This window comes from Eumetopias jubatus, unplaced genomic scaffold (genome assembly GCF_037043125.1).
Source record: "Eumetopias jubatus isolate StellerSeaLion01/CBP00866 unplaced genomic scaffold, mEumJub1_p1.0 scaffold_1, whole genome shotgun sequence".
Classification (NCBI taxonomy): Eukaryota; Metazoa; Chordata; class Mammalia; order Carnivora; family Otariidae; genus Eumetopias; species Eumetopias jubatus.
Window position 1 is genome coordinate 176244792 of NW_028274807.1, and position 144179 is coordinate 176388970.

At 38.8% G+C, this 144179-nt stretch overlaps 3 pseudogenes; all 3 read right to left on the reverse strand.

Annotated features, from left to right (window-relative positions):
• Positions 1 to 56935: 56935 nt before the first annotated feature.
• On the reverse strand, positions 56936 to 57904 carry LOC114207716 (small ribosomal subunit protein uS2 pseudogene; annotated as a pseudogene).
• Positions 57905 to 60627: 2723 nt separating this feature from the next.
• On the reverse strand, positions 60628 to 64232 carry LOC148165104 (retinal rod rhodopsin-sensitive cGMP 3',5'-cyclic phosphodiesterase subunit delta pseudogene; annotated as a pseudogene).
• A 58-nt stretch (positions 64233 to 64290) lies between these two features.
• Positions 64291 to 107696, reverse strand: LOC114207642 (small ubiquitin-related modifier 1-like; annotated as a pseudogene).
• Positions 107697 to 144179: the final 36483 nt, after the last annotated feature.

Genomic DNA, 144179 nt, shown 5'->3' on the forward strand with positions numbered 1-144179 from the left:
GGGACTGGCTAAGGATTTCTATGCTTTTCCTCACAACAGCCTTTTGTGATAGGTACTAGTGTTTCTCCCATTAAATAGATGAAAACACTGAGGCAGAGAGGGGTGAAGTCATTTACTAAAAGCACACAGCTAATAAGTAGTTAAGCTGAAATTTAAGGTCACATTGGTCCTATCCCAAAACCGAAACTTTTAACTCATAGCTTATATCACCTTAACATGGCATTATCTTAAATGATTTTATATTATTTTGCATTTATTACATTTTATATGTATATTATATACATATATTTATATATGCATGCATGTATACTATCATGAGCTATGATATGCTATAATGTATTAACATAACAATATAACACAATGCAATATATGGTCAGTGGGGGCTGGCTCGTCCTTCTTGCAATAACCCATCTCTTCCCAACTCCAGATTTTATGATATCATGTTGGGAACTTAACACAGTTCATGGTAGGAGTATTCGTCTACACCATGGCAATTGCAAATGACACAAATGAGGTTATTTTTCTTGAAGATCTGGTTAAACATTTACCAACACTACTGATCATGTTATATTATTTGAGAGTTACTGATATAACAGTCCACGTCACACTTAATTGTGAGCTCCTCAAGTGAAGGGACCATATTATAATGACATTTTTTTTTTTTTCAGAGCTTGTCCATAGCACAGTGCCTAGCACAGAGTGGGTGATCAGGAAATGGTTCTAACACGAACGAGTGAATATTTTACAGCATCTTTCACAGTTTTTACAATATTTACTCCCATTAGTCTAACAGTCACAGTGTTTGTAATATCACTGCTGTGGGTTGCCAGGGGATAAAATGTATAAAGTCTGAAGTGCAATTCCTTGCTTCTCAGCTGAATTGCTTCACAGGGAAGGAACACACTGCATCACAAGTACCTAACACTTATTTCTACCTGGGAGGCCTGGAAAGATGATGCCTGCTCAGGGGGACTAAACTGGGGTCTACAGCAGCTCCAAACAAAACGATCCTAAATACACAACTAAAATACAAACGTTGAGTTACTTATGTGTGCTGGCCTCTTATTTTATTTTATTTTATTTTATTTTATTTTATTTTATTTTATTTATCTTATTTTTATTTTCCCCTTTTTTTCCTGCTCTGTCTTAATGTGACTTTGAGGTGATCCATACATTAAAATCCTAGGTTCTTGGTATAAAAGAAAATCTTTTCCAAAATTATAAAAAATGAAAGCTCAGTCACTTCTCAAGAATGCTGCTGGTGTTGCTGACTTAGTCCAGAAATTCCCTTTTTTATAGAAAATACTCCAGAAACCATTTTTATCTCAGATCAACACAGGCTTTGGAATCTGAAAGACTGTTTATGCATCCCAGTTCTGTGCTGACCAACTGTGTGACCCTGTGCCTCAGATTTCTCTTCTGTAAAATAGATACAATGTACCTACTTCAAAGGGATAAATCCAGGTAATATGTTGGAAGGACTTTGCATAAAACCTAATTTACAATAAACATTCAGAAGGGGGATAATTTTTTTTTGGCATCTAGCACACTGCCTTTAAACTAATATATTTTGAAGGAACCATTGAATGGGAAAAATAAAAACAAAAACATAACAAACAGCTCCTGAAGTTTTAAACCTCCATCCACTTTCTTTCAGAACTGTGTATCACTTTCTGTGAATTGGGAATTATATCTATTTGCACTGTCCCATAGGGTAGCCACTAGCCACATGTGACTATCGAGAACTTGAAATGTGTAGTATGACTGAGAACCTAGATTTTAAATTTATATAAATTTAATTCACTTAAATTTGAATGCCCACATGCGGCTATGGCCACTATATCACCGCAGTTTAAGGATCAACTAGAGGACGGAAACTGGATCTTGGACGCAAAACAAAATGTTCAGAAAATACTACTCATTTTTTGCAAAACAAAATAAATTTCTCCTTTTGTTGGTCCCTTGTTTATCCAGCTCTCACCCACAAAACTGGAAATGCTTGTGGAATTTTCCACTTTCGAGAGACAGCGTTGTGTGCTACAATTATAGCCACCACTCCACACCAATCTCCCTGCCTCGCTTTTTTTTTTTTTTTTTTTTTTTTTTTTTTTTTTTTTGTAGCCAGGCCTTAAAGATCCTCCCTGCCTGCCTGGAAATACTTAAGTTCCAAGGATTTCTGACGGGCACTGGGGTCACTAATCAGAATAGGGTGGGAGGTGAAAAGAGCTGGAAAGTCACGAGTGGCCAGGTCCACGGTCTGCAAACCTCCCTCAGAGTTCCCACGGGATGGCAGTTAAAGGTGGCAGCAATTATGCTGTGTGTGCTGCTGGGAAGGAGGACCTGGGGTGTTCTTAAGTATTCTATGAGGGAGGAACACATATATTTGTTTGAGGTGGTGCCTTGAGTAATGAGGAGAAAAGATGCTACGTGAATTTTAAAAGTGTTGTGATAAAGAGGTGCTCTAAGCATTAATATTTGCAAACATCTCAACCACTAAATCATAAAGCATAATGACCCTTAGAAAACATCTGACTCAAACTGTTTATGTGACAGTTGAAAAAGCTAGAAGGGACCGGCTCAGGGACAGCAAGACAGCAGCATGGCTGAGACTGAAACCAGGGTGTGCAGGTTCTCAGTGCTCCTCCTTCTATACCCCACAGGCAGTTGCAAATAGAAAAGGGAAAACAACAACAACACTGAATCTATTTTGAAAGACTGTTGGAATGTCAAACCACTGGTAGGCTAAGAAAAGTTATATGCAAATGTATTATAATGTGATACTGGGAAAGTGGTGAGTGTCATTTATGTATTTTCCCTAATTTTGCTTCCCCCCCCCCCCCCCCCCGCCTTCTCTGCAGGCACATATTGACTGGGATTCTCTCTCAGAGGACATAATACCCTCTTGGTGTAAATTAGGCAGGTTGGAAAATTGCATTAACTCTTTCTACTCCCCAGGGAGCACATTTGGCAAATGCCCGCTTCAGCGCACTAATATTCCTCATGGTGTGTGGCTAATGCACGGGGGCGGGGGGGGGCTTACTGGGTGTGCCGGGGAGGTCAGGGACCACATTATCACGACTTTATTGCCAGTGAGAGGAGCCCAAGCCTCCCACATGTAAATCAAAGAGTTAACAATGGGGTCGGAGGCGGGGCGGGGGGGGGGTGCCGGCTGCGATCTGTTATCTTTCCGACACTTGGGTTTAGCAGCCACTGTATTTTGCAAACCATCAGTTGTGTTTCCACAAAGCCCAGAACATGGTATTACACAGCCTGAAATCACTCAATCTCAGGACTCACTCTGCTCCCACCACCTAATCTTCCATGGGAATGGGAAGCCAAGGTGAGCTCAGAAATCTATGCAGTCATTATTTGTCTGTTTTTCCAATTTCCTACTTTGATACAGGCACAACCGTGGACTCTGAACCCAGCATCCGCTTTCATATTAGAAGCTCAAATAGCTTCATTTCCCTCCTTTACAAAGGAAGAATGGCTTCAAGATTATACGTGAATGTAACACTCTTCCCCACTGCTGCCACATTTCTACACACACTCATACTGTCTTTTTTTTTTTCCAGGAAAAAAAGAGAATCAAAAAATGAAAACTGTAATTCTACTAGAAAAGGGGAGACTAGCAAGCACCCGTTTCAATTCCTAGTGCAGAGGTTTTAGAAAATAAAATAAGAATTTGCAATTCGGTGAGTGGAGTTATGTGCATGGAAAATTAATTCAAGAGGGTAACTCAATCAATATTAACCTTCTGAAATCTTCTCCATTTTTCCACTGGCTGCAGGCTAACGTGGAGGGATTCTGGGAGACCGGGGCTTCTGAGCATTCGAGTTCATTAGGCATGCATCTCATTTTGGCAGGAAGCCACCCTCTTTAAGCAAAGCCCAGTCACAGATAAAGGGAGGGCAGTCAATTCCCAACTAATAAATGCAAGGCTGCCAAGACAGGACTGTCAATCTTGTGTGAAGGGGGAAAAGAAGGGGGTGGAGGGAGTGATGGTGCTTTGCATCTCTTCTGATCCCATGGCGTACAACACAGCCAGAGCAGGAAGAAGCCCCAGACCAGCTCTCAGAGGCAAGATGAAAACCGCCCATACAAACAGAAAAATAACACAATGTGTTTGGCCTGAGTGCTGCATTTGTCCCTGTGAGTTTAGAGCATCTTACAAACCCTTTCCATTAAGTCTCTGTGGTGTCCTTGGGAAAGGACGTGAGACCAGGACTGCAGTAGAAATTGGGATAATGAGGCACAAGGAAGCCTGGGGATTGGGGTGACAGGGGTCCCAGTGAGGTAGGTAAGAGTGAAACAGAGGACTGACAGACCCAGCACCAGTTTTCAGCCATGATGGGGGGAGAAAAAGCTGGAATGATGCAGTAGGCACACTCTGGTATAAAACACTGAAATGTTCACTGGTGCCAGGAAGTAACATACAGGAAGGAAGCAGGAGGGTGTATAATCACAGGGAACAGTGAAGACTACGCTCAAGAGCACTTACTATACCGGTTCTTTTTGGTGGAATCTCCCAATTTATATACACTGGAAATTGAATAGTTTTAAAAGATAGTGCAAGCCAAATAAAACATGTTTTAGGTCCAATCCAGCCAACAGGCCAGGATTTTGTGCCATTTGGCTTGGTTAATTAAATACACCCGCTCACGGTTCAAACCTCTCCATTCTCCTGCCTGAATAGATGTGGCAAGATTCAGCTCCGAAGCTGAGTGAGTGAAGCATGATGGCATCGTGGTTCATTCTGAACACACAACTTGTAAACCTGGTTAAGAAGCTGTGACAGCAGGGAGGGGTGCCTGGGTGGCTCAGTCTGTTAAGCGTCTGCCTTTGGCTCAGGTCATGATCCCAGGGTCCTGGAATCGAGCCCCGAGTACCTACTCCGCGGGAAGCCTGCTTCTCCCTTTCCCACTCCCCCTGCTTGACACACTCATAGTTGACAAATAAATAAAGAAAATCTTAAAAGAAAAGAAAAGAAAAAGGTGTGACAACAGCATGATCCAGGCCACAGAAGCCAAGATGGGAAGCAAGGATGCCTTGGGGAGGATGCCCAGAGGACGTGGGGCCCTCTTCTTTCTTTGTAAGAAAAGCAAAGGGCCGGCCACCTCATTAGAGAGTCAATAACAAAGATCTGTCTGTATCTTTCTAACTATAAGGCTAATTGTCTAATATTTTGAGGCCCTCTCTTGCCAACCAACTCTCCACAAACTTAGTGTATGTCTACCCCATGACTCACACGCTTCATCTATCCCTTAAATCCCTGCGTATCTGTCTGTCAAACAGCTGTCTGGGTATTCACATCTTCGCTAATGTCCTAGAGAGGCTAATCTGTGGGATTTTTATAACCCCTGGGGGTGGGAGAAGTGTAAGCCGACTGATGAAATCCCTTCTGCATTAATGGGCGATAAAGTAAAATCGTGACCCAGGAGTCATGATACAGAAGCCCTCTGGTCCTACTTTTATGTGGGTCATATATCTTAATAGGTTTTCAAGCAATTTAGAAGACAAGACAAAGCAGCTGGTAAGGGCCAATTCACAAGGCCTCAGTTCCCCAGCAACACACAAGCTGCTCTGTTACAAAGGCCCAATCGGAGTAAACAAGCCATTTCCAAGTCTGAAGACACATACGCACCTCTGAGAAATTCCTCTTTACCCAAACACACCTGCTTTGGTTCATAGACGCATCACTGTCTTATTTATTCAATGAGCTGCTAGGTCCGTTCAGTGTTTATATTCTTTCTTAGGAATTTCAAAATGGCCACTCTGAGCCTTGTCAATTCTAGCTGCTTTGCTGTGTGTCTGTGCAGACAAGTGCAGAGAAATAAAACTGTACATCCTCTGAATGAACTAGCAACCCATGGACTACCTCCTTTCTATTAGTGGTTCCGTGGCAACATTTTCACCCATTCTGGAGGTAAGATAACGGATCCTACGTGTGGCAATAATGTAGCTTAGCAACTTCACATTTACACAAATCCAAGGCAAGCTGTGCTTTGAGGTGTGCCGGTGGGGTAGGGTAAGGCTGCACAAATCAAGACAGGGTAATCCGCAGGGGGAGAGAATGAGTCTTGCTCTTCAAGGTGCCTTCTGCTCTGGAATACATACAGGAAAATTAATCAGTCACTAACATCACCATGTTATTCTCTCTCATTACAAATCAGAGTAAACAATTACTGCATTAAGCCCTCACTGAGAGGTTTCAAAAGGCCACTGGTGCTTACTGCTGATTTTCATAAATGATCTTCAAGGAGCTCCCCTGGGGATGGGAGATCTCGGGAGGTCTAGGGAGAGGTTAGTGAGAAATGCATCTCATTACCATGGTGATGAGATGCAACATGCAGCCTGGCTGTGGAATCAGTTGCCATGATTTTGGCTGTGGGTTTGTGGTTTTCTGGAGAAGTGTCCAATTTTAATTGATGGCGGGCTCCCTGGGCCCCCAGTGCTTTTCTTCTGAGCACTGATCATAAGAGGGCAAGCCACAGAAGCAGGATCCAGGCTCCAGCACTTAGGAACTCCATGACTTTTGACAATTAGGTTGAAATAGGACAGTATCGTCTATACTTTAATGAGCTGTGGGGATCTACAGAGAGCAAAGCATTCTGAGTTAGCACTCAATGAGCAGTCACTATTTTATCCATTTATTTATTTTGCCAAGGTCTGCCTTTCCCATTAACTGGATATATTCCATGAAAGCAGGCAGCGCACTTCTATCTTGGGCCTTGCAATATTAATGGTACCTTGCAAAGTGCCAGCTCTATAGTAGGAACTCAGCTAATATGTTGCCAGTGAATAAAGAAATGAAGAGAGAATGGCTATTTTCTGTGAAAAGGGGAGCCCCTTTCTCTGCTTTATTTATAGAGACTAAGGCAGAAACCTGAAACTAGGATTGTTCTACTTTAGAAATTCCCCTATATCCCTGGATTCTACCAAGGGGAAGAATTATGGACAAGGGACAAAATACAAGAACACTGATGTGGTGGGACATTCTTGAGTGGAGAAAGCAAACGCAATGAACTGAGAGATAGGAGGGAATTCCTGGAGAAGTCACAGCTTTGCCTCATGTGTCCTCTTTCCTTTCTTTGGGGCATGATTGATAATGCCTGTCCATCTCTCTCCTGAGGCTCCAAGGTGCAATGATGAGACAAGTGCAGAACTTGGAGACTGTTGTAGGAAGAAGCTACAAAATCAATGATTTTGCGTATTACTTCTGTGGCTATAGGGCACAGCTTGCACTCAGACAAGCATCTCAACAGAGAGGGATGAGAGAGTGTGATTTTAATACTGAGTGAGCCCTGAGAACACACCCACCCTGGGCTGGTGAACACCCTCTTCTCAGTCTCACAAAGTCCCGCCTACTTTTGGATCGAAGGCTACTGTACATTATTCTGGTAGTGTGAATGAAGGTGTGGGGTGAAACGTGCATCATCTACATTGCACCCCAAACTGACTATTGTACCGCCCCAACAGACAGCCCATTTTGGCCTGGGAGAGCAAGCCCTCCTCTAAATCAAAGTGGTTTTCTAATCGCAGTGCGTAATGAAGGCTGCCTACAGCAGCTCATGGGCAAATAACGCCCTTCTACTTCCCAGTGGAACAGAAGGGAGATCAATGAAATGCTTAAATCAGATACTGCTTTCAGAAGAGAGAAAGGAGTTATCAGTAGGCTTATCTTTCCTGACCAAACTTTGTAATAACCTCTGCATTTATTCATGGGCATAGTTTGTGAATCAGTGGTATTTACTGAGTATTTACCCTGTGTACCTTACTGGGTCTCACAGGAAAAAAATGCCCACTATCAGCCAATAAAAGCCAAATGCCTTACTTAGCTTGTCATTCAATGACATCAATTATCTGAACTCTACTTACCATTTTGGCTTCAGCTCCGCACACTGCTACCCCTGGAACACAATCCTCCAATCACTAGAACTACACCTGCAACCTGACTGCACCATGACTGTTTCAGGATTAGAGGGTCTTGGAAATGCCTTCCCTTCCTCCTCGACTGACCAGTGAAAAAACTATTCATAATTAAGCATTACATTCAAGCATGACTGCTTCAAAAAGCTTTCCGGACTTTCTTCACCCTATCTTTTGTAACTTGTGTGTGCATGTGTATGTGCACATACTTCAGTAAAATGCATTGTGGTAGGCATAATAAAGGCTCCCCAGAGATGTTTACATCCTTATCCCCAGAACGCGAGAATGTGTTATCTGGCATTGTTAAAGGATCTTTGCAGATATGATTAAGTTGCAAATCTTAAAATGGGGAAATTATCCTGGATTACCCAAGGTAATTGTGAGGGTCCTTAAAAGTGGGGGGGGAGGGAGGAGTGTTGGAGTTAGAGAAGGTGTGACATATGGAAGAAGAGGTTGAAGTGATGTAATTGCTGGCTTTGAGGATGGGGGGGCGGCAATAGTCAAGGAAAGCAGGTAGCATCTAGAAATGGGAAAAAGCAGAGAAACAGTCTTTCCCCTGGAGCTTCCAGAGGGAATGCAGCCCTATTAAAACCTTGTATTTAACCCATTGAGACCTATTTCAGACTTCTGACATCCAGAATGGCAAGATAATAAATTTGTGTTATTTTAAACCAGTAAGTGTATGGTAATTTGTTATATTAGCAATAGGAAACCAATATACAGCCATAACATTTTATTGATTTCATTTCCATGTCTTTCTCTTTCCACAGAACTGCATGTTTCTTAAAGTACTTAAAAGTAGCAACCCTATATCAAAGGTGTCTATGTCAGGCCCTGTCCAAGTATATGCAATACCTATAGCGTCAGATTACAGAACAATGGGCACTGGGGTTCAGTGCCTCATACTGGGCCCCAAGACTGCTGGGTTATCAGCTTCATCATATATAGTACCAGGACTTTGGGTGAGTTATCGTTTCTCTGCCTCAGTTTTCTCATCTGCAAAATGGAGATAAAAATGATGTGTATGTTATAGGGCTGTGATGATAATTTGTTAATTAGTTCATATAAAGGCATATTCCTGTCTGACACATAATAAGCAATATGCAAGTGCTAAACAGCAGAAATTAGCATCTCCACTTTAGAGAAAATAAAACTGAAGCCCAGAGGGCTTAATGCACTCGCCCTGCAGAGCGGGATGGAGAAAAAAAATATAGCCCATCCACTCAACTTGAACACACGAGAAGAACACATGTTTCTTGACTGAATACACCAACAAATCTATAAACTCTCTACCTAATGGGAGAAACAGAATTTACAACAACATATCGGAAAGAATGAAACATTGGGGCACCTGGGTGGCTCAGTAGGTTAAACGCCTGACTCTTGATTTTGGCTCAGGTCATGATCTCAGGGTCGTGAGACTGAGCCTGGGTCAGGCTCTGAGCTCAGTACAGACTCTACTTGGGATTCTCTCTCTCCCTCTGCCTCTGCCTCTGCCCCCTCCCCCTGCTCCTCGCGCCCCCACCCAGTAAGTAAGTAAGTAAGTAAATAAATAAATAAGTAAAATCTTTAAAAAAAAAGAATGAATGAATGAAGCACTGAGAGGATTTATGAATGTTGTAAGGAAATATGAAACAGGGGTTATAGTTTTATGAAAGTGAGAGAGACAATCACTGGTATAATTTGGTAGGTACATAGGTAGTGGTCATATCACATTAGAAAATAATGTATGACAATGCCAGGCAGGTTTTATGCTGAGAGGATGATTGGCCTGGAGAGGTTAGTACTTATTAAAATAATGGTTCACTCTGGAAATATGCTAAAGAGTCAAAAATCAGAACCACAAATAACGGCATTTTCACAGACTTTATAGAAGAGCATGCATTTCTGTTTATGACTCGAGTGCATCAGATTGCTGGGCCCCACCTCCATGCATTTCAGATTTAGTAGGGCTGGGGTCAGGCTGCAAAATTCGTATTTCTAACAATTAGTAGGTGATACTAATGCTTCTGGTTAGGAGACTACACTTAGAGACCCACTGATCTATAGCAATTATTTCCCCACTGCCTTAGTTCAAGATTACTTCCAAAAGGTTCACAAAGGGAATTTAATTGTCTCAATCTAACGTTTCAGGGAATTGAAAGGGAAGTCCTGTCTGAGTGTTTGTAACAGCATGAAGCCCATTAAAAGTACAAGACTCTAAGAAAGCAAATCAGCTTTATTCAGGAAAGCTTTTTAAAGGACTTGCAACACCAAGGGAATGATTCTAAGTCAATGGCTACATCAAATACTTGGTTCTCAATATATGGACCATGTCGGTCTACGGAAAGTGTCTCCTGCCTTAACTAAATCTCTTAGGCTGCACTTCCAACACCACCCCCATCAATTTGTCCACATTTGAGGATGGGATTTTAGGGACATAAGCAAGAAATCTTTAAGAGGCTTTTAGTTGGTTTTCTGTGTTAGTACTTTGGTAAAGAAACATTTTCAAGTAGCATAGCACTGCAGCCTAGGCATAGAAGGCTAATCAACCAAGGAAGATTCATTCCTAAAACAGATGCGAACTCAACACTTCTTGCTTCATTCATCAGATTGGCTGGGTTTCTCTCTCAATACAAGCAATATATCCAGAGGAAGAGGAAAGAGATCTGAGTATTTTGCAAACTTTTCTTTTACCTCTTTTTAAAATTTCTCATCTGGCTAAGAAATAACTTTGGGCTCACACTGAAAGTGAATAAATCAAGCATTTAAATTAAGGTGATGAAATATTAAAACACTACTAGTTAAGAAGAAAAAGTGAGAAGGTTATCTCTGATCAAAATTGAGGGCAGTCACTGAGCAAGATGAGCAGAAAAGAATGAATGTACAGTCTTGCAAAAGTTATCTCAGTGATCTTTAAAATTAATCACTCATCAAAATGCACAGCATTGGAGGATGTGGGTCAGGAAGAAATATATCTATAACCACAGAAATGGAAATGACCTTCAAAAACTCTTAATTATGAATAACCATACGGTTAATGTTCAGTGTTTGGTAAGAAATTATTATGATTTTAGAAGTTAATAACAAAAAAAAACAGTGTTTTAATAGAAAAATGATAAGTATTTGATTTATTGGAAAAACTACTCCTTACAATTGTTCCACCCAGCAAATTCTCAAAAGGAAGGTATAACTGGAGGTGTGAATCAATGCAAACATTGAAAACAACATAAACAAGAATGAACTCATATACAGTACCCTCCTTATCCACACAGGATATCTTCCAAGACCCCCAGTGGATGCCTGAAACCACAGATAGTACCAAACCCTACAAATACTATGTTTTTTTCCTATATATTCATACCTATGATAAAATTTAATTTATAAATTAGTCACAGTTAAAGATTAACAACAATAACTCGAAATAAAATTGAATAATTCTAGCCTCTTCCAAAAAAAGTTACGGGAATGCAGTCTCTCTCTCTCTCTCAAAATCTCTTATTGTGCTGTCCTCACCCTTCTTGTGATGATGCAAGATGATAAAATGCCTATGTGAGAAGATGAAGTGAGGTGAATGATGTTGGCATTGCAATGTGGTGTTAGGTTACTACTGAATTTCTGAAATACATCAGAAGGATTAGCTGCTTCCAGACCACAGTGACTGAGGGTAACTGAATCTGCAGAAAGTGAAACCTTGGATAAGGGGGGCCTCCTCAATTCAATTTAATTGCTTCTTAGCTCAAAGATGAGTATTTCCTACCAGTAGATATAAATTGATGGGCAAAAGTACAATTTCTCTCTAACTTTGCATGGGTGGAGATTTATTCCCTTCTCAGTAAAATAAAAATATGAGGCTAAAAGGAAAAACCAGACTGAATGTCATTAAAATGTTCTTATCCGTTAGGATATATGCATGCCAGATCTTCCAGTTTGTTGATTCATCTCTGTATTCTTCATAACATCTTGTAAATAAGGGCCCTGCCGTTACCAGCTTTGTGACTTTGGACAAGTTAGCTTTATCTTATTAGTTAAAAATCCTTAACATATGCCAGGAATGCTACCAAGTGCTTTAAAATATTAACTTACTTTATAACCCAACAAGGAAGGCATTATTGTTATTCCCAATCTATAGATGAGAAAACAAAGGCACAACGAGATTAATGAATTTGCCCAAGGTCACAAATTCGACAAGCAGGAAATCCAGGATTTTTTTTTACTATAAAGCTAGAGACACTTCTGTGTCTCAATTTAGAAACCAGGAGAACCTACGTTTTGGAGCTGTAAAGATCCAAGAAGTTAATTTTGTTAAGCCTTTAGATGAGAATGTGGCCTCTAGTTACTGATGAAAATATGTTAGCTAAAACAGTGGTACAAAATAAGCACTAAATAAATGATTTTTGAATAAGAAGTTTGACTTTGCAATAGTGACTGAAACCGTTACAAATATAACAAAAACTAATTAAATACCACTTAGTAGATAATCACTCTCAGCAAAGAGAAGTTCCATTTCTTGATAATCATCCCACTAATTGTCTCTAATAAATTTTCTGTGTGGATAGTACTGAGGAGTACATATGTGGAAAGCACTGTCGATTGGAAAGGTTTTCACATATTTTTCTGACTCAGTTTGGAATCCAGACTATTGAGAACCAAGGTTGAAAACAATATCCGAGATTGTCAAATGGACTTTGCAATGAGCTCTGAGAGGGATGGAAGGTTGCAGGTTGAAGCAAAAGCGATTAGTTACCCATCATGTGGCTATTGATCTTCCTGTCTTTTTTGTTATCAGGACCTCAGAGGCGAGATAAAAGCTGCGACTTCAATACATCACAATTTGGAGTAAATATTAATAACCTTTAGAACACAAAGGCTGTATTTTTCTATAAGATACAGACAGTAACTAGCTCTGACCCCTACAAAGGGGAAGTAATTCTGGAATTCAGATGACACCTTTCAAGGACGGGTACTTTAAAAAATAAATTAGAAGAATGAAAAGCTGCTTGGAATAATTGAACTGAATTAAAAATAACAAATATTCCACCTCTGCCACTCAATTTTAAAAGGCCTTTTAACCTCCATTTTTCTACTGAGGTTTGAAAACAGAGAGATCCTTTAATCAAAGTGCTCTTATCAGATTTCCAGTTTCCATACCTTGCACATTTCGGGATAAGTATTTGAACATAGACGCTTACTGGAATTCTTAATAAGGAAAATAAAATGGCTCTTAAGAAAATGTAAGTCTCATTTTGTGTTCTTTTGAAGCCTCCATTCCTAAGTTGAATATATTTTTGAAGAGCAGTGAGAATTATCATTCTATGACCATATATATATAAGAGGGGTAGGCAAACTACAGCCCACACCTGTTTTTTTGTAAATAAATCAGTACTGGAATACAGTCACACTCATGCACTTATGAGATGCCTATGGCTGAAGACAGTGTGGCCCACAAGGCCTGAACTATTTACTAACTGGTCCTTTGCAGAAAAAGTTTGCTACCTTCTGACATATATTATACGAATTTAAAAAAAAAAAAAAAGTAAGTTGGGGAGATATTGTATAGCCATCAGCATAACTTGGAAAAGTTGTTTAAAAAGTTACCTTTTTAAAAAGGACTACCATTAGTTTCAACGAGAAAAACATTTTCTTAAATGAGACTACATCACCACATTAAAATTAAAAAAAAAAAAAAATCTCTGGCTTCTCAGCAATGGCACCACAATCCACTCAAATGCTTGGGACAAAAAAGGAGGATTCATTCTTAATTTGTCTCTTATTCTGACATTCACTTCATTAGCAAATCCTGAATGGCCACCTGTATTACTTTCAACAGGTGTTGTGTATCCACGCACTTCCCTCTGACACTAGGGCTGTGATCCTCGTGCAAGGCAAAATCAGTTCTCAGCTGGATCTCAGCAATGACATCTTCACCAATTTATTTTTTGCCCCTGCTCCAAACGATTAGCCATCCAATAGCTAATACGATTTGGGGGGGGCGGGGACTAATGGAATCTTTTAAAAACGCAAGTCTAATTACGTGTGTCTTCTGCTTGAAAGTTTCCTCTGACTTTCCATTTCCCTTATAAGAAAACCCAAGCCCCGTCTGCATCGCCTGGACCTACACGGTCTAGCTCCCTTCTGCCTCTGCACCACTGCCTGCTTGCTTACTAGATTCCAGCCTTCCATCGTACCAGTTTTGTGTTCCTCAAAGAGGTCAACCTGGCCTTGCCTCAGGGGCTTTTGTCCTTGTTCTATGTGTCCAAGGGAATCGGCTCCTGGATCACTGCCGTGTCTACTCTTGTGATTCCGGTCTCATTCCAAACACAATCTCAACAAAAAGATTTTCCCGAATTCTCTCATATGCCCTGTTTCAATCCAGCAATCTCCTGCTAACACATCATCTGGTTAATTTCTTTGAGGACTTGTCATTATCAGAAATCGTTTCATTTAGTTACATCTCATTTCTGTCATCTTTCTTATTACACCTAGGTCTAGGATAACAGGGAGTATGGCTGTTTACTGGTCTATACATATCCCCAGTGTAGTGTCTTGTACAAAGGACATGCTCAGTTTGTATCTGTAGAATCAAGAGCATGGTGGGGAGAGGGAGATTATGATTTAGTGGCATAGAAAGGTACATGAGTCATTTATTCACCTAAAATCTAAGAATTATTGTGTGTGATATAAAGGTCCGTGACAAACATGGTTAATAAGGTCCATAGGAGATCAGAACACGAAAAATACATAGGTTGACCTGGGCAGGAAAGATATTCTGCGGGAAAGATAAGACTCCAGTTGAAGGAGGAAACGGGCGAACACTGAGACAAGGATCAGTACTTGTGAAAACAAGATAAAAAGGCAAGAAATCCTGGAGACTAACCAAATATGAAATTTGCAGAAATAACAGAAACTTTATTGACCATAAAATCAAAATTAATGAGGTGGCCGAAAGCACATCACATGAGGAAGAAAGACCATTTCAAATCAAATTACTTAAGTACTGCAAACTCTATACCAGAATCAAAAGAAGAGATGAGGAAATTTTCTCTTGCCAAAGTCATGATGTAGGCACCTGTAGACGGTTCACTAACGCTCCTGCGAGTAGGAAGACGTGGGGTTGGATCACTTGTGTGGCTGCCCTTTCTCTTTTTTCCACTCATCCCATGGTTGCATAAGCAGTTTTCAAAAGGCTCTTACCTTTGCAAGGGACAGACTGCCTGATACCGGGTCTCTTTCTCTTTAATTTAGGTGTTCACCCTCTGCAACACACTGGCTAAATATTCCAGGCTGCAGTAAGTGTTTTGTTCCCCAAACTTCTAAAGCAATTCCAGTGTGTTCAAAGTTAGGTAACCACTCCCCTTTCTTCTGATGCTCCAACCTTCTTGTTCTTCTTGTCCATTTACCAGCATTCCCTGAATCCTGTACTGCTCCTGCTGTTCTTGGGCCTGAAAACTCTTTCTCTTGTATTCTCGGTCCTCCCTACACCCCTTCCTGCCCATATCCAAACTTACCATGATTTTAGATGCTCAAATGCCAGTTTCCTCTTGAAATCTCAAATCTTTACAACCTATTTCTCTTAATAATAGCTTACAGGTGCAAAGTGCTTGCCATGGGTCAGAAACTATGCATAAGTGTAATGTATGTAAATATGTTACTGCATTTCATCCTTGTAATTACTTAAGCATCATCATGCCCATTGTGCAGATGAGAAAACTGAAGCTGAGAGGAGTTAAATCAACAGTTCTAAGTGTGAGAATCCGATCATAATTCAGGTCTGTTTGATTCCAAAGCCTGTACTCATAGCAACTGAGCTCTAAGGCCAACTCGGCATTGATTACGTTCTTCCTTAAACTCAGGTCCAATTACTCAGTCCGCAATTACCACTACTGGATGATGATGATATCCTTTCTGACCGTCCAGGCCTCTGCTCTGATTGGTCTATGCCAATGCTGAATCCATCATTAAATTCTCAATATATGTGTGCTTATACTCTTTTTATATTATGTCGTTTATCCATCTTTATAATCTTTCCAATACTTAGGAAAGTACCATAATCAGAAGCCTGCCTATTCTTTTTCTAAGGAAAAAAGAATGATTAAATAAATAATACATATTTTAACTTTTAATAATTTAACATTTAATTCTCCCAGGTCAACTTTAGGGTTCTTGAAAGATGTCCATTAATTCCTTCACTGTTCATTTATCAAACATTCTTCATACAGGGAGCCCAGTATTTTCCTGGTAGCAGTCAAGGTGCTTCACAATAGGGAATAAAACAGACCTGGTCGTTGGCAGACAAATCTTACAACTTGTATTCATGGGTCTCTGTTCCTCTTACATCTGTTACACGATGCCAGGCATCAACATACAGTGACTGAAGGGGAGCGATGAGTTCATAGGATCTTACTGAAAGTCTGGGCACAATCAAAGAAAAGCACAACTCAACTCACGATCATGGGGAATAATTACAAATGCCATAGAAAACCTTTTTTTTTTTTTTAACTTACATGACAAGCGGTCAGCTAATAGAAGTTTGTTAGAGCAGGGAATAAAAAAAACTGAATTATACATGCCTGACACATTTGATTTTTAGTTTGGAACATAGAAAATGCAATCCAATCTTTTGGTGTAAGGCCAAGGTCTTTTCTCTATGCACAGATCATCTGCTCAGTGTTCCCTGTCATCTTCCTTATATAAACCACACTCATAATGGATTATCTATAATTTCCATTTTCAATTCCTATAACAAGGAATGAGAACTTAAAGATATTTGTGATATATATCTTTTTCTGAATCATTTATAGTTGTCTCATCACATATAATGGAACAAAATTTCTCTAGCAACTTTTCCTTATTGGGTCTTTCTGAAACATTCATATTAGTTGCCATAGCAACACAACACTTTATTTTCACACAGATATTTCATCATTTGTTATTATATTTAATTAAATTATGTAATTATAACAACAAGTAAATAACTTAAACAGGTTTGGGAACAAATGGCATAACAGATTCTTGGTAAACATTCAATTAAACAGGGAACAAAAGTGCATGAGTCACTACAGAGTTTCTTTTAGGTATCCAAAAATAAGGAATAAGGTGACCAACTACCTGGAATTTCCTAGCACTGATGGCTTCCTGGCACTCAGGACTTTCAGTGCTAAAACCAGAATAGATTTGGGCAAACCATGTTGGTTGCTCACCCTGTGGGTGTCAGTGACTATTCTTTATAGCAGAGCATTGGTAAAGCTGATAAATTAATTAAGTGGAGTTTGATTGACAGAGTTTGTGCACAGTTTGTGCATAGACTGAAACAGAACTTCAGGATCCCTTACCCAGCCACAGTCTTGCTTTATTCCAACATGCCTACTTATCAAGAGGTAGTTTATACCCATCATTGGAATCACTGTGTTTATCCCTGGGCACTAAGGCTGGTCCACAATAACCCATAACCCCACAAAGTAGAGAAGATTGTAACTCATGAATTTCTAAAGTTGAAAGAGTTTATGTCCTGCCTTCTGACCCACATCTCTATGGGTTGATTGCTAATGAAACCAATTATTTCTTTTTAAGCATACCCCACCCACGCCACAAGGGTGTGGTTGGGCATAGGCCCCCAATGAGAAAATCACACAACCTGGTATCTGTGCATTCCTCAAAGTAGTTTTAGATAATATCTGGAGGGGAATTTCAATGGTTTAGGACAGGTTGAGCTTCAGCAGACACAATCTAGTTTTTCTGACATGTTTTCTTATCAAGGGATCAAGATGTTGGAAGGTCAAGTTTTGCCCATTCTCACCTTGTTACACCCGGGTTTCTGGTTGTCTGAGAACAGGAGGCAGATTTTAACAGCTCTACCCCTGATAAAACTAGTATTTGTGTGGTTCTCCCTTTCAACAGCAGGGCCATAAATGAAATCTTAAGAAGAATAGGAATTTTCTTAGTCTCAGAGAGGTCTGTATCTTTTCCTTCAGCTCTCAAAAATGAGCTAAATATTCAATGTTTACTGCCGTGATCGAACATCCTTCAAATAGGTATCTTCTGATGAATGCAGGGAGATAAATATTCTAGCTCAGACTGAAAACGGAAGAAAAAGGGAGCATGTAGAATCTCTAAGCACATGCTCCTTTGAGTTATTCAGAAGAGGACACTCTCATTTATTATTCAGTTGATGAAAGCTGCTGACAAGTATAAGACATTTCTACCAAGGGCTGTCTTGGGATTTAGGGAAATCAGATAAGGGACACCCTGCCCAAGATTGCTATCATTTTAATAACCGTAATTCTATGACTCAAGCCTTAGTTTGAAGTTGTTAAAAATAGCATTTGTAGGATAATCCAAATAAATCAGTGTTGCATCTCTCTCCCTGGAGGTTCCCCCAGTTGGAGAGAATCACATCAGACTTCATGTTCCTAAAGGTTGCTTCTCAGGTGTTGTACTTTAAGAAGGGACACTAGATTTTGGTGCATCTTATATATAAAATCCTTTTATAATGGCTCTATGTATTGTAAGTTTAGTGTCAGACAATGTCTTCCCATGTCTAGTGTATTTGCTGCTATTCTCAGTGCTCCCATTGTCAATAAAAATCATGTATATGTCCAAGTGAGGAATGAAAACATTGGCATATTCCTGAAAGCCTGAAGGGCCCTGTCACAAGATCTGGTTGGTTGGTCATCTTAGTAGACATGAGCTGTTGGAAGAAAGCCGTGGGCAATGCAATTTTACAGGGAACATATGGGCAGAAATTTACAAGATCCTTGGGGAGAGACTTCTGTTACCCAGATGGTTGCCAAAATTCCTGATCCTTGCACTCTGGAAATGAGACTGGGAGAGTTAATCAGATCAGTATGAATGATGATGTGGGAACTTCAATGTGTGCCACCTCCCTCGTTCATAGACCTCTAATGAATGCCTTCATTATGGTCTACCTCTTCTGGAAGCTCTTAAAGTCATGGAGATATCTTCCTAGCACCACTAGGTAGTCCACTCATTTGAGTGGATCATGAACATGTACAGATCTTAATGAGCCAAGTCCAATAGAAAAATAATTAAAACAATCTCCTTCTTTAAGTGCCTGATGATAATTTTTTACAGCTTATGGTTGTAGTTGCTATCAAATTGTTATGGGCAAGTATAATATTTTTGTTTATAAGTAAAAGCCTAGAGAATCAGAACCAGGTTTTCAATTTGGTAAAAATTGTGAAAGAATGTGGTGAAAGAAAAAATTAATCTGAGTAACTGGAATTTATTAGACATTTTCCAGGAATCATCTTATCTGCACTGTTTATCCCTATGACCCCCGAATTAAGCATAATACTTGCTATGTAATAGCAATTAATAATTTTTTTAAAAAAATTAAGCTTCCTTGGCCCTTAATCATTATTTTTAATAAAAATCATAAAATTAGGGGCTCCTGGGTGGCTCAGTCAGTTAAGCATCTGCCTTGGGCTCAGGTTGGTCATGATCCCAGGGTCCTGGGATCCAGCCCTGCTCAGCAGGGAACCTGCTTCTCCCTCTTCCTCTGCTCTCCCCTATTGCCCCCCCAACTTGTGCATGCTCTCTCTCTCTTGCTCTGCTCTCTCTCTCTCTCAAATAAATAAAATCTTTTAAAAAATCATAAAATTAGAACTTCCTTACTAAATTGTACATATTTTCCCCTTATACTGACAAAATAAGAAATTGGAAATTACTGTATTTCTCTAATTATGGTTCACCTAATGCATGAAAGGTATATTCAATAACTGAGAACCAGGAATCTCAGATTACAATCCCTGTTCTCCTCTTACTTGCTATGCGATCTTAAGCAACTAACTACAGTAGAAAGATCTTGGTCTGGCATTAGAAAGACTCATTAAGCCACCTTAATTCCTCCCTACCATTCACCATTCTGAAGTTTAGTGTCCTCATCTGTAAAGTGGCAGCACGTAATACTTGATGTCAGAATTCAATTATGTGAGGAATTTTTCCCCATTGAATTAGCACAGTTCTTGTCACACGGTAAGATGGGATACCTTGTGCAAAACACTTACTATACGCCAGGTATTGTTCTAAATATATTACACACATTAACTCAATCCTCATAACAATTTTCCATGAACTTGGTAATTCTATTCTCTCCATTTTATGGATGGAAGAAATGAGAACCAGAAAGGCTAAGGAACTTTCCTAGAGTTACAAAAATAAGTGACCGTGAGAGGATTTGAACCGAAGCTCTGCTCCAATTTCATAGTCTATACTTTTCTCCACTTTTCTATTTACCAAAAACAGGTGTACATGAAAGGTTAGGGTTTTTCCTGTGATATTCTACCTGTGATATTTTATTCCTACAAGTGTTTAGAAAAAAATACTTGCATTCTCTTGTTTTCTGGAAAATCATGAAAGTTCCAGAAGGAAATAAGGTACAATCCAATCAGGCTTGGTATTGGTATTTGGGTTTGATAGTATCTAGGAAAAATTTCTATCAGAGCTCTCTGCTTGGCAGATCTTCAACTCTGCATGAGTCAGGTAGAGAATGTACACACAGCAGATTGGAATCTGATCTCCTCAGACAGACTGGATACAGACCTACAGTGATTTTCAATTCTAGCCTTAACTGTCTTGTCCCGGGATTCTTAGGACCATATTGTAAGCTGAGTCCTACCCCACAGTTAAATTCAAGACTTTGCCTGAGACTAGGGCTAGGGGCCAAGTGAGTAGCTGCTTTAGCAATATAGACACCTGTCTCCTAGCAAACCAAATGAGATCACCAACTCATTAACATAAACCAGCAGATGGGGAAGAGTTGCATTTGTTATCAGTTTTGGCTGGATTTCAACCAATTACATGGATTTAAAATGTTTGGTCTTTCATTGCCAAACTTCTGAGCTATCTGCTCCCCAAATACATTTTTTATAAACATAATTTTTAAGATTCACTATATTAATGGCATCTGCTTTACATTTTTCCCCTAACTGGCCGATACATTAGATGAGACACTCATACTACCATCCCGTTCTCATAAATCTTTTTAACCGTCAATAATTCCACCAATGATTTCTAAACAATAAGACTGTTACTCTTCTTGAACCATTAATTTTTTTAAAATTTTATTTATTTGAGAGAGAGAGAGCAGGGGGAAAGGGAGAAGCAGGCTCCCTCAGGGAGCCTGATGCAGGGCTCAATCCCAGGACCCTGAGATCATGACCTGAGCCAAAGACAGATGCTTAACCAACTGAGCCACCCAGGTGCCCCGGCACCATTAATTTTTTTAAAACAGATCATGGCTTAATATATCATATACTTATATATGATATTTTAATATTAAAATTGTGTTCACCAATTTAAACCTAGGTCCAAACCCATGCCTGGAACATGATAGGTATTCGACAGAGATTCACTGAAAGACTGAGTAAGTGAATTAAAGAATGAATACTCCAACCACCAGCATCTGCATATTAGTTGTCACAGCTTTAATGGAAGGCAGTGAGAATTTCAGTAACCTCGGCAGGGAATAGCAATCAGTCATCCTCTGTGAATCAATATTTACAAAGTGTATACTACTACGAGCAAAACTCCAGCAGGGGAGCAAGGGTAGTATCTTTTTCATCTTTCCAATACAAGTTGCTAAGCAGGGGCACATACACGGCAGAATCTCAATAAATGCTTTTAAGTGGCCACAAAAAATGTGTAAGATTTGACCCTTTCCCCCGAGGAATGCATAATCTATGTTTTGGTGACAGAAAGACTGTCTCCAACATCCTGTGGGTTGCTGCTTACTACTCCTGTAGGTCAAAATAAATACCAATATAATATTGACTAAAATATCTTGACTTTTATTAAGAATCCAAAACTGTTGCTAGTTAATTCCTTTACTTTTTTTTTAAGATTTTATTTATTTATTTGAGAGAGAGAGAGCACAAGTGGTGGGTGAGGAGCAGAGGGAGAGGGGCAGATAGAGAGGGAGAAGCAGGCTTCCCGCTGAGCGGGGAACCTGATGTGGGGCTCAATTTCAGGACCCTGGGATCATGACCTGAGCTAAAGGCAGACATTTAGCTGACTGAGCCACCCAGGAGTCCCATTTAAATTCCGTTTCAAAATGAAAAGATACTCATGACATGGGTCTCCTTATGATTTTATTCTAAGATAGGGATTTGGAAAGAGGAACCAAATTTCTTTGCATCAAAAAGAATAAAATATTTAGGAATAAATTTAACCAAGGAGTTGAAAGACATGTAGTCTGAAAACTGTAAGACATTGATGAAAGAAACTGAAGACAATGCAAATAAATGGCAAGGATATTCCATGTTCATGGATTGGAAGAATTAATACTGTTAAAATGTCCATACTATCCAAAGCAATCTACGGATTCAGTGCAACTTCCATCAAAATAGCAATGGCATTTTTCGTAGAAGTAGATAAGAGTCCTAAAATTTGTATGAAACCACAACAGACCCCAAATACCCAAAGCAATCTTGAGGAAGAAAAACAGAGCTGGACATATCACAGGCTACAGTAATCATAACAATATAGTACTATGAAAACAGACACATAGATCAATGGAATAAAATAAAAAGCCCAGAAATAAACCCATGCATATATATGGCCAATTAATCTATGACAAAGAAGCAAGAATATACAGTGAGGAAAAGACAGTCTCTTCAATAAGCAGTGTGGCGAAAACTGGACAGCTACATGCAAAAGAATGTAACTGGACCACTAGTTGATACCATATATAAAAATCAATTCAAAATGGCTTAAATAGGGCGCCTGGGTGGCTCAGTTGGTTAAGCGACTGCCTTCGGCTCAGGTCATGATCCTGGAGTCCCAGGATCGAGTCCTGCATCGGGCTCCCTGCTCAGCAGGGAGTCTGCTTCTCCCTCCGACCCTCCCCTCTCTCATGTGCTCTCTCTCTCTCATTCTTTCTCTCAAATAAATAAATAAAATCTTTAAAAAAAAATGGCTTAAAGACTTGAATGTAAGACCTGAAACCATAAAACTCCTATAAGAAAACATAGGCAGTAAACTCTTTGACATCAGTCTTAGCAGTTATTTTTTGGAGCAGTCTCCTCACAGCAAAAGGACAACAAAAGCTAAAATAAGCAAATGGGATTATTGAAAATACCACGCTCTTGCACAGCAAAAGAAAACATCAACAAAATGAAAAAGGCAAGCTAGTGAATGGGAGAATATATTTGCAAATCATACACTTAATGAGGGGTTAGTATCCAAAATATATATAGAACTTCCACAACTTAGTATCAAAAACAAACAAACAAACAAAAACAAACAAACCCCACACCAGATTAAAAAATGGGCAGAAGACTTGAATAGACATTTTTCCCAAGAAGATATACAGATGGCCAATGGACAGATGAAAAGATGTCCAACATCACTAATCGTCAGAGAAATGCAAATCAAAGCCACAATGAAGTATCACTTCACACCTGCCAGATTGGCTATTATCAAAAAGACAAAATATAACAAGTGTTAGCAAAGATGTGGAGGAAAAGGAAGCCTTGTACACAGTCTGTGAAAATGCATATTGGTACAGCCACTCTGGAAAACAGTATGGAGGTTCCTCAAAAAATTAAAAATAGAACTACCATATGATTCAGCAATTCCACTTCAGGGTGTTTACCCAAAGAAAATGAAAACACAAATTGGAAGAGATATATGCACCCCTATGTTTATTGCAGCATTATTTACAATAGCCAAGGTACAGAAATAACCCAAATGTCCATCCACAGGTGAATGGATAAAGAAGATGTGAAATACATACGATGTATATATGTGATATATATATATATATAATGGGATGACTATATATATATAATATATATATAATATGAAATATTACTCAGTCATAGAAAAGAATGAAATTGTGCCATTTGCAATGACACTGATGGTCTTAGAAGGTATTATGCTAAGTGAAATAAGTCAGACCAGGAAAGACAAATACCACACGGTTTCACTTAAATGTGGAATCTACAAAACAAAACAAATGAACAAAATAAAACAGAAACAGATTCATAGACACAGGAAATTAACTGTTGGTTACCAGAGGCGGGGAAGGACTGGGGAGCAGGCAAAGTAGGTGAAAGGGATTAAGAGATGCACACTTCCAGTTATAAAATAAATAAGTCTTGGGGATGAAATATACAGCATGGAGAATACCGTCAATAATTTTTTAATAACCGGGGCGCCTGGGTGGCTCAGTCGTTAAGCATCTGCCTTCGGCTCAGGTCATGATCCCAGGGTCCTGGGATGGAGCCCCACATTGGGCTCCCTGCTCAGCGGGGAGCCTGCTTCTCCTTCTCCCACTCCCCCTGCTTGTGTTCCCTCTCTCGCTGTGTCTCTCTCTGTCAAATAAATAAAATCTTTAAAATAATAATAATAATAAATTTTTAATAACCTTATATGATGACAGACGATAACTGACATTGTGGTGATCATTTCATAGTGCACAAAAATACCAAAAATAATACTATGGTGTACACCTGAAACTAATAGGATATTGTATGTCAATTATATTTCAATTAAAAAAAGAGAAGCACAACTCATCATGAGTTACTGTGTAGGAGATAAAGCAATTCATCTTTTGTCATTAAGTTGTGACATCTGCCTGCATGTGGCCTGAGTTCCAATGAGTTTGGCTTTGTCTAATTCCCTGGGTCATTAGCTACGTAATCATAATTATTTTCAGCTGTGCAGATCGGTGTTATTTTTCTCATCCATTTTTTTCCTCCCCTTCTTCATCACATTTCCACACTGATGGAAACCATGAGAGTGCCATCTGGTACAACCTGTGCATGGGGCTAGTCAAATGAAAGGCAGCCACTGAAGGATGCCCGTATTTCATTAGATGTATTTGTATGCTGCCTTCAGTCTCACACCATTTCCTGTCCCTCCGGATTTCCCTTTAGGGAGTTCGAGGGCTCCCCAAAGCTGACTAAATATAGACCTCCCATTCCCAATGCCAGTGACATCTGAAGAGCTGTCTCTATTGAGGGTGATACGATTGACACCAAGTTATGAATAACTATATTTGCAGAGAATTAACATTTCCTTCATGTCTACCAACTGACTTAGGCAATTATAGAGGCAGCTGCCAAATGAGTATTAACATAACTGGAAAAGCTTCACCATGTATGAGTCAGACTATCCAGGCTGTGCGCAGCACCCTCAATAGACTGCAGAGACTTTTCATTTCCAAGAACAACTCTTTCATGTGCAGATAATGCCTCATCTTGGAACAATTGGCTGAAGTCCTCCTCAGTAGATATTACACTGTAGATTGTGGGAAGCAAGTGAATTAGAAAGACTCTGCCTCTACTTTTCATTAAGCTCATGCATTACCTTAAGGCAAACTATTTGATCTTAGTACCAATAGCAGTAAAATTGGTATTTTAATCTGTTTTGGTATTTTTAGTAGTTTTGTTTAGGGTCAAGAGGAGAAAATGACATTGAAAGGGAACCCGGGACACGTGGGTCCTAGTTTAGACTTTGTGTTGTGACATCTGACATCTGCACCTTTGGGTTAGTCTCTCTGGGCTCAGTTTCATTATCTATAAAATGTTCCTCAAAATGTGGCCCTGCCTCAGAATCACCTGAGATGCTTATTAAAAATGTACATTCTTGAGCAATTTCTGCTTCTAGGAATATAGAGTAGAAATACTTTTCCCTATCTCTCCTACTGAGTACAACTAAAAAGCATGGACATTGTAAAACAAATGTGGGAAAACTGAAGGATGGAGAGAAGAATACAGATTGCCTAGGTACTTCAAGACCCAAGGATGACCCACTTGTGAATTTCTTGGGGTTCCTCATATACCCGACACCTAGAGCTGATGAAGCAGGCAACCTAGAAATACCAATGAGCGTAGACAAAAAAAAAAAAAAACAAAAACCACAAACCACCACCACAACAAAGCAACAAAAGCTTATTTGCTTTAGCCAAAGTTCCAGTAAAGGGCCAGCCTAGCAAGATAGAAAACTTCATACAATCCCCACTCCACTCAAGCTAAACATCACAAAAACTGTAGCCCTATCCCCAACAGCAAGAGCCAAGAGAGGAAACTAGGCTTCCACCCACACAAGGCTATAATGAAGCCCCCTGCCACATCTGCTGGGCAATGTCAAAAAAGGATAACTAGGGACCTGGGACTTTCATCCCCACAGGCAAGTTATGAGGTTCCTGCCTCTACAGCATCAGTGGAAAGTACAAGAGAAATCAGATCTCCCATTCTAATCTAGTAATGGTGAACTCTACCCCTTTGGTGTCAACAGAAACTGAGCAGGAAGTTTGAACTTCTGCCTCCACTCGACCGTCATGGGACAATGTCCTGTTCTTCTAGGACATGCCAGAGTGATGTCAGAGGAAGTCAGCTAAAACAGAAGGTTTATATAAGATCCAGGGTCTTATAATATACTGTAAAAATGCCCAGATTTCCATTTAAAATTTTTTTCTCATAGTAGCAAGAACTAGGAAGAGCTCAAACTAAATGAAAAAAAAATTGATGCCAATCCCAAGAGGAGAAGAGATGCTAGAATTATCAAAAATTTTCAAACTTGGGGCACCTAGGTGGCACAGTTGGTTAAGGGTCTACCTTTGGCTTGGGTTGTGATCCCAGGGTCCTGGGATTAAGCCTGCATTGGGCTTCCTGCTCAGTGGGGGAACCTGCTTCTCCCTCTCCCTCTGCTTGCCGCTCTCCCCCTGCTTGTGCTCTCTCTTTCTCTGTGTCAAATAAATAAAATATTAAAAAATAATTTTTTCAAGGTGCCATGATAAAAATGCTTCAGTGAGTAATCATGCACATGCATGAAATAAATGAAAAATAGAAAGCCTTGGCAAAGAAATAAAAGTTATGAAGAAGAACCAAATGGAAACTTTAGAACTGAAGAATAGAATAACAAATAAAATGTTCTGTGGATGGGCTCAGTAGTAGAAAGGAGAAGACAGAGGATAGATCAGGGAATTGAAAGATGAACATAGAGATTGCCCAGTTTGAACAACAGAGAGAAGACAGACTGAACAAAAATGAACAGAGCCTTAGGGATCAGTTAGACTGTAACTTAACATCAAACATTCATGCCATCAAAGTACCAAGAGATGAAAAAGAAAGGAAAATGTAAAAAGTGCTCACAGAAATAATGGCTGAAACTTTCCAAATTTGGCAAGAGACATTAAACCTACAGACTCGAGAAGCTGATCAGATGCTGAACAGGATAAGCCCAAGGACATTCATGCCCCAAAATAATATAATTAACATCTGAAAACTGAAGGCAGGAAAACAATCTTGAAAATAGCCAGAGATCCAGAGACACCTTTATTTACGGAGGAAAACATTTGGAGGACAATTTCTCATCAGAGATCTCGTATGCTAGGAAAAAAAAAAAAAGTTAAAATAGTTTCCTAGGATTTAAAGAAAAGAGTTGTCAATCCAGAATCTGATAGCCAGTGAAAATGTCCTTCAGGAAGGAAGAGGAAATAAAGATACTCTCAGATGAAGGAAAACTAAGAAAATTTTTCCATCATACCTACCCTATAAAGGTGGCTAAAGGAAATTTCCTAAATACAAAGGAAACAATTAATGAATGAAACTTGGAGCATCACAGAGGAAGAAAAACATGATCAGCAAAAATATGGATGGATACAATAGTCTTTGATCTCCTCCTAAGTTTCCTAAAGTATGTTTGATGGTTGAAAGAATAGTTATGACATTACCTGATATAATTCTAAATGTATACTGAGGAAATATTTAAGACAATTCTGTCACAAATGGGGAAGGGTAAATGGACATAAAAGGAGCTAGAAGAGAAAAGGCTTACGTCAGGAAAGCCATAGTTTTTCTAGAACCTTCTAGCAGATTTCTCATTGCCTGGCAAGTTCTCTACCACCATGGCCCCCTAAAGGCAAAAGAATCTGGAAAGCAAATGCTCTTAGCTAGGCACATGGATGTTGTTAGAAAAGAACTAGGGAAGATTGACTATTTGATGGGCTACAAAGAATGTCTGATACCAACTCTGAGAATCAATGGATTATGTAAGATTGCTGTTTTCAAAATGCCTGGCACAGAGCCTAATCCACATTAACTGCTTTAATAAACGTCTCCTTCCCTCTTTCAAATATACAAGAATAGCACAACATCGTATTTCAGATATCTGGAGTTGTCCTACAGTAGGAGACCTAGTATTTCATTGTCAAGAATAATTTCAGATCTTTTCACAAAGACGTCAATGGCTTTGATGTATTTTTTGTCTTGTTGGCTGACCACGTGAAGAAAAAGCTGACAGTTAACAGCAAAAAATGGGTAATGATAAAGGACCATAGGTTCATTAAGTTTAGAAAACAGTGAAAGCAAATGTGCAATACCAATATATACACCGAACCGAGGAAAAGGCAGTGATGATGTAGCAAGGAATATCCTCTGATATATTTTTTAAAGACTTTATTTATTCATTTTTTATTTGAGAGAGAGAGCAGGAACACACGCCAGTGGGGCGAGGGGTAGAGAGAGAGGGAGGGAATCTCAAGCAGACTCCCTGCTGAGCATAGACCTCTGTAGCACTCGATCTCACAACCCTCAGATCATGACCTGAGCAGAAATCAAGAACCAGTCGCTCAACCGAATGAACCACCCAGGGGCCCCTAACTGCTGATATTTCTATGAGAAGGAAAACATAAACCCTTCCCCAGGAGAGAAGAAAGCTTACCCAAGTCCCTCTCCCAGGTATACATTGTCATTTCCTGTGTCTACATTCTCCCAAATCAAAAGTATCTTATTTCAGGGAATGAAGTGAAACCACAGCTCTCTAAACATGATGCTGGGGCACAGAACCTAGGTTGCTCTGTGGATTTCTGTGTCTGTGCCCTGTCCTTTCCATAACACTTTCTGAAGGAATTTCTTTTTATATAAACTGTCACCAAGCCCACATTCCAGGTACTCTGACTTACTGCAGAAGTACACCCCTGACACTCTGCTTGCATCAGAAGATGTTGGAGGGGCACCTGGGTGGTTCAGTCAGTTAAGTGTCTGCCTTCGGCTCAGGTCACGATCCCAGAGTCCTGGGATCGAGCCCCGCACTGGGCTCCTTGCTTGGTGGGGAGCCGGCTTCTCCCTCTCCCTCTGCCTGTCTGTCTACTTGTGATCTCTCTCTCTCTCTGCCAAAAAAAAAAAAAAAAAGATGTTGGAGAACTTTTTAAGTGATAAGCTTAGTGAACTCTAGTTTAAAAAAAGAAAGAAAACAGAAAAGAGCAATAAATAAAAAACTCAGCAATGACAACAAAAGCAAGAAAAGTACCAGATGCTTCACAAACCACAATGCTCCCAAATAATTAGGACATCCACAGGCCATGGGTATTGGTTTGGAATACGCAAAGCATTATTTATTTTTATGTTTTTGGTCCTCACCAAAAATATCAAGTCAAAATTCAAAGAATCCTATTACATTAGATGTTGTTCGATGTCCACCCAGGATACATTTCCCAGTTCTTCTCTTGACACAACTATAGCACAGTTAAGTTGTCCACCTCTCCCCCCACAGGGACACAAACAGATCTGAGTCTGACTGGTTTTAAGGAACTTCTATGTCCATCACTGGTTATTGGTTCAGAACCAGTCACAAGGACTCAGCTCAGGTCAATGAGGCTTCACAAATTTTCTGTGAAAATCTACTTGCTGCTAAGAAAGATAATCTCCCTTTTTCTTCTTGACATTGCCTTTTTGGGGATGGGATGCCTTGAACTGCTTCAGAACATCTAACCAACACAGGGAGATGTTAAAAACCACAGTCTTTGAGGACGCTGTTGAGTCCATTTGCCCCACCAAGCCTGTCCCATCTCTCAACTTCCTATTGTATAAAATCATAATTGTTCTTATCTTTTATTCCTTTTTCAGTTGTCACTGGAATCAGAAGAACCCTGACGGATACATCTAGAAAAGCCAAAATGGTAAAAAATTAAGTATTCAGGAAAAAAATCATGTCAGTTAACTGGAAAGCAACCAGGAAAATCAAAACAACAAAGTACTTTAATTTCTACCCTGTTTTTAAAAGTTTTTCCCAAATTGTATTAGCCTTCTTTCAATACTGAGAGGCCCAGGAGAGTACATGTGGTTTACTCCTTATTTATTGACTATGTTTTTTCTGGACCTTGCAGGATCTTAGAGTATCTTTTATAAAAGTGGGTAGAAGTGGTCCTGCGCTGAGCCACCAAGGACTGTGTACATACTGTGGCTTTACTGATACCTAGGTGTACTTTGTCCTTTTCAAATATCCTTTTGAAATATGATGTTGTGCTATTCTTGTGTATTTGAAAGAGGGAAGGAGACATTTATTAAAATATTCTCTTTTAAAATATCTCTCGTAGCTCAGATTGTTATTACTTTTTGTTTCTTGTTCCTCAAAGCCTAAAATTCACGGATTTCAGTTGAGTGAGGATTGCGTTAGTTGTGTCTAGTTAATCCATACATTCTCAGTGGCAAAGGAGCGTAACAAAGGCTGAAAGGAAAAGCACATGTATATTTTTGGTAAGGAAGCTATTGATTCAAGAAGCGCCTTCAACGGGTCGCACCCATAGAGAGAGAGAGAGAGAGAGAGAGGAGAAGGAAAGCATGCTTCGTATATGTGCATTCATATACCAAATGAATCAAAGAGAAGAGTAAATTCTTTAGTATGGCACTAGCTGAAATTAAATTTTGACTAGAAGTAAAGCAAAGTCCTGACAGCAGAAATCATGGGATTGTAAAGTCGCATCCCAAGAAGGAGACAAGGCATTTTACCTTAGATCATTTGTGAAGATGCAAACACACAGGGAAAATATTCTGGAAAGTTCCCATTAGAGAAACAACTTCTGTCTTGGCAAATTATTTTAACATGGCCCAATGATTCTGTTCTTTCTCTCTTTTTGAAATAAACCGGTGAAAAAAGCGAAAAGAAAACAGTCTGACTAAAGATATGAGTAAGTATGTGCTATATAATTGTAGTAAATATGCACATATTCAAAAATTTAAAATCATTTACAATGATCCAGGAAATGAGAAAGTTCTAGGGGCTTGAAAGAATCACAGAAATCATTCAACCCCTCATTAGCCAGATAATAACTATGATTTACTTAGCCCCCACCTTGTGCCAGACACTATAAATTCCTTTTTAATTCATCCCACCCATTCCTGTACGGCAGACATTTATTATCTTCCTCCAAAGAGGAGGAAATTGGGTTCAGAGAGTTGAAATACCCACCTGTGATCACACGGCTGTGGAGCGTATGAGTCAGGACGTTAATCCAGTTGGTCTGGCTTATAGTTGGAAGGAAGCTCAAAGCTTTCTTTCCACTATACCACACTTCTCAGGAGGCCAAGATCCCAAGGCCCTGAGGGTGAACCTGGCAGTCACCCTCTGCAGGCGTCCACCTGCCTCCTTCGCCCATTACCTAAATGGACCACCACCCTTAACAATCAGGTTCTAACATCACAGTAATTAGGGGCAGGGCCAAACAGGCACCTACTTCTCTGGTTGGTGGTGATTAAACTGCTTTAAAAAAAAAAAAAAAAGTGCTTCCCTGCATTACCTTCTGTACGTCTTACTGTCCCCTTCTTGCTTAATATCCTTTTATGACGGTTAAGGCCCTAAAAATATATAACCTTAAAAATTGTCGGAAAAGCCCCACCCTTCTTACTGAAACATTTGGGGAAAGACCACATGTTGCTCCCGATGGAGGGCAATCCATCTGACCCATACTTTGATTTCCTTAGTCGGGCTTCTTATGTCCCTTCCCCTACCCTGTACGTCGCCACCCCACAGTCCCTTTTCCTACCTTCAAGTTCTTTGTATTTCTACCATTGGCATGCACTCTGCTTTCTCCTGCCGTTGAGTATTCCTGCTTCTGCCCAGAGTTTTGTTGGCATAGTCTTTTATGTCAAAACCAGTCTGACTTCTCCTTTGAGAAGCCAGACTTCCTTCCTGTGATCCATGAAAAGGTCACTCCTCATGCTGGCTCAGTGGGGAGGCTAGTGATATTCTTGCTTACAAATGTGAAAGAGCCAAGGGCTAAATTCTGAGTTTAAGTGACCTGGTTTACAACTTTGACTTCCAGCCACCCACAATCATAAGCCAAGTGGTCCGTGACAGGCACGAAGCCGAAAATTAAGGGACAGTAGCAATTCCAAGAAAAGCCATTCACAGTATATAGTCAAAGCTAAAGGGACTGACTCTTCCTTGAGTTTTCTTCCCTTCCAACTTTTGCCCGATCCTTTCGCTCTTTCGCTTCCTTTAAAGACCACATTCAATGATAGGGTTGTCTCTTTCAATTGCAAATGAAACACTGGCTCTCTAAACACAAATTCGCTCTTGGCAAGCATTGCGAAAGGAGACTTAAAAGCCAGATTCAAGTGGCAGAGGGTTTCAGATTCTGGAGACATCACAAAATGATTCCTTATTGGTAGCAACTGGTAAAATCCATAACTGAGGAAGCCAGACAGCCCCTTCTGGATGGTCCAGTGGAAAATGGTCTCTGAGCTTTTCCATGTACAATGAAAATCACATGTGTTTACAAAGGTGGTGAAAATGGTTGCCTCTCTGAACCTTATAATGTCCTCTCCGATTGAACTGGCACCCAGCTTGAGGCACTCTGGGTGAAAACAAGAGAGACGGGGAACGGGAAAGATGGGGAAGCTTTGAAACCACAACAGTTTTTGGATACATTTTCACCCGTGAGCAATGGAACAGTTCTCCTGGGCACTGAGTGGCAAAACTTGAGGAAGATGAGACACACACACACACACACACACACACACACACACACATGCAAGTGCAGAGAAAAGCTCAACCTCGGTGTAAGAATAGTAACCAGAGGCTTGGTTCTAAAGCGGTTGTTTTGAGAAGGAATGTTCTCTCTCCTGAACTGGAATTCACTGCACAAGAACAATGCTCTCTTCAAAGACTCTGGCATATACACAGATAGCAGGAGCCTTCCAAAAATCCTTGATAAACACACACAGCCTTTTACACAGTGGTTGGAAGCAGAGTGATTTGCAGCATGAATGAAATTTTTTGACCTCGAACAAAAGCACTTCCTTGCCTGATGGTAAACTCCTGAAGCTACAGTCCATTATAGTCTCTGTGGTCTGATTTTAATGAGGTGGACAATATATGGTGGTTTGGCAATGGCCAATGTTCAATAATGATTTCTGTCTCTTTTACGTTACTATTAATAACAGAAAAAAATCAAAACCAATGCAATATTGCAACTTGCAAAAAGTCATTCTTTGGATGAGACAAGCTAAACCTAAATTTTGGGGGAAAAAGGAGAAAAGGAGAGTCCCAGTGTAAACTTACAAGAGTTGTGTTTTGTTCAAGAAAAGCAGGAGTGAGTGCAAAAAGGCAATTCTCTTTATGCAGCTACCCGAATCATTAATGTTGAAAATGTGTGCATTTTTCAAAGCCACGTTTTTGCATGGAATTCAATATTGACAGTGCACCCAGAACTGTGATGTTTTTCTCAGGCAGGAATATTATAAGAGGCCCACTTGAAATTGGGTGGCAGGTAATCTATTAGAAGTCTGTACCTATAAATCACCTCAGTACTCTGAAGATTGCTGTGATCATCCTTACTTCATCTCTGTTGAAATCCATTCTCTATAGTTCATCCTCTATCAAGCAGAAGGCTGATTTACTAGGTGTTCTGGCCATAATCAAGATGGTGAGGGCGGTGTAGGAAGGAAACTAACATTTCATGAGTATTAAAACACTCAATATTTCTTATTTTATTCAGGTTTGAACAAGGCTGAGATGGGGTGATTTCTCATTTTGTTTTCTTGTTTATTGCATTCTTTTTTTTTAAAAGATTTTATTTATTTATTCATGAGAGACAGAGAGAGAGAGGCAGAGGGAGAAGCAGGCTCCCGAGAAACAGGGAGCCCGATGTGGGGCTCGATCCCAGGACTCTGAGATCATGACCTGAGCCGAAGGCAGACGCTTAACAATCTGAGCCACCCAGGCGCCCTGTTTATTGCATTCTTTGCAGAGCTTCACATAGAAATCTGGTCAACTAATATTTTTCCATTTATTTAAAAAATATTTATTGAGGGCAAAAAAAATGTACCAGATGTAGGGGATAATAGAGGCTAGTGATACAATCGTGAATAAGGCAGCTGTAGACCCTACCCTCATGGAATTTGCATTCCAGTGGGAGAGGAAAGAAAGGAAAGAAGGAAGGAAGGAAGGAAGGAAGGAAGGAAGGAAGGAAGGAAGGAAGGAAGGAAGGAGAGAGGAAAGAAGAAAGAAAAAGAAAGAAAGAAAGAAAGAAAGAAAGAAAGAAAGAAAGAAAGAAAGAAAGAAAAAAAGGAGAAAGAAAGAAAGAAAGAAAGAAAGAAAGAAAGAAAGAAAGAAAGAAAGAAAGAAAAAGAAAATAAATAAATTCAAACTGTGATCATTGTTATGAAGTGACTGAACCAATAAGAGGCTAAGTTACAGATAGGGGAGCCCGAGGAGATTGCACAGGACTCTCTCTCCATTTCCCTCTGCCCCTCCCCACTGCACATGCATGTCCTCCCTCCCTCTCTCCCTCCCTCTCAAAATAAATAAAGAAATCTTAGGGAAAAAAAAGTTGGGGGAGAATGACACAGGAAAGAGATATAAAAAGTCCTGTGATAAGAAAGGAGTTGTCCTAACAAAGCCCCCTAAAAGAGCAATGTGGTTAGAGTATGCTGGAGGAGGACAGCTTGAGCAGAAGTCAGAGATGAAAGCAGGGACCAGAATACTCCAGGCTGTAAGCTGTGATTCAGTGGGACTAGCATCTGGATGACAGTCAGCCTTGGAATTTCACACGACATATGAGGGGGTAGGGTCAGGATCCCAGTGAGTCAACAGGGCACATCGATGGAAATAAAGGGATAAGTAACTCTCATAAGGCCATCTGGTCAAAGTATTGTCATCTAGTCACATGAATGAGGGGCAGTAATAAGTGGAACTGGTGACTTGAAAGCTAAAGATCTTTTATTTTACCTGTTCCTTTATAGAAAAATTTCAAAACATAAAATTAGTGGAATGGTAGGCTTGGGAGTGACTTAGAGATCACCTGGTCCCTCATTTTACAGAGGAAATATCAGGGCCAAGTGAGGTCAAAGGACATTTAGAGGCATGACTAAAACCTGAATCTACCATGCCCTTCCCCTCACCAGTAAAGTCTTTAAAGCCATGACACGTGGCTAAAATGGAAAGGATAGAGGTGAAGAGAGCAGAGGAAGTTGCAGGGGCAAGGTTTAGGGTATTAGAAGAATCATTAATGGAAAGCTGATGGACAAATCTTCATGTAGCCTTATTTATGAGAGAGTGAGAAGAAACAACCTAAATTTTCATCAGTCGGAGATAATTCATGAAAAGTTGGTAAATTCTTATGATGGGATATTATGTGGCCATTCAGTGTGATATATATGAAGAGGTTTTATGGACGTTTGAAAGTGCTTATTAAAAACATGGGAAAAGCAGGATATACAAGTTTATACTTGTATATAATTCATTCAAGAAATGAATTCTGAAACCTGCTGTCACCCACACAATGGAAAAAAATACTAGATGCACATTTGTAAAATGTAATATTTCAATATTAAAGCTACCAGTTTTAATACTCCATTATCATGTTTCAGGTGCTGTGTTAAGCCTATGTAGCATCTCATTTATCCCCAACAAAACACTAACAAGAAGGGGTTATAATTGTACACATGAGTAAACGGAGGCTTAAGAAGGCTTAATTAAGTCAATTGAGGTCACAAGGCTAGAAAATGTCCTTGCCAAGTGAGAAATTACATACTACTACCTTTTGAATCATTTTTTTATGGTGAAAAATTATATACTACTATCTTTTAAATCATTTTTTTCTTTTCTCCATTTTCCAATTTCACACTGGGGAAATAGACTGCATTATAATTTTAGAAATAAATTGGATGTCAAGCCAACTAAAGAAATATAATAGCAACTTGTGCTTCATTGGTGATAGGATTTTTTCTCCTTCCCTCCCTGGTTCTCAACTATGTCTTGATGGCTTTCTAGTCTGTTTTCAATTCATTAAGTGCTCATTTTGCACTTACTATGTTGCTAGTATTACTGATTCTGTTTACGCTCAGAGCCACTGGCATGAGCTGCTGAAAACACAAGTTCCTTTCAGTGCAATTATCCTTGCGCTAAGAGAAATGACTTCCTATGCTTTTGCTTGTTCCTATTTGTCGGAGCTGGGTGGCCAGGGGATTGGCACAGTTGGAACTGGCCTTTGCCTTACTTGCCCTTAGCAAATTCCTTATATTTGAATGAAAAAATCTACTTTCATAATTTCAATGCACTCTTGCCTCATAATACTCTCCTCTCAGCCAAGGAAACGAGAAGCATTTTGCGACCCAAAAGCTGCCAACGTGAGTTATATTAGCAAAATGACATGCTTCAACTTTCTGCTCTTAGAAAACTCTAGTTTTACTCTATTAATTGGGGAAGCAGTAGTTTGCAAAGCACTTCTATCTTTCTTTTTCTGCCTGATGGCTTTACCAATGTCTTCATAATGATTTGCTACCAATATCTTATTTCAATAAAATGTTTTAAAGAATGTGACACCTATTTTTCTGAATTTATGGTACTACTTCAGCTTTGATTATTCTGTTTGCTGTTTTTGGTAGTGTCTTAAGCTAAAAAGAAGAAACCAAAACCTACTCTTTTAATTTTATGTACTCTAAAAAATATACTTGAACATAAAAGTTTATTATCTAGAACATAAAAACTCTTAAGTGGAAGACATTTTTTCAGAAATTTTCTAAAGATATTGGCTAAATATTTCCAACTCCTGGAACAATATACATAATAATAACCATACTGAAAGTAACAACTATTAGGGCACCTGGCTGGCTCAGTTGGTTAAGCATCTGAGTGGTGATTTGGGCTCAGGTCTTGATCTTATGGGTCCTGGTACTGCTTTGGGCTCCGCACTCAGCGTGGAGTCTGTTTGAGAGTCTCTCACTCTGCCTCTCCCCTCAGTCGTGTGCTCTCTCTCTCCCTAAGGTAAATAAAATTTTTAAAAGAGGGGCTCCTGGGTGGCTCAGTCGGTTAAGCATCTGCCTTTGGCTCAGGTCATGATCTCAGGGTCCTGGAATCAAGCCCCGCATCAGGCTCTCTGCTCAGCAGGGAGCCTGCTTCTCCCTCTCCCTCTGCCTGATGCTCCCTCTGTTTGTGCTCCCTCTCTCTGTCAAATAAATTTTTTTTAAAGATTTTATTTATTTATTTGAGAGAGAGAGAATGAGAGACAGAGAGCACGAGAGGGAAGAGGGTCAGAGGGAGAAGCAGACCCCCTGCTGAGCAGGGAGCCCGATGCGGGACTCGATCCTGGGACTCCAGGATCATGACCTGAGCCGAAGGCAGTCGCTTAACCAACTGAGCCACCCAGGCGCCCTGTCAAATAAATTTTTAAAAAATCTTAAAAAATATTTAAAAAGAGAAAGTTAACAATTATTGAGGCATTACTACATGCCAGATACTGTGCTAATATATTTAAAATGAAAATATTTATTTCATTTAATCTTCCAAACAAAGTTACAAGTTAGGTGTTACTACTGACTGTTAATCCTAATGAGTAGACTGAAGCTTGGAGGCTATGCAATTTATGTCAGAACACACAACCAATAAATAGCAAAACTGGGATTTAAGCCCAAATCATCCTCACTCGAATGCATACTTTTCAATAACCATAATATACTGCATGATTAAATCATATTTGGCAAATGAGATGACACTTACATTCATTCATCTTAAAATAAAACCACAGCTTGGAAAACCAGGAACACTTTATTAATATCTAGGTCATTCAGTTCCGTTTATGTTGAGTGTAGGGGTGTTAAAGGAAAGCGGCTTCCGAATTATTGATCAAAGCCCATAAAACTCAATAGAAGAGAAGAAACAGTGGATCTAATTTATTGACCACAGGTCCCCAAACGCAAATTGATATAATCAAATCAATCACTTAGTTTTAATAAACCTTGTCCCCATATCCATAATCAATAGTATGAATTTAAATGAGTTGTCTTATATTTTTACAAGTATAATCTGCAACATGTAACACTTGGTCTGCACTACACATAGTCACATGAGAAACATGCCTTTATTGTCATAAATGCCAAACTGAAATGTTTTAAATTAATCATCACTTGAAATATAATAGCCGAACACACATTTAAAGATCTCCCTGTAGAACCTTTAATATTAACAAAAAGGACTATTCTTAAATCAGAGACCACCATTTGCCATGCTGTATTAGTTACTCCACACACTTATCCCACTTAATCATCACAACAACTGTACGAGGTAGGTATTATCTCCAATTCAGGCTGAAGAAACAGACACAGAGGGGCCAATTTACTTGTACAAAAACCCACAAGTGTTTAAGGGTTTCATAGCAACTCAAATGAAGATATGGTGGCTATAAATGCGTATATTCTTTCAACTAAGTAAGACTGCCTACTTCTGCAAGCACTTGGCCTCTGATTCAGATGGCTTCCAAATTTTATTATTCATAAGCTGAGATATCAAAACAAAAGTAGAAAGTACACTCTGAGGTATGTTTTTCTATTTTAATTGTTTTGATATCTTTACCAAGGCTTTACCTTTGTATATTTGTTGTTTACATCATTATAACTTCCTTATGGATGCAGGGACACCAGAAATCCAATTATAACTTTGCTTGCAAAGTTATAATAGCTCATGGGCCTTTAAAAAAGATCCTTCATAGTTAATGAACAAAAGAGTACTTTTCTACATTAGGAAACAGGAATGTTCTTAGACTGTATCTTCAAATAGGTCATGGAAAGAATATGTGAATGCCCGTCAATCCTGTGTTTTCTAGATGCCATCCCCTTCTGCATAGGGTTTGATGTTGGGGATTATTTTTATTTTGGCTACCTCTAGTTACTAGTTGTCTGATTAGAGACAAGAAGGTTAAATGTGCTGAACTTTAGAGGGTTTTTTTTTTCCATTTGAGAAAAAAAAGATTATGAAATACTAAGATTGAGTTAATAATACTTCCTTATGTATTTTATTAAGACTAAATGAGGCTGTGTTTGTGAAAAGAGACGTATAAACACAAATGTGAATTAATGTTCCTAGATAGTACCACAAAACTGACCTGGTTCAATCCCTTAATTTTATATATATCAAGGCCCAGATAATTTTTTAAAAATTATGCAAGGACACACAGTGACATTTCTAAATACCACGTAAGCTCTTTCATGCCAGCTTTTATGGGACATGGCTCCCAAAGTAACATAGTTTCAGGGTTGCCCCATTGCACAACTCTAGAGGGCACCATTCATTATGTGAACTATAAACAAGGCGTGCCCTGAAGCACAACTTGAAAACTCAAAATGAATGAGGCACCCAGAACTGTGCTGCCAAGTGGCATTGTTTAATAGCTTCATCCCAACTGGCTTTTTTTCCTCCTTCAAATCCTTACCAGTAAGCTCATTGTTTGAGTATTTGGAAATTCCTGTCCTTTTCTAGTGATTATTCTTGCAATATCTTATTTTTTAAACTGAATAAAGGATCAGTGTTGCATCCCCTTTTCTCAAAACACATTGCATTTGCAGAGTTTAAATTTTAGGGGGTGGGGTGGGCAGGGAGCTTCCATACCCTCCTGAAATCCACTTCTTTAATACTAGAACTTCCCAAAATAATGGATTCTTGACCACATATTTTCCTTTATTTTTCCCTATTACTTGATATCATCAATTTATATATATTCTTTGGCTCTCAGAAAGACTATACCCCCTTATATTATAAGCTTGTCCTGCATCTTCCTCATATCCTGAACACTTCACGTAGTCCTTCTCCAAGAGCTTTGCCTCTTCCAAACCATGACTGTTGGACTCTCCCACAAAGGTTAACTCTAAGGACTCAGTTCTCTCCCATCTTTTTTTTTTGACCTCAGCCACAGCAACTTCTTCCTAGAAACATCGCCAAAGGCAAGGGAAGTTCTCTCCCATCTTACCCATTCAGTATCTTCCACTGTCAAGGTGAAGGCTTTGGATTCAGACAAACCTGTATTTTGAATCCCAGCTCTGCTATCAATTCTGTATGTTTTCTTTGAATAGACCTTGGCCTCCCTGAGCTCTGTTCTTTCATGATTAGATGGGATTGATAATACTATCTCATGGGACTGATCTGAAGAAATAGTATTGTGTGTGAAAGGCACCATATGTCCGCACAAACTATAGTCCTATTTTGATCATTTCTTTTTTTTTTTAATATTTTGTTTATTTATTTGACAGAGAGAGACACAGCGAGAAAGGGAACACAAGCAGGGGGAGTGGGAGAGGGAGAAGCAGGCTTCCCACTGGGCAGGGAGCCCGATGTGGGGCTCGATCCCAGGATCCTGGGATCCTGACCTGAGCCGAAGGCAGATGCTTAACGCCTGAGCCACCCATGCGCCCCGCTATTGTGATCATTTCTATGTCTTTGTCTTTTCATTGGAAAGGAAGTTGTTTGGGCGCTGCAGGCTATGCCAGCCTTGATTACTAATGTGTATTAGTGCCTAGCCTGCTGCCTCCACACGGAGGGGCAAAGTAAACGTAAGGTGAATGTAAGCTGGCACCCACGTGGCAGGGTTTCCGAGTATTATCCTCAAATGTATCCAGCCCAGGAGCCAGAAGCAGTGCAAATTGTAGCATATCCACAAACTTGCATTTCTTAGAGAAGACAAACTGTTAATTCAAATTCAAATTAACACTTTATAAAATTATCTTCCTTCTAATCTGCCATCTTATAGCTCCCATTCTTTCTCAGCTCCCCACCTGAAACTTCCCTATAAACACTGTTAATTCTTTTCCACCATTCCCCGTCCCTCCTGCCTCTCTTCTCTCGTGACACAAATTGTACAGAAGTCTAGGAAACACACAGGGAGCCGCGAAAGGGGAGCACCTGAAGGCCAAGGACAGAGTTCTATTTACCTGGCAAGGGAAGGAGTAGGGGAAGAATGGCTGTTTTTGATTAAGGGATTTTGTCTCCATGTCACCGATGTTTTTGTTTTAAGCAAACTCCATACCACACGTGGGGCTCAAACTCACAACCCCAAGATTGAGAGTCACATGCTCTATAAACTGAGCCAGCCAGGCACCCCCCTCTATGTCACCTATGTTTTGAATGAATATACGAATGAATGCCATTGGCCTGGTCTCATCATTTCAAAGACTCTCTGCCTTTTAGTCTTCTTCATTCCCGATATTCAACAAGTCCTGTACCATGTTTGTTCATTATGAAATGTATTCTTTTAAATTTCCTTAATTGTCAGGGCGCCTGGGTGGCTCAGTCGTTAAGCATCTGCCTTCAGCTCAGGTCATGGTCCCAGGATCCTGGGATCGAGCCCCTCATCGGGCTCCCTGCTCCGCCGGAAGCCTGCTTCTCCCTCTCCCACTCCCCCTTCTCCCACTCCCCTTGCTTGTGTTCCCTCTCTCGCTATCTCTCTCTCTCTGTCAAATAAATAAATAAAAGCTTAAAAAAATTTCCTTAATGGTCAATAATTCATTTATGATATTCTGTCACAGAGTAAAAGATTCTGCAAGTGCCATACTGCCTAACAAAGAGAGGGTGCTGCCAGGGCAGATAAAGAGAAATGAGCTGTTACAAACCCAACGAGCCAGTTACTGGATGAGAAACAGTTCATGTTTCCTCTCCAGATGGTGACAGTGAAGATGTTACAAAGCAATAGAAAGTAGGATCAGAAGGAGGGAAGTCTCTGTCTTGACCTGAGTTTGGGGTTGTGCTGCTTGATAATATCATAAAGGGCTACTCTTTCCCTCTTGATAAGAAGCTATTTGAGAGTAGAGCTTTTATCAATCTATATATTCCTTTTGCAATTCCCAAGGTATACCAACAGAGAACTAAGCATATTGCAGTTTCTCAATAGATTGACCACATACTTTGAATTCATAACATTTCACTTTATTTAGACCTCTGGTGAACAGAACAAGGAATCCTCCTTAAAAAACTGAAGGGGGAAAAATAGAATAAAAAGCTGAAGGTGGCAACTAGAGATTATAGGTGCTAATAGAATCTCTCTTAAAACCCTGTATAAAAAAACAAAAACAAAAACCTTGTATAAAACCTTGCTTAATTGCTATATTATTTCATTTGAAGAGTACTGCTAACAAGTCTCATGATCATACCTCTAACATTAAAGAGGGAGAGTTAGTTTTTGTTGAAGAGCAGAATTCAGAGAATTTGACTAAAGAGTAGTAACTGCGTGGTCTAACAGAAAGATGGCAGACGTGGATCCTATCTTGGCTTCAACAGTTACGAGATGCGTGGTTTGAAGCCAGTCTTTTAATTTTCCCTTCTTTCTTTCTTTCTTTCTTTCTTTCTTTCTTTCTTTCTTTCTTTCTTTCTTTCTTTCTTTCTTTCTTTCTTTCTTTCTTTCTTTCTTTCTTTCTTCCTTCCTTCCTTCCTTCCTTCCTTCCTTCCTTCCTTCCTTCCTTCCTTCCTTCCTTCCTTCCTTCCTTCTTTCTTTCTTTCTTTAAGATTTTATTATTTATTTGTCAGAGAGAGACAGAGCGAGAGAGGGAACACAAGCAGGGGGAGTGGGAGAGGGAGAAGCAGGCTTCCCGTGGAGCAGGGAGCCGGATGTGGGGCCCGATCCCAGGACCCGGGGATCATGACCTGAGCTGAAGGCAGACGCTTAACGACTGAGCCACCCAGGCGCACCTCTGTCTTAATTTCTACATCTGATTTCATTATGTGGGGATATTAGAAACAAATATAAAATATTTAAGGCACTACCTGGCACTGAGTACTTGCTAAAAATTTGGTAGTGTATTCTTCGTAAATTATCCATGTATTTTAACCACAAACTAGGAGCCCCAATCTACAAACTTAAAAGAGATACTAATGTTTTACCAAGTCAGGTTTTCCACCACTGCCATTTGCTTTCTTTTTGTAAAGTCTGTTCTTAATATTTTGACTATCTGCATTGCATTCTGTCTATACCTTGTCAGTTTTACCTTTCACACCCTTCTAATTCATGCTGATGTTTTTCAAGTCTTGGCTTAGTCACCACTTGGATGCAACATTTAGGTTACCTAATTGGGCCTCATAAGTCAACTCCTCCTGGATTTCAGTAATTTTCTCTACTTGGTTTTGGGTTACGGCTTAAGGCTTATTCGGGGTGTTGGCACAGAGTTAAGGTGAAAGCAACCCGCCTTGGATGGAGCCGTTCTCCAGACACAATGTTTCATGAGTTGTACAAAGAACTAAGAAAGCAGGACTCTCACCTGCCCTGGTTATCTTACAAAACTGCCATTTGCTTCTGGCTGAGAGCCGATTGCTCCCCTCCCTTCCCCGGCCTCCTGCCCTTCACTTCATAACAGGGAGAACAAAGAAGGCTGCTCCTGGGAGAGATAAACTAGTCAGCAGTGTTTGAGATGATTAAAAACAAAACAAAACAAAAAAGAGTCCTTGTGGGTATTGATACGGCATTCTCCCCTCTGGTGGAAGGCCGAGAGCTTCAGTCAACATTCTGCTACTATGCATGAGGGTTACAGTAATTCTGAATCAAGCCTAACTAAGCAAAACAAAGAATTTGTTCATGCCTCGAATAATCTGAGATGTATTTGGGGGGCTGGGTGATCTCATTCCCCAAAATGGAGTGTAAGAGTGCCTTTTCATTTTAACAAGTTCATAGAATGACTTCAGGGAAATCTCATGTTTAATTTGTGTATTGACCATGTAAATATGTGGTTTTCAAAGTGCTTCTTTGTTGCTGCTGAGCCATCGATCAAATTGCATTGTAAAACTTGTTTTGGGAGTATTGTTTACTTGCAATGAGCTTTTGCAAGAATATTTGAAGAGTGACCTTTTGAAACGTGGCCTTTGAGACTGTTTTGGAAAGGTCTGTGAAATCTATTTGCACATTTTGGGGACATTTGTTTAAGTCAAAAAGTGTTTACGGAGCATACACAAGATCCTCAGACATGAATTATAAAATAAGGACATAAAGACATTATCAAAAAGACTTTATGCTTACCCTGGGCTAATGCCTTTTCCACTCTCTGGTGACTGAAAAGAAGTAAAACAGCTATTATTCGGTTCCTACGTCGTTGTAAAAAATTACCACAAATTTGGTGGCTTAAAACAACACAAATTTATTCCCTCACAATTCTGAAGGCCAGAAATCTGAAATCAAGGTTGCAGGGCCATGCTCCCTCCAAAGACTCTTAGGGAGACCCTGTTTGATGTCTGTTTCCTACCTCCTGGTAGCTGCCACCAGTCTTTGCCATTCTTTTGCCTATAGTCACATCACACCAATCTGTCTCTCTCTTCGCACTGCTTTTCCTTCCGTGTGCATCCTCTCTTCTGTATGCCTATCTCCAACTCCCTCTTGCTTTCTTTCACAGGAATGCATGTGACTGTATTTCAGGTTCACCTAGATAATAAAAGATAAGCTCCTCTTCTCAAGATTCCTAGCTTAAATCACATAAATTAATTAGCCTATGAGGTTAACATTCACGGTTTTGCCACATAAAGTGAAATCCTTAGGTTCTGGGGGTTAGGACACCGGCATGCCATATCTTTTGGTGGGGGGGAGGGAGCTCATTTTTCAGCCAAACAGAGTCTGCCCTCTGGCCTCTACAAGTAAAATATACACTCCCCATCCCAACATGCCCTAAAGTTTCAACCCATTACAGCATCAACACAAGTCCAAATGTCATCTAAACATCATCAGCCCAAAAGCTCTGTATCTCATCATCTAAATCAGGCAGAGTTGAAACTCCAGGTATGATTCATCCTGGGGCAAAATTCCTCTTTCTCTGTGGACCTGTGAAACCTAGGGAGAAAAAAAAAAGTTACCTGCCTCCAAAATACAACTGTGGGATGGGCATAAGATAACAACTGCAGACATTCCCATTCTGAAAGGGAGGAGAGGGAAGGAATAATGGGCCCATCCATCCCAAGCAAGTTTAAAATCCAGCAAGCACATTGCATTAGATTTCAACGCCTGATCATAATCTTATGTTGCATGTAACTGTGCCCTCCAAGCCTGCAGCTCTGCCCTCTGTGCCCCACCTGCTCCCGGGTCTCTGCCCTCAGAGTCATTGCTCCTTTCTTACAGGTAGCACCTATTTGCAGCTGAGTAGCTCTCTCACTGTTTCTTGTCTGTAGAATCCCAGAACTCTGAACAGTCTTCCTGCCTTTTTGTCTCATCTCTGCCCCTTTTTTTCCAGTCTGGCAGTGTTTCTGTTTCTGCTGCTATAAAATTCTCAATAACCTTGTGAGTCTTCCATGTTTGTCATGGGTTGTCACACCACTGGGCAAGAGTGCCCTCCACTGATCTTTCCCAGATAACCCCATCTCTCCTCCTTACTTCTGCTGACTTGAGTACATCCATGAGTCACACATCCCAAATCCCTTTATCAGATTGTTGCCCAGCCATATCCTTCACTTTCTTTAAAAACATGCCCTTCTAACAATAGCTCCTCTCATTTTTGCTTTGTTTTTTTGGCAATCTGCAGGAGCTGTGAATTTTTGAAATTATTAAATTCTGCTTCCTTCCTGCTTAACAGTACCTTTTTAAATTTGTTTCCTTCCTCTTGGATTTTCGCCATGAGCAATAAGAAGAAATCAGTCTGCACCATTAACATTTTGCTTGGAAATCTCCTTGGCTAAATATCCACGTTTGTCGCTTATAAGTTCTGCTTTCAGTACAACTATAGAACACAATTCAGCCAAATTTTCTGTCACTGTATAACAAAGATACTCTGTCCATCATTTTCCAATAACATGTTCCTCATTTCCTTCTGGACGCTCACCAACAGTGCCTTTAGCATTCGTATTTCTGACAACATCCTATTTATGACAATATATGTGTATTTTCTGAAACTGTAGATTTCTCTTTCATGCTCCTCACTATCTTCTGAGCTCTCACCAGAATTTCCTTTAATGTCCAAGTGTCTACCAACAGTTTGTTCAGGGAAATCTACACACTTGTTACCCCCATACTTCCCCAAATTCTTCTAGCCACTCTTCAGTACCTGGTTCCAAAGACACATCTTCATTTTTAGGAATTTATTACAGCAGATATAAAAGGTCTGTTTTAGTTTCTTATTGCCACTGCAGCAAATTGCACACATGCGGATGCTTAAAACAACAGATTTCTCTCTCTCTCTCTCAGAGCTCTGAAGGCCAGAAATCCCAAATCAGTTCCACTGAGCTGAAATGAAGGAGACAGCCAGACCATGCTCCCTCTGGAGGTTCTAGGGGAGAATCTGTTCTTTGACTCTTCAGCTGCTAGTGGCTACGGGGATTCCTTGGCTTGTGGTAAATTAGTCCAATCTCCATCTCCACCTTCGTATCACTTTCTCTTCCTCTGCCTTTTTATCTGTGTGTCTGTGACCAAACTTCCTCTACTTTATAAGGTCACATATATTTACATTTAGGCCCACCCAGATAATTAAGCATAAATATCTCCTCTCAAGATCCAGAACGTAATCACATCTTCTGCCCTATGAAATAATATTTACTCTTCTGCCATAAAGGTAATATTCACAAGTTCCAGGGATTAAGACATGGATGTATCTTCTTGGGGGGCCATTTTTTGGCCTACCACAACAGTTAGCAGTCAGTGATATCTTACTATGTATGCCACAGACTGTGGTAAGCATTTTACACTTGATCTTAGTCAAAAGGCTGAGAAGTAATGTGTGGCAAGCATTTTAAAACTTTATTTCATTTAGTCCTTAAAAAAGATACCTTAAATAATGCATTATATCTCCATTTTAAAGATGAAGAAATAAAAAATCAGGGATCCCCAAAGTCTAATAGCTCGTTTGCTTGTCTCCAGGTACAGAGACCATAGAAATATTGCTACACTTCTTCTTCTTCTTCTTCTTCTTCTTCTTCTTCTTCTTCTTCTTCTTCTTCTTCTTCTTCTTCTTCTTCTTCTTTTTGCTACACCATGTCTGTGTGGCTATTGTACTTCAGGAGTTGACGTGCTTTTTTAAAAAAAAGATGCATAAACATAAAAACAGTTACAGATTCCATCATAATCCATGCTTGTTCTCCCTTACTGTGCATCCAATACACTTTAAAAATAACCAGTAAAAGGAATGACTCAACCTCAAGTAGATATATTGTGAGGTAGCATTGATTTCTGGATTACAAATGTCCATGAACCCTCATTCTTAGCTCCAGGTGAAAGATTCATTGTTGCCTGATGGCAGCATTAAATTCAAGCAATAAGGCAGGGAGGGGGGGAAGGGATGACTACTTTGCTACATGTTTCCAATCGGGTGAAAGATTTAGATCTAGGAGTCTAGACAGATGAAGAAAACCAGGCTGGCCAATCATCAGTCCACTAAACAACACCTTGGTCTATGAGGCACCAACGAGAGAAACGAAGCAAACGGGATATAGTCCTCTCCTAAAAGAGTATCGCGGAAGCTCATGTACATTGAAACACACGTGATAGAAAATTTAAACACTGGTGTTGGCCAGGGCATTATCAGCAAGTAGAAGGTCAATTATCAAGAACGACCTGAGACGGAGAAGCTACTTTGGAAAGTATGCGGCTGGGTAGACAGAAAAGGACAAGCAGATAGCCGTGATGACAGTACTGCGCATGTGTATGGGGGGGGGGTTTGTCTGGCTGGAACAGACTGGATTGGAGAGGAAGGTATTTAGGAGACTTTCTCCAAAACACAGAGTCAGTTTTTACTTAATAAAATATTATTTATGAAGTATCATTTTTAGTATTATGTGAAAAATTATGTAAATCACACAAACACACAAGTGGACACACAGAAAATAAAGATTGCTGGTAATGACCTTGCAGAAATAACCACTGTTATCATCTTATTCTGAGTCCTTTCTATTGTATGTATTTATCCATATCTATTTATATACTTTTACACTATCTTGTTTTTTTTTTTTTTAATATTATCTTGGGATTTTGATACACAGTCTTCCCTGGAGCCTGATTTCTTCACTTAAAAACCTGCTATAAAGATTTTTCAGGTAACTAAATATTCCTCCAAAACATGATTTTAGTGGCTATATAGTTTTCACTCATACTGGTTCATTATTGTCCATTTAACAGTTCCCTATTATTGAGTATTTAGTTTAATTCCTATTTTATCCTTGTATAATTATTCATCTGACCAATACATTTGTACTTCTAATTTTTTTGCATATAAACTGGATGCCTCAGTTTCCAGTGAGGAGGTAAGGGAGTCCCAGCCGTTTTTCAATATTTTCTCCCTTTTTCTCCTCCTTTATGCATGTATCTGTGTGTATTATGCACATATTCCCATACATACACCTACATATAAAATATACAAATATATACATATATATTTTTGTAGGATTATTATATGTACGTATATGCAATGTTATAATAAAACACACAGAATGTTATTTTATACATATCTATTTATATATGCAAAATAGGGTTTTGTATAGGTTTTGTAGGAATATTATAGATATAACCATCAAAACGGGTAACATTATACCAGCAAGGGTGTAGAGGCAATTGAAATATATATGTGACAAATCCAGAACTCAAACTCAGTCCTCTCTAATATCCAAATCTAAATTCTCCCTGAGCTATTACTGTTATTACTACTACTAACTTACCTTGATTGAGCACTAACTATATGGTAGGCAAAGTTATAAGTATTTTACATGACCTGTCTCATGCAACTCTTACAATAACTCTATGAGGCAAATGACTATTATCATAACCATTTATGACTGAAGAAATGAAAGTAGAGAGCAATAAATAGTGAAAGGTCACGTAGCTAGTTATATCTGGCAACAAGTCCCAGTGTAAAGAAATATAATATTACAAGAGGACTTTGCATTTGAAGATACTATATGTGTTTGAGAGAGAACTCCCTGGCACCCATCATAGTCCTACTGGCAAATGTTTCAATGGTGGAGTATCATGTATTGGCTACTAATACAAGTTCTGGATCCAGATTTCTCCAACTGAAATCTCGGCTCTAGCACACACTAGCTGTGTGACTTTAGGCGAGTTACTTAACACGTCTGTGCCTAAGTTTCGTTTCTAAAACTGAGATACTAATAATAGGTTAGTTATGAAAATTAGTTGATGATTAAATAAAAAAATTTGTCTTCTCTCATGTAAGCCAGGTTTTAGTAAATACTAGTTACTATTCAAAGAAGTAATAATAATAATGACAAAATATGAAATAAAAAATAACAGATAAATGGCCGTAAGAAAGAAGAAGACTTCCGTTGGCAACTTCCAGTTAGGCCTTTTGTTAACTTTTCGAGTACAGTGAAAATTAAAAAGTACAATAGAAACACAATAAGCAACTAATTTGATTCTTTTACACTTCCTAAAATAATTAACTATTTGGTCTTCTATTTCCACTTAAATCAAATGAGCTGCCAATTTTCTGCTGGGTGGGACTTAAAATAGAAGCTCAATTCACACAAAAGAACCAGGATCACTTCTCTAGCATTTAAGAAAACAACACCGGGGTGGCCTGGGTGGTTCAGTCGTTAAGCATCCGCCTTCGGCTCAGGTCATGATCCCAGGGTCCTGGGATCGAGCCCCACATCAGGCTCCCTGCTCAGCGGGAAGCCCACTTCTCCCTCTCCCACTCCCCCTGCTTGTGTTCCCTCTCTCGCTGTCTCTTTCTCTGTCAAATAAATAAAAATCTTAAAAAAAAAAAAAGAAAGAAAACAACACCAACAAGATATAAAAAAGGCCACAGGTATGACCCAGAGAAGGCCTGAAATGTGAACAGGTGCTCGTGAGTTGAGGGGACAGCTTTCTTTACTCCTCCAAATCAACATTTATAAGTCCCCAAGTTTAATGACCATGACTCATCCTCAGTAAGACATCTGTACCACATCTGGACATCTGGTAGGACAGGAGCTTGGGATACAGAATGAAACAATTTTATAATTAAAAGGGCCATTGGTCCAAATTGGGGCAACGGAGGGCCTGAGATCAGGAGTGAGTAACTCACACCAAATGGCTTAAAGCTAGGTCTCCAGAATCATAGCTCAGTGCTCTTTCACTCTATCACCTTACTTCATTTATGTATGTATGTATGTATGTATGTGTATGCACGATTATGCATACACATGCATGAATATCTGTATGCAAATGTATGTGCACGAACACATATATGTATGCATGTATATTTGTGTATGTATATATACACATATATCTCATTCTCTATATTCTATCAAGTACTGTCAGCTCTGTTGCATAATTTATGCCATGAATAATTGATAATATCCATGGAGGAAGTTTAGGCTAATTTACATCAAGATTTTTTTTTTTTTTAACACATTTAGCAATTTTCACAGCTACACGTATAGTTAGCTGCCTGGATACAGATTTGGCTTTTGTGTGCAGGATTTTCTTTTACTGATGCCGTGCTGAACTGCAAGGACATTTTCAAAGAGCATATCTTGAGAAGCAAAATCAAATGACACTGTAACCCAAGTCTGCATTTTTGGTAAGAGCTTTCCTCTGCTTCTGTGTCATTGTGCATAAGACAAGCTGTGCTGAGCTCTGCTGTTTCAGACAAAGGAGCCGGCAAGAGAAAGGCTACAAGTCTTTGCTCTATTTCTCCTCTATTTATTCACAAATGACGTGCAAAACCAAACCCACCCTGTTTACTCTCCTAATGATAGGTAATTGTAATTCATTTCTTTAATGAAAAAAGCATGCTATGGCTTACCTTTCACTGAAGCAAAAAGCTGTTATAACTACCCAGTGTATTGTTTTCCTTAGTAAAACTCACTCATCGAGTATCAGGATAGCGTTTTCTTTCATCTTAACTCTTTCTTTTCCCCTAGACAGTGAGCCACATGGTGACAAAGATCATAAGGGTCCCCGGCCAAGTGCCTTAATATTCTAAACCTTCCCTTGTGTGGAAGTTGGATCTGCAATTCTGGTACACTGATTGGATTGGATTTGTTTGCCTTGAAATAACTCTGTTTCCCTATCGCACTAGGTTGTAGAAAATTGAGGAATAATGGTCATATTCTTTCACTTTGGTCTTTATTAGACTATGATGTCAGGAATCTACGCATTGGCGACTTCAGCTTTGTTAGCAGGGTGTGTGCTGTTGTGGTAATAAAATGATCAGCTCAGCTGGCATACTCTCGTGCTATTGTGTGAGATCCGGGACACAGGTCTGAGGTGGTAAATGCGACAGGCAGGCGAGTTCTCTAACATGACAATGGCACAGTGCTTGGTACATCTTTGACACTTAGGAAGATGGATATGAAAGAATGAGTCCCACTGGAACCATTATTTTCTTATATCTGTTGGTCCAAAATGACTCACCTCTTTTAATTGAATAGGTGTTTTACAACAGAAAATTTGATTATACAGGTATCTTTGGGCAGTCAGTATTCATTTTATATACATAACAAGTATGGCACTATTAATATTTAGATTCACTGGCTTTTTCCTTCCATATACAAAGGAGAGCACATAGAGCAAACTCTGGGAAATGCTGGTTTGAAAGTCTTCAAATAATAGTCCCAATAACAACATAAAGCAGTTATCACTGAAGTACTTAGTATATACAGAGTTAGATCATTGAATTTAATTGTCAAATAACCCTAGGAGATAATTACTATTTTTCTCACTTTATAGACAAGGAAATCGATACTCAGCAAACTTAAGAATCAATGATGCAGTAAGTCTAATAATAATAATAATAATAAATCATAAGTTATCCATTGAGCAGTTCTCTTATGCTGAGATTACAATATTTTATTTAATTCTGACAACAACCCCATGAGATGAGAATTGCTATCTTCATTAGCAGATGAGGAAACTTAAATAAACTGCCCCATCACACAGCTAAGTGGTGCAGTCAGAATTGGAGTCCACTTCTCTGCCTCCTCATATGGCAACCGCATCTCTATCTAGCAGAATTTGCATAATCATACCGTCTTAGTCAAAAACATATATTATAAAAAGGAGAACGACGAGGGTTTTAGAGAGATTCTAGTTCTGCGATTCTAGTTCTGCGATCTCATTCTACAAATGAGTAAGCTGGACCTGAAGTTAGAGCTTATTAGTCAGATGGGGATTTCGAATCAGTTTTCAAAAGAATTGAGCTGTATTTTGTTTTTAAAATTCTGTCCATTGGCGAAGTGGCCAACAAGCATTCAGCCTCAGTGAAATGACCAGATATTTTTAGAATGATCACCGAGCCTTGTAGAGCTGTGTGCATATAGTATGAGAGAGACTGTGTGTATGTATAAACTGGGAAGAAAATCACCGAACTCCGAGGGCAATAGAAGGTTACCAGTTGACCTTTTGCCTTCTTTCAGGAAGCATAGAACAGCAAGGAACAATTCAAGCTTGGGAGAAGAGGATCCACAAAGTGCTATTTGTTTTCTTCCTTTTGATTTCTATATTCAGCTAAGCACTTCCTTGAAACTGATGCCCAGAGCTGTCATTTATCCACTTTGCCATTATCACATCTGAATCCCGCAGGCCCACTTCAAATGCAGGGGAATACAACTGCAGATTCTGAATGGATTTCCTCAACAATGCTGCCCAATTGACTCACATTTAAAAATACTTTGATCAACCCATCCCTTTGTCACATGAAGCTAGAAGCACTAGAGGAGGCTACTGGAAAGAAAGGCCTGGTTCCATGGCCAGCTACGTTGACTTCACCAAAAAGAGATATTTCTTGTCTCTTTAGAAGAAGAATTACATGCAATGGGAAGATTAATGTTTCTCTGTCAGAAACCTACCTAGGAACAGGTGCTCCCAATTAATTTTCATGAGCCACATTCACCCTGTGGTTAGATAATTAAAAAAATAACCGGGGTAAACCTTCTCATGCCAGTCTAGTTAACCACATTTGATGTAATGAAACAACGCTTAGGAATATTCCGCTAAAAATGATTTTTATTCTGGTATATATTTTGATAAATAGTATTACTGATGTTCTGGATTTTAAAATGAAATCAGAGCTATCCTACAAAACAAAGCATTTATATAATGGAAAACATACAAAATATGGAAAAGATAAAAATTTCAATACACAGAAATATAAGTATGATTTTTCATTCTATTTCTGCATATATATTGACATAGATATAGTCAAACATTATATGGGATTTTATGAACTGGTAACACACTCATTAAAAAACTAATTAACCAACTAATATACATAGGCATAGCAAACTAATTGAAAAACCACAGTTAAGTCAAATATAAGCATCACTTTTTTTATAGAAGCAAAATATTTTACTGATATATATTTGTTATTTCTGTTTGTTTGCTTTACAATTCAAAGAATTATATTAATGTGGTAATTGATTTTTGTGGTTGTTATGGAGCTCAAGTGCCCTTGGGGAGGATTTTAAATATCATGAAACTGAGTCCTTTCCAGTTTTCTTTCTCATTAGGACTGGAGAGACCAGCCCCTTTGCAAAGATTTGACTGAGATATAAAAGAGACAATTATGTGGTCTATTACCAATTCTGATGGACCTTATGGTATTTAAATGAACAAAGCTCTCTTTGTCATTTCATTAACATGATTCCTTTTCAGAGAATGAGCAATTCTCATCTATTTCCTCCATTTTGGGAAAACAACCCAATTTTTCTCAAGCTCATTTGAAAGGGAAGAGGTTGTTTGGTCTCTCCATAATTGATTGAGAATGTATATGGCCTCTGAGTGCACCTGACTCTGACCTACCTCTGTGGCTTATTTCAGGCTACACCAGTGCAAGAAGTGGTATGTTATAATCCACCCGAATAACCAGAGGTTGAAAAGCACAGAACATACTAACCTTTATTGATTTCTAATTCCATGGCATTTGTTAGCTTGTTTTTCTCATTCCTCTTCTTTTTCCTTCTTAGGAAAATGAAATGTGTAACATCTGTGACCACAACATATTGTTCTGAAAGGGTTCACATTTAATATGCTGGATTTCTTCTTTTGAAGTTTACTCCCTTACAAGGACTTTAGCATTTGCATATTATTTTTCTTTGTTCCCTTTTAAAAGTAATTTTATATGTCAGGTAGTATTACTAACATGCATGCATCCAAATCTCCCATGTTTAAAAAGCAATTACAAGCAAAACAAAAGTAATGATCCATATGAACAATGAGCTTTTCTAATATTTCACTCTGGTCTATTTAAAAAACTACTTAGGCTCAGAAGTATTATTATATGTACACTACTGTATATAATTGTATTTATACAAACATATCCATTTATTACTTACAGTGTTCAATATAAAAAGCTTTGGAGGATTATTTGTTTAGTTGATGTGTAAGGGGAAACCTTCTTATGCCCTCTTTCTTTAAGGCTCTGTGCTGCTTATTTAAGATTCCACCTTGCATAAAACATAGAGCCACAGAAGGAACCTACTCTTCCTGTATGAGCCTTCCAAAAGTGAAAGAAAGAGGTTAAGATATGGTGAATCGAGCATTAATTAAGAGGAAGGTCCAAATCTCTGCACAATTAAATTCTTGCACAACCGATTGGGAATGAACGGAAGGAAGCAAACTTCAAATGCCCTACTGCAGACGCTCTGTGGAATTCTTTCGGATTACCCAAGGTTCAGGGCTATTTCACCTAGGCACTTTTGCTCAAGATGGTATCTCTTCCTCTACTGCTCATTTACCAACTTTAACTAACCTGTGGGACCCTTACCTTAGCTAAATCCCATTACCTTAGCTAAATCCCATTTATCTTTTGAATAGAAGTGGATACAGATTTTGTGGGGCCTGAAGTTTCGACTGGGGCTTACTTTAAGAAAAAATACATAAAATTACAAATACAAAAGGTATATTAGAACTAAACCATGATTAAGGATGAGAAGAGGAGTCAAATAAATTACTGCAGGCTTGAGATTTAAGCCACTCTCTTCCAAGATCTTATAGAATTTACTAGATGCTTAAAGGGAAATAATATCTTGATTGTCTCTTGGATTCCCCCCCACCCCCCGCATGCACTCCCCCAGCCCTCCTAGGGACCTTCTCAAGGGAGGGGCTGGAGACCTGAAGCTTACTAAGCATTGTGGCAAATTGGCCTTTCCCTTCAAGTCACACTCAAATGTCCTTTCCTGCTTTCCTCTTCCACAAGGCCTGCTTTCAGCATCCCTGAGCTTCCATAGCATCCTGTGCCCACCTCCAGAATCACAGCGTTTCCCATCTTGTATTGTAAGTGCCTAATTACAATAGGAATCTTTAGGAAGAAAATCTGAATTTCTCCCCATTTTCTAGCACAGCGCTTGTAATAAAGTATGTGCTGAATAAAGATTTTCCAATAACATCAAATAATTATGTACTGCTTACTAGGCACCAGACTCCATTCCAAGCATTTTATACATTCACTATGATACAGCTACCATGATTATTAACATTATAGATGAGGAAACTAAAAAGTAGAGAATTGAAATAACTTGTCCACGGCCAAACTGCTAGTTCACGTTGTAGCTGAGATTCAAACCCAAACAGTGTGCTAAGGCAGCCTATGTTCTCAGCCCTATGCACTGCCGCCTCTCAAAATGCATGTGGAATACTTTCTTCCCATCTCTTTGAGTGGCATTTGAACTCTACGCCTCAAGGCATGGTTTGTTACAATGACCAACTCCTGATTATTTAGGGATTGATAATCCAATTTGTGGGTTTTTGAAGACTCTGCAGCCTCTTCAGCCCCCTACAGCTTCTTGCCTGCAGGGAGCATTTACATGCTTGTTAGCACCTCCCCAGAGATGGAGTGGAGAGGGGGGAGGGCGCCCTGACTGCCATTGTCCTGCACACCCTCCAGTCATCCTCCCTGCTACAAGGGGATTGAAAAGCTAAGGTTGCAGTAGCTTGTCAGCACGTGTGGATTCCACATAGGATGCAACCCCTTACTGTCTACACTTAGCCTTTTCACCCCTAAAGAGTTGGTCATACAGACCAATTCTCTCTTCGGAAAGATATGTTAAGCACATAAGTAGAAGCTCAGAATATGCCCCTTCAGTAGAGTTGACACAGTTTTAGTAGGAGTGACAGGATAAAAACTATATTTAAAGAGGATTGGGAGATGGATAGCAGTGGACAAAGTGATAGAAGGCAGGGAGATCAGTGATGGGCAAGCAGCTATTCCACACTCACATTGTATTGTACTTTAAAATAATTATTTGCCAAAATTGATGTTATCTTAATTTTTCACATCCCATGAGTCTCTTGACAATATATTTTGAGAAGCTTATGAGAAAAACCTTACCTTAGTTTTGAAGATAAAATATGCACAGGCAACTGAGGTCATCAAAAATGGCAATTACTATTGATGTTTCCTAGCCAGCAAGCAAAGGTTACTAAAATTTCCCTATACCAAGGTTTATTTCTCTTATGTAGAATTTTCTTTTTGAAAGAGTAAGAAATATTAGGCCATGAGGAAATTTGTCTTGCAATTACAGACATCTAAAGAGGGATGGCTTTTCTATCCAAGAGATAGCTTTCTGATTTTGTAATCCAGACTGTATATGTTTTATGCAACATTAATCTTCCTCGTTTTGCTCAGATGAGAGGTTTTATATGTCATTCCCCGGAAAAATCGGTGACCATAACTGTCTAATGAAGTTGAGTTCCTAGTAGCTTATGAGGATTGGGTTCCTGAAATTTTTCAAAGCATTCATGGAGCCTGGCAGACACGAGCAGAATTATCTTGCAGTAAAATTTCATTCATTTAGAGGGCACTCATTTGGAGTTTATGATCATGTGGCAATAGCGGGAGTGACCTTTAACAGGGCACTACCTACCTGAGTTCTATAAAAGTAATTGAAGAAAGGAAACTCTTTTAAAGCATGTGTTATCACTTTAGAGACACTATTTTAAAGGCTGATAAACTAATTAAAATAACTAGTAGCTCCCCTGTTTAGTAGGTCTTCTAGAACTTTCTACATATCAGGGCTATTAGCTTTGTTTAAGTTAATTTATGTTATAAACTACCACTTTATTTTTATTGCGATTCTAGTCAATACCATCCTTTTGTTTGATGCAATTTATTCTTTTTTTTTTTTTTTACAAACTGTTTATTTTCCGTCAACCTTTTCCATTTCTATTTCCATTTTGTTTGCCTTTGTGGAAGACCAGCTTAAGACCACTCAGTGGTTGTTCCTACCCATTCAGTGGCCTGAGCAGTGGGAGCTGCAGACCAGTCTTCAGTGGCCGGTTGGGTGCTCCAGTCTTCAGTAGGGAACTGCTGAATAGGCACCGAGGGCACCTGCACGCCTTCAGACCAGTCTGCAACTTCAGGCTGAGTAGCAGTGAACTCAGGAGCTGGAGCTGTCCAGTCACCCTGAAATTCCTCCTTGGTCACAGCCTTTTCAGCAGCGGCCTGCTCTTCCTTTTCAATCTCTTCAGAATCTCTGTAGAAGTAGAGATCAGGCATGACCTCCCATGGGTGTTCTCGGGAAATGGTGCCACGCATGCGCAGAACTTCCCTGGCCAGCATCCACCACCTCAGACCCACTGAGTGAGCTCCCTTGTTGTTGCAAGGGATGGCAATGTCCACATAGCGCAGAGGAGAGTCTGTGTTACACAGAGCAATGGTAGGCAGGTTAACACAGGACGCCTCTGTAAGAGGCTGGTGGTCAGCCCTGGGATCAGTAACCACCAGAAGTCTCGGCTCCTGGAAGGCTGCCTGGATCTGGTTAGTGAAGGTTCCAGGAGTGAAGCGGCCGGCAATAGGAGTAGCTCTGGTAGCAGCAGCAAATTTCAGCACAGCTCGCTGGCCAATATTCCTGGACGATATGACACTGACATCAATGGCAACAATGGCACGAGCTGCCAGCAGAAGCTTCTCCCAGGTTCTCTTCAAATTTATGTTGTAGATACCATCACTTTCCCTTTTGTAGATGTACTGATCCATTTGAAAGTCAAGGTTGGTGCCACCTAAATGGGTTCCTGCTGCAAGGAATTTGAGGACATCCTCCTCCTTCATTTGCAGGACATCAAGGGCTCCGGACATTGTGAAAGTTTCCCTTTAAGTTACGATGGGAATGCAAAACAACGCCGTAGGGACCCTTCCCCGGGTAGCTCAGAAAGGTGATGCAATTTATTCTATACTGACTTAATACAATAGATTTCTGTCCATCTAAAAAAATAGAATGGTCTTTGGCAAATGCTCACTGACATCATCAAAAATTATGCATTGGGTACTTTTCAAACTTTGGCCATTTTGGAGACTTTAGGGTTTTTACATAATATGGGTTTTTACATAATATAGGTTTTTAGTGCTCAAGCTGGACTGTCTTTTGGTACTTATCAGATTTTTTTGTCATTTTGTTTATTTTCTGGATAGGAAATGCTTTTTATTGAATGTGGGATCCACTTTGTGTAGCATGGCCTAGAACTTGGTAGATGCTCATTGTTTTTCTTGAATGAATGAATAAATGAGTGGTTCAAGCTCTTATACATTGTACCCTAAATCTGAATAACTTTGGAGACTACACAATCATTTGGTCAGGAAGATCCTGGCATGGAATTCCAGCTAAGCAGAAGGGAGCTAGCAAATAGCAAGGTTCCAGGCAAGCAGAGATGTTGAAAATGGCAGGAGGACAGTGGGCTGGCAGCAAGTGCTATATAGACAGAGAGGGTCCTGACTCAACAAGGAGGAATGGCACCATCAGTGAAAGGTCCAGCTATGGGCCCACAAATGTTCACTACACCCAGAAATCTGTGAAAGTGAAAAAGGAGAATATCTCCATGGAGGAAAGACTCTTCATGTAGGAAAAACTTTTATATAGCTTTTTATTCAGTTGTTGATCTCAACTATTTATTACATATCATTATTCACCAGACTATATTAGCTGCTGCCTAATACTTAGAGCTTCTGGGATTTAATAGTTGGTCAACAGATGTTTACTAAATAAAATTGGCTGAAGATAAATGGTATAAAGAGAATAAGGCTGAAGTCTGGAAAAAAGGAAGAAAATCCCAGGCAAGGTGCCCCTGTTTGTAGGAACAAGCCATGGATCTCTTCCCACCTTTCTCTGGATCTTAATAGTAACACTGAGTGTATCTGTCCTTACCCACAAAATTTCTGCAATCAGGAATGCTATCCAACCTTATTTTACACCTTCTAATAGAATTTCTCATTGTTCTTTCCATTCCTAAAGTAGATAAGCGAATTTGAGTTAGAGAAGATTGCACGGCTCTTGAAGAAGCGGACTCAATATGACATGAGGTCTGTTCCCAGCTGGACTCAGTAATGACTACATAGAATTAGTTATGGGTAGATGAACAAAAGAAACATACATCATGACTAATTTACTATGGCTCTTGTTTTGATCAGCTAACCTATATAATCAAAGAGTAAGAAAAGGCAATCTCAAGAGCAGTGAAATAAATAGGGAATATTTCCTTTATTAAAAATATTTTGTTTTTAGTTTTGCATTTGTACTACACTAAGCAGCTGAATCTTATGGTGAGGTAGAAGCTATAGATCTTTTAGTTTTTCTGGTTACACCTAAGGGCTTATATGAGGTATAGGGAAGAGAACTGTCACCGTGAATCTTCAGAGTCTGAAACTGTGTTTTGCATATAAGAAGATGATCAAACATCAGTTGACTTGAATTGAATTTGAAAAATGCATATAGATCGGGAGGTGTCCCCTAAACTTCTCAGGTAGAAGAGCTCACCCAATCAGGTTACCTATAGGGCACATAGTGGGGTATGAAGGGAATGAGATCAAAGATGAATCAGTCTAAGGTAGAAGAAATGTGTACTGATAAATCTTCAACTGGGATCAGAGGAACAAAGTGAGTAGTCATCGATCAAGAAGAACCAAACCAGTTCACAATGAAGGTGTCCTATTGATCAACTCACCTAACCATGTCATTAATATTTCTGACTCTTGGTTTTGACATTGTTAACTAGGAAACATAATCTGCCAGCATTTCCTTCAAAGGGACAGCTCATATTCCTCTTAAATATGAATTCAAAGAAGACCTGAACTTTTTTTTTTAGGTACATCTTTTTTTATTATGTTATATTAATCACCATACATTACATCATTAGTTTTTGATGTAGTGTTCCATGATTCATTGTTTGTGCATAACACCCAGTGCTCCACGCAGAACGTGCCCTCTTTAATACCCATCATCAGGCTAACCCATCCCCTTACCCCCTCCCCTCTAGAACCCTCAGTTTGTTTCTCAGAGTCCATAGTCTCTCATGGTTCAAGACCTGAACTTTGATGCTCCTTTGGAGTAATTACAATAATTTAAGAATCTTGGCCATCTCTAGAAACTTCTGGTGGTTAAGCCATATCTTAGCTCCCAAATCTTGTCTCTCATGAAGCCAATAAGTACTGACAATTATTTATTAAAAAAAATGTTGCTAAACATTTTTGTGTAGTCTATATACTTTAAAGTCAGAGGCTTTAGTGTTCTTCTTTTGAAGAACAGAATTTTCTATTTTGGAGCTTGTGTATTAATTAAAATGTTCTGGCTCTTATGCAGAAAATCAACTACATTAACATGTTTCAAATGTAATCTGTCTGAAAATTGTCAGTTTTTAAAAAGTTTCCTTCATAAAATTTCAATGACAATGAGTACATGGCAAACTGGCTATATAACTTAGTGGTATGCAGGATAGGGTAAAAAAGAAGCCAAAGCTACTTCTGTAAAAACAAAAAAATGCAAAACAGTATATTATTTGACTCTTTATTGTATAGTACAGGCCAAGATTTTATAGATGTTCAGAAGATATCATGAATAAATAGTTGTAAAGCCCAGGAGTTTAACTTGATATGCGGTTGGCCCCAGATTTGCTTGGGCTTCTCTGACTGCAAAGTCATTGCTCTTTTTACAGTACTCTAAAACTAGAAACACTGGTTCAGAAAAATAACCTAACCAGATAGGAAAAGGGAAAAATAAATGATTAAGTACCAAGCACTGAGGTCAGAGAACACATTTTCAAGACAAACCTCAAAGGTGAGTAATTGTCTCTTTCTTAGAAAACAGAACTTGCAAAGTCAATTCTGACTTTTTGGCAAAAAATACTGAGTTTACATTAAAGACAGACATAAACTGAGCTTTAGAAAAATTAGCTGAAAATATTTATTTTTAAGAGTCTGCTGAGGTTAATGAAAGGTCATTATTAGTGAAAAGATCAAATCAAAACATAGTTTACACCTCTCTTTTCTCCAGAAACTCAAAGTCTTTTATGATACTACCCAAGAGCAGAAACTGTAAAATACCAAAGGAAGTCAGACTATGAAGTGATATAAACAAACACATGAATCATTGCTTTCTAATAAATCACTTGTATTCTTCCTCTAAAATGCTCTTTTTTTTTAAAGATTTTCATTTATTTATTTGAGAGAGAGAGAATGAGAGATAGAGAGCACAAGAGGGAAGAGGGTCAGAGGGAGAAGCAGACTCCCTGCCGAGCAGGGAGCCCGATGTGGGACTCGATCCCGGGACTCCAGGATCATGACCTGAGCCGAAAGCAGTCGCCCAACCAACTGAGCCACCCAGGCGCCCTAAAATGCTCTTAATTTCAAGTACAAGGCTTTCCACACAGGTGAAATGAAAATGAAGGGGAGGGTTGGGGGGACTTAAAATGGGTTCTCACACAATAGAGTAAGATGAAGGGCTATGGGCGGAAGAGAGAAAGAGGCAACGCAGTGACAGGCCACTAGATTTCACAGCTTTTCCTTGTTGAACTTAAAGATGGATGCAAACAGCACACTGCTTTCTCTTGGTTCAGAAAAATGCCTAACTATGAACAGTGTTCTTATGACAATAGACAATTTGTCTAGTTCCTTATCTTTATGTGCACACACACACAAATACAACTTGAAATCTCCCTACCTACCCACCAAAATGCCACAAATACACAGATAGGCACATGCCCATACACATCAAGAACATGCATATGTACAGACACACGTACCATGGGCACACACATCACCCATGAACTCATTCTAATGCATATTCCACGAACACATATATAAATGCAAGTACACTGGTGCATACCACACAGTGCATGCCCATGCATGTGCACACATGCACACACACACACACACACACACACTTCATACAGGCACACATGCACACACATTGATGCATGCAACATTCACACACTTACAGAATTTACATGTGCAGACACATGGGAACAACACTAACACAGATGTATACAAATGTGTTAAACAAGCACCCACATACACATCACACACACACATATGTATATACTCACATACATACATGCACACATGCACATAGACCCACATACAGATACAGTCACCCATACAGGTGCACAAAACAACGATCAGAAAATTCTAGAGAGGGGAGCCTGGGTGGCTCAGTCGTTAAGCGTCTGCCTTTGGCTCAGGTCATGGTCCCAGGGTCCTGGGATCGAGCCCATCAAGCTCCCTGCTCAGCAGGGAGCCTGCTTCTCCCTCTCCCACTCCCCCTGCTTGTGTTCCCTCTCTCGCTGTCTCTCTCTCTCTCTATGACAAATAAATAATAAAAAATCTTAAAAAAAAGTGATATTTAAAAAAGAAAGAAAATTCTAGAGAAATTAAATATATGTCTATTAAAAACTTTGGGAATTTTTAGGTTTAAAGAAGAGCAATGAAGAAAGAAAAGGGAAATCAACACAAGAAGGATGGAGTAAATGTGGTTTCAAGCCCCTGAGACCTTCCCTTGCAGAACGGAGATTTCCATTTTCATTCAAAAGGGACACAGTATTAATGCCATAGCAAGTTATGGTAGGTGTGTCTGACTCCCAAATGTCGTTCAGAACTGCTTAATTCTCTAAATACACAATTGAGCTCCCAGCTGTGTTGAGCAATTTGATCAAGGTCACTGTGAACAGTCAACAGTAGGAGCTTGACTAACCAACACTCAAGCCTGAACCACAGGACCACTCCCTTCAATTCACTTCAATATTTCATTTCATAAACAAGAAGGGGGGATGGATTTAAAATAGAGATTTACCCATTTAAAATTCTATTGAATTCATCATCACAGATTAGAAGTTTGACAGTGACGAGGTGCTCATAATTTATGTATGAAGCTGTTGCATTTTAAGTGTGGACAGCACACATGGAAGACAGAGATATGTGCTTATAAGCTGTATGCTCTGCATTGATGTCCAGCGATCAGCCAACACACTCTGAGGATGCCCAACAATGCTACGTTAAATGTGATTAACAAATGTAAATGAGAAAGAAAAAAATTTCCCAACTCTCCATCTTATATTTTAATAATTATGTTTGTGGGTGGGTGAAGAAAAAGGCAACCCTGTTGTTGGTGTGCAGATGTAAAGCATAATTCCTTACCACCCTCTTGTGGTGATTGTAAAGAATAACTTGCTGATCAGTGAATATACACCACCTCCCCCATATTTCTAATAACGAGCCCCTACAAATCTTCTATGGTGAACCACAATTGATTGCTGATATTTAACAAGTTTTAAAATTCATATGTTTTAACTCATTATGTAATAATAATATCACAGTCTATTTCACAAGATAAATGTATGAGAATGTATGAAAGAGAGATGGTAGGAAAAAACTAAACATAGGTCAGGAATTTGAATTTTTCTAAAACCAGGAGCCAAAGGAAGATGTGGGCCCATGGAGGAGGCAGGGAGGGAACAGAAACAGCATCGGTTCCGGTGATAAGTGTCTGTCCCCATGTCACCCTGGGAAGCAGTCAAGGCTTGCCCTCTGCCCTGGTCTGGGTTTGAGAGCTTAGTCTGGTCAGGGGGAGATGGCTGCTCAGAATGAAAAAACCATCCGGTTACCTACACAGAACTGGTAGCTTGGTGGCCACAGGTGGGATTTGTGGTTGAGGGAATTAGGGGTGGAAGTGTCGAAAATCAAATGTATGGAGGAAAAAAGAAATTTCCTCTCCCCCCACCTCTAAAACCAAATTCTTGAAATGCACACACGTAGAAAAGTCTCTCTCTGGAAGTGCTTACAAGAAGATTGTCATCAAAAAACCTTGTATGATAACATTCCCATTTAGCACGCTAGCGGGCATCATCTGGGACTGCCAGGTGTTTGCGGTGTTAGGGATCACAGAGCCAAACTCTCAGATCCATCCTTCTAGGCGTTGCCCTTTGAAGTAAACTTTTTGTTCCAGGTAGAATTTTTCCATTTGTTCTGCTGAAGACAATTTCAATTTTGGAGACACTGCCTTATACTTGAGGGTGTTCTTGGGAATATGCCTGCTTCATGCCCCACTCCAGAGACGGGCAGGTCTTCTGTTCCTTGCCAGAGTATCTTCCCAGTCTCAGCATCCCGGAGGTTCATCCAGTTTAGTTTGAAGGCTCTAGGGATCTCCCTGGCCCGCTCCTCCTTGGCTGACGTGATGCGAGGGCCTCCACCCAAGGCTCTCCCACACTGGCCCGGTGGAGCCTCAAAGGCGGTGTGCGCCGGAGTGGAGGACTGAGCCCAGTTCCTGGAGACCTCGGTGGAGCCGCAGCAGCAGCCGGGCCTGAAGCAGCCTTTCCTTCCCCTCAGCTTCCACTCCCGATCCTTTCTCCTTCAATAACTTAACATTACAGACATGGCAATGTCAGATGATACAGCTGTAATGAATCCCTCCCCCACCCCCAACTGTCCACATGTTTTCTGAACCCAAGGGTAACGCATACACCATTCACTTGGATTTGTTTGAAATGATCGTTCCATTAAACTTCTCTGACTAACTTTAAAGAATTATCCAAATTGTATTGCACTTTTCCTAGCCACTTTTTTTTCTCACTATTTATCAACATGAAGTTTGGTCCATTAAAGTTAGTTCCATTGCTGTTCTACATACATGAATTCTTCTTTCCTATGTTCTTTACTTCATGAAGGTCATTTCCTACTTCATCCAATGCCTATTCAGTTACTCATTGCCCAACTGTACATAGTTTTCTTGGATGTATCTGGCTTCTTTGGATCAGTGACTTCTCTTTATTCTAATGGTCACAACTTGAACCTAATAAATTAATTGTCTATACTTCTTTATCTCTAATAATGTTGTTTCCATCTTCCAACCTATACATCTAACCACCCAACTATGTGCTAAAGGAGGAATATCTATCTATCTATCTATCTATCTATCTATCTATCTATCTATCATAGGCAGAATAATGGACATTCAAAGATGTCCATAGCCTAACTGTTGAAAACTGAATATGTTAAGTTATAGGGCAAAATATAATTGAGGGGTGTCAATCAGCTGGGGTCTTTAAAAGTAGAGAGGGAAGCAGAAGAGAGAGAGTCAAAGAGATGGCAGTGTGAGAAGTATTCAGTCCAACCTCACTGGCTTTGAAGATGCAGGAAGGGGACCATGAGATGGGGATTGTTTGTAGGCTTTAGATACTGGAAAATAAAAAAAAAAAGGAAAAAGGAAAGAAAGAAAGAAAAAGAAAGAAAGAAAGAAAGAAAGAAAGAAAGAAAGAAAGAAAGAAAGAAAGAAAGAAAGAAAGAAAGAAAGAAAGAAAGAAAAGAAAGAAAGGTACTTTCTTAGACCCTCCAGAAGGCATTCAGCTTTATACATACCATGATTTTCACCCAGTGAGAGCCACTTTGGACTCTGACCTCCAGAACTGTAAGGTAAAACATTTGTATTGTTTAAGCCACTAAGTGTATGGTACTTTATGGTTATAGCAGTAACAGGAAACTGATTATTTATCTAGAGCTCCATACCAGCTGTAGAGGGGATGGGAGTAGCAGAAAAAAAATATAGAGAAAAGACAAAATTGTGACAGTCACTGTCTTGCAAGAGCTGTTATGATCTCTGGAATCAGACAGCCCTGGCTTCCATTGACTCCGCTTCTCATTCAACTCCTGACCATGTGGCTTAGCCAGTCTGAGACTCACCTCTCTCATCACAAGGAGAGAAAGGAGGAATTATAAGATTTCATCCTCATAGGCTTGTTTGGATATTCAATATACAATTTTAAGTGCTAAGCTTTCCGTGTGCCAGTTAGTAAAATTTCTCTCTCGGTATCCAAATACCTGTTTTGTATCACACGGACCCTGCTGTTCTTAAAGAATGGATAGTAGAGGAGGGAATTGTCAAGACTCTCGGGGTAACAAATGGAATACCTTTACGTAGATTATCAGCTCAAAGAAGAATACACGTGCATTATGTTGTATTAACAGAAGCAGCACTGCCGACTTCAGGCTCGAGTCTCAACTCTTGTCCCCATTAGCTACAGCAAGCATCAGTGGAACACAAATTTTATGTAAGGCTGTGATTGCTTGAGGAAGTCATTTTACCCTTTGGGCCCTCAGTCGAATTGAAAAGACTGGAGGCTGCCTTCATCCTACCCAAGGCACTCTTGGTATATATTTCAATGTTTTTTAGAGCTTCTAAACATTAAAAAGAAAAACAAAAAACTTGACTTTTAAGAAAGCTTAGGCTTCTGGTCTCAGCTCCATTGAAGCCGAAATGTAGAGAGCTTAGACATCACATTTGGCTTACAACAAGGAAACGAACAAACTGAACATCAGTGACTATTCTGGGACTCTGTGGGGGCACCCAGACAGGAACACCTGAGATCCGCTTATTTGGAGCAGAAGCTGCTGGAGCCCTATACTGGTAGGAACTCTTAGATGGTAATTCTGACAAAATACTAGACGGGGGGGGTGCTGTAGTGGGGGCCCTCACACTTTCCTGGGCTTTATATTCAGAAATTCCACCTGTTTCTCACTGTGAAGCTCTGGAGAGACCCCCTCATGTTTCAGGTGGGAGGAAGGGAAGAGTAATCTGGAAAGAGACCAGAGCTTTATCCATAAGAGAGGCTGACTCTCCAGAGGAAAAAAAGTTTATTTCAGTAAGTGGGCAGGACATTTCTCCCACTCAAGCTCCCTTTAGCCTTCCTGTGTCTCCTAACAGGGGAAAACATAGTCAACAAGGATCAACGAAATAGATTAGGAATGCTGCAGCCAGGGAGGGGGATATGGGGCAGAAGGGGAAAAGCTATACCAAGACGGTCATGGCCCCAGGATATTGGCCTATTCAAACACTGAGATTGATTGATTGATTGATTGATTGATAAGATTTTATTCATTTATTTGACAGAGAGAGAGAGCAAGAGTGAGCACAAGCAGGGGAGAGCGGCAGGCAGAGGGAGAAGTAGACTCGCACGGAGCTGGGAGCCCGATGCAGGGCTCCATCCCAGGACCCTGGGATCATGACCTGAGCCAAAGGCAGATGCTTAATTGACTGCGCCACCCAGGCGCCCAAACACTGAGATTTAATGGGAGGATTATATCATGCCCCCTTTCTCCTGCACCAAAAAGTTACCAATATAATGACAGTGGACTGTAGCTAAAAGAGCTGCAAAACTAAGCCTTTCTTTGAAAAAAGCACTTAGGGAAGTCCCAAGTCCAGAGGGGAGACTAAAATAAGGTCATCAGCTGAATCTGAAGGCTCTGACACAAAGCAGCTATAGTAAACATTAAATACAGTCTTACTCTTGGGGAGATACCCAAAAATTCTCACATGACAGGACTATTGACCTCAGTTCCTACTACCTGACACAACATGTTTGACTTTTTACAAAATATTACAAATTTGGCTTTCTATAAAATATTACAAGGCATGACAAAAGAGAATAAAAAAACACAATCTAAAGAGACAGAATAATCCTCAGAACAAGAACGGAGATATGTCTCAGATGCTGGAATTATCAAATAGGGAATTTAAACTAAGTGTGATTAATGAGTTAAGGGTTGTAATGGAACAAACAGACAACATGTGAGAACAGATGAGTAATATAAGCAGAGCGACAGGAACTCTAAGAAACAAACTCTAAGAAACAAAAGGCTAGAAATCAAAAGCACTGTAAAAGAAATGAAGAATGCCTTTGACAGACTCCTTATCAGATTGAACACAGTCAAGGAAAGAATCAGAGATCCTGATGATAGATCAGTGGAAATGTCCCAAAATAAAATGAAAAGTAAAAGAAAAGAATAAAAACCCAGAACATCCAAGAACTGGGACAATTTCAAAAGACATAACATACACAAGGGTGCCTGGCTGGCTCAGTGGGTAGAACATGTGACTCTTGATCTCGGGGTTGTGAGTTCGAGCCCCATGTTGGGTGTAGAGATTACTTTAAAAGAAAAAAATATATAACATACACAGTATCTAAATACCAAAAAGAAAAGAGAATATAGCAGTAGAAATATTTGAAGCAAGAACAAAAAAAAACCCTTAGACAAAATTTATAATTCCACATGTGCCACCAAAGCATCTATAAAGATTTTTTCCAGAATTAACAGGTGGACAGTATGAGCAGTTGTATTGGTAGACCTGTGTTTCCATGAGCAATAAGTTCTTTTTAGTTGTGGCAGATGAAAGAGAAAAGGAACCTAGTAAGAGATAATACTGGAGTGGCAGATTGGGGTAAGAGCTTGTAGGATCATGAGTACCAGACTATATTGTCTGAACCTCAGTCCAAATCTGTGATAAACTGTTTCCTTAGAAAGAAACACTAATGACATGTTGCAGAGTAAGGCAAGGCTGGGAAACCTTAGGATCACTGGTAGTTACTACAAAAATCCAGGCAAGAGGTAATGAGAACAGTGTCTGTGGCGAGAGGTAAAGAATTTTACCAGAGGAGGAAACATGGAATGAGTCCTGCAACCAAACAACAGTGATAACAATGCTAGATGAATAAAATGTAATCAAGTGATAGATTCAAGTTGGGAAATCTTACTGACCAGCACCAATATGAAACTGTTTTTCCAACAAAGAAGCTGGCATTTCGAAGTTAGAGTTTTCAGAACTGCAATTAACAACAGAGAAATTATTTAGAACTTCTTCTAGAAAACCTCTACAATTTGTAAATGCACAAGAAGTGCATTCTTAACTACCCATGTGACCTTGAAAATCATGACAGGTGCTATTCACAAGGACAGTTCTTGATAATACTGATATGACTGTTCTTAAAATTTCTGACAGACTACCATCAAGGCCTCATCTCCCACAAATGCAGATGTTATGGGCATCTGATTTCAGCCTTGCTGACTTCAACACTCTAATTACCAGTTTTCTTTATGGATGAACTAGTTGAGTAGCTGTGTGATTTATCCTGATTGATTGTCGTCATGGCACAACATTTGCAGATGGAATAGTCAATGAGATGTATTTTTAGCGATAGCTATTCTGGCCTCCTTCAATATACATGTAGTGTCAAGGTCTGACAGTTCTACCTTGCATATTTTAGGGCCGCCTTTCTCTTATAGCATCTACAGAGTTTGAGAAAAATGCTTACACTTGCATCACTTGGATGATATGATTTAAAAGCAAGATGATTCTATAGCCACATAGTCTTTCACTGCTTCTACTATACAATATTGTTAACAGCCTGGGCAAAGAGGTTGTAAACCCCAGATGTGTTTTGCATAGACCACACAGTATTAGAGAGAGAGAGGGAGAGAGGGAGAGAGAGAGAGCACGAGTTGGGGGGAGAGGCAGAGGGAGAGGGAGAAGCAGACTCCCCGCCGAGCAGGGAGTCTGATGTGGGACTTGATCCCAGGACCCTGGGATCATGACCTGAGCTGAAGGCAGACGCTTAACTGACTGAGCCACCCAGGTGCCCCTATGACTTTTTAAATAAATACAAATTCTCTTTTTAAAAAGAATAGATTTTACATGAATGCTCTTTTTTCTTTCTTTAAAGGTTAGGGAGTTGGGCAACACCGATTCTGCAATTCTATCAACCAGGGCCCCAGCACTCTCCACTGTTCCCCATATGCATGCATTTACATTTAATCCCTGTGCCTCCCTTCTTTCAATTACTTGCCCAACTCCTTGCATTAGTCAGAAAGGGCTGACATAAAATACCATGGCCTGGGGGACTTAACCAATAGAAATTCATTGTCTCGTAGTGATGGAGGCTGGAAGTCCAGGATCAATGTGTTGACCAGTTTGGTTCCTCCTGAGGTCTCTGTCCTTGGTTTGTAGATGGACGCTTCTGGTCATGCCCTCCTATGGCCTTTCCTGTGTGTGCGTGCCTCCTTAGTGTCCCTTGCTCTTTTGAAGAACGAGTTCTATTGGATTAAGGCCCCATCCTTGTAATCTTATTTAATCTAAGTGACCTCTTTAAAGACCTCATCTCCAAATACAGTCACATTGGGGGCTAGGGCTTCAACATATAAGTTTGGGGGGGACACAAATCAGTCCATAACACTTGTGTAAGCATTTGGGTTTGTGAAAGTTTATAAGGCATTTTCATTTTTAATAGTGGAATGAATGACCCAGTAGAAGTCAAGATAATAGAAGAAGAAGGAGCCTTTGATGTCATTAGCTTGACTTCCTAACTGATTTCGATCTGAGGTCACTGTCCCTGTCTGATCAACATTGTCTTTGCCTTATGAGATAACTAAATAGGCTAATTACTCACTACTCTTTGTTTTCCACTGAAGCACATCATTTTGATTTATCAGATAGAATCTATGGGAGAATTTTGTTTGGGTTATCATTCATCACATCATGCAAAGTCTTGTTTATGTACATTCCTGGGAAACATACTTTTCTGATAACATCGATGATAGTTGCCCGGCTGTTCTTCCGAGCAACTGGTCTGATATATTTGTGACAACATATTCTGTATAAAAGCCCATATTTCTTATTTGGCTGGCCAATGTAAAGCTTAGGAACGAATGTGTGGAGAGGCTATGCCACTTAGAGATCACAAAGTGTCAAGAGTCAGAAAGAAAAAAATTCAAAAGTTTCCCTTGCATTTGCTAAGTGATTGGTTTTGGGCAAATTACTTTTTCTCTCAGAACCCTGTTTTCTGATCTCTAATAAGAAAATGTAGTAATACTAAGTGCCTCTTAGTCCAGTTCTTGGCAATCTTTCCTGTGCTCAGGAATCACCTGGAGCCTTGTTAAAGTGTACATTCTGATTCAGGTGATGTGGGATGAGGCCAGAGATTTTGTATTTCCCACAAGCTCCAGGTGATGCTGAGGCAGCTGGTCTGTGGACCACACTTTAGGCAGCAAGGTCTGAAAGGATGAAATGAGGGAACAGGTGCAAAGCATTGAAAACACTGCCCACCACATCATAGGAATCCAAAGAGCCCGACTCCAACTGTTCATGTTACTCGGATGGAGCTTATAGATCGGTATAATATGCCTTTATAGGAGTACTCATTGTACCCCAATTGTGGTTTTCTTTTGTCTGTCTCCTTGCACTCTACATGAAATTCATACAGTTGTGTTGTATTTTATGTAGCCTTGGGAACTACTTTAAACCATTTTGGCAAAAAAAAAAAAAAATTACATAAATTAAGTACAATGATAAATAGACAAGGAAAAGATATATTTTTATAATGAATTGAAAATAATGTGGCCACAAAAACTAAAACAAAGCATTTTAATCACCTGTACTCTGTGATCAGTACTTCCAGCCCCACCACACCCTAAGGCACCTGGGAGGTAAGGTCGCCCTCAGATAGCTCTGTTGCACCCTCCCTCTTGTGATTCCCTAGTTTGCACGCTACACCCCCTCGTTTCCAAACTTCTTTCAGGTCCTTAAAATGTATCACTTTTGCACAGGTTCTAACCTTCCTATTTGCTTTTCCTCTGGGTACTCTTATAACTGCCCTTCCCTTCAGTTCTCAGCTCCGATGCCACCTTCCCCAGGATGTTGCCTGATCTCCCTTTTCCATCTGAGTTTAGCACCTCTCCAGGGGCTCTGATAGCATCCTTTGCCTGCCTTTATCTCTCTGCATATCAAAATTTATTACAACTGCTTATTTACATACACTGATCTGTCTCCACTCCCCCCCCCATCAGTAAGTTCCAGGAAGGCAAGAGCACTACGTTTATGTACCATTATTGCCTAAGTACTTAGACGAGTGCCTGATGTATGGTTGCCACCACAATAAAGACTCACTAAATATGTGATCTATTAATGAATGAATGCATCAGTGAGTGGGTGAGTGTGTGAGTGGGTGGGTGGATGGCTAGATGGATGGCTAGATGGATGGATGAATGGATAACAAAGCAGATGCCCCCACTATTTTAGGATTTTTGATATAGCATTTATCAGCAACAACTTGGATTAATTTTATTAAGCCCGGGATACTCAGCCACGACAATCATCTCAAAATCTAAATACTCACTGATAGTATCAGTCCACCCAGCCGCTTCGTCCAGCTGAGAAAAATGTTTAGGAATAATAATTCCTAACTGGGTTTTAGCATGTGGCAAACATCTGTCTCTGATATCTGCTATGACAGGGTTCCAGGCTGAAACTCATTTAACTTCGGTCTGGGTCTCAGATTATAACTTCGTAAGAATCAGCAATTCGACACATGTAGAGCTGTGCCGAGAAAGAAACAGGCATATACTGAGGAGTGGATCTCCAAGAACTCACCATCATTAAAGGGAAAACACCTACAAATTGTACTGGTAACTGATCATACCTTAGTCTCATCATTTTCACTATTCAAAGGAGACATGTCGCTCATGATTATTAGTAAGATAAAAGCAATGAAATTGTTTTCAGCTTGTAAAACATGACTGCATAATTCATTGCTCAATTTAAAATAAAATGAATTCTTCCTTTTTGGTTTGGACAAACTGAGAGCTTATCAGAAATGATGTTACATTTTCAGAAAATAGTACTGGTCTTAGTCAACCCTCTGAAAATACAGTAAACATTCATAGAAATACCTTAAAAATATATCCTGAGGTTTTTATCTTGGTTGGAAGTATAGCACACTCAATTATATAGGACAGAAACCATTCAGCATGTGCCTTGAGGCTTATTAAGTTCTCTAGGACTTGTGATAATGAAGATAAAACAGTTTAATCTTTGCTAGACTTGGAGCCCTGGTTACCACAATGTCTCATTAAAGAAGAAACACACTAGGAAAAGCATAGATAAACGTATAATAAAGCACCATGCCTCTAAGTGGTGTCCCAGATCCTTTACTGTTACACTCTAATTTTGTTTTCTCCCACATTTTGTCTATTTTCTGTATTCACAGAACAGTGCTTTTGAGAAAGATCTTTGTTACCAAATTCTCAGCTTGGGTTTTAAGAGTTAAAATCACCTACATGTTGATAGATTAGCTTGCAATATATTTATAAACTGGAGTACTTTAGGGACAAACATTTGGATGCTCCCTAGATTTTAGAACAGTTTCTAAAATTTGGTTTGCATTTATTGAGGACTGCATTTTTAAAAAGATTTTATTTATTTGTTTGACAGATGGAGGGGGGAGAGCACAAAAAGAGGGAGCAGCAGAGGGAGAGGGAGAGAAGCAGACTCCCCACTGAGCAGGAAGCCTGCCATGGGGTTCCATGACTCGAGGATCATGACCTGAGCCGAAGGCAGAAGTTTCACCGACTGAGCCACCCAGGCACCCCGAGGACTGCATTTTTTAAAAGGGAGACAAAGAGAAGAAGACAATCAGATTGTTTAGGATTAGCAAATTCTATGGCAAAAAATAAAAGCAAAAAAAATAATTTATGCTCATCATTAGAATCTGATGACAAAAACATCTTAGTGCCTTGTGTTAGTTAATATGAAACAGCAGTTGAACTAATAATGATTAGCTTCCTTCTGCTTCTCTTGAAGGGATTTCAGAAGGAAATAAGCCAATGGAAAATCTTGCTTCTGATCTTCACTTTGTGAGAGGCAGATGATCCATGGAGGAGCAGGCTTCAGCTGCTGGTGATAGGAGTAGGGGGAACACCATAAGGCAGAGCTACAGATGGAGAAAAACATCCTTCCTATTTGGAAGAGCCACTGAGACTCTGAACTGTATGGAGAACTTTGCTGGAGACTCAGGAAAATCGAGACACAGCCAGATGTTGTAAGATAGGTCTAATCTTTCACTAATCCCAAGAGGGAAAAGTAAGACCAAGCTGCCTTAGAATTAAAAGTCAGGGATCCTGGAGGATCTTTTTACTGTATTATCTTGTAACATTTAAAATAGCTCAAGAAATGGAGTTTGGAAAAACCAGACAATCATTATACAATATAATCTGGATATATTTACAATTGAGAATGGATAGTTCTTAAGAAGGCTAAATAAGGTAAGGAGTGCCATTACGGCAAGAATAAAGCAAGTTATTTTACACACTAAAATAAAGCAGAATGCTACCTTACTCACAATATGTCAAGTAACAGGAAATATTTTCTTTTCCTACTAGGAAATAATAAGGATAATGCAAATTAAAATTATAGCACTGAGATAACATTTCTGAAAGTCTATCTACATTCTATCTTGGGAAGGATGTTGAGAATTGGATATTCTCAGAGTACTCGTAAGAGTTAAAATTGATATAACCTATTTTGAAAGACATTTGGCAGTATCTTGTAAAACTGAAATCCATACATCCTTTGACCTATTCATTTTACATATATACCAGAGAATCACGTGTTCAATAAGGAGACATACTCAAGTGTGTATTCACTACAGCATACAGCATTTGAGGTAATAGTAAAAATTAGAAACAGCACGGATGTACAACAATAGGGAAATGACAAAACAAAGTGTGAGTATAATCACACAATAGAATGATACATGCAGCTGTTAACATCTTAAAGCAGATAGATCTTAAAGACATAATGATGATTGGAAAACAGCAAATTGCAAGATTGTAGTGACCCCATGCTACCATTTGTGTAAGCAGAAACCTATTTGTACCAATAAAAAATATATAGTTTATAAAAATGCATTTATGTTTGAAAAATATAGAAATTCAGATGGAATAATATTAAATGACCCCTTGATAAAGGTTGCCTCTGAGAAGGAGTTTCAGTGACGAGATTTAGGGAGTAGTCCAGAGATCTTAATTTTATGTTAAGCATTTTAACTCCTTTATTTAATCTATGATTTATTTATTCATTTATTTAAATGCTTAAATCAATAATTTAATAAATTAAATTAGTAATTTCATTTATTTAATGATTTAACTAAATTACTTATTAATTTAATTCTTCAATTTAAAAACTGAAATAAAGCATTGGTAATGGAAATTGGGGCACTGGTTGTACAGATCATCAACTTACCCCTGTCCTTTACAACTCCCTCGATAAGATAACATAAATAAAGCACGGACACAAGCAATGCTCTCAGAGTTTTGGAGTTGTAGCCAGGGAAAGAAGAGGGAAATGCCATAAGATAGTGCAATGGGATAGCAGCAAACACCACCTGTGGAAGTGGAAGGATGTCAACTCAGATACTTCTATGCAAAGGAGATATGCAGGTCCCCCAAATTACCACTAGGGAACATCATGACACTCTTGAGGTATTTAGAGAGGCTCATGGGTACTGCAAAATTAATTCCTTGGGAAAATAAAAGGAAAGGGATGGAAAGAAAGGAATGAAATTGGCAAAATGATGTTTGCTCTTGCTGAGACTAGACAGTGGGAAGGCAAACAAGCTGCTTCCCAGGGCTGGCTATTACAGATAACAGTGCTCTGAATGCAGAAGTCAGTGCACTGAATATGCAAGCAATCAGTCAGTAGTCTTAAACTACAAAACAACAGCAACAAAAAACCATCCGTAAGCACATAGCCCACAGGATGGTTACTGTGCTACCATTATTGACAGGCTTCTTAAAAGGAGATTAAAAGAAACTGTACTCAATTTTCCCTTTTTTTTTCTTTCTTTCTTTCTTTCTTTTTTTTTTTTTTTTTTAAGTAGGCTCCATGCCCAGTGTGGAGCCCAGTGTGGGGCTTGAGCTCTGGTCACTGAGATCAAGACCTGAGCTGAGATCAAGAGTGCAACACTTAACTGATTGAGCCGTGCAGGCTCCCCCTCAATTTTTTTTTTTTTATAGAAAATGAAAGTTACAAGGCTGAGAAGCATGCAGTGGGTAGTTTAGATAAAGGAAAAGAAAGCTGGGGTACCTGGGTGGCTCAGTCAGTTAAGTGTCAGACTTTTGATTTCTGTTCAGGTCATGATCTCAGGGTTGTGAGATGGAGCTTGGCGTGGGGCTCTGTGCTTGGGGGTGGAGCCTACTTAAGATTCTCTCTCTCCCTCTCCCTCTGCCCCTCTCCTCCCTGCCCCCCCTTTCCCCTCTTTAAAAAAAAAAAGGAAAAGAAAACTTTCCAACAAATAATATTCTGCTGATAAAAAGAAACGACCAAATGAGAAAAAAGTTAGACTGTGAATTTTGAGAATCACATTAATTAAAATGAACTTTGTGAATTAGTGTTGTGCTTGTGTCAACAAGAGTGATTTTTTTGTTTTTGGTTTTTTAAAGATTTCATTTATTTATTTTAGTTAGGGAGAGCAAGCAGGGGGAAGGAGCAGAGGGAGAGAGAGAATCTCCAGTGGACTCCACAATGAGTGCAGAGCTGCATGTGGGGCTCAATCCCAGGACCCTGAGATCGTGACCTGAGCCGAAACCAAGAGTTGGATGCTGAAATGACTGAGTCACCCAGTCACCCCAACAAGAGTACAGTTTTAAAGAGAAATTAGAAAGATCCAGAGTGCTGAATGACTCAGTGATTTTATTTTATTTTATTTTTTTAAAGATTTTATTTATTTATTTGAGAGAGAGAGAATGAGAGATAGAGAGCACGAGAGGGAAGAGGGTCAGAGGGAGAAGCAGACTCCCTGCCTAGCAGGGAGCCCGATGTGGGACTCGATCCCAGGACTCCAGGATCATGACCTGAGCCGAAGGCAGTCGCTCAACCAACTGAGCCACTCAGGTGCCCTGACTCAGTGATTTTAAACTGGGACCTTCCAACTCTGTTAATTTATTTACTGGCTATTTAAAATCCTGAAAAGTGTCAGTTGCTATTATAACACTATTGTTTTTATACTAAAAGTCAATTACAAGCTTCCCTTTCAAGAACAATAAACAGGTGGGAGAGTAGAAGACATATTTATCAAAGTCAGCTTGCTGGGTATAGTGCCAGCCCACCACTTGCTAGTCTTAATCAATTTGAGTAAGATGCCCAGCTAATCTGGTTCTCAGATTCCTCACCTGGAAATAAAGAAACTAAAACAAATGCTCCATTAAGCTCTTTTCTGTCCCAATATTTTGGATTTTATTATACCTAGCTAATATGCTGTGGAAATTAGAGGGAAGAAAAAGGGATTTTGAGGAAGAAAAGGCATTTGTTAAGTAAATGGTAAAAGATGTATGTTATTGTATTTTGTATAAATATATGTATATTTTACATGAATAAGATATTCCCTCAAAATCACATATCCAGAACTTAAAGATGTTAGAAAACTACTGGATTATAAATTGAATATGGAAATTCCCATTTGGCATTTTCCTTTCTTTGATACTAAAAGAATAACTACATATATTTCCCCTTAATTTCTTGGATGATTTGAAGATTGAGTGCTCCTTGCCCTCAAAGAAATGGAAAATAATTTTGGAGTTACTGATGAATTTGGCTGGCTATAAAAAGGTTAATTTGGTGGGTGTGGGGGAGGAAAGAGTCTGAGAGAAAAACAGAAAGAATGTGTGAATAGGATTTGGAGAGATGACATAAAGAACATGGTAATGTCGTTGGGGACTATGAAAACATGAAAGGAAGAAAGAGACCAAGGGAGGAAAAAGTGAGAAGGAGAATCCCCTTGTAACTGAGATGGAATCAAATAGTAATGGGAGGGTTTAGAAGGGAAGTTAGAGGAAGCATACCCTAGGATGCTTGGAGCCACACCACATATATTACTTAAGGCTGCAACTTACGCTGCTGTGAAATCCCAAAATACAGAGTAGATCAAAATTAGAAAATTACGGTCTTTCTCACAGAACTACACGGTTGAGTTCTCCAGGCTGGTAAGGGTGTTCTACTGTAACTTTTTGCTCTGTCATCCCGAGTGTCCTGTTCTTGTTTTCACGGTCAAACCTGGGTCATGACCATGTCTGTGACCCAGCCCTTAGGAAGTGGTAAGTGAGAAAGTCCGAGAAAAACAATTTATCTTTGTTTAGAAGATGGCTTTGATGCCATAATTCTGTTCTCACTCCACTGGCCCAAATTTGGTCCCATGGCCACATCTAACGGCAAAGAAGGATGGGAAATGTAGTCCCCAGTGAGCAGTCATGTACCCAGCTAAAATTAGAATCCTCCTCCCAAAAGAAGGCGGAAATGGAGGCTGCCTGGTGAGGAGTTTGCTAAAGAAGGGAGTGGGTTCAATACCCTAAAAGACCCGAGTGGGAAATCTAGCCAAGGGCACTTAAAGGAAATATTTCGGGTATGTGACTTGTCATGTAAGAGTCAAGTCCTTGGTGCAGAAATCCCAGGGCTCACTGACTATGCATTTCCTACCTCCTGTTTCCTGGCACAGGCCAAATTTACCCAAGGTGTCAGGTGAAGATGTTACCACCTCAGCACCTAGATCCTCTCTCACTGACTGGCAAGAGGAATGCTTAACTGGCCATATGACTTTGCTTGGGCTCTGAGTAACTCTCCCCATGTCTGGAATACTGGAAAACCCAGGAGAAAGCCAGAGCTGTGGGGCTCCAGCAGTTAGAGTGGCCTACTTGGAAAGACAAGCTGAAATGAGTAAACTAAAAACTGAACATAAGCTGGAACAGAATTAATAATACTCTTGTTACCAAAAGTCATATAGACATGACTTAATATCAAAAAATAAATCTACACATATAATCTAACGAAATGTAAATGTAGAGTCAATATAGGGCAGATCAAATACTATAAAGAAGAGAGCATGACAATATTTTTGAAACTTCACCCTTAAGTGGAGAATTTTATCAGAAGATGCTACACTGAGGGACATTAATTATAGGAAAATTAGTTTCATTTTAAATTTTTTAAAATATTTTATTTATTTATTTTTAAATCAGGGAGGGTGAGCACAAGCAGGGGAAGTGGCAGGCAGAAGGAGAAGCAGACTCCCCGTGAGCAGGGAGCCTGATGTGGGACTGCATCCCAGGACCCTAGGATTATGACCTGAGCCAAAGGCAGCCGCTGAGCCACCCAGGTGCCCCATTTTAAATGTTTTATTTAGTAATCTCTGATAAAAAAATGTATAATCCAAATTGTAGCTGTTTCTTATTCCAATGTCACAGTAGATGTACATGTTGTATCAGAAAGGTGTTTCATTAGCTCAAAGTCCCTATTCTATTATCAGAAACAAGAAATGATGTCCTCAGATAGAGCACATCTCAGATTAAATGGAATTGTGGTAAGAAAAACCTGTCAATAGCTTTAGGCAGATTCCAAGCATATTAAATAAAAAGACTGCTAAGGAAAGCTATGCACTTTATTGTCATTAATTGATACAGTGCGGCAGTAATCTACTGGGAAAGATGCATGTTACTTCTTCCAAGATTGTTTCAATTTTTATGGAAGGCCATGTGTGTCTTTTATGGAAGTTATACTTTTGTTCTAGCACAGAGGAAGGGGCATTCAATGTTTGTTTTGCCATTTGATATTCTGTTTGACTGCCTAGAAGTCTTAAGGGGCTTTTTTTTTTTTAAAGATTTTATTTATTTATTTGAGAGAGAGTGAGCAAAAAAAAAGAAAGAGAGAGCATAAGCTGGGGGAGAGGCAGAGGAAGAAGCAGGCTCCCCACTGAGCAGGGTGCCTGACCCGGGGGCTCGATCCCAGGACCCTGGGATCATGATCCGAGCTGAAGGCAGATGCTTAACTGACTGAGCCACCCAGGCGCCCCTGCCTAGAAGCTTTGAACGTCCTCCTTATGTTTCCTAATTTCCCACCTTAGAAATCTGTCCCTTCTCAAGGCCAGAAATAGATGCTGTCAACCCCTCTTAAAGCTAGGATAGAGGGCTGTGACCTGTGCTCAGTTAGAGATATACATGTCAGTGTCTGAGTATAAAAGTTCAAACTGAAGAAGCAGTGGTTGTACTTCTCTCTTCTCTCTGGAGAGCCGACTAACAGAAATTCTAGCCTCATTAGCCACAGTCCAGTGTAGCATCTGTGACCAGAGGTACTCAAGTAGTTGTGAGATGTGATCTGGATGGTCTTTCTTTGTCCACAGTCTCTTTTCTGTCCATGTTAGAGAGGGTAAGTTACCTAGTACCCTCTGTTTAGACTAATATATTGCCTCTCTAATTATAGTAATAAAGCTTGCCACATATATTTGGACCTGGATCTGCAAATTACAAGAAGGTGAAAAAGTGTTCATATCCAGATATGGTTGGTTTTGTTTGTTTGTTTGTTTTTAAACATTAAGTGTGTGTGTGTGTGTATAACATTAAATGTAGGGACTGGTTTCTTTGTCTAAAACAGTTATACTGTAGTGGGAGCTCTGAAATTCTAGTAAAGAGAAAAAAGGCCTGACTCCTCTGTCAATACCAACTGATATTGACCAAACCATTTTACTTATCTGGGTTTCATTTAACTAATGCATAAAATGGAAAGAGAAATAAGTACCTGTGTGATCTGTACTATTGCCAGTTAGATGTGTCAGTTGGCAGACGGCTTTTGGCTTCATATTTGCCCTTACACATGTTCTATTTTGTTTGGGGCCCAAATGTCTAAAAACTACACTTCCCAGACTTCCTTGGGATGCTTTCATTTAGGTTATGCCAACTTCCAGAAAACCGGAAGGCAGAAGGAAGGAAGGAAGGAAGGAGGGAGGGAGGGAGGGAAGGAAGGAAGGAAGGAAGGAAAGGAGGGAGGGAGGGAGGAAGGAAGGGAGGGAGGGAGGGAAGGAGGGAGTAGTATGGACAGTGGCACCACACAATTCTTGGCTCCTAGACTCCGACGTGGGCAGTGCGAGCCCACCAGCAGTAGTAGCCCCAGCAAGTCCCATGAAGGTTCCACAGCATCCTCGCTGACGCTGTGACCATGGCCGGAACAGCTCTGAGAAATGTTGAGCCACAAAGCTTCAGAGGCATCAGAGAGTTGGCAGGCTCCTCAGTCTCAGGTGGGACAACAGTCATTCCAAAGCAACAGGTGACCCAGCAGCCCCAGTGACACAGAAATCCTGGCCTCCTGGTTACCTCACATCCATCCCTAACGTCAAAGCAGCCTTCCACAGTTACTAGCCAGTGAGTTAGCCTCATCTTCCCTTTCCGCCGGGCAAGCCCTTCCCACGCTTTTGTAAATGTTTCTCTGTATCAAATCCCCTCTGTTTGCAATTCTTGTAGTAGTTTCTGTTTACCCGGCTGTACGCTGGTTACAATCAGACCAAAAAAACACCCCACATTTTACATTTTGAAATTTCTTTTATTACTAAAATATATCATTCCAATATTAGAGAGAACTATAATCTTCACTTGGAGTTTCTTAGCAAAGGCACCGTGATGCCAACAGACTTTCACTTTTGATTATAAGGGAATGCATTCTACCAGATCAACACTCCCACCAGGACCCACTAGAAAACCTTTACGAAAGGAAACACAGAAATATTTTTAAACCACTGAAAACATTTTTGGACTTCTGGAGCCAGTGTCCTGAAATGAAGTCAGCTAACTGAGGGAAGCCTCAGTTTTGCACAAAACTGCCAATTCTTCAGTGGCACAAAATGATAGATTATACACCAGAGACAATACACTGGTAGAGCTTTAGCAATCTAATGAAAATGGGAGAAAAACTAGGAGGGGGCAAGTCCTTCAAAGAAGGGAGGGGCACACAAGGGAGTCCAACATAGGCTGCCCACTTCCCTTGAGACATTTTCCAGTTCCTAACTTCAGCATGGCAAGAAAGGAACATAACACACATAAAGGGCAATGGAAGTACAATGGGAGTGGAGATTAACCAGCCAAAGAGAAAAGAGATAATGGAACAAACAATATCTGAATACCAAGACTTTGGTCTTGGTCTTGGTATAATCACCAAGACTTTTTCAAATCTAAAGAGGTCAACAAATGCTACAAACCACAGACAAAGACATCAAATAAGACCCCACCTACGCACATCCTAATAACATGGATGAAAACACAAACAAGAGACAAATCTTAAATAAAGCCACAGAGGGGTTAAACAAAAAAGAGAAAAGGGTATTTTCACAGGACCAACAATAGGGCTGCTAATTTCTCCACAGGAGAAAGGAGGAGAGAAATGGAGAAAGCCAAACCAGGAGACAAAGAATGACCTCATTATGGTACTGAAATAGCTGCGAACCTAGGATTTTATGTGCAGAGGAGATACAAAAAGGGTATTTGAAAAAATAGATATTTTGAGACAAAATCTGCACTATTTTGCCCTCACTGGATTCCCCCTAAAAGAAATTAAAAAATGAATTTCCTTAGGCAGAAAGGAAATGATCTCTGTTTAAAACACAGAAATTCAGGAAGCTATGAAGAACAATGTAAATATCAATATGTGGTTAAATCCACAGTGTTGCTCTTCCAAAATGATTACAATGAAAATGGGATCTTGAGGGGTTCAAATTATATGTTGAGTAAAAAATTAAAATCAAGGACCACAGATACACTAAAGACAAGAGTTCTTATGTTCTACTTTCCTGATATTGACTGGGAAATGGTCAAAGAACTAATTTATATTAGTCTCTACTAAGTCACATATGCATATTATAATATCTAGGACAACCACGGGAAGAATAATAGAATATAACTAATAAGCTAATAGAAGGGAAAGTGGACTAGTAAATCACTTGACCTGCCTAGTCCAAAAAAAGGCAAATAAGAAGTAAAGAAAACAGTAAGTGAGAAGAATAGCAATGGCAACATGGCACCCAGTTATACCAGAAATTAATTAAATTACACAAAACAAACAATCCTACTACATTGCAAAGATTGCCAAAACAAATTATATACTACCTAAATATAAGTACACAGATACATTGAAAATAAAAAGATGCAAAAAGGTAAATCATAAAAACATTAATCAAAAGAAAGCTGATGTGGCAATATTATTATCCGACAAAGTAGAATTAAAGCAAAGAAGCATTAATAATGAAAAAAGGGATATCTCCTATGATAAAAGGGTCAGTCCACCAGGAAGATATGCCTGTGATCTGATCTCAATTTACTTCAAAACTGTCTGGCATTTCCTCTCCTTTCTCTTATTTGATTTGGAGTAAACTGTTATGGATCAGAAATAAAATTATTTTTAAACTTCATTATTCTTTCAGAACAGCATCAAAGATTTCAATGTCAATCCTGAAAATACTGTTTCAGGAGTGCCTGGGTGGCTGTCAGTTAAGCGTCTGACTCTTGAATTCAGCTCAGGTCATGATCTCAGGGTTGTGAGAGTGAACCCTGAGTCTGGCTCCATGCTGGGCGTGGAATCCATTTAAGATTCTCTCTCTTCTTCTCCCTCTGCCTATCTGCCCTGCTCCCGCTCGTGCTCTCTCTCTAAAAAGAAAAGAGAAAAAGAAAATACTGTTTCAATTTGGTACTTACTACATTTTGTTTTTATTTCTTAGATGATTTGTTTTTTTCTAGAAAAAAATTAAAAGACTAAATAACTCATACTTCCTTGGAAAATTTTTGGAGCCATAGAATATCTAGAAAAGAAAAAGAAAAGGAAAACAAGTTTAGAGATGTAATTTAACAAAAATCGGTGATTTTTTGCTCTGACTCAAAGTGTGGTATTTATCCATTATAGAACAACTGAAAATGTAAAAAGTAAAAGAAGCATATAAAATATCAAAAGTCACCTATAAGACTATCCTAAGCAGAACCAATACACCTGTTTGTTTATTTTCTTCAAGATTGTTTGAGAAGTGGAAATCATATTGTATAGACAATTATTTGTTCTGTTTTTTACTATATGGAAAGTGAACGTAGCCTCATTCAGTAAATCACTTTTGAATATATCTATTTTAATGACTGTACAGGATTATCCATTTGACCCTCCAAATTTGTGTCTCATCTTTCTCATATGGCTTTCTTTCTCTGAGGCTAATCTGTGAATATCAAATAAAACAGCTCCCTAGCCCTCTGGCTTCAGGTATGTTTGGACTACAGGAAATATGGGCAGGACAACACAGAGAGGACAAAGTATAAGGTTAGGAATTTTATTCATACAGTGTAATAGTAGTTGCAGGTGTAGAATTTAGTGACTCATCACTTACATACAACACCCAGTGTTCATCACAATAAGTGCCCTCCTTAATACCCATGTTCCATTTAACCCATCCCCGCCCCCCGCCTACCTCCCCTTCAGCAACCCTCAGTTTGTTCTCTACAGTTAAGAGTCTTTTGGTTTGCCTCTCTTTTTTCTTCCCCTCTGTTCATCTGTTTTGTTTCTGAAATTCCACATATGATTGAAATCATGGTATTTGTATTTCTCTGACTTATTTTGCTTAGCATAATACACTCTAGCTCCATGTCATTGTAAATAGCAAGATTTCATTCTTTTTGATGTCTGAGCAACATTCCATTATATAAATATAAACACACACACACACACACACACACACACACACACACACACCCCGCATCTTCTTTATCCATTCATCAGTCAATGGACAGTTGGGCTCTTTCCATAGTTTGACTATTGCTGATAACTCTGCTGTTGCTGTGAACGTTGGGTGCATGTGTCCCTTCAAATTAGTGTTTTTGGATCTTTTGGGTAAATACCTAGTAGTGCAATTGCAGGATTGCAGGGTAGTTCTATTTTTAACTTTTTAAAAAATATTTTATCTATTTATTTGAGAGAGAGAGCGAGCACAAACCGGGGTGGGGGGGGGAGCGCAGCAGAGGGAGAGGGAGAAGCAGACTCCCCACTGAGCAGGGAGCCTGACACGGGGCTCAATCCCAGGACCCTGAGTTCACAACTGAGCTACCTAGGCACCCCTAGTTTTAACTTGTTGAGGAACCTCCATACTCTTCCAGAGTAGCTGTACCACTTTGCATTCCCACCAACAGTGTTGGAGGGTTCCCCTTTCTCTGTAACCTCGCCAACAACTGTTGTTTGCTGTGTTGTTAACTTTAGCCAAACTGATAGGGGTGAGGTGATATCTCATCATGGTTTTGTTTTGTATTTCCCTGATGATGAGTGATGTTGAGCATCTTTTCATGTGTCTGTTAGCCATCTGTACGTCTTCTTTGGAAAAATTTCTACCCAAAGCAATCTACACATTTAATGCAATCCCAATCAAAAATACCACCACACCAGCATTTTTCACAGAGCTAGAACAAACAATCCAAAATTTCTATGCCACAAAAGACACTGAATAGCCAGAGAAATCTTAAAAAGGAAAAGCTGCTGGCATCACAATTCTGGACTTCAAGTTACATTACAAAGCTATAGTCATCAGGACAGTATGGTACTGGCACAAAAACAGACACATAGATCAGTGGAACAGAATAGAAAACCCAGAAATGAAGCCACAGTTTTATGGTCAACCGATCTTTGACAAAGCAGGAAAGAATATCCTGGGGGAAAAAAATAGTCTCTTTAACAAATGGTGTTGGGAAAACTGGACAGCAACATGCAAAAGAATGAAACTGGACCACTTTCTCATACCATACACAAAAATAAATTCAAAATGGATGAAAAACCTAAATATGAGACAGGTAGGAAACCATCAAAATCCCAGAGAACACAGGCAGTAACTAACCTCTTTGACATTGGCCATAACAACTTCTTACTAGGTATGTCTCCAAAGGCAAGGGAAACAAAAGCAAAAATAAACCATTGGGACTCCATCAAGATAAAATGCTTCTGCACAGTGAAGGAAACAATCAACAATACTAAAAGGCAACCTTCAGAATGGGAAAAGATATTTGCAAATGACATCTGATAAAGGGTTAGTATCTAAAATATATAAAGAACTCAAAAATATGTAAAACTCAATACCCAAAAAACAAATAATCCAGTTTAAAAATGTTCAGAAGACATGAGATTCTGCTTTTTTAAAAAAATCTAGATCTCTCACATCTACCAACACTGCTAAAATCTATTATTTTTTCTAATAGTTTAGCTGAAGATTCTCTTAGACTTTTATGGAGATAAACATAGGAGTTATAATTAAGATTTGTTTCTTTCCAATTTAGCTATGTCTCATTTCTATATCATATCTTATTGCATTGTCTAGGATATATAATACAATGCTGAGTGCAAGCAGATGTAATAGGCATAATTTTCTTCCTGATTTCAAAGGGAATACTTCTAAATTTTGCCACTAAGTATAAGCTATTGTTTTAGAATACATTTCTAAATGTTGAATTATTCAGGCAGTATAAATATTTTAAAGCTTTTTGGTATATATTAGGAAATTCCTCTTCAGAAAAATATTGCACATTACTGTCAATATTTTCTGAGAGTGCCTTTTCCCATATAATCATGCCAACATTAAGTGTAAATTAGATACATTTCATTATTTATAATGAAACAGGCTTCTCAAAGTTATGATTCATTATCATATTCATGATAAAAGTTTAGACATTATAGAAAAATAAAATCTCCCTTCCTACCTCCTGATGTTTCCATTTCTATCCTTTAGAGATAATCACTATTAGAAAAATTTGTTCATCTGTAAATATTTTTAAAAAATCATATGTGCATTTTATGGTTGCTTTTGAAAGAGATGTCATTAGTATATTAAATTATTATTTAGAAGGAAATGGTAGAAATTATAGCTCCTAACTTCTTCATGGTTTCACAGAAAGTCTGTTTTTGGTCCACCCCCATTAAAATTATAGAAATTGAAGAAAAATTGTAGAAATTGAAAAAATATTTAGCTCAAGTGCACAACTGAGCACTACTCTCTCATTTTTCAAAGGAGAAAACAGAGTTTCATAGATATTAGAACTTTGTAATTGTCAATTAGCGGGTGAGTCATACAATGGAGGACATAGGCCCAACCAACCCCCATAAGGACCAATTACCTTTCTTTGCCCCATAGCCACACCTAAATCCAAATTTACTACAGGAGGGAGGGGAAACAAAAGTAAGATTAAGGTACTGCTGACAATTAGTCAAGAATATTATCCTTGTAGGTGGCTGACATATTCCATTTAATTTAAAGCAAATGTTAACTTGCCTATTTTCTAAAGTCACGAAGCCAGATTTTCTATTTTAAAATATTTCAGAAACATTTAAATCTTTGAGGTCTAATATTCCTTCCACATAGAGGTCCTTAAAATGACTTTAGTTTGGGTCACTCTTCTCTAACATAAATACTAGAAACTAAAATAAATAAATAAATTAATTAAATTAAATTAAATAAAAAACCATTCACTCTACCTGCCTATACCTAGTTTTTTCCAAAGTGAGATGTTTGTTCCCTAGCTGCATAAATGTAAGTCATAAAAAATACTAAATGTTGACAGCTTTACTTCACCTGAAATTTAGATTAGGCAGTCACTGGTCTATGGAAGGCACAATGTCTATGAGAGAACTCATCAAAAATATAGATATAAAACATATACCTGCCTTTTGTCTCAGAAGGCTGCCTGACTTTTATCTCATCCCATAAATAATGGAGGCATCAGCACATTTATCTGCACACAATAACAAATCCCATCCTCCTGGTAACTGTAAAAACACTGAAGCCTGTTATTGACCTTGTGTAAAATACAGGCATGGGACAAAAAGACGAAGAAACTTTTTGTCCGTCTACATTCACTTCTGAAGCCCCATCACACACTTTGAAAACCATTAAACTAGAAGTCAGTGATGTGAAAAGGAGGAGGAAAATATATTATTGAATAAAGCAAAACAGACAAGTTAAATCAAAAGATGCATTCATCCACACCATGTCACTCAATGTTCCTATTTTCTCTGCTGAAGTTGGTTTTGAGATATTTGCATTGAGGGAAGGCTAAAACTTCAGATCTCAGAGCTATGACTTACACTGTTACTGCTCACATTCTTTTACTTTGCTTACTCGTTTTGCAAGTGAATAGTTTCTATGAATGTATTTCCAAAGTACAAAACCTTTCCTATGTTGTTAGAGCACACATATTCTGCTTTTTTTTCTTAACATATATTGCATTATTTGTTTCAGAAGTACAGATCTGTGATTCAACAGTCTTGCACAATTCACAGCGCTCACCATAGCACATACCCTCCCCAATGTCTATCACCCAGCCACCCCATCCCTCCCACCCCCCAACACTCCAGCAATCCTCAGTTTGTTTCCTGAGATTAAGAATTCCTCATATCAGTGAGGTCATATGATACATGTCTTTCTCTGATTGACTTATTTCACTCAGCATAATACCCTCCAGTTCCATCCATGTCGTTGCAAATGGCAAGATCTCATTCCTTTTGATGGCTGCATAATATTCCATTGTGTATATATACCACTTCTTCTTTATCCATTCATCCGTCCATGGACATCTTGGCTCTTTCCACAGTTTGGCTATTGTGGACATTGCTGCTATAAACATTGGGGTGCACATACCCCTTCGGATCCCTACATTTGTATCTTTGGGGTAAATACCCAGTAGTAGAGCACACATATTCTGACTGAGTTATATTCAAAATGATCACCAAATATTTACTGATGATGATTTGCAAATACTTATTGTGTCCTCATCTTAATCTCTGCCAGTTACCCTGGGGAGGGCTCTCGAACTGTCCATTGCCCTGGGGGGAGGGGAGATATACCTATATAATGGATGGATGACATGATAAATGATGAGTCATTAACTCTTCCAATGAGCAAAACACAATGATTACTGTAACAGTTAGGGAAGAGGGAGATAAATGCAAGCCGCAGAAGTGGAAAGAGGCTCTTTAAACGAGGTAGGATTTAAGCTGGATCTTCACAGTTAAAATTGAAACAACTGAAAGGGCAACAAAAAGTATTCCACAATGGACAAGGTATAAGTTCAGTGATGTATATGAAGTTTATATGTACTCAAAGGACAAGATGATGGATTTACTTGGGGTAAGAAAGGGATATGAGTTTGGGTAAGGAGTGTAGTGACCAGTTATCAAAGGTCTTCAAATACAGGCCAAATAGTTTGAACTTGATTTGAAAGATGAGAGTCAACAAATACTCAGAATGGGAGCCTTGATTTACCCTTCCATAGCAGACATCATTTTTTTAAATTAAGACTTTATTTTTTTTAGAGCACTTTAAGGTTCACAGCAAAATTGAGTGAAAGTACAGATATTTCTTATATATTCCCTGCTCCCACACACACAGAGCTTACCCCCCCAACAACAGTCGCTACCAGAGTAGTATATTTTTTTTCTTTTAAGATTTATTTCTTTGAGAGAGAGAGAACACCCATGGGAGTTGGGGGGGGGCAAAGGGAGAGGGAGAGAGAGAATCTCCAGTAGACTCCCCACTAAGCAAGGAGCCCAACATGGGGCTTGATCCCACGACCCTGACATCATCACTAGAACTGAAACCAAGAGCTGGACACTCAAACGACTGAGCCACCCAGGCATCCCCAGAGTAGTATATTTGTTACAACAGAAGAACTTACATTACTATATCATAATCATCCAAAGTCAATGGTTTACCTTGATATTCCTATAGCACTATCATTTCTTAACATAATACATAGTTCACTTAATTATTTTTCTATTATAATTATAAGCTCAATGAAAATAGGAATCTTTGTTTCTCTTATTTACTGATACATCCTAAGCACCCAGAACAAGTCATATATTCAAAAATATTTTTGAATGAATGAATGAATGAATAAATAATAATAATGGTAAGTAATAATGGTTAAAGCTTTCCAAGCGCATTTACTTTCTAAGAGTTAAACTTCCTACTAAGCATGATGGCATTTTTTTTTCCATTAAACTTCATAACAAATGTTTGAAAAAACTGAGATTTAGGTTGAGTTTATATGACCAACATTTCACAGTTGTCTAACTCTAAGACTCTAAACTCTCTCTATGGATTGCTGTGGTTAGAATATATTATAAAAATATTAACTCTGCTCTTAGTTAAGACATAGCAGCATCCAAAAGTAAGGTTGTAAAACAAGGAAGTTATTTGCTAGAAGGAAAGTCCTCTTGGGAATGATGTTGGAATTTGATCAAAGTTCTAAATTTTGATTCAAGATTGAATGAAACACTATAGCAATATTTCAAACCGAACAGAGGAAAGTTTTCTTAAATTAGTGACTATTTACTTCATCTTTCCATCAAAGCTAATTATGAATAAATTCATAAACTAAAATTCAAAAATATAAATAAATGAGCTTACACCAATTCTTTCAAACTCAGATTGTATACTGATTTTAGGTAATGTTTATTTTATCAAGGTAAATTATATTTTAATTAAAACTTAAATGATTTTATATTTCAAAGTTTCATTTTTGAGAAATATATAGCTTTTCTGTCAAATTAATAACATATTATAACCCTTTCTGCCTCACTAAAATTGGGTATCAGGGAGGTCAGTTAGGAAGGTTTTAAATATGCCAACCACATTAAGTTCCAGTAGCTTAGAAATCTCATAATTTTTCAATCTTCTCATAGTAGTAAAGTACTGTAAAATGCAATCTTATTTTCAACACAAGCTTAAGATGAGATAGTAGAAAACAAGAAAAACCTCCAGCTTATCAAAATCTCTAAACTATAAAATTTTCTCTAAAAAACAAAAAGGGGCGCCTGGGTGGCTCAGTTATTAAGCGTCTGCCTTCAGCTCAGGTCATGATCCCAGGGTCCTGGGATCGAGCCCTGCTTTGGGCTCCCTGCTCGGCAAGAAGCCTGCTTCTCCCTCTCCCACTCCCCCTGCTTGTGTTCCCTCTCTCACTGTCTCTCTGTCAAAAAATAAACAAAATCATTAAAAACAAATAAACAAACAAACAAATAACTAGAAAATTACACTTTTAATTTGGTACAACTGCAGCATATAGCAAAATGGAAAATGGCTCTCCTGTGAAAGGCAATCTTCCCTTTGTCAAAGCACCGACAAGCCAAAGATAATTCACCTATTGATTTTTCTCATTTTAAAATAAAAGGATTCTCTCAAGGAAACAAAAACAAGGTAAAGAGTTGGGCTTCATTATATAAAACCAGTGAAGGCAAATGTAATTTTCAAAAAAAATATGTCACATGACATGCATTGAAGAAAGACATAGGTTTCCTGTTTTGATAAGTAAGGACATGCGTTATTGCATTTTGGAAGGCTGCTTCTTTACTTCAAAAGGAGACAGCACCATCTTGAAAATATTTCGGCAGGACTGATAACAAGGACTATTTTCTCCTCCCTCCCTTCCTTCCTTCTCACCTTTCTTCCTACCTCCTTCCTTCCTTTAAAAAAATTGGGGTAAAATATACAGAACAAAATTTGCCACTTTAACCATTTTTTAAGTGTACAATTCTGCAGCATTAAGCATATTCACGTTGTCATGTAACCATCTTTTTTATTACACTTATAAATAAAATATATATATATATAATATAAAAAAATATCCAATCTGCTTTATCAAATCTTGTTTATCTGAGCCACACACTAGGATACAGATTAAGGGCCGGGAGAAATTTCTTAGGGAGTTCTGTAACCACATGATTTCAATTTCCTCAGTGAAGTCTGTAATATAAGAACACTGATGGGCCTAGAAATTAAGACACCTACGCTTGCCTTTACTTTTGACCTGCTTCCATGAATTCATGTGAACCACCCCACATTACCCCAAAGTGTATTCCTTGGATTATCAGTTCTGGGAAGTTCAAAGGTATTACCCAGAAAGGGGCTATGTGATCAAATAAATTTCGATCTACTATTTGAGCAGGTTTCCCTTCTGCATCACTTTCTTAGAACTTGTCATTTGCTTGTATGCATTGTGACTCTGTCAGGAAGATATATAGTAGATATTTTACCAATGAACTTTATTATCCCTTGAGAATGTTTTAGGACTATTTTGCAATGGAGCGCACCTTGGAAAACATGAAATTTCAGTTCTACAGATCTGTCATTCTGATTTCAAAAATAACTTTTGGCACTAAATACTTCAACAATTTTTTTAATTTGGTATTTCTTTATCTTGGAACCTTCACTTTTTCACATCCATCTTCGTCCTCAACTGTCCACCTGTTTCCTGCAAAACTCTGTATGTTTCTGATGTTGTTCACCCTGCCCAGCATTTTTACTCTCAAAATTGTATTTGTTTTCAAAAGAGACTATGACAGGAAATACATATAAAAGTGAGGAGAAAATAAATTCGTTATTGAAGTCTTAAAAAATAGAAAATCTAAAGCATACTGAAAGAATCCTTTGCAAGAGAAGTAGCTCAAGAGCTTTGTGTGATGGAGAGGCACAGAGAAAGTTCCAGTGAGGTCATCTCAGCATGACTTCTGCATGCTGTCCTCCCTGGGGTAGCTACTGGACATGCATTTTCAGGGAGGGATAGATCAACCTTCTATACTGTTTTAAGCTGTATCCATTTTATTCCCACACCCACGCCCAATCCACCACTACTTTCAAAAAAAGATTAACTTCTCCAGAACCTAGAAGAAGAACAGTGTTCAGTCCTTTCTCTAAAGGGGAGGATGAGTCCCAGACTTCAATAAGCGCCAATTTTTTTTTAAAGATTTTGTTTATTCATTCGAGACACAGAGATACAGAGAGAGAGAGAGAGAGAGCACGAGCAGGGGGAGAGGCAGAGGGAGAGGCAGAGGGAGAAGCAGGCTCCCTGCTGAGCCAGGAGCTGGACATGGGGCTCGATCCCAGGACCCTGGGATCATGACCTGAGCCGAAGGCAGATGCTTAACCATCTGAGCCACCCAGGTGCCCCAGCGAGTGCCAGTTTTAGAAGAGAGAAACTCAATTACCACAAAAAGCAATCTTGAGCTACTTAAGATTTCTGGCTTCTCTCTTACATTTTGGTCCTCTGCAAAGTCAACACTGAGCTACTAACACTTGATAAGAATAATAAGATTTTGCTTATTTTTGGAAAAATTTATATATACTGTACTCTGTGATAGGCAATGAGCCAAATCCACTGGCAATGGAAAGGCTTTCATTTTCACAAAGAAAGATGATAGGGAATACAATCAAAGACATCTTGACAGGAACACTGGGATAAGCAATCCCTTCCGCCAGAACTTCCACGGCAGAGTGACTGCAAATGCCAAACTAGACTAATAGGGGTCTTCGAAAATGGGAAAATTTCCTTCTTTAGACCATTATGGTTGTGGTTGGTCAGTATCTTAGTGGTTCAAGACCATTACAATGCTCTGTGAAAGGAAAGACAGTGGCAAGGGGATATTTACCAAAAATGGGAATTCCCTGAGTTTAATTTTTGTCTCTGATCTTCCCATCTCTCTGACTATTGCTAAAGAAAGGTTGTTGGTTCCTTCAGGGCTGTCCTATCTCTACTCAGCCTAGTCTTGGAATCTATGTGTTTATGGGTATGTGGGTCCCTCTCCCTCTCTCTCTTTGCCTTAGTCCCTCTTTCCCACTAACCACCCTCCCAGCATAGTTTCTTTTATTTTTAAGATTTTATTTATTTATTTTAAAGATATATATATATATATATATGTGTGTGTGTATATATATATATATATAGAGAGAGAGAGAGAGAGAAGGGGGGGCAGAGGGAGAGGGACAAGCAGACTCCCTGCTGAACACAGAGCCCACCGACGCAGGGCTTGATTCAAGGACCGAGATCATGATCTGAGCCAAAACCAAGAGCTGGACGCTTAACCGACTGAGCCACCCAGGTACCCCTCAGCAATAGTGGCAATAAGAAGCACAACCACTTCGTATGGCAAAAGTCAGAAAAACACACAAAAACATGTTGTCTAGTGGCGACATCTGCCTCCGACCTTGTGATGTACTCTGCACTAAAGACAAGGGTTTTGGATTTAATGGTGTCCCCAAAAGTAATGTTAAATCTTAATCTCCAGGACCTGTGAATGCAACCTTACTTGTAAATCAGGTGTATGGGGATGATCAAGTTAAGATGAGGTCATCCTGCACTAGGACATGTCCTAAATCCAATGACTGGTGTCCTTCTAAAGAGAGAGAGAGAGAGATTTGGCGACACTACGTAGACACAGAGGGGGAAAGGCAATGTGAAAACAGAGGCAGAAACTGGAGAGATGAACTATCAGATAAGGAGCACCAAGGATTGCCTGCAGTCCCCAGAAGATTTGAAAGGCCAAGGAAAGATTCCTCCCTAGAACCTTCAGAGGAAGTATGGTCTCGATGACTCCCAGTTCAGATTTCTATCATTCAGAACTATGAGGGAACGAAGTCTGTTGTTTTAAGCTGCGCACTCTGTGGTCATTTGTTATAGCAGCCCTAAGAAACTATGGAAATGAACACAAAGGTCTACCTACTTGCATGAAAGAAAAAAAACAATCTGGGAAGAATGAAACCCAGATTAATATTCTAATAACTTATTTGACACATCAGGAAGTTGACTCAGGGGTACAGTAATATCTTTTTTTTAATGTTTTATTTATTTATTCATGAGAGCCAAAGAGAGAGAGAGAGAGAGGCAGAGGCAGAGGGAGAAGCAGGCTCCCTGCTGAGCAGGGAGCCTGATGCGGGGCTCGATCCCAGGACCCTGGGATCATGACCCGAGCCGAAGGCAGATGCTTAACCATCTGAGCCACTCAGGCGCCCCAGGGGTACAGTAATATCTTAAAAGATACCAGTAACTGTGGTTCATTTCAGTTTACAAATAGATATTGGCTACGTCTGCTGGGTCACTAAAAGAATAAAACCATGACTTTATGCTGAAAGGGGTAATGGAGGATGTGTAATAAACACAGGACCACATGCTTTCAGTAAGTGTATAAGGACAATTTAGAGGTAGAGAAAAAAAGAACTTAATGACAATATGAAGATCTGAAGAAGGCTTCCACAAGAAAATAAAACCTCAGTTGGGGTCCAGCAGGATAATTAGGTGTTGGCCAAGGGAAGAATGGTACAAAGGGCATCTTAGGCAGGGTACAGAATAACCAACATTAAAGGTGTAATATGGTGCATGATGACCAATTGTGTGTTCTGAATGGGTAAACTCTAATGTGGAAGGTAAGCCTGGAGAGGCAGATGGAGACTAGGATATGAAAAGTCTCATCCGTCAGGCAAAGACATGAGTTCCAGACCTTACAGGGAACTGATGATAGCTGTTAAACTAAGAAGTCAGGTGTTCATTTTGTATATTACACTTTAGTGAAGAAGATAGATTGGAAGGGAACAAGACCTCATGCTTAAGGACTGGCCTTGAAAACTGGCTGAGATTTCATACTGGGAAGGATGGACACTGAGGCTGAGCCCAGCCCATAATATGCAACTAGTAATAGTTCAGGGACTATTCCATGGCTAGAGTGCCTCTCTGTTAGGCCATCTGTGATCTGGTAATAAGCATTCATAGTCTCAGAATAATCTGAATTCAGGTAGTCCCTACTGGTCATCTCAAAGCTGATTAAAGCCTTATATGGAGGGGGCGGAGCAAGATGGCGGAGGAGTAGGAGACCTAGATTTCGTCTGGTCTCAGGAATTCAGCTGAATAGGGATCAAACCATTCTGAACACCTACGAACTCAACAGGAGATCAAAGAGGAGAGTAGCAACAACTCTCTGAACAGAGAAGCGACCACTTACTGGAAGGTAGGACGTGCAGAGAAGTGAATCCGAGGCGATATTCGGGAGGATAGACGGCGGGGGAGGGGCCTCTGCCGGCCGCTTCTGGCAAGTGCTAGAGCCGCGGAGCACAAAATCGGACCTTTTAGAAGTCGGCTCCGCTGAGGGACGTCGTTCCAGTGGCTAAGCGGGGGTGGAACCCTCGCGGGACAGTGGGGTCTCAGGACCCTTGGGGTCACAGAAAGACCGGGGGAGCCTGAGTGCGGCAGAGCTCCCAGGTATCGGAGCGGGGAAGCCGGCTGCAGAGACGGAGCTGAGGCGCGGGCTCTCAGCTTGGGGTTGCCATAAACTATGATCCGTGGCCCAGTCGGGCCACTGCTCCTGCAGCAGGGACCCAACAAGCAGCAGAGCCAGGGAGACTCCCCTTCCTTCCCGGGGAGGAGCGGCGCGGGAACGCACCGCAGGGATCTGCTGGGTTTGGAGACTCCACACGGGGTCGGGTGCCAGAGATACAAATGCTCGGTCACAGGCCGGGTGAGCACGGAGTGCGGCCGGAGACCAGGGACAAGGGAGTGACTGCTTTTCTCTGGGGGTGCACTGAGGAGCGGGGCCCCGATTTCTCAGCTCCTCCGGGTGGAGATTGGGAGGTCACCATTTTTGCCCTGGTCCTCCAAGGCTGTACGGACAGCTTGCAGGGAACAAAATCTCCTGAGATCAAACCCGAGCAGCTTGCTTAGCCCGGACCGACAAGGGCGGGGCAATTCAGCCTCCGGCAAAGACATTTGGAAAGCACAGCAACAGGCCCCTCCCCCAGAAGATCAGCACGAACAGCCAGCAAGCCAAGACCAAGTTTACCGATCAAGGAAAACGGGAGAACTCCAGCGCTAGGGGAATACTGCACATAGAATTCATGGCTTTTTTTTACCATGATTCATTAGTTCATCAAAGTTAATTTTTGGTAACTTTTTTTTTCTTTTTCTTTTTCCCTTTTTCACCCAACATTTTATCAATCTCTTTTTAAAAAAAAAAAAAAAACATTTTTTATTTTTCATTTTTAGAGTCATATTTTATCCCTTCATAGTAGTTACCCTTATTTTTGGCATATATATATAAGTTGTTCTCTCTTTAAAATTTTGAGATACAGTTTCTTCTAACAGATAAAAATATGCCCTAAATCACTAGTGTATGGTTCTGTTCTAGTCTCCTGCCTAATCACATTCTCTCCCATTTTTTTCTTTTTTTTTAAATCTTCTTTCTTTTTTCAAACAACTTCTTATCTTATCAAGTCCTTTTATAAAATCTTTTATAATTTTCATCTTTACAGTCATCTTCTATCCCTTCATTGTATCAACCCTTATTTTGTACACATATGTCTTTCTTCCTTTAAAATTTTAGGAGGCACTTTTTTCTAACAGACCAAAATACGCCCAAAATCTAGTGTGTGGCACTGATCTATGCATTAGCCTGATCATATTTGATCACACTCTGCTTTTTTTGTATTGTTCTGTTTTTGTTTTTATCTTTTTTTTCTTTTTTTTTCTTTTTTTCTTTTCTCTTTCTTTTTTCTTTCTTTCCCTTTCTTTTCCCCTGGTTTCAGGTCTTTTCTGATTTGTATACAGTATATTTGCTGGGGACGTTGTAGCATTTTGTTCTCTCATTCATCTATTCTCCTCTGGACAAAATGACAAGACGAAAAAATCACCTCAGCAAAAAGAACAAGAGGTAGTACCATCAGCCAGGGACCTACTCAATACAGACATTAGTATGATGTCGGACCAAGAGTTCAGAATCATGATTTTAAAGATACTAGCTGGGCTTGAAAAAAGCGTGGAAGTTATTAGAGAAACCCTTTCTGGAGAAATAAAAGAACTAAAATCTAACCAAGTCGAAATCAAAAAGGCTATTGATGAGGTGCAATCAAAATGGGGGCACTAACTGCTAGGATAAATGAGGCAGAAGAGAGAATCAGCGGTATAGAAGACCAAATGATGGAAAGTAAAGAGGCTGAGAAAAAGAGGGAGAAACAACTACAGGATCACGAGGGCAGAATTCGAGAGATAAGTGATTCGATAAGACAAAAAAACATTAGAATAATTGGGATCCCAGAAGAAGAAGAAAGAGAGAGAGGGGCAGAAGGTATATTGGAGCAAATAATAGCAGAGAACTTCCCTAATGTGAGGAAGGAAACAGGCATCAAAATCCAGGAGGCACAGAGAACCCCTCTCAAAATCAATGAAAATAGGTCAACACCCCGACATCTAATAGTAAAACTTACGAGTCTCAGAGACAGAGAAAATCCTGAAAGCAGCTCGGGAGAAGAGATATGTAACCTACAATGGTAGAAACATTAGATTGGCAACAGACCTATCCACAGAGACCTGGCAGGCCAGAAAGGCAAGATATCTTCAGAGCACTAAACGAGAAAAATATGCAGCCAAGAATACTATATCCAGCTAGGCTGTCATTGAAAATAGAAGGAGAGATAAAAAGCTTCCAGAACAAACAAAAACTAAAGGAATTTGCAAACACGAAACCAGCCCTCCAAGAAATATTGAAAGGGGTCCTCTAAGCAAAGAGAGAGCCTAAAAGCAGCAAAGATCAGAAAGGAACACAGACAACATACAGTAACAGTCACCTTACAGGCAATACAATGGCACTAAATTCATACCTTTCAATAGTTACCCTGAATGTAAATGGGCTCAATGCCCCAATCAAAAGACGCAGGCTATCAGATTGGATTAAAAAACAAGACCCATCCATATGCTGTTTGCAGGAGAATCATTTTAAACCCAAAGACACCCCCAGATTGAAAGTGAGGGGGTGGAAAACCATTTACCATGCTAATGGACACCAAAAGAAAGCTGGAGTGGCAATCCTTATATCAGACAAACTAGATTTTAAAACAAAGACTGTAATAAGAGATGAGGAAGGACACTCTATCCTACTTAAAGGGTCTATCCAACAAGAAGATCTAACAATTTTAAATATCTATGCCCCGAACATGGGAGCAGCCAATTATATAAGGCAATTAATAACAAAAGCAAAGAAACACATTGACAACAATACAATAATAGTGGGGGACTTTAACACCCCCCTGACTGAAATGGACAGATCATCTAAGCAAAAGATCAACAAGGAAATAAAGACTTTAAATGACACACTGGACCAAATGGACTTCACAGACATATTCAGAACATTCCATCCCAAAGCAACGGAATACACATTCTTCTCTAGTGCCCATGGAACATTCTCCAGAATTGATCACACCCTAGGTCACAAATCAGGTCTCAACCAGTACCAAAAGATTGGGATCATTCCCTGCATATTTTCAGACCACAATGCCTTGAAACTAGAACTCAATCACAAGAGGAAAGTCGGAAGGAACTCAAATACATGGAGGCTACAGAGCATCCTACTAAAGAATGAATGGGTCAACCAGGAAATTAAAGAAGAATTTAAAAAATTCATGGAAACCAATGAAAATGAAAACTCAACTGTCCAAAATCTTTGGGATACAGCAAAGGCAGTCCTGAGAGGAAAGTATATACCAATACAAGCCTTTCTCAAGAAACAAGAAAGGTCTCAAATACACAATCTAACCCTACACCTAAAGGAGCTAGAGAAAGAACAGCAAATAAAGCCTAAACCCAGCAGGAGAAGAGAAATCATAAAGATCAGAGCAGAAATCAATGAACGAGAAACCAAAAGAACAGTAGAACAGATCAACGAAACTAGGAGCTGGTTCTTTGAAAGAATTCACAAGATTGATAAACCCCTGGCCAGACTGATCAAAAAGAAAAGAGAAATGACCCAAATCAACAAAATCATGAATGAAAGAGGAGAGATCACAACCAACACCAAAGAAATACAAACAATTATAAGAACATATTATGAGCAACTCTATGCCAGCAAATTAGATAACCTGGAAGAAATGGGTGCATTCCTAGAGATGTATCAACTCCCAAAACTGAACCAAGAAGAAATAGAAAACCTGAACAGACCTATAACCACTAAGGAAATTGAAGCAGTCATCAAAAATCTCCCAACAAACAAAAGCCCAGGGCCAGACGGCTTCCCAGGGGAATTCTATCAGACATTTAAAGAAGAATTAATACCTATTCTCCTGAAACTGTTCCAAAAAATAGAAATGGAAGGAAAACTTCCAAATTCATTTTATGAGGCCACCATTACCTTGATCCCAAAACCAGACAAAGATCCCATCAAAAAGGAGAATTACAGACCAATATCCTTGATGAACATGGATGCAAAAATTCTCACCAAAATACTAGCCAATAGGATCCAACAGTACATTAAAAGGATTATTCACCACGACCAAGTGGGATTTATCCCTGGGCTGCAAGGCTGGTTCAACATCCGCAAATCAATCAACGTGATACAATACATTAACAAAAGAAAGAACAAGAATCATATGATCCTCTCAATAGATGCAGAAAAAGCATTTGACAAAGTACAGCATCCTTTCTTGATCAAAACTCTTCAGAGTATAGGGGTAGAGGGTACCTACCTCAAAATCATAAAAGCCATCTACGAAAAACCTACAGCGATTATCATTCTCAATGGGGAAAAGCTGAAAGCTTTTCCCCTAAGGTCAGGAACGCGGCAGGGATGTCCACTCTCACCACTGCTATTCAACATAGTATTAGAAGTCCTAGCAACAGCAATCAGGCAACAAAAAGAAATCAAAGGCATCCAAATCGGCAAAGAAGAAGTCAAACTCTCACTCTTTAAAGATGATATGATACTTTATGTGGAACACCCAAAAGACTCCACCCCAAAACTGCTAGAACTCATACAGGAATTCAGTAAAGTAGCAGGATATAAAATCAATGCACAGAAATCAGTGGCATTCCTATACACCAACAACAAGACAGAAGAGAGACAAATCAAGGAGTCGATCCCATTCACAATTGCACCCAAAACCATAAGATACCTAGGAATAAATTTAACCAAAGAGGCAAAGGATCTGTACTCAGAAAACTATAAAATACTCAGGAAAGAAATTGAAGAAGACACAAAGAAATGGAAAAACGTTCCATGCTCATGGATTGGGAGAACCAACATTGTGAAGATGTCAATGCTACCTAGAGCAATCTACACATTCAATGCAATCCCCATCAAAATACCATCCACTTTTTTCAAAGAAATGGAACAAACAATCCTAAAACTTGTATGGAACCAGAAGAGACCCCGAATAGCCAGAGGAATCTTGAAAAAGAAAAGCAAAGCTGGCGGCATCACAATTCCGGACTTCCAGCTCTATTACAAAGCTGTCATCATCAAGACAGTATGGTACTGGCACAAAAACAGACACATAGATCAATGGAACAGAATCGAGAGCCCAGAAATGGACCCTCAACTCTATGGTCAACTTATCTTTGACAAAGCAAGAAAGAATGTCCAGTGGAAAAAAGACAGTCTCTTCAACAAATGGTGTTGGGAAAATTGGACAGCCACATGCAGAAGCATGAAACTGGACCATTTCCTTACACCACACACAAAAATAGACTCTAAATGGTTGAAAGACCTAAACGTGAGACAGGAGTCCATCCAAATCCTAAAGGAGAACACAGGTAGCAACCTCTTCGACCTCAGCCGCAGCAACTTCTTCCTAGAAACATCACCAAAGGCACAGGAAGCCAGGGCAAAAATGAACTATTGGGATTTCATCAAGATAAAAAGCTTTTGCACAGCAAAAGAAACAGTCCACAAAACCAAAAGACAACCGACAGAATGGGAGAAAATATTTGCAAATGACATATCAGATAAAGGGCTAGTATCCAAAATCTATAAAGAACTTATCCAACTCAACACCCAAAGAACAAATAATCCAATCAAGAAATGGGCAGAAGATATGAACAGATATTTTTCCAAAGAAGACATCCAAATGGCCAACAGGCACATGAAAAAGTGCTCAACATCGCTCGGCATCAGGGAAATCCAAATCAAAACCTCAATGAGATACCACCTCACACCCGTCAGAATGACTAAAATTAACAAGTCAGGGAACGACAGATGTTGGCGGGGATGTGGAGAAAGGGGAACCCTCCTACACTGTTGGTGGGAATGCAAGCTGGTGCAACCCCTCTGGAAAACAGTATGGAGGTTCCTCAAACAGTTGAAATTAGAGCTACCATTCGATCCAGCAATTGCACTACTGGGTATTTACCACAAAGATACAAATGTAGGGACCCGAAGGGTTATGTGCACCCCAATGTTTATAGCAGCAATGTCTACAATAGCCAAACTGTGGAAAGAGCCAAGATGCCCATCGACAGATGAATGGATAAAGAAGAAGTGGTATATATACACAATGGAATATTATGCAGCCATCAAAAGGAATGAGATCTTGCCATTTGCAACGACGTGGATGGAACTGGAGGGTGTTATGCTGAGTGAAATAAGTCAATCAGAGAAAGACATGTATCATATGACCTCACTGATATGAGGAATTCTTAATCTCAGGAACAAACTGAGGGTTGCTGGAGTGGTCGGGGGTGGGAGAGATGGGGTGGCTGGGTGATAGACATTGGGGAAGATATGTGCTACGGTGAGCGCTGTGAATTGTGTAAGACTGTTGAAACACAGATCTGAAACAAATAACGCAACATATTTTAAGAAAAAAGAAAAAGAAGAAGATAGCAGGAGAGGAAGAATGAAGGGGAGTAAGTCAGAGGGGGAGACGAACCAGGAGAGATGATGGACTCTGAAAAACAAACTGAGGTTTCTAGAGGGGAGGAGGGTAGGGGGATGGGTTAGCCTGGTGATGGGTATTAAAGAGGGCACATTCTGCATGGAGCACTGGGTGTTATGAACAAACAATGAATCATGGAACACTACACCAAAACAAATTATGTAATATATGGTGATTAACATAACAATAAAAAAATTTAAAAAGAGCCTTATATGTGTCTTTCTTTCTCCATCCTTTTGTAACGGAGTGGGTTATAGGTATTTTCTATTTGGCCACTAATCGATATCCTTAGAAAACATTAAGATGTAGCACTACATTTTCCTCTAATGTATTCATCCACATGAACTCCATCCATCATAATACACTGAAAAAACAGACTGAGAACTGCAGAAGACAGGATGCAGCTTTTCTATTGATTCCAAACGATTCATCAATTCTTCTTGTGGCAGAAGGCACGGGTCACCTGACTGCATGGGTATCTTTGCACATCCAGCTTGACCTTCTGCCATTTAAGACTTTCCTATGACTGCTCCTCTTCAGTCAGGAAGGTTTGCCAGAGAGCTCTGTTTTTTTGTCCATCTTTGGACCCTCTGATGAATGTCAAGTGTGGCATTAATTCCCCATTGCCTCCTAGCTCATATCCACATGGTGTCTTGATTTCTTCATCTAGTCCTAATTTTTTTTTTTTGACTTACAGCCTCTTGAAAAGCCAAGCAAATGGCTATCCTTCACTTTGATGGTTAGATACAGAATGACATTACTTTCACTAAATACAACTTTTCTAGGAGTTATATTTACATTAAGTCCCAATCTACTCTCTTCTTACAAAGAAAGATTTGCCAATAGGAGAAATTTTGTGGAGAATAAAAGGATACATCAGTTTTCTCCTGTGTGATTTGAGCTACAATAACCTACAAAGAGCCTCAAATTTGAAAAGACCACTTTACCATCTGTTAACTCAATGCTATGTTTTGTTTAAGCTAATAAAAACATTTTATCTTTTTCTATAGCAAGGGATAATAAGGATTTTTAAATGGATTTTTATCAAAGGAAAAATATACTGTTAAAAAGCATGATTTGAATAATATTAATAAAGAGAAATGTGTATTAGTAAGAACTCTTTTGTATGTGACAGAAATTCATCTCCAAGTAGCTTAAATGAAAGAAACTCCTTACCTTACTTACCACTAGAAACTCAGGGGTTAGAGATCAAAATACTTAAAAAGTCTCCGATGACCTTGCTAGTTGTCTCTCTTCTTTCTCTCTTTATTCCTCCATCTTTAAGCATCTCTTCTTTCTATGTTATTTTTATACTCCTTTTCTGTAAAACTGATGAGCCACATAGGAGTGGGCATAGAAACTGATTTTTTTTTCTTTTTTGCAGTTGAAATTCCAGTTTAGAGGCTAGAAGAAAAAGCATCTCTCTTCATACAGCCACCTACCAAGTCTCTGAAAAGCATTGTAATTAAGTCTGTTGGGCTCTGCGTCCATTTCTGAGCCAATCACTGTGACTATGTAAAGGGGAGAGAGTGATGAACTGTCCCATCAAAGTACCCTGAGTGGAGTAGAGGCACCCTAAAAGAAGGGAGATGATGTTGCCAAGGAGGAGGTAGAGTGCTGGGTTGGGGGGAAAAAAAGCAAAGGAAGGCTTTATTAGTGTTCTGAATCCCAGCTCAAGATAAGTCTGAGAAAAGGTGGAAATTTTTCCAAGCATAGTAAAATCAAAGGAACACAGGAGAACAAACCAATGGAGCATCCCATCCACTGTGAAAATGGGGGCCTGATACAATTCTTACTTCTTGCCAAAAGTTTTTTTTTTTTAAGATTTTATTTATTTATTTGACAGAGAGACAGCGAGAGAGGGAACATAAGCAGTGGGAGTGGGAGAGGGAGAAGCAGGCTTCCGGCAGAGCAGGGAGCCCGATGTGGGGCTCGATCCCAGGACCCTGGGATCATGACCTGAGCCGAAGGCAGAGTCTGAGTCTCCCAGGTGCCCCCTGCCAAAAGTTTCTAACAGAGAAATAAACCTACATTTACCAACCATGTTTTTCACCCAAGCTGATTATATTCACTGAATACAATAATGTCACAAAATTAATGGTGTCTCCAGAATTTTATGGGTGCAGGATTCTTCATCCTAACGGTATTTTTCTATCCATTAGAGAGCATTGCTATTCTTTAATTCTGTTCTAAACCTAGCAAAAAAAAATAATAATAAAAAATAAAAAAGGAAAAATGTACTAGTCTTTGCTTCTTCTTGCAGATCTTCCTACCACCAGAAGAGATATCGCTAGCTTCCAAATTTTCAGAATGCTTACCCCAAACCATTCACAAGAGACTTAGCACATTGCTTTGAATTCTAGTTAATTATTACATCTTTACATATTCTGTGTAGAAAATTTTTGAATAAGATCTGCTAAAAAGAGCAATAATAGTTAATTTTGAGCAACAACTATGAGTCAAATTGTATGGTAATTATTTATGTGTATATATGTTTGTGTACACGTGTGTATATTTGCATGTGTACATATGTGTGTGTACTATTTGAAATACACCTATGAGATAGATTTGTCCCATTTCTAGATGAGTAAACTGTGGGTCCAAAGGTAGATTAATTTGTCCAAGATGACCTACTGATAAGAGGCAGAGCTGCAATGTGAATCCCCAGATGAGTGATCCCAAAGCAACTAGAATCATTTGGAGAGGCCATGATGAGAAAAAGACAGACCAATTAAATGGTTTTGTCTGTAATCCAGGCGACAGAAGACAGTGGTTTGGACAAGAGCGATGGGAGAGAAAATGGAGAAATATAGATGGATTTAAGGATATTTTAAGGCAGCATTCAAAGGTCTTGATGTGGAACTTAAGTTCTGCTTCATCCACCAATGTTCCAAACTTTTGAAAGTACTTAGAAAACATACTCTGGGTGAGAGGTTATAAGTTGGAAGAGAATGATGCTGTGAGGCTTCTCTATTTATACCTTTTTCCTTACACAGTCTCTCCTGAACCAGGGAAGGTGGAAAAGGAAGCTACTGGGTCAATGCCTTGGACAGTCACTATTTTAAGAGCACAAGGGAAGTTATGAGAGAGAACGATTGTGCCATTCCTTTAGGGATCAAATTGAGAGGCAGGATATTGGGGAGGGAATCTTCATAGATGAAACAATTGGTCATTTTGGGGTAATTAAAGAACTCTGAAGTCAGGACAGGAGTTTCCCTATATCCCCTAACTGATCCCAAGAAGACTTGTGAGTCACTGGCCTGGACCACCATGAATTTGGTGCTCCCTCTGACATTTGCCTATTACTTTTGCATTCGGGTTGCCTATGGATACATAGATAATCTCAGTAAACTTCTAACCTTTTGAATGATGAATGCAAATTTAAACACGGATTTTACTTATTGGAAGGTATTTATCATTTTAAACTATATTAATGAAAACTAAGTTTGGGAAAATCTTGTTAAATTTTCAAAACCAAATTTAACTTTTCTAAGACAATGGTAGTCATCTGCTAAAGTGGTAGTAATTATCTTTTAGTCTAGTGACATTCTGTACCACAAAAAGTTTATAAGTTAAATGGCTTCTATTCTGGGGCCCATTTCCAGATTAGAATTGGAGAAATTAAAGAGTTTGAGTCATACATTCACGGACTGAGTCCCAGGTTTCCAGAGCAATATAAAGTGCAATATAATCCTTTCCTCCCTCACCATCAGCTTTCTCTCCCTCTGTCCTTCCTCTCTCTTCTCTTGTCTCTCCGTCCTTCCATTCTTCCATCTTCCTTTAATTTTCTTTTTTTAATATATCCTTATGTTCTTTCCAAAATAATCCAGCAGAGGGCGAATGTTCTTTGCTTCCATTTTATAAACCCAAACGAAATTGAGTTCTTATCAAGCCCTGCCTTCCTCTTCCTGCATGTAACAAACATGGGATTTTCACACTTTCCTGGGTCCCCAAATATTCTTTCCTCTCTTGCAGTTCTCCGTAGTTAACAAAACTGTGTGAACACACCAAGAAATAATGATTTTTTTTCCATTAACAACCTGTTTATTGTTTCTAAGTAAAAATGTATTCCATGGAACATATTTTAAAAACCAGTTAAAAATGAACTAATCCTATGTCTAATTTTATGTTGCTATAAAACCCCTTCCTTTAAGTGTGTAAGTAAGCATCAAATAGTAAAGTTGGAAAATCAGAGTCATAAATTAATAGTAAACAAGGAGAGACAAAACAGTATTAAACAAGTAGTTGTATTAAACTCATAGAAGTTATGACTCAATTTTAATCAGCATAATGTAGTTGCTTTGTATTTATGTCCATGAGCAATAGTTTTACCCTATGCAGAAATGGTTCTAGGAGATACACTATGGAATTATGTGTGAAGTTGCCAGAAGCTTTGAGTCAACAAACTTCTTTTAAACTAATCTTTACATTAGAGAAAATACAGCATAACTTTGTGTTTCTCCTTTAAATGAAAAAATTAAAAAAAATTAACTTATTTGGAGTAAAATCACTTTTAAGACTCAGTATGTAGTCTGATGATACCTTGGAAGGCTTTCTTTCTTTTTATTTTTTTATTTTTTATTTTATTTTATTGTGTTAATCACCATACATTACATCATTAGTTTTTGATGTAGTGTTCCATGATTCATTGTTTGCGTATAACACCCAGTGCTCCATTCAGTACATTCCCTTTTTTTTTTACAGTTTTTACAAATATTTTTTTATTTTAATGAAGCTGGTACAGACAATGTCCATTTAAAACCCATATCCCAAGCCAAAAAGTACAAATAAAATAAAAAAGAGCAGTGTTTGTTGAATACACTTCTGCATGAATAACTTTATTAACTGCTAATGAAAATTAGAACTTTTCTGAGATCTTCTGACAAGACTTTTCTTTTAATCTTAAAATGCTTTCTCTTCAGTGAAGCCATCTTTGGAGTTAGTCATTACTCTCACCATCTCTGTCACCTCGACTCCAGCCGGATATTTCTCTTATTTTGGTCTAGACCCTCAAATTTTAAAAGTGGCTTCAAGTTAAGGAAAGGTCATTTTTCCACAGTTCAGTTCTCTGAAAAACTTCCATCTCCACTGAAAGTCATAGTCCAGGAGTGAAGCAATCACATGCTAGAACTTCAGGGCCAATTGGAAAGTCATCATGAACACTCGCATTGGTCGATCTTATTTATCACAAGCCTGAAAATGCACGGTCTTGGAAAAGGTGGCCTCTCTGTGCACACATGTAATTTTTAAAAAGGGGGATGAGGTTTGATCACCAAAAATCAGCACAATGAAAACAAGTCATAATGAATAATGGGCACTAGAATTCAAATTACCAGATGTTTTAAAGAGATGGGGTGCCAGTTTTCAATTCTGTTTGGAACACTACATTACAAAAGAACTATTTTTAAAAATAAAAAAGGATTGAGGGTAAAGGAAAAAAATAAAAAGAATATCCAAATAATTGAATGACCCCATTTGTTCCTGATAAACTTCAATCACATCTTCTTCCTCCGTTCCCAGTTCTTTTGGAGTGTGATTATCAGCAATTCTGACCTTCAAAGAGAAACCTGAGTGAATTCATTGGAACTCCCTGTCTTTGAGAGTATGATTCTTTTGAGTTTTTTGAGATGTGTTGTCATTTTCATTGTGAAGTGAATCTCACTGCTATCCTGTCCAATGACTTTGAGTTTAATGTATTCTCATTCCTTCTTATCCCCAAGTCCTCAGTTGAAGGTTTTGCCTCCTGGTCAGACATGGTGATGGTGGCTTCACCCAGGGTCTCTGCGCAGCAGTGGCCTCGGGTAGGCAGCCAGTACATTGTCTCTTTAATACCCATCACCAGGCTAACCCATTCCCCACCACCCTCCCCTCTAGAACCCTCCGTTTGTTCCTCAGAGTCCATGGTCTCTCATGGTTCATCTCCCCCTCTGATTTCCTCCCCCCTTCATTCTTCCCCACCTGCTAGCTTCTTCTTCTTCTTCTTTTTTAAACATATAATGTATTATTTGTTTCAGAGGTACAAGTCTGTGATTCAACAGTCTTACACAATTCACAGCACTCACCATAGCACATACCCTCCCCAATGTCTATCACTCAGCCACTCCATCCCTCCCAACCCCTGACTTGTGAATTTTAGCCATTCTGACTGGTGTGAGGTGGTATCTCATTGAGGTTTTGATTTGGATTTCCCTGATGCCGAGCGATGTTGAGCACTTTTTCATGTGTCTGTTGGCCATTTGGATGTCTTCTTTGGAAAAATGTCTGTTCATGTCTTCTGTCCATTTCTTGATTGGATTATTTGTTCTTTAGGTGTCGAATTTGATAAGTTCTTTATACATTTTTGAAACTAGCCCTTTATCTGATATGTCATTTGCAAATATTTTCTCCCATTCTGTCGGTTGTCTTTTGCTTTTGTGGACTGTTTCTTTTGCTGTGCAAGAGTTTGTATCTTGATGAAATCCCAATAGTTCATTTTTGCCCATGCTTCCCTTGCCTTTGGCGATGTTTCTGGGAAGAAGTAGCTGTGGCTGAGGTCGAAGAGGTTGCTGCCTGTGTTCTCCTTTAGGCTGTTGATGGACTCCTGTCTCACATTTAGGTCTTTCAACCATTTGGAGTCTATTTTTGTGTGTGGTGTCAGGAAATGGTCCAGTTTCATGCTTCTGCATGTGGCTGTCCAATTCTCCCAACACCATTTGTTGAAGAGACTGTCTTTTTTCCATTGGACATTCTTTCCTGCTTTGTCAAAGATGAGTTGACCATAGAGTTGAGGGTCCATTTCTGGGCTCTCAATTCTGTTCCATTGATCTATGTGCCTGTTTTTGTGCCGGTACCATACTGTTTTGATGATAACAGCTTTGTAATAGAGCTTGAAGTCCGGAATTGTGATGCCGTCAGCTTTGCTTTTCTTTTTCAACATTCCTCTGGCTATTCGGTGTCTTTTCTGGTTCCATACAAATTTTAGGATTATTTGTTCCATTTCTTTGAAAAAAGTGGATGGTATTTTGATGGGGATTGCACTGAATGTGTAGATTGCTCTAGGTAGCATTGACATCTTCACAATGTTTGTTCTTCCAATCCCTGAGCATGGAACGTTTTTCCATTTCTTTGTGTCTTCCTCAATTTCTTTCATGAGTATTTTATAGTTTTCTGAGTACAGATCCTTTGCCTCTTTGGTTAGATTTATTCCTAGGTAACTTATGGTTTTGGGTGCAATTGTAAATGGGATCGACTCCTTAATTTCTCTCTCTTCTGTCTTGTTGTCAGTGTATAGGAATGCCACTGATTTCTGTGCATTGATTTTATATCCTGCCACTTGACTGAATTCCTGTATGAGTTCTAGCAGTTTTGGGGTGGAGTCTTTTGGGTTTTCCACATAAAGTATCATATCATCTGCAAAGGGTGAGAGTTTGACTTCCTTCTTGCCGATTTGGATGCTTTTGATTTCTTTTTGTTGTCTGATTGCTGTGGCTAGGACTTCTAATACTATGTTGAATAGCAGTGGTGAGAGTGGACATCCCTGCCACGTTCCTGACCTTAGGGGGAAGCTCTCAGTTTTTCCCCATTGAGAGGGATATTTGCTGTAGGTTTTTCATAGATGGCTTTTATGATATTGAGGTAGGTAACCTCTATCCCTATACTCAGAAGAGTTTTGATCCAGAAAGGATGCTGTACTTTGTCCAATGCTTTTTCTGTCTCTATTGAGAGGATCATATGATTCTTGTTCTTTCTTTTGTTAATGTATTGTATCACGTTGATTGATTTGCGGATGTTGAACCAAACTTGCAGCCCAGGGATAAATCCCACTTGGTCATGGTGAATAATCCTTTTAATGTACTGTTGGATCCTATTGGCTAGTATTTTGGTGAGAATTTTTGCAACCTTGTTCATCAAGGATATTGGTCTGTAATTCTCCTTTTTGATGGGGTTTTTGTCTGGTTTGGGGATCAAGGTAATGATGGCCTCAAAAAACGAGTTTGGAAGTTTTCCTTCCATTTCTATTTTATGGAACAGTTTCAAGAGAATAGGTATTAATTCTTCTTGAAATGTTTGGTAGAATTTCTCTGGGAAGCCATCTGGCCCTGGGCTTTTGTTTGTTGGGAGATTTTTGATGACTCCTTCAATTTCCTTAGTGGTTATAGGTCTGTTCAGGTTTTCTTCCTGGTTCAATTTTGGTAGTTGATACATCTCTAGGAATGCATCCATTTCTTCCAGATTATCTAATTTTCTGGCATAGATTTGTTCATACTATGTTCTTATAATTGTTTGTATTTCTTTGGTGTTGGTTGTGATCTCTGCTCTTTCATTCATGATTTTGTTGATTTGGGTCATTTCTCTTTTCTTTTTGATAAGTCTGGCCAGGGGTTTATCAATTTTGTTAATTCTTTCAAAGAACCAGCTCCTAGTTTCATTGATCTGTTCTACTGTTCTTTTGGTTTCTATTTCATTGATTTCTGCTCTGATCTTTATGATTTCTCTTCTCCTGCTGGGTTTAGGCTTTATTTGCTGTTTTTTCTCTAGCTCCTTTAGGTGTAGGGTAAGGTTGTGTATTTGAGACCTTTCTTGTTTCTTGAGAAAGGCTTGTATTGCTATATACTTTCCTCTCAGGACTGCCTTTGCTGCATCCCAAAGATTTTGGACAGTTGTGTTTTCATTTTCATTGGTTTCCATGAATTTTTTAAATTCTTCTTTAATTTCCTGGTTGACCCATTCATTCTTTAGTAGGATGCTCTTTAGCCTCCATGTATTTGAGTTCTTCCTGACTTTCCTCTTGTGATTGAGTTCTAGTTTCTAGTTCTAGTTCCACAAGCACTGTGGTCTGCAAATATGCAGGGAATAATCCCAATCTGTTGGTATCAGATCTGGTATGATTTGTGACCTAGGATGTGATCTATTCTGGAGAATGTTCCATGGGCACTAGAGAAGAATGTGTATTCCGTTGCTTTGGGATGGAATGTTCTGAAGATATCTGTGAAGTCCATTTGGTCCAGTGTGTCATTTAAAGTCTTTATTTCCTTATTGATCTTTTGCTTAGATGATCTGTCCATTTCAGTGAGGGAGGAGTTAAAGTCCCCCACTATTATGGTATTGTTGTCAATGTGTTTCTTCGCTTTTGTTATTAATTGCCTTATATAATTGGCTGCCCCCATGTTAGGGGCATAGATATTTACAATTGTTAGATCTTCTTGTTGGATAGACCCTTTAAGTAGGATAGAGTGTCCTTCTTCATCTCTTATTACAGTCTTTGGTTTAAAATCTAATTTGTCTGATATAAGGATTGCCACCCCAGCTTTCTTTTGGTGTCCATTAGCATGGTAAATGGTTTTCCACCCCTTCACTTTCAATGTGGGGGTGTCTTTGGGTCTAAAATGAGTCCCTTGCAGACAGCATATGGATGGGTCTTGTTTTTTAATCCAATCTGATAGCCTGTGTCTTTTGATTGGGGCATTTAGCCCATTTACATTCAGGGTAACTATTGAAAGGTATGAATTTAGTGCCATTGTATTGCCTGTAAGGTGACTGTTACTGTAAATTGTCTGTGTTCCTTTCTGGTCTATGCTGCTTTTAGGCTCTCTCTTTGCTTAGATGACCTCTTTCAAGATTTCTTGGAGGGCTGGTTTCGTGTTTGCAAATTCCTTTAATTTTTATTTGTCCTGGAAGTTTTTTATCTCTCCTATTTTCAATGTCAGCCTAGGTGGATATAGTATTCTTGGCTGCATATTTTTCTCATTTAGTGCTCTGAAGATATCATGCCAGTCCTTTCTGGCCTGCCAGGTCTCTGTGGATAGGTCTGTTGCCAGTCAAATGTTCCTACCATTATAGGTTACATATCTCTTCTCCTGAGCTGCTTTCAGGATTTTCCCTTTGTCTCCGAGACTCGTAAGTTTTACTATCAGATGTCAGGGTGTTGACCTATTTTTATTGATTTTGAGAGAGGTTCTCTGTGCCTCCTGGATTTTGATGCCTGTTTCCTTCCCCACATTAGGGAAGTTCTCTGCTATAATTTGCTTGAATATACCTTCTGCCCCTCTCTCTCTTTCTTCTTTTTCTGGGATCCCAGTTATTCTAATGTTGTTTCATCTTATCGTATTGCTTATCTCTCGAATTCTGCCCTCGAGATCCTGTGGTTGTTTATCTCTCTTTTTCTGAGCTGCTTTATTTTCCATCATTTGGTCTTCTATATCGCTGATTCTCTCTTCTGCCTCATTTATCCTAGCAGTTAGTGCCCCCATTTTTGATTGCACCTCATTAACAGTCTCTTTGATTTCGACTTGGTTAGATTTTAGTTCTTTTATTTCTCCAGAAAGGGTTTCTCCAATAACTTCCATGCTTTTTTCAAACCCAGCTCGTATCTTTAAAGTCATGATTCTGAACTCTAGGTCCGACATTGCACTAATGTCCGTATTTAGTAGGTTTCTGGCAGATGGTACTACCTCTTGTTCTTTTTGCTGAGGTGATTTTTTTCGTCTTGTCATTTTGTCTAGAGGAGAATAGATGAATGATAGAACAAAATGCTAAAAGGTTAACAACGTCCCCAGAAAATATACTCTAATCAAATCAGAAAAGACCTGAAACCAGGGGAAAAGAAAGGGAAAGAAAGAAAAAAGAAAGAGAAGAAAAAAAAGATAAAAAACAAACAAAAACCAAACAGAATATGATCAAATATGATCAGGCTGGTGCATAGATCAGTGCCACACACTAGATTTTGGGTGTATTTTGGTCTGTTAAAAGAAAGTGCCTCCTAAAATTTTAAGGAAAGACTTATATATGTACAAAATAAGGGTTGATATGATGAAGGGATGGAATATGACTGTAAAGATGAAAATTTCAAAAAATTTTAAAAAAGGAATTGATAAGAAGATGTTTGAATAAAGAAAGAAGATGATTTTAAAAAAAAAGGAAAGAAAGAAAGAAAAAAAAAGGGGAGAGAATGTGATCAGGCAGGAGACTAGAACAAAGCCATACACTAGAGATTTAGGGTATATTTGATATGTTAGAGATATGTACCTCAAAATTTTAAAGAGAGAACAACGTATATATATATATATATGTGTGTGTGTGTGTGTGTGTATATATATATATATATATGCCAAAAATAAGGGTAACTACTATGAAGGGATAGAATATGACTCTAAAAATGAAAAATAAAAATGTTTTTTTTAAAAAAGGATTGATAAGTTGTTGGTTGCAAAAGGGAAAAAGAAAAATTCGAAAAAAAAAACAGTTAAAAAAATTAACTTTGAAAGACTAATGAATCATGGTAAAAAAGCCATGAATTCTATGTGCAGTATTCCCCTAGCGCTGGAGTTCTCCCGTTCTCATTGATCGATAAACTTTGTCTTGGCTGGCTGTTCCTGCTGATCTTCTGGGGGAGGGGTCTGTTGCCATGGTTACCAAATGTCTTTGCTGGAGGCGGAATTGCCCCGCCCCTGCCGGGTCCGGGCTAAGTAATCTGCTCGGGTTTGTTCTCGGGAGCTTTTGTTTCCTGCAAGCTTTCCGTTAGGCTTTGGAGGACGAGAGTGAAAATGGCGGCCTCCCAATCTCCACCCGGGAGGAGCCGAGAACTCGGGGCCCCGCTCCTCAGTGCACCCCCAGATAAAAGCAGTCAGTCACTCCCATGTCCCCGGTCTCCGGCCACACTCCGTGCTCACCCGGCCTGTGACCGAGCGTTTCTGTCTCTCGCAGCCGACTCAGTGTTGAGTCTCCAAACTCAGCAGATCCCTGCGGGGCACTCCCGCGCCGCTCCTCCCAGGGGAGGAAGGGGTGTCTCCCCGGATCTGCCGCTTGTCGGGTCCCTGCTGGAGGAGCAGTGGCCCAACTGTTTTGCTGATCACAGTTTATGGCAACCCTGAGCTGAGAGCCCGCGCCTTGGCTCCGCCTCTGCAGCCGGCTTCCCCGCTCCTATACCTGGGAGCTCTGCTGCACTCAGGCACCCCTGGTCTTTCTGTGACCCCGAGGGTCCTGAGACCACACTGTCCCGCGAGGGTTCCACCCCCCGCTTAGCCACTGGAGCGACGTCCCTCCGCGGAGCCGACTTCTAAAAGTTCCAATTTTGTGCTCGCAGCTCTATCACTTGCCAGAAGCGGCTGACGGAGGCCCCTCCCCCGCCGTCTATCCTCCCGAATATCGCCTCGGATTCACTTCTCCGCACGTCCTACCTTCCAGTAAGTGGTCGCTTCTCTGTTCAGAGAGTCATTGCTATTCTTCTCTTCGATCTCCTGTTGAGTTCGTAGGTGTTCAGAATGGTTTGATCCCTATTCAGCTGAATTCCTGAGACCAGACGAAATCCAGGTCTCCTACTCCTCCGCCATCTTGCTCCGCCCTATGACATCCATTTTTATACATAAGTGCCCTTTTTAACTATGTGTATTTTCACATAAATGGGATTCCACCCTTTGTGTTGTGCTATTCCTTGTTTTGTTTTTTCCCTACTTCAGCATATGCAGCCTGACTGATTATTATCTTAAATTATGGATGTATCCCAATTTACTGCCCTGTCCCCTCCGGGTTACGTAAGTATACAGATATTTTTACTATTGAGAATAATGTGGTAAAGAACATTCTACCTCCTAGTATGCTTTCTACGTTCCAGCTAACTCCCTATCCTACCCCAAGGTCAACACTTCTGTGGACCCCATGGGGACCTGCAATCCTTCCATCATGGTCACCTGAAGTCTGCTTTTCCCCTGTGCCCAGTTTTCACTCCAAAGCCACTCATTAAAATAATTTCTTCTGCATATATCCTCACTCTCATCTCCCTTGTGCTTCCTCAGTTCACCTTATCCACTTGGCAAAGACTAACTGTGGATAACTCCAAATCTCTACCTATTCTCTGCCTGTATCTGTGCAGCTGAACATGTCTGGGGAGGGACTACAACCACACTGAACAGCCTCATTTGAAATTCATGAAGTCAAACCTCAAGCAGACCTTTCAGGCTGCCTGGCTCTGATAATGTGTCTCTTACTCAAATCACTCTCCAGGTCTCCCAGGTGACTATTTCACTCCTTCTTCTGTCTTTCACTCCTTTCCCAAGCTGAGATATTAAAGCAATCAGAAGAAAACTAGAAGACCTTCACCCAATGCAGCCACTGTATTGAGGCACCTCTGAGGATCTATACCTAATATTCTTTCTTACCTCCAGTATCTACTGTTCTCCCTCTTTCCACCAAAGCCCAGCTCCTTTTGTACTCTGGATTCCAAAATATACTTCTATTTTTTCAAATGCTCCAACCTTACTCCTGCCTTACAGTCTTTGTGTTAGATATTACTTAACTACGAAATCTTTTTTTTTTTAAGATTTTTATTTATTTACTTGTCAGAGAGAGAGAGAGAGAGCACAAGCAGGGAGAGCAGCAGACAGAGGGAGAAGCAGACTCCCTTCCGAGCAGGGAGTCCGATGTGGGATCATGACCTTAGCCTAACACAGACGCTTAACCCACGTGTCCCAAGAAATCTCTTTTTTCTCTAGATTACCACATTGTTCCCCACTCACCTCTTCCACAGGCATACCCTCACTATCCCAATTAATATTTGCTGCTCCCATGCAACCATACTAGATGCTCATTAGCTTGCACTATATTTTTCCCATAACAATTCTCCTGTAAAGTGGTATATCACTCACCTTTTTAAAAAAATTACACTTAGGGCACCTGGGTGGCTCAGTTGGTTAAGCGACTGCCTTCGGCTCTGGTCGTGATCCCAGAGTCCTGGGATCGGGCTCCCTGGTCAGCGGGGAGTCTGCTTCTCCCTGTGACCCTCCCCCATCTCGTGCTCACTCTCTCATTCTCTCTCTCTCTCTCAAAAAAAAAAAATCTTAAAAAAAATAAAAAATATTACTTATTTTATTTCTCTCCACACTAGAAAGTAAGTTCAATGAGGGCAAGAGTTCTTTATTTTGTGTTTGTCTTTTGTTCTTTGATACATGTTACCAGTTTCTAGCACAAACCTTAGATAGAACGGATACTCTGTTAACACTGGTTGAATGACCAAATATCTCTAGGTACACATGTATAAAGATTTCTCCAAAAGGAATCCGTAACAGTGGAATTGCTGGTTCTGATGGTATATCCACTTAAAATCAGATAGTTTCTGCTAAATTCTCTTCTAAAAGGACTAGATCAATTTGCATTCCTATAAATAGTACATGAAAACATTTGTTTCTGTACAATTTAAGGACCATTGTATATTGCCAGTTCGAGTAATTTTTTGCTAATCTAATAAACCAAACAAATCTTACTTCGTTTTAAGATGCATTTCCTAGGTTACTTACTGGGTTGAGCATAGTTTCATAATTCCACTGGCCTTTTGTATTTCTTAATGAGTAGCCTGACTCTCCAGGCAATCTTTAAGAATTGCAGATTTTTGCACTTTTGTCTCTTATATATGCTATAAATGTAACCAGTATATTGACTAAACAGCACTCTGGGGTTTTAAAGTAACCATTTTCTCTCTTGCTTTTTCTTTGCATTTGTTTAATGAAACTTGTTCTTTTTCTGCCCCAGGTTAAAAAAATGGGTAACTTCATTTCTAGTTGCTTTTAGGTAATACAAATAGCATAGACTTAGAACACATAGTATAAAAATAGTAGAGTTTTAGAAAATAAAAACCATATACAGATTGCACGCAAATAGTACACATTTAGGAAGTTCACGTTCTCATTTGACAACCAAAACTCCAAAACTGGCCTAAAATTGAATCTCATCTGTCTCCGTTTGAACTGTAGAGGGAGCCTCCAGTTAGGAAAGAATGATGTGGCTGGCATTTTCATCCTTTTACTCTTCCAGCTTTGTTCTTCTCCCAGCTTTGCTAAATTTAGTTTCCGGCCTCTGTGGGGTTTGGGTTTTGGGGAGGGGAGAAAGGGTGTTAAGGAAGAGGGTGCAAAAAGTCCTAAATGATGGATACTGCAGTAAAATGGAGTGGAGTTTTCACTGCCTGGCAGATATTTAAAACAGACTCTCTCACACGGGGCTTGCAATAGATCCTGCTGCAATCTCTATGCTCTGACCCGTGTGAATGCCAGTCAGCTCTAATACCTCTCTCCTGAGGTTCATTCAGCCTTTCTGGCTGGGTCCTGAAGCAGCATCACTCCGCCTATTTCCAGAATAGGACCTGAATTCTGATCACTCATGGATCCTGACACACTGTCCTGACACATTCTGGGAGAACAAACAAATCCTAATGCAACAGTGACTTCTGTGACAGAACACAAGCCTGTTTCTCAACCTTGGACATGTCTCCGGTGAGAATCAGGCACACCTGTCACCTTTAAATGCAGCGGACACTTAGCAGGTTCCCCCTTGATTCATTAGTCTTCTCACTGTTCCTGAAATATGCGTTTTGTCCCTGAGGGAAATAGGAAGAGATGTTTCAGGCTTGCAATAGTTCACCTCAGATATCTGCTTTACAAACACTCCTTTGGGCCCTTCCCCCCTGCTCCCCCAGATCCCTTTATGTTTGGGTTAGGGGATTGAGGGTTGTATAACTGGTTTTTAGATATCTCCATTAAACTTTTCCATTTGGCCTGAAACTTTACTTTTTGAACGTCCCTTGTAGCTTGGTGTTGCTTCTGCACCTCCAACTTAATAGTGTGTTGCACAAATATTGTTTCTCTGGGGTGTAACTTGTCTTTTTTGATGTATTTTTATCATATGAGATCTTCAGATCTTTTGCAGAATTAAACTTTCCACTGTTTTCCCTGGGGTATGTATCTTGTTCAAGGACACCATCCCTAAGTCAAGATAATATAAATATCCTTCTTTATTTTGTTCTAAACCTTTTACTGGTCAGTCTGTTTATAGTTAAATACTTTAACTACTTTAAATACAATGATACTTTGGTGAATTTTGTAGTACAGTTCACCTAATTTTATTTTTTTCCAAATGAAAGCCAACTGGTGTTGAACTGACCATGTGTTTCCCACTGATGTGAAACACCATCTTTATCACATATTTAATTCCTAAGTAGGATTCAAACCTGACCAAGCAGATATTTTTTTCTTATTAAATGGCAGGCAATCTACATTCACAAAGCAGAAAATCTGGTTACTTCCCTGAGCAACAGCTCTATTTTTCACGATTCCATAAATTCTACAGAATAGGCAGTATTATCGCAACTGCCTTACCAGCTTTCCGGGTTTGTTACAAGCTTAAAGATAAAATTAGATCATACAGACAAAGGTTTTTGGCAAATTATAAAACTATTTACAAATTTAATTATTGTTTTTTTTAATCTTCTATTTAAAAAATATAATCCTGAGTGAACTGTCATTGTAAAACATAGCCCTAATGAAACAAGCCTCCCATCTATTTCCAGACATTATACTCAACAGGATGAAAATTATCCACTGCAAACTGCTCATTTTAAAATTAGTTTTATGCAAGAAAATTATATAGGACATACTATTTTGTTCTAGCATTATATAATTTAATAAATGTCAATTCTATACTTCTCTGACATTATATCTACGTTTGGTTTAAAATAGCAAAAGAGAAAAAAATGGATTTCAACAAATTGGTCTCAAATTCCACTGAGTCTGCTGAGTTGTGATAATGGAATAACATGATGGAATGACACAAATATTGTCAAAACTGCAATAAATAGGATCATGTTTTCCCCTGAAGAGGGAAAAACAGAGGATGGCAATATCAGAAAATTTTATTTTTGTAAGTTTCATTCTGCAGGTAGCTTTTATACATTTTTACATTTTAAAATATGATGCACAATGAATGCGCTGGGCAGTTCTTATCAAGCCCAATAGTTTAAAAAAGTGAAACATGGGCACCTGGGTGACTCAGTGGTTAAACGGTTAAGCGTCCGCCTTCGGCTCAGGTCTTGATCTTGGGGCTCCTGGGGTGAGGACCCCCCCCACACACACCATAGAGCGTTGAGCTCCCTGCTCAACAGGTAGCCTGCTTCTCCCTCTGTCCTCCCCTCCCCCCGCTTGTGCTCTCTCTCTGTCTCTCTGTCAGATAAATTAAAAATAAGTAAATAAATAAAAAAGTGAAACAGTACCAATTTCATTTTGGTAAACCACTACAAAAGAAAACTATACTTAGATTAAAAACATAATGAGACTATTGCACAGTATGCTGTCAACCACATTTTTATTGAATAACAAATCCTTGTAACGATGAAGAGTTAATTAAAAGTTACATAGCAATCTGTTACCTTGAAGTTTGAGGTCAGGCTTGGCAGATAAAAGCTCAAAAGTTCCTTTACCATATGCCTGCATTACCATATGGTTTTGGGAGGAATTTATTTGACCGCTGATTGCATATATTTCAAAGGAAATACAAGAGGGATTTAGGAAAGCCGGATGGAGCCAAACTTAGTTCTTCAACAATCTCATTTAAATGAAGGTGAAAGTTCGATGTTCAAGTAATACTGGTTTGATGATTATGGGAAGAAAGGTGGGGAAAGGTAGTAGACAGGCAAATGAATTCCAAATTTTTATACATGTTTATATCTATTATGTTTTAATAAGCAAAGACAATTCCTAATTGGTCCTTTTTTCCTCTAAAGGAGATAAAAGCTTACAAAATCATATCGGGTCTCTTCTTGGACAGGGACAAAAGAGAAACACGTGCCTCAGACAACCTTTAGTTTTACTCTTGAAGGTGTTTTGTGGACTAATATCAGACCTCTACACATAACACAGAGCAGCTGTCTGCCCTCTTGGCTCCCTGTCTTCTGTGCTCCAGCCAACTAAGAGCTGCCTTTTGTTCTCCTGTCAAGTCAAACTCATGGATCTGATTTGTGTTGGTCCTGTTGTCTCCTAAGTCTTACAATGACTTACACGAAGTATGCAGGCCAGAGGCTGCGCAAAAGCAATAATCATGAGAGAGATACCAATAGTAAAAGCAACTAATATTGTATTTTTTGTGTACTTAATGGATGCCAATGATTCTGCCAAGTGCTGTTTAATTGTCTCAGGTAAACCTCATACTTTATGAAGCAGGCACTCTTATTATTCCCACTTTTTGAATGTGGGATACATCCCAGGCTGGCACAACTTGTAAGTGACAGAGTCAGTGGGGGAGCCTGGGCCCCTTGCTGTGAACCACTGAGTTTTCCTGCTTCTTCCACGATACTAGAAACTATGGTGAGAAGGGGATGCTATGTTGCCCCTTTGTACCACTTGGGCTAAAAGACAAAGAGGCCCCGGGGCAGAAACTGTGCTAAATGCTATTCTCTGATGGTAGGAACAAAGGTAAGAATAATAATGGCACCCGGCTAGTCTCGTGAGGAAGGAGATAGATTAGCATCGAAGAAACTCCCTGAGGAGTCCTGTGAAGCTAACAAAATTGCTTCTACCTTCATGCCCTATCACCATTACAATCATAGCTTCAGTAATACTTCATAAAAGTCAGGTACTATAATTATCTTTTCAGAGTTAAAAAAAAAAAAGTTTCAGAGGCACATCTGATTTCACAACAAAGGCTCCAAATCCAAGTTGAAGAATGATGGAGATTAAATTGGCACCAAATTCAAGACAAATTTGAAACTTCTCAGTATTCACCTAATTTGAGAAAATATTGGGAGTGATGTTTGGCAGTATTTGGGCAAAATAAAAACAAGAGGAACAGAGAATGAAAAGAGTTGAGCGTTGACTTTTCCTAAAATTGTACTTCAGAAATTTTGATCAGTGATTCAACTAGAAAGGTAGAATTTGCCTGAGCTTCTAAGTTAGATTGAGATAAGACAGAATTTACCCATTGGGCCCTATTCGCTCATCATTCATTCATTGAACAAACATTTCTTGACGGCCTCCTTAGCAACAGGCCCTTTTCTAGGCTCTGGGAGTAAAATTGTGAACAAGACTGATAAATTCTCTGTTTTTATGAAATTATAGTAGAAGAGACAAGTAAATAAACAAGTAAATGAGGAAACAAAATACCTTTTGGGAACGTTTTACAAGACAGATTACAATAAATGCAAGGCAATGATAGGTAATAGCTGGGGGCTTAATTTCAAATGAGTGATTAGATGTGGGGGCTATCTGAGTTGGTGACATTAAAACTGAACTTGAATAAGAAGATAGGATTCATGGGGCACCTGGGTGGCTCAGTCATTAAGCGTCTGCCTTCGGCTCAGGTCGTGATCCCAGGGTCCTGGGATTGAGCCCCACATCGGGCTTCCTGCTCAGCGGGGAGTCTGCTTCTCCCTCTCCCACTCCCCCTGCTTGTGTTCCCTCTCTCATTGTGTCTCTCTCTGTCAAATAAATAAATACAATCTTTAAAAAAAAAAAAAGAAGATAGGATTCATTATGGGGAGCTCTGGAAGAAGAGTATTCTAAGAAAACTCTTGGGCAAAAGCTATGGGGTGAAGAAACAGAGCCAGCAGATGTGACTAGGGCTGAATGAGGTAGAGGTATATAGTGCAGGAGATGAAAGCGAGGAGTAGTCAGTGCCAGCCTATGTTGTAGCACGTTAAAGTTCAGAGTCAATAATTGCATTTGATTTTAAGTACAATTTGTAACCAATGGAAGGTTTTAAACAGCATATTTTTTAGGAAATAATGGTGTTTTTCTTAATTCATACATCAGGATAATAGGTATAAACTGGGACCACTCTAGATAAGTGGGACAAATGGTCATCCTTGTTTTAAATAGGCATGCCATTATAACTTTTAAAAGATTCCTATAAGTGTTGTATGGCCAATGGATTTTGGGGGGAGTAGCAATGGAAACAGGGAGAATAATTAAGATGCTTTTCATTAGCCTAAAAGTGAAAGAGTAGTTGCCTTGATGAGTGTGGTATTAGAGTTGATTTCATTTTATTAAACAAACACATATGTATATTCCAGACAATGAGTTATATTCTTGGATGTAGAGAGGACTTGCTAACGGGGAACAGGAAGCTCTCAGCCATGACGGCTCATGGACAGAGAGCAATGAACAATGACTCCTAGTTTTTGGCTTCAGCAAATAGGCGGATGCAATTACTGTTTACAGTGATTTGATTTAAGAGAGCATCCTAGGCAGGGGGAAATGAGAGCTCTATTTTGTCCATGATAAGTTAGTTATGCCTATTTGACATCCATTTGGAGATGTCAAGTAGTCACTTGGAATATGAATTTAGGAAATGACAGGTTTGGAGGTATGTCTTTGGGAGTCATTGATCTATAGATAGTATTACTGCACTTGCCTGATCTTTGCCTTCTTAAAAGCCTCCACTAATCTTCAGGATCTCTAGATAAGTTGAAGGTCAACATCTTACTTATTACAAGATTTCTGAGAGTCTGGTCCTCCAATCAGTCAAATCAGAATCAACCTTGGTGTTTGTCTCTAATTCAGCTTTTGATGCCCCAATGCCAGAAGCTTTTATTTGACATGGCATATGATAGGGCCATAGAATCTGCTTTGTGAATGAGCTCTCCAGGGATCCCAATGCCCTTTAAGTTTGCAAAGCACTGCCTTCATTGTTGTCATGGTGTCCTATAAGTAGTGAAAGAGGCAGAGAAGTATATGCTGCCTGAGCTGGCAGCTTCTGATGATGGGGGTGGGGTGAGGGTGACAGAAATATGACTCTACCATCCCTTGTCTTAATTTCATCACTATTATTATTGATGTTTATTTTAAGCTCTTGTAACTTTATTATGATTATATTTTGTTTTACTTTAATGCAATGTAATACTGTAGTTCTTGAAGCTGGCATACAGAGGAACTACTGTATTCGTTTAATAAAAATGTGGACTCCCGTGATAATTCGGATTCAGAGGTTATCCTTGGAATCCTTATTTTTAATGAGCACCTCAGGTACTTCTGAAACTATGATTACTAAGTGATTCAGCACAAATTCCTGTTTTACGTGGAAGTTTCCACATGAGGACTTTCAGTTGCTTCATATTTAAATTCCTAGTATTTGGACTTGTTCATGTACAGTGTGATTTACATCACTTTACAGTTCCTTAGGTTTGTTCTCTGTAATGTTTTTAAAAAAACTATTGAGAGTAAACAGTTGGGCTCTACATTCAATTTCTGAAAATTAAAAAAATTTATTTGGTTTCATATAAACATTATTATGGTCTCGAGAAAAGAAACTCTCTACCTATTAATCTTTTTGTTCCCCCCGCCATGGTCTTACTAAATTTAATTTCACTTGATTTTATTTTTGACATACAAAAACCTGTATATATTTGATGTTTACAACTTAATGAGCATGGAGATAAGTATAAACCCATAAGATCATCACCACAACCTATACCATTAAGCCATCCATCACCTCAAATAGTTTCCTTCCACCTCTTATTATTATCTTGATTAAAAAAATTTTTAGAGAAGGTGGGGGAGACAGAGAGAGAGGGAGAGAGAGGGAGAATCTTAAGTAGGCTACACACCCAGCACGGAGGTCCATGCAGGACTCAATCTCACAACCCTTGAGATCATGACCTGAGTTAAAATCAAGAGTTGGACGTTCAACCTACTGAGCCACCCAGGCACCCCTTATTATCTTAAATTTTCTAAAATTAAGATATAATTGACATATAATGTCATTCTGGTTTCAGTTGTACAACATAATGATTCAATATTTGTATATATTGCAAAATAATCACCACAATAAATCTGGTTGCCATCCCTCACCATACAAAGTTAACTTTCAGGATTTATTCTTTTGGTAACTTTCCAGTATGGTCTACAATATTACTGACTACAGTCACCATGCTAAACATAACATCCTCATGATTTACTTATTTTATAACCGGAAGTTTGTTCCTCTTCACCTCTTTCACCCATTTTACCCACCTCACAGTTCCTCTTCCCACTGACAACCATCATTTTGTTCTCTGTATTTGTGCTTTTTGTTTTGTTTTAGATACCACATATAAGTGAAATCATATGGTATTTGTCTTTCTCTGTTTGACTTATTTCACTTAGCATAATAGCCTCTAGGTCCATCTATTTGTTGTAAATGGCAAGATTTCATTTTTAAAATAGCTTAGTAATATTCCAGTGTGTGTGTGTGTGTGTGTGTGTGTGTGTGTGTGTGTGTGTGTGTGTGTGTGTGTCACATCTTCTTTATCCATTCATCCATCAGTGGACACTAAGGTTGTTTCTGTATCTTGGCTATTGTAATGTTGCAATGGACATAGGCTTGCATATATCTCTTTAAATTAGTGTTTTCATTTTCTTTGGATAAAAACCCAGACATGTAATTACTGGATCACCAAGAGGCACCTGCACCCCAATGTTTTTGCAGCAATGTGCACAATAGTGAAACTATGGAAAAAGCCCAGATGTCCATTGACAGATGAATAGATAAATAAGACGTGGTATATATACACAATGGACTCCTACTCAGCCATCAAAAAAATGAAATCTTGCCATTTGCAACAACATGGATGGAACTAGAGGGTATTATACGAAGCGAAATAAGTCAATCAGAGAAAGACAATTATCCTATGATCTCATTGATATGTGAAATTTGAGAAACAAAATAGAGGATCATAGGGGAAGAGAGGAAAAAATAAAACAAGACGAAACCAGAGAGGGAGACAAACCATAAGAGACTCTTAATCATAGGAAACAAACTGAGGGTTGTGGGGGGTGGGGTGAGTGGAGGGATGGGGTAACTGGGTGATGGACATTAAGGAGGGCATGTGATGTAAGGAGCACTGGGTATTATATAAGACTGATGAATCACTGACCTCTACCTCTGAAACCAATAATATAGCATATGTTAATTAATTGAATTTAAATAAAATAAATAAAAGTGAATATTTCTGAGAGAGAAAAAAGAAATTACTAGATCACATGGTAGTTCTATTTTTAATTTTTTAAGGAATCTCCACAGTTTTCCATAGTGGCTGCACGTAATCTTTAAGTATATTTTCCCAAAATGTGCAGACATGAAAAAATATCTCAAATGAAATGTTCAAATGAAAATATTTTTCAGTGTTCCATAATAAACTGCTATTCATTGTTAGCTTTACTCATTTGCATCAGATTTTTCTAGTTCTAAATATATTAATTCTGAAAGTATGATAAAACCTGAACAGATTATCTAAAGGAAAAAGATAGATGCAGAGATGGAAATAACCTACTTGCTATAAGTGGAAAATTATGCTTGATTATTATTATTAATTCTATTTTTAGTCCTTCTACAATTTTAAAAGCTCATACATATCCATTACCTATTTGTTTCTTATAGCAGCCTTGTAAGGGAGGTAAGAAGGTAATTATCATTTCCACTTTACAACCAAAGCCCTAGGAAAGTAAATGACTTGCTCAAGGTTGTGTATAGTAGTGCTGAATCAAGGGCTTAAACTTAAACCTTTTTACTCCAAGTCTGGAGTATCACCCAAAATACCTAAGTTGTCTTGTCATAATATATGTGACAGTCTTCCCTGACATTTTGAATCAGAATCTAACCCCTCTTTGCTAGCTGTTTCTGATGTGCTTGTAAACAGCCTTATAAGAGCCTTCCTGAGTGTATCAATCTGTTTCTCAACAAAATTAGGAAGTATATTATTCATGACACTTCTGATGCCCGAGACCAAATCCCATCTCAAACTGGCTTAAACGGAAATGCTACTGTTGGGGAGAGGTAGAATTACTGACTTCCATAAATGAACCCTCAGGCAGTAGAAAATCTCCAGGTAAAGCGACATCCAGGATAGCAAATGATGTCATCAAGACTAGGTTCTTCTCATGGGGTGCCTGGGTGGCTTACTTGGTTAAGCATTCAACTTTTTGATGCGGCTCAGGTCATGATCTCAGGGTCCTGAGATCAAGCCCTGCAGTGAGCTCCACGCTGAGCCTGGATTCTGCTTAAGATTCTGTCTCTCCTTCTCTGTCCCTCCCCGCTCGCGTGCTGTCTCTCTCTAAAAAAAAAAAAAAAAAAAAAAAAAAAAGAAAGAAAAGGAGAGAAAAGAAAAGAAAAGAAAAAAAAAGACTAGGTTCTTTTCCATTGCTTGATATATTCCTCTCAGTGATGGAGCTCAGATGTCTTTTCATGATGGTGTCCAAGAGTGTTAGTTTTCATCTTCAAATCCCCATACCAGGGAGGAGACATGTCTCCTCTTTCCCTCGTGTTCCAGCAAAGGTTCTGGATTTACCTTGGGTCAACTGAATCAATGCCCTAGAGAGAAGGTTACGTTGTTCTGACAGCTTAGGAAGGGCAGCTCCTTCCCATGTTTGCCCATCAGCTGGAGGCTCCAGCCCACCACACACTGGGAAAAGGAAGGGTGAGATACTGAGTAGCCAGTTCACCTTATGTTCTACCTTAAGAACAGCAAAGAACATTTAGCTTATTTTTCTTCTAACTCGGTGTTCCCTGAGAAATAAATGATATTAACTTGTTTTATTGTTTTGAAAATACTTTAGGAGTTCTAAGACTTGGCAGTATCAGTGGGCTTTTGATTGCTAGCCTTCTATGTGGAACTGAGTGAGACAAACATTTATGGATTAACTAACTTTTCAATTAGTTTACCTCTGTTTAAACAGGTGAAGGAGTTGGAACTTAGAAAGTCTGTGGAAATTCCAAAAGCTCTAATGCTTTGAACTTAGACCGTGAGGGGTTGTTATAGTCAGTCATTATAATAAATTTATTACACCATGGTGCTTGAACATGTCCATTGCCAGACAAAGTCCAGATTTATGGGCAATCATACATTATGTATCAGATATAAAAAAAGTTTTATGCTATTGCACTAAATTTCAAGAAAATATAAATCCTGACAAAGAGGAAACTACTCTAAGAAAAAAAATCTGTGGCTGATGCTCAACCCCTTGCAGTTGCTTCAGCGACCAACTGTGAATTTGTGTTTGGATTTTCACAAAGAATGTTCAGACATTAATAGTAGTTTTCAGAAGCAGAGTGTCTAGAAGGAAAAAAGCTTTTAATTCAAACAAAATTGAGTCAACTTTTCATTTTAAAGTCATGAAGGCGTTAGTGTTACTAAGCCCTAGAACCACCCTAACAGAAGAACATTAGTCCTAAAAAAAGCACAACTTTTTTTTTTTTTTTTTTTTTTAGTTGCATAGTAGGGAGGAAATACAAAATGAGAACCGGATTTAAAAAAAAAAATCTCCATGATCACTAGAGAATAAAGGCTGTCACATAATAGCTGACCTAAACTTTTAAATGATTCTCACCCTCCACCTAGAGAGGAAAAATGAGCAAAATGAGATTAAATACTACTTGTCACCACAAATTCCTTGCTGAGTGAGTCACTGTACTTGAAATGTAAAAACAATTTAAGACTAGATAGAATGTATTGTCCTGGACCACCAAATAATGTACAGATGAAATTCAGCAAGTTCTCAAAGAGAATCTAATACTAGTATTTGCAAAAGGTGGGAAATATATATTTTTTTCTTTAGAGAGAGAAAGAGCACATGTGTACAAGTCGGGAGGGGGGAGCAGAGAGAGAGAGAGAGAGAATCTAAAGTAGGCTCCACACCCAGAGCGGAGCCTGATACAAGGCTCGATCTCACCACTCTGAGATCATGACCTGAGGTGATATCGAGAGTCAGAGGCTCAACCGATTGAGCCCCACAGGCGCCCCTGGGAAATAATTTTTTAAAAGAAATGGATCATCATCAGAATGCCTACTTTTAATACTTTCTCATATTCACACACTTATTCAATGTGAAAATGTGTCACACACACAAACACACACCCCAGTATTCATTTCCTCCACCTGGTAGAGAAGGCTAATATTTAGGCAATGATCTCTTTTCTTCCATTCCTTCCAATCCCTCATTTCCTCTTTCATTCCCTGTTTCTTCCGCTCTTCTACTTTCTTTATTTTAAAACATGCTCTTTCTTCCTCCTTTCTTTATTTTAAAATTATTTTATTCATTTACTGAATATTTATCTAACATTGGCTGAAAAATAAACCAATGAATTCCCCTTCAAAAAGCAACACAATATATTCTCTGCAAATATTTTGAAAGATCTTTCTTCTAAAACAGGAAAATACTATAGTGTATGGTTGAGAATAAAGGTGCCAGAATATTTGGTTTAGAATATTTTTTAACTTAAAAATTTTTTAACTTTTTATTTTGAAATTATTTCACACTTAGAGAAACATTACAATCAGTAAAAAGAATTTCATTATGCATTTCACCCAGATGCCCCAAATATCAACATATCAATCTTTTACTACATTTATTTACTCTCTCTTTTTTCTGATATGTTTGGGAGTAAGTTATAGACATGATGACCCATTATTCCTAAATTTTTCATGCATATTTCTTAGAAACTAGGCTATTTCTCATATAACCATAGTACAATTATTAAAAATAGGAAATTAACATTGAAACATTACTAGTATCTAAACTATAGGCATTATGCAAATGAAATTTAAAATTCAAACTTCTCAATTATCTCTGTAATGCTGATTATGACTAAAAAAATACATATTTCTTTTCCTATGCAGGATTTCATCCAAGGGTTCACACTGCATTTTATTATCATGCCTCTTTAATTTTTTTAAATCTGGAACAGTTCTTTAGGATTTCTTTATTTTTTACCTTAGTGTTTTTGAAGACTATGGGCCTTTATTTATTTATCATTTGTAGACTGTCCCTCAGTTGGAGTTTTCAAATATGCCATATGATTAGATTCCAGTTGTGTTTTTGTTGTTGTTTGTTTGCTTTCTTTCTCTTTTCTTTTCTCCCTCCCTCCCTTCCCTCCCTCCCCTCCCTCCCTCCCTCCCCTCCCTCCCCTCCCTACCTCCCTCCCCTCCCTCCCTCCCTCCCTCCCCTCCCTCCCTTCTTTCCTTCCTTCCTTCCTTCCTTCCTTCCTTCCTTCCTTCCTTCCTTCGCAGGAATACTTCCAAAAGATGCTTTGTGCTTCTCTGTGCATCATATTAGGAGGCACATCACCATTAATGGTGATTTTAACTTTGATCATTTGGCTAAGGTAGTGTCTGCCAGGTTTCTTCACTATATAGTTATTATTTTTTTCTCTTTGAGTTTAATAGTTATCCTTTAGAAAAAATATTCTGCTTATCATCAAATTTTTACTAGTAGTAGTTTCACTGACAATTGATGATCCTGTCCCAAATGATTTATACTTTTTTTCCAAATGATTTATACTCTTGTGTTTGCCAAATAGTGATTTTCTAATTCCATCATTCCATCTATATTTACTAGTTTATGTCTATTATAAGGAAGAATTCTACCCCATTCATTCATTAATTCACTTTTAAAAAGATTTTATTTATTTATTTATTTGACAGAGAGAGAGAGTACAAGCAGGGGGAGCAGCAGGCAGAGGGAGAAGCAGACTCCCCACTGAGCAAGGAGCCTGATGTGGGACTGGATCCCAGGACCGTGGGACCATCACCTGAGCTGAAGGCAGACGCTTAACCGACTGAGCCACTCAGACATCCCTCATTAATTCACTTTTATCATTATGGATTCAAAGAATTATTTTATTCTATATACCATTACTATCATTATCTTAATGTTCACATTTTCTGAGAGATAATCATTTCACAAGAGATACATGTATCAAATCATCAACATTGTACACCTTAATCTTACACAATGTTACATGTCAATTATATCTCCATAAAGCTGGAAAAAAATTGTGAGAGTTGGCCAAATTTCAATGGAATAACATAACTACACTCAAGGGGATGCAGGAGGGAGCCAACATAAGTAAATTGTGAGCACAGAATTTTGATTATACACCTTTACATTAAAGACAAAAAAATTTAAGCAAGTCTTGAACTTTAACTTGTAGATTATTTTTTACTCTGGTATCAGTTAGCAATTCTAAAACTACTTCATGTGATTCTAATTTTAAACAAATTGATTCAGGTTATTATTTATAGTATGCATTTGATATAGAAATATAGATCCATGTGTGTAAAGTTGTATGTATATATGTATATATACATATATGTATGTTGAATCTGAGTATGCCAATGGCCTGATATAAGAACACAACTCTTGTGTTCTATAAAGAATATTGTGTATTCTTTATGTGTACTCTCTCTAATACTCATAGCAAGTAACAAGGGCATCAAATTAGGGTCTTGTTTTCATTCTAATTGTAAAGTTAAGAGCAGATAGGACATCACATTTGTTAAATACTATGACATCATTCATTATTGATCACTGTTTTAATTTCTTTCTGGGCCAAAATAAGGTGTTCCTAGGAAGCTGGAAATGAGAAAAGGTAACTGACTCTCAGACTTAAACCATAATAAACTGTAAAATCAACCCTCTGAAGATCAAAGAAAAAAAATGTGTAAATCATGCCAGCAGGATATGATTGTAACTTGATGGGTTGTGTTAATATATCTAAGAAGAGAATATATGTAACAGAATATACAACTGGCAGAGAAGCAGTAAGAAGCAATTATAAAAGCACCAATTGTCTGTTACCATCCTCAAGAACTGTCCAGGAGGGGAAAATGCCACTATTTATATATCTATCTATCTATCCAGGACAAAAAAAGCTTGAGTCTCCGTGGATGGTATATCCCTATAGTTTGAAGACATACACATTACAAATTTATGTAAGATTGAAATCTTATAACTCACATTGTTCAATTCCACGCTCACCAACTGACTTTTAGATCTCAGTCTGTCATGGGAAATGGAGCCTATGAGCCAGTAGACAATACTGAGACAGCATTCAACAATCTCAACGGTTAGAGCTCTCATTGTAAGCTACTATATTTGCAGGCTTACTCTACACATCCCTTTCATAGGTTTGGTTACTGTGAATCTGCCCTTCGGTAGCTACGCTACCATGTTCTGCTGGTCAATCAGGTGTCTAGCTACGAGACTATGAACCAGGAAGGTCCGGGGGAGGAAACAAGCCAGCCTTGCTGAAACATCTTTGGCTCTCCAAATTAGGCAAGTTATGGTCTTAAGTGTCTAGAGCTGTGAATAACATTATTCAATAACTTAATTTCCTGAGTACCTGCACTTAGCCAAGCACTAATTTAGGAGCTCCACCAGCAGGATTAGATTCATCTATCTTACATATCAAAATAGGTAATATCCATGCTCACTTTTATATATTGTGACATATAATCAAAATAAAATTTATTTTTTAAAAAGCAAGTAAATAGCCATATTTTTACAAAAGGAGCATAAGTAGGATCTGACTAAGGAACTTGCTCATTATAATTCCCTGCCAGTCCCAACAGCTTATTTTCTACCTGGGAAGTAACTTTGATAATGATTTTAAGCCAAACTCTCTGGGATCCTGGGTAATTCTTAAAGAATTATTTTTGATAACTATTTGGCTCATATTGTTACTGCCAGAAAGAATTATTTTTTCTTTTATATGAGCATCTTTAATGCCTTTTGAGCAATTAAAAACAGACAACCATTTAGTGCAACAATCTTTCTGCTAAGAATTTACCTCACAAATAGATATATTTGCAATTTGTATGCTTAATATATGAATTGGGATGCTAGGTGCAGCATTTCTAGCAGCAAAAATTAGCAGAAAAAAGCTGAATGTTTATGACAAGTAGATTAGTAAAATAAAATGTGGTATAGCCATATAACAAAACAAGGCTTCTGATAAAATTAAGTTGATCTATCATAGAATCATAAAAACCTTCTGAAAAATAGTAATAAATGAAAGAAAGTAAAGAACAAAAGAGTATATAAACTAACATCACCATGTAAAGAAAATCTCTATAATAAATATAAAAAAATATATAAATACTTTATATCTATACACACACACACACACCACAACATTTGTGTGTTTTATTTTTTTGCAGAGATACACCAAAACTTAACATTTTTTTTATCTTCCTAGGGGAGGGGAATTGGAAGTGGAAGGCTTTTGTTTGTTTGGGTTTTTTTTTTTTTTTTTTTCAGTTCTCTACTGAAAGCTAAGTCTTGTTGATTGCTGTCCCTGGCACTTAATACACCTAAAATGAGTCTGGCATAGAGAAAAACACTTAATAACTCTTAGATGAATGAAGGAAAGTTGAAAGAGTGAACTTTATTCTTTTCAGTATAACTTGAGTTTTCCAATCATCTGCGCGTATTTTTTAAATTAAAAAATGCATTAGGGATTTTCTTAGTTGTGTTGCATGCCCCTCAGCTGTATCATTTATAATTAATTGTAGTTTAAAACTTTTCTGTGCTATTTAAACTATTGCAAGGGTTTTAGCTATTCTGCCTCTGCTCCAAATCACCTCCCCATTCCCATTTTGTAGAGTGAGAATCTCATGTCTCTGACTCAGACTAAGGTGCTCCACAGGTAGCATAGTAGTCAGACGTGGTGACATCTCCTCTATTTTTAATAGACTCCCCACAGATGCCCAGCCCTTCTGCCTTTTGCTTCACTCACTCTTTTGGATATTGCTGACCACAGTCTATTCCAACAGAGCATTCCAGAATGGCTCATCCAGAGTGATCTGTCATCGCCTTTCCCCTGTTAACATTCCCTCTGTTCTTAGCCCACACAAGCAATTATACTGATAACTGTAAATGTATATTCCATCTCTTTCCTGGCTCTTTCTTCTGCTTTTGATACCAAAAGACAAGATACAAAACTCCAAGACTTGGTCCTCAGCCATTTTATCTTCTCTATGTATACTTCCTCTTTAAGGGAACTGATCACTGATCTCGGGTTAATTAATTAACTAATTAATTTTAAAGATTTTACTTATTTATTTGACAGAGAGAGACACGGCGAGAGCAGGAACACAAGCAGGGGGCATGGGAGAGGGAGAAGCAGGCCTCCCGCCGAGCAGGGAACCCGATGCGGGGCTCCATCCCAGGACCCTGGGGATCATGACCCGAGCCCAAGGCGGACGCTTAACGACTGAGCCACCCAGGCGCCCCTGATCTTGGCTTTAAAAGCTAAGACACAATGACTCTAAAATTTATATCTCCAGCCTTAACTGCAACCTGGAACTCCGGATTTGAGTACCCGAGTGCTGTTTTCCACAACTCTGCTTGCATGTTCCATAGACATCTCCAAATTAATTTCCACACCAAACCCATCAGTTTTTCTCCATTGCAAGTAACGTCAGTGCTAATTATTTAGGCATCCAAACCTAAAACATGGCATTATCTTAATATCCTTGTGTTCCTTCAGACTCTATATACAATCAGTTAGCAAGGTCTGGTCGTTTTACGTCCAAACAGGTTGAGAATCCTACCTAACACTTCCACCACCACCAACCTGCTCTGGCAATAATCATCTTTCCCCCAAACTACTGCTTTGTCTCCTTCCTGTTCCCACCCCAGCCCTTTACTGTATTCATTATTCACACAGCAGTGAGACTGCTTCTCAAAAATAGAAACAGAGTATATTGAGTTTCTCTTTAAAATTCTCTAAGGGTTTCCAATTATGGCTAGAATAGAATTAAGGTTCTTTCAGTGACCTTTCATTGTCATTCCCTATCCCACACCTCAAACTCCCACCCCCAACCTCCCCTCCCTGCCTCCCGTCGGACAAATAGGTCTTCTTGTTTTTCTTCAATTAACCAACCATGTTCCTTTTGCACGAAACACTTTTCCTCCAGATTCCTTTTCATCCTTCAGGTCTTTGTTAAAGTCTTATTTCCCCAGAGATGTTTTCCCTGACAAACCTCGCTAAATGTGAACCTTTGTGGCTATTTACCATCTCTTCTTTTTATTGCATTTTTCACTGTATATAATTGCATTATAAATTTGTCACCTTCTTTATTCTCCCCTAGAATGCAGTTACCCTGAGGGTAGTTACACTGAAGAAATGTCATAAGTATTCTTTGAATGTTGATTGGATTATTCTCTGAACCTCTCTATATATTCCCTGCCTGTATCAGAGAAATAATGCCTAAATGTTTGAAGAGCTGAAGTATATAATCTACAAAATATTCCAGGATTATATTTCAATTTTCACCAGAGAATTTAAGAAGTAAATTTATTCTCATCTATGTTCATTTATGACTTCTCTGTCCTTTTAACTTCCAGCCCTATACACTTGCTATAATGTATTTCTTGAATAGACAAGGATAAAAAAAAGCCACCATATTATCCCCAAATATCGAGGCCCATTAATTTTAGATTAGTCCAACTAAAGACATTTGAAGTTTTAATATTGCCTGGATTTCTTAGACAAACTAAATTTCAGATCACAAATAAGTGATGTTTTTGTTTTTATTTGTTTGTTTCTATGTAAGGGGACATCGCACCTTTAAACTTGACAGAACATTTGTCTTGATTAATGTTAATCTCCTTGAAAAGAGACTGTGGGTCAATAGTCATTAACACCTGGCTTATGTGTAGCTGAAAATATTTACTTGCTTCAAAGTTCAAGAAACTAGAAATTCAGATTTTTCAAATTCTAATCTAAAGTAAGTCTCTTTAACACTGTATGTCCATATCAACTATATATCATTTCTAGTGCAACTGAAAAACTACAAGCCATTCTGCATGTTCTGAAACAGTCTAAGATTAGAAGAAATGATTGTAGCATCTCAGCACATACTCCACATTTTAGGTGAATATTGTTGACTTTTTTCCCACCTAGCAAATGATAGCTCCACTTTTGGGTAAAAATTTAAATGAAAATAATGTATGTTACAGATACTTAAAATAAAAATTAAGGAAAGACAACAAGATGGTAGAGATTCACTTTTCCCTATAACTCTCCTGTAAATACAACTGAATGCCCTGGAAACAACTCAAAAGACAATGACAAAAGGACTCTGGGAGCTAGGAAGTAGAACTCAGACTGGTTAGGGTGCTCAGAACTTCAGGAAGGACAGTGGGGTAAGTTTTTTGAATTTCCCTTTATTGATCTTATTTCCCAAACTTCACACCAGAATTCCCAACATACAGACAAGAAAACAAAGAATGCCTACTTTCTTCAGCCAAAGACAAGAAAAGAAGAAGTCCAACAGAGACCTAATGGGAAGTCGTAAGCCCCATACCACAATCAGGGCAGTAGTAGGCGGGCTGATTTGTCTGCAGTAGCATCTTCAAAAGCCCCGATGAGCTGACTCAATCCCTACTCCAGTCTGGGGCCCTGACGGGCAGTGCCATCTGCTCTCTCAGCAGTAGCAGCAGTGGTAAAGCTCTGACAAATAATCTACATGCACAGTCCGTCTCTCAGCTCTCAACTCAGTGGCACAAGGAGATCCAGATGCAGTTGCTTTTGTCTCCCACTATAGAAGATGGCACAGAAATACCAGGGGGCCCAGGGAATCAACTTCCGCCCTGTAGCACCAGCAGCTGTAGCATAGGGAACAGACCCAACCTAATACGCCAAACTGTTGTTCTACAAAGGAGGAAAAGCAACTCCACAGGAGAAGGAGAGCCTTTTCAACAAATGGTGTAGAAGCAGCTGAACATCCATAGGCACCCCCTCCCCTACCTCCCCAAAAGAAGGACAAAAAAACCCCACCAAAAACCAAAACCAAACAAAAAACTTCAAAATAAACCTCATATCTTATACAAAAATTAACTTGCTATATAAAAAGAATCATGGAGTTAAATGTAAATGTAAAACTATAAAATGTCTAGAGAATATCACTGGGATATAGAACTAGGAAAAGGCTTCTTAGACTTGACACCCAAAGCATGATCCATAAAAGAAAAATTGGCAATTTGACCTCATGAAAATAAAAAAAAAACAAAAAAACATTTTTTCCTTGTGAAAGTCCCTGTTAAGAAGATGAAAATTATAAGCTCTAGACTGGGAGATAATATATGTAAATCACACATTTGACAAAGGACTAATATTTAGAATAAAGAACTCAAAATTAAAAACTAAAAATCCCAATTTTTAAAATGGGCACAAGACATAAAGAGCCATTTCACTGAAGAAGCAATACAGAAGTTCTATAGGTATGCACACAAAAGGATGTTCAACATCTGTAGTTATTAGGAAAATGCAATGTAAAACCACAGTGAAATCAGAATATCTAAAATAAAACATGGTGATGATACCAAATGCTGACATGGGTGTGAAGAAACTGCATCGTTCAATCATTGTTAGGTGAAATGTATGGTGCAGCCACTATGGAAAATACTTTGACAGTTTCTTTTTCATTTTTTTTAAGATTTATTTATTTATTTGAAAGGGGGGGCTCACATGAATGGTGGGGAAGGGCAGAAGGAGAGAATCTCAAGCTGATTCCCCACTGAGTACAGAGCCTGATGTAGGGCTGGATCCCAAGACCCTGAGATTATGACCTAAGAGGAAATCAAGAGTTGATGCTTAATCAACTGAGCCACCCAGGTGCCTCCCGGCAGTCTTTTAAAAAACTGAACAGACTTATGGAGTGCCTGGGTGGAGAGTCAGTGGAGCACCTGGATGGTGAGTTGGTTGAGCACCTGGCTCTTGGTTTCGGCCTCAGGTCATGATCTCATAGTTCTGAGATGGAGCCCTGTCTCAGGCTCCACACTCAGTGCCGAGTCTGCTTGAGATTCTCTCCCTCTCCCTCTGCCCCTCCTGCTCATTCTCTCTCTGTCTCTCAATTAAATAAATAAATCTTTAAAAACTGAAGAGACTTACCAAACAAGCCAGCAACTGCACACTTGGACATTTTTCACAGAGAAATGAAAACGTATTTTCTCACAAAAACTTGTACGTAAATGTTGACAGAAGCTTTATTTGTCAAAATCAAACACTGGAAGCTGTCCTTATGTCTTTCAATGGGTGAATATTAAAGGAACTATAGTATATCCATACCATGGAATACTAATTATCAATAAAAAGAGTAAACTATTCATCTACGTGAAAAAGTTATGCTGAGTTAAAAAAAAAGCCAATATAAAAAAAACAACTTACTGTATGACTCCATTTACATCAAACTGATGAAATTCCATAATTATAGGGATGAAGAACAGATTGATGGTTTCCAGGAGTTAGAGTGAGGAGGATGTCAGTGTGGCTCTAACGTGGTATGACAAAGGAGCCTTATGTAATGGTGCTATAGTTAAGTATCTTGATTAATGAAGATTAAACGAAGCATGCATGTGATAAAATTGCACAGAGGTATATGCTCATGCACACACACTCATACGCACAAGTGCCTACACAACTGGTGAAATCTGATCAGCTCTGTGTGTTGTACCAATGTCAATTTCCTGGTTTCGATACTGTACTATCATTATGCGAGATGCTAACATTGGCATCAATTGGCTGAATGAAGGGGCATAGGATCCTCCTTTGAAATTTCCTAAGAATCTGTATTTACTTCAACATAAAATGTTAAAAAAACTAAAGAAAAATAAGAGTTAGGAAATACAGAAGCACTGCCATGGAGGAAGCTCTATCAGATAGAAAATGAGATCAGAGCCAAGAGCTTCACATTTACTACGTCTCATTAAGCTACTGTGTTTCAGCTACAGTATAAAATCTCACTGAGCCCGGCCCCGATATGCAGAACACTTCATCACGACAAGACAGTGTGTTCCACCTTTATTGATATCAACATAGTGAGTACAAACAGGGCACTCTACATTCAGGGACATGCTTTTACAGTTTTTTCACAGGTGAGGCATTGAGTGTGACAATGTTAGATAACGATTTTAAACAAGTAAAAAAAGAATGAGGCAGAAAGGAGAAGAAAAGGAGAGCTTTCCATAAAGTTCCATTGTCTCACTCCACAAATTAGTTTTTAATGACAGAGAAAAATAGACCTTGCAATAGACAGACCTGACGGTCCTGACCTTCATCAAGTTATCAAATTAGCAACACTTCTAGTGGAATCATGGGATGTGATCTGTTTCCTAAGAGGATGCAATAATACTTAGTATCATCTATGTATCAAGCTGAAGTCTTTAGCTTAGCACTATGAGAAATTGACTAGAAAATTCAGAATGAGAAACATTCCACCAAAAAATGACAATAACAATGAACAAACAAAAACAGGCTCAGGACCTTAAAAATGTAATGTCATGGAAAACTAACAAAAACTGCAAGGAAACCATTCGAGCTAGATTAAAAGAGATCAAAAACATAAAAAAATTCCACGCATGACACTTGACTGATACTGAATCAAATACTAAAAAAGAAATAGCTATAAAAACCATTGGCAACAACTGGGAGAAATGTAAATAACCCTTAAATCAGATTTTATTTGTGCTAATTTTCTTCTTTGCTTTTTTTTAAAGTAGTCTCCATGCCCAGTGTGGGGCTTGAACTCATGACCCCGAGATCAAGTGTTGCATGCTCTACCAACTGAGTCAGCCAGGTGCCCCATAATGCTAATTTCTTAGGTTTGATAATGGTATGAAGGTCAGAGAGAATGCCTTTTCCTTAAGATATGCACACCAAAAGGCTTAGAGATAATGGTTTTAATCCTTGCAAACTGTTTTTTTTTTTAATGGTTTAGTAGACCAAAAAAAAAAAAAAAAGTGGATGAGTAGATAGACAAACATGCAGAAGGGTAGGTTAACAACTATAAATCTAGAGAATGTATGCATTGTTATACTATTTGAACATTTCTATGGAGTCGAAAAAATGTTAGGAAAAAGGATTTTTTTTAGAAAACTACAGTGTACGATATAAAGGATTATGTTCTATGCAGTATTTTACATTATAAATTATTGTTCAAGAAATTTCTAATTAAAATAACAAAGCAAACCAGTGTAAAAAATAAAAAAAAATGTTATTATGTATCTTTTGCATGACATAATTTCACTGCCAGTATTTTTGTCCGACATTTGGACTCATTGGGTCATAATCGTCTGGAAGTCTAAAGTTTGTACCTTAGATCATATGTTTCTTTATGCTTAAAATAGCTCATTAAAATTTGAAATATTTATAGTTTCTGATTTAATAATAAGACTATACATACTGCAAAAATACTTAGGTAAGTGACCAGAGCATATAACTAAAATCTTATTAGGGAAACAAAAAACAATAGGTCAATCTTAAGAAAAATAATTAGTTTAATTTCCATCAAGGGCTTAACTGATTCTAGAAGGTCCTTGACACTTTTAAACCACACCTCATGTGAACAACTTTTCTCTTAGTTGTTGAAAGGCCCCGTGCGCGAGGGGGATGTGCTCACCCTGTTGGAGTCAGAGCGAGAAGCTCGGAGTTTGCGCTGAATTTGTGGCTGGGTCCTGGATGTCTGGGTCCATACTGGTGCATGTTTAAAAGCCACAGGGCAAATACTGGTGCATGTTTAAAAGCCACAGGACCTGGGAAAAAAAGTGATGTCCCACCTTAAGTCAGACAGCTCAGTCTCCAGCAATTTCCACACCTGGCTGTGCAACAGAAATAACAAAGAAGCTTACTAAATAGACAGAATGCTGGGCTACCCCATACCTGTTTTCTCAGAATTACAGAATTCATCCCCAGCAATATTTACCATTAAAAAAAAATCCTTTGGATGATTCTAAAGCACAGCTAGGTATAGGAACCATTAAGCCATTACCATCACAAGGCTGAAAGTTTCCCTAGAAAGAGCTGATTTCTGTATGCTTAAAATATTTCATGAAAAATAAAAGTTATTCATACTTTTGACTAATAACACAATAAGAATAAGTCTAATGCATTAAAAAAATCAAAGAGCTATTTATGAATTTTTCCCCCCACTTATAATCTATGTAATGCCAGACAGATAATTTTACTTCTCAGGGCCCCTCTGTAAAAAGGGGGAATAACCAGTCTATCAGGCAACAAACCAGCAATGAGTTATGTTACTATATGTTTGTGACACACAGTCTTTTTAAAGATTTTATATTTGGGGAACCTACATCAAAAAGTATACGTCAATAAGTATAGAAGTTTGCAGAATAAGCAGGCACAGCGCTGTAACATAAGTGGAATCAAAATTTAAATCCGCTTGTAGAATCTGACAAAAATAAATGGAAACTGTATTTTCTTTGGCTTCTTCTTTCTTATTGTTTTCACTTGAGGGTAAAAAAAAATACTCTGGACTCTCTGTATAAACCTGAAATAAATGTTACATTTATTGTTATAAGCTTGGTATAAGCACATTAAAATATATAATTTTATATATATTATATATATATATATATTATATATATATATATACCCACTTCTCTGTGATTTACTTGCAGTAAGTCCTAAATGAATATCATCACAAAAATGAGTCAGGGGCCCCTTGTCAAATCTGCCTGTTCAACTTAACATCTGTGGAAGCTTGTATTTAGCTTTTTTTTTTTTTTTTAAGAGGGAGAGAGAGTGAGGGAGCAAGCAAGAAAGCGTGAGCAGGGGCTGGGAGGGGCAGAGGGGGAGTGGGAGACAATCTTAAACGGGGGTGGGGGAGGGGGAGACAGGGGGAGAGAGAGAATCTTAAGCAGGCTCCACACCCAGCTTGAAGTCTGATGGGGGGCTCAATCTCACAACCCTGAGATTATGATCTGAGCTGAAATCAAAAGTCATATGTTTAACCAATGGAACCACCCAGGTGCCCCAAATTTAGCTTTATTCTGTGTAGTTTAAAGTTTCATCTGTTTAAAAGGTAGAATAGTAACAATTTTGTTACATTTAAAGAGAGGTTATTAGGGAATAAAGGAGTGTTTTGCTCTATAAGGGATGCTGTTAATTGTAGCCTAAATATCACTGGTTTAAATATTAAAGCCATTTATATTTTCTAACAGTTTTGCAAAGTTACTATGTTACTACCCCAAATTCCTACAGGATTTTAAGAGAATTCTCATACAATTAACTTCCATGCATGCACAAATACTGAATAAAACAAATCAAATTTCCTGCATTCTCAATGCCTTTATTAAAGAATTCAAAGCTAATTTTGAAGGAAAGCTGGGTGCAAAAGGAGAATAATAAACTTTATACAAATATAAAATTTGCTCTATTTTGTAAATGTGCAAATGCATTTTGAACAATCGACTATAAATGAGAAAGTCTTAACACATTCACTTATTAGAATAAATTGCTTATTAAATTAAAAAATTAAATATGTGCTTAAAGATTGGTAGTGAGGAAGGAGTTGTTTAATCTTTTAAATACTGTGTAAAACCATTTTGATACAAGTCAGTAATTCTCAGCACAATTAAATGTAGAAGATGCGAAATTTCCTATTTTGTGGAATGTTTTCTTTATAACCCTGTCCATTGCAATCTATGGTAAGGCATACACATTCTCATCCTTGTGCCCTGTGGTTTATATACCTCATCTTAGCAGATGCTTTACCAATCGTAAATTAAAGGAAGACTTTATTGCCTCTCATTTCTCTGACATTATTAGGCTTGTCACAGCACTGGATGCAGCATTTTATGAGATCTACTAAATCCCTCTTGGTTTTGTTACATGAAACTATTTCTTTGCCATCAATAACTTCTTAAAATACATATACACACAACCATGTGTGAACATGTATGTGTGCACGTGCATCATGATTAGAACAAATATTGCAGGACCTATACTTAGGAGAGCTAGTTTATAGGACTATACTGAAGTGTGGTAAAAAAAAATCTGAATATCTTTGATCATGTTGAAATTGCTACTTGAATGCCAACTGTCTCTATGAAAACACGGAGCTCTACTCTCTTTCCCTTAAAGTTTAATGAAGATCAACATTTATAATTCTTAGAATGCTTTCACTTCCATTATTAGATTTATTGGAGTCAAAAAAGAACAAACAGAATGCATTTACTTTTGAAAATACTTGTGTTCAAAAAAGGTGGATAAGATTTTCTATTTCAGTACTTCACCCAAATAATATGGCATGGGACATGATTTGTGTCAAAACTTTAACTTTGCTGTCTGAATGTTTTTAATTCTAGCATCAGAGTATTCTTAAGAGGTTTGGGATATGAAATACTGTTATTGACTCAAGAGGGTCAGAGGGTTTTAAATAGAATCGATTCATGATTATTCTATTGTGAACACTCCAAGCTAGTTGTTTTCTCAAAACTTTATCCCAGCTTCTTCAATTATTTGCTACTTATATTTTTTTTCCTTTATTAAGTGGTTGATGAAAACAGAAACCCATCCATGTCTTTATACCACGATCTGCTAACACACTTACACCATGATCTGTGTATGGAAAACACATGGAGACGTACTGCACTGCTTTACAGTGAGTTGTTCATTCATGTCTACACTGCTTTACTTGGCACATGTGTTTCATCTCTGTGTGGACATTTGTTCTTCTTTCTCTAAGGTAAACACCAATGATTGGGTTGCCAGATCATAATGGCAAGTGTATGGCTTTAAGAAACTGCCAAGCTGTTTTCCAAAGTGGCTGTAAAATTTTACAGCAAGAATGTCTGAGACATTTAAGGGCTCCACATTCATCACAACACTTGGTATGGTCAGTCTTTTGAATCTTAGTCATGAAAGTGGGTGTGTTATGGCAACTATTTATGGTTGTAATCTGCATATATCAAAAGACAAATCATGTTGAACCTTTTTTCTTCTGTCTGTTTGCAATTCATATATCTACTTTTATCTTTAGTTCAATATGTTTATCATGCTGTCCATTTTCTTGGTATAAAGTTTTAAGAATTCTCTATCATGGATACAAGTCTTCTATCAGAAATATGCTTTGTGAATATTTTCTCCCAGTCTATAGCTTGCTTTTTCATTTTGTCTTTCAAAGAGCAAAATATTTTCATTTTGATGTATTCCCAAATTATCATTAATTTGTGGTTCATTCTTTTTGTGCCATATCTAAAAATCTCTGCCTAACCTATAGAAATTTAGCATTATGCTCTTATATTTATGTCTCCTGTCCATTTCTTGCTAATTTTAATATGTGGTGTGTGATAAGGGTCTAATTTCATTTTGTTGTTTATGTATATCCAATCATACCAGTAGTAGTTGTGATTAAATTACTCTTTTCTTACTGAATTTCCTTCACAACTTTGTTCAAAATCAATTGGCCATGTATATGTGGGTCTTTTTTTAGATTCTCTGTTTTGCTCCATTTATCTATTTGTGCTAATACCACACTGTCCTGACTAATGTAGACTTATTTTGCTATAGTTTTGCCTTTTCTAAAGTTTTACATAAATGGAATTACATAATATGCATCAAGTCTTTTTTCCCTGATTTCTGGCATTATGGTTTTGAGGGTAATACACAGAGTTGCATAGGTCTGTAGCTTATTTCTTTACATTTTTGGATCTACCAAAGATTGTTTAGCAGTTGTAGAGTTTTTAGTTCTCTCTTTCATCTTCAAACTTCCCCCATGGCAGTTGAAAGAATTAGAACACAATGGCAAATGGCAAAGTAGGTTTCACGATTTCTAGAAATTGTCCTATAAGATATATACTCAGAAATCAAAAAACAACAACAAAAAGAAATCAAAGAACAAAGAAAAAAAAGTATTGTTCAACAGTAGTGAAAACCTGGTGGATACTTAATTGCATGAACCTATAGGGTATTACATCTTTAAGGCACTGTGACTGTTTTCCCTGAAAGTCTGGTTAAAGGGTAAGGGAAAAGTGTATGGGTCAAGTTTCCATCAAATTTCCACAGGGTATCATTTTCCTTCTGCCTCAGAAGAATTCCTTTGCCTAAAAAGAAATACTTTATTTCTAGTAGTGCAGATAATCTGGTAATGAATCCTCCCAACTTTTGTTTGAAAATGTCCTTATATCACTTTCAGTTTTGAAAGACATATTAACCATAACATATGTAAAACTCTAGATTGACAGGTGATTTTTTTTTCCAATTTTTCAAACATGCTAGTCCATTATTTCCTGGCTTGCATGGTTTCAGATGAGAAGTCTTCTGTCATTCTTATCTTTGTCTTTTTTTCTCTGGCTGCTTTTAAGTTTTTTTTTTTTTTATTCACTTGTTACCAGTGATTGGATTATTATTCATATTGATGTGGTGTTCTTTGTGGCCTTTATGTGGTCTTCAGTTGGTTCCAATTTTTGGATCTGTTGTTTTAGTGTTCATCAGACTTGAAAATATTTTTACCATTACTTTTCCTTATATGTTATTTCTGCCTTCCTCCCTACTTCAGGGTCTCCAAAAACACGTTCAGCAGCAGATCAATTTTGCTCCACGACTCACTGATGCGAATGTCCCCAGCTCTGTGTGAGCCCTGCGAATTGTTCAGTCTAATGTTTTTAGTGTTTTTTCCCTGGTCTTGGAAAACCTTATCCCACTCATGTGCTGATAAGTTCTCAGCCAAGGATTCAAAGGGACCCCGTGTGCAAATCTCTATAACTGCCCCTCCCTGCACCCAACTGTCTTTTTATCCAAATTCAGCCTTCTAGTCTCTCAATTCTACAAGACTTCCGGGCTCTGTTCTCCTTCCTGCACTGTGGTCTGTGAATTGCCTTTAGGCAATAAGCTGGGTCAATCACAGGAATCATATCTCATTAAATTCTCTTCTCTTAGTGATCACAGTCAG